Source organism: Pleurodeles waltl, chromosome 1_2, assembly GCF_031143425.1.
Source record: "Pleurodeles waltl isolate 20211129_DDA chromosome 1_2, aPleWal1.hap1.20221129, whole genome shotgun sequence".
In the NCBI taxonomy this organism is placed as follows: domain Eukaryota; kingdom Metazoa; phylum Chordata; class Amphibia; order Caudata; family Salamandridae; genus Pleurodeles; species Pleurodeles waltl.
In genome coordinates, this window is record NC_090437.1 from 146897727 (window position 1) to 147041905 (window position 144179).

Genomic DNA, 144179 nt, shown 5'->3' on the forward strand with positions numbered 1-144179 from the left:
CCAGCACAAGCAGAGCTGCCCAGGACAGGCCCGCAAGCACAAGCCCAGCTGCAGAGGACAGAACCGCCAGCACAAGCCCAGCTGCCCCGGACAGGACCTCCAGCACAAGCCCAGCTGCCCAGGACACGACCGCCAGCACAAGCCCAGCTGCCCATGACAGGACTTCCAGCACAAGCCCAGCTGCCCAGGACAGGACTTCCAGCACAAGCCCAGCTGCCCAGGACAAGACCACCAGCACAAGCCCAGCTGCCCAGGACAGGACCGCCAGCACAAGCCCAGCTGCACAGGACAGGACTGCCAGCACAAGCCCAGCTGCCCAGGACAGGACTGCCAGCACAAGCCCAGCTGCCCAGGACAGGACCGCCAGCACAAGCCCAGCTGCCCAGGACAGGACCGCCAGCACAAGCCCAGCTGCCGAGGACAGGACCGCCAGCACAAGCCCACCTGCCTAGGAGGGGCCCGCCAGCACCAGCCCACCTGCCCAGGAGGCCACCACCAGCACAAGCCCCGCTGGGCCATGAAGGACCGCCAGCAAAAGCCACGCTGGGCCATGAAGGACTGCCAGCAAAAGCTCCGCTGGGCCATGAAGGACCGCCAGCAGCTGAGTCCCTGCAATGGAGACCGCCGCCTCAAGCACCGCTGAACAGGGCACCGCCATCTCAAGCACCGCTGCACAAGGCACCGCCATCTCAAGCACCGCTGAACAGGGCACCACCATCTCAAGCACCGCTGAACAGGGCACCGCCATCTCAAGCACAGCTGCACAGGGCACCGCCATCTCAAGCACCGCTGAACAGGGCACCGCCATCTCAAACACCGCTGAACAGGGCACCGCCCTCTCAAGCACCGCTGAACAGGGCACTGCCATCTCAAGCACCGCTGAACAGGGCACCGCCATCTCAAGCGCCGCTGCACAGGGCACCACTGTCTCAAGCACCACTGGCCCATGAGCGGCAAGGGCACTGATGCAACTGAGTCCGTCACGGGGTGAATGATGCACTCTGGGCACCATGCCCCGTCCAGAACCAGTGGAGACTGTCATACAACCCACTGTAGAGACTTGAGAGACTGTGGCTTTGCACTCCCCAGCATATGGCAGTGGGCAAACCACCCACTGTAGAGACTTGAGAGACTGTGGCTTTGCACTCCCCAAGATATGCCAGTGGGCAAACCACCCATTGTAGAGACTTGTGAGACTGTGGCTTTGCACTCGCCAGGATATGGCAGTGGGTAAACCACCCACTGTAGAGACTTGTGAGACTGTGGCTTTGCACTCCCCAGGATATGGCAGTGGGCAAACCACCCACTGTAGAGACTTGTGAGACTGTGGCTTTGCACTCCCCAGAATATGGCAGTGGGCAACCCACCCACTGTAGAGACTTGAGAGACTGTGGCTTTGCACTCCCCAGGATGGAACAGTGGGCATGTGGCCCCCTCGTGGATTTAACGTCGTGCATTCAAGCGGCTGAGGTGCCCCCCCTTCCCTCCCCCTGAGGTGCCTGTTTAGTTGCTCTCTGATGCCCCTGCAGTGTTCTCTCCGTCATGGTCGGGGATCTTGTGTGGGCCTCACCCAAACCGTGTGGTCCCAGTGTTCCACGGACTTTCTTAGAGCACTACCTGGACTACTATGCTTGGTATATATTTTGTACATGGTGTATATATATATATATATATATATATATATATTTCTGCTTACTTGCTTTTAATATATTATAATGGTTTCACTCATTTTATGTTGTCTTTGCATTCTTCCGGGAGGTTTGGGGGGTGTAACTGTGATGTACTGATTTGCATTTGTGTGTGTGTTGTAGTGGGTGAGGGTGGGGGTGTTGCTTGTGTATGTCCCTGTTTTTTCCCTCCCCCTGCCATGTGTCGTAGGTGCAGTACTCACCGTGGTTTTCGCCGCCGGCGTTCGTGCACCTGGTAGAGGGGAAGGAAGACTATTGCAGGGAGAATTTGGAGTTCCGGATCCATGGCGTCCTCGTTCCTCGTGGGGTGTGTAGAGGTGAGCATTTTTCCTACGGTATTCCTGTTTCCGCCGTGTTTTTATCTGCGGTGAATCCTCCCCGGAAAAGGTGGCGGATTGGCCTGTCATAATAGTGTGGGCGGTACATTGACTCCCGCCTGTCTGTTGGCGGTGACCACCGTGCTGTTTGTTTGTACCGCTGTGGGGGTCAGAGTGTTGAAGTGGTTGTCTTTGTTGGCGGTTTCCGCCACAGTCGTAATTGCAATTTTTTTACCGCCGGCCTGTTGGCAGTCTTACCGCCGCTTTAACACTGACCGCCAGGGTTGCAATGACCACCTTAATCCAGGGTGGATATCTGTCTAAACGTAGGAATTGGGATGCCTGCTACAGTATTATTGCAATTAGATGTTTTCAGGTCGTATTCCTTGAAAAAGGTTTCTAGGGTTGATCTTATAGAGTCTCCGGAGTGCCCTTCCTCCTGACCAGGGTGCCAAATGTAAAAATCTCCTGCAATCAGGTGTTTGTGGCTGGATATTCGTTTAACAACTCCTTTATTAAATCCAGTATGGCTTTGACTCTTGCCTTCTTGCTTTACCGATTAGGGTTTATATACAAGTTTATGATTGATATTAGTGTAGTTTTTTTTAAGGGAGCTAGACCGTGTATAGTTATCACATGAACTTCACTGGTCAACTTCTCCCAAAGCGTCAGCTTAATCGCTAGATCTAGTTTATGTATTTTTCATAAGTTCATATGTATTTTTACATTGTGAGTTCAGAGACCCCAAACTCCATAGCTCTATATGCTCTCAAAGGGAAATGCACTGAAAAGTTATTTGGAGGCAGTCCCCATGTTAACCTATGAGACAGATAGGCCTTGCAAAAGTGAAAAACAAATTTGGCAGTAATTCACTGTTAGGACATGTAAAGCACATCAGTACATGTCCAACCTTAAACATACACTGGAACCTGCCTATGGTGCTACCTAGGGCCTACTTTAAGGGTGATGTACACAGACACTGCAGTGGCAGGTCTGAGCCATGGTTACAGGGCCCTTAATGTGGGTGCCAAAATCAGTGCTGTAGGCCCACTAATATCATGTGATTTACAGGCCCTGTGCACCTCTAGTGCACTTTACTAGGGATTTACTAGTAAATCAAATATGCCAATCATAGAAAAACCAATTCCACATACAATTTACACAGGAAGCACTTGCACCTTAGCACTGGTCCGCAGTGGTAAAGTGCCCAGAGTACAAAAAACTGCAAAAACAGAGTCCAGCACATAGTCAAAACATGGGAAGCAGAAGCAAAAAAGACAGGGGAGACCGCGCCAAGGATGCCAGATCTAACACTAATCTTTTAAAATATCTTGAAACCCAACTCATTTAACTGCAGTATCCTGCTCTGCCATTCCCGATATTTTACTGAAGCTCAATTACAGGCCTCAACCGCAGTTCATCACAAAATCCCCATCCAACAGTCATACATACCTTGACTCTCTCCACACATCTTTCTACTGTTGCATATCACAAGCACTTACAACCACTCCTTTTCATCTGCCTTTCCACTACTACCAGAAGGAGTCATTGAAGAAAATGGAGGCAGGATTACAGGGAGAGGAGCAATGGCACAGGTGGGTTTGTGGTTCTTATTGTTGTGTATTAGCGTAACAATATGTTACCTTTACATTGTATTAGGATGAGTGGCATTCATAGATCCTAGTAATTGTGGAATCATGCTGAAGTAATGCTACATATCTTATAAACAGTATGAAAGGATCTAGGTGAAGTTTGCATGGTAAGTAGAAACCTGCCATTTTCTGTCTCCTACTCCTACATTTATGATGCACAAAAACGTGCCCACAGCTAATGATATCCTCTAGTGAAAAATGAGTTGCTGCAAGATTGTTCACCTGATGGAATGAGCAGGCAGGAACAAGGTTATTATTAATGAGTTCCTAAAAGCTAATACAAGGGTATAATAACTGAACTGCCTACTGATTCAACACATCAGATAGATTGCCAACAACCAATTAGTACAGATATCTGTTTTTAGATACTTATGATTAGCCACTAGAAAATGTTTCAGAATAATAATGGATAGCCTGTGACCTTTTGGATCATTAGGCAGCACAAGATTATGAAGGCAGCTTGACATGTGTTGTTCCCACATTTGGAAATAAGGGAATTCTCCCTTTTTTCTGGTTCGCCTGCAAAGTGGTTCTAGGTGTTTCTGTGACCACGATCCACTCTTTATGCAAAAAAGACAGGTTTTTACATTGTCGCAATAGTGTTCACCCAGTAGTACTCATGAGATCATCGTGGCATAACATCCCCATCTTGAACTCAGTATAGGACCATCCTGAAGTAAAATAACCACCTCAAAGAGTTATCAGGCACTATACTGACATAATAACAGCTTCCTCCCAAAATCATAATTTTATCATTCTGGAATAATAAAACCTGAAGTCATCAGGGAGTAATCCTGGTGTAGTGCCACTCCATTCCGAAGTCATGCTGAGATTATCATGTTATAATCCTGAACTAAAACAAGACTTTTCAGAAGTCATCATATGGTCATCCTGGAGTAGTAAAAGGTCACCACATGCTTTCCACTGAAGTAATCAGGTAATTCTACAGCAGTAAATGATCATTGCCTTGAACTTATCACAACACCATTCTAGAGCAGTTTTTTTGATGACTCTAGAGTCATCTCATTTAAATGTTTTGCCCCATATACATACTTCTCGATGGCCTGTGATGCTTTCACCACAAAATTGCAGAAATAGCCCAGCTGAAGTCATTAGATGACTTCAGAATGACTCCAGGAACGTCTTCATTTTGACTAGGGTACTAAGGGGGGCAAAGAAACACAATGCATCAACTCTGACAACAAGGACACATTTAATTGAGAATAAGTATCAATATGCTTTTGTTAGTAATTTGGGAGTGAAAATGGTCAAGCGGGCTGAAAACTACAAATGTCTCTTGCTTCCACGTTTTGTCTCTATCACTTCCTGTGCCTCCATCACTAAAGCTAAATATCAACTTGCTTTTTAGAGTGCACCCTAACACAATTTTGCCATTTTGGAGAGCTATGAATAACAAGTGTTATCAGTAGGCAGTGACATTGTCGCAGTATTATTGTATTGAAGTATTACAAACTGAGTTTTTTTTTGAGGACACAATTGGGAACTCTGGTGTAGCAGGGGTGTTATGGTCCCTGATGCAAGCAACAAAAACCTGCTGTCTGTTCCCAGGATGTATAAAAAAGATATTCATGACCGAAATGCAGTGGATCTCTCACCTTAACTGGGTCATGTTGCTTCTGCACCTATGATAACTATGCCCCTCAGACCCTCACTATGAAGAGGAGACATGCCGGGGAGATTCCGCTCAGGGTAACTCTAAGTATTCCATTGTCTCCCAGCCCCCATTTTTGAGTGAATCAAACTCTAAACTGAATAAATACAGGCCCAAAACCCCTAGGTTGGAAACCTCTGTGGAACTGTAGAGGGCGTGGGTAGCAGCCGTGTCCAACTCTCACAACCCCTCATATTTCAGTCCCGGCTAAAGTGAAAAGATCTCTAACCCCCTGCTGCTCCCCAGACCACTTCCCACTGTCGAGGAAAAACAGCCCATGCAATATTTCCTATGTGCTGCAAGTGGTACTTGTTTACAGATTTGGACCATTATTTCTCCAGCAAAAGGGAAAAACGATGCCAAATGTGACCCAGAACTGCAGGCTCAGCATGTTATGTCCCATTGTGTGTGTGTGTGGAGGGGGGAGGGGATTTAATTACACCTTATCTCAAGGGAGATCCTGACCAGCATCATAAAATCCAGCCTTTGTATCTCTCTCTGAAAACGTGGAATGATTCCCCGAGGAGGAGATTATGACGAGCGGAATAAAACTGAAGCGTTGCTGTTCATTAAGTCTACCAAAACTGGATCTAGTTAACACTCTATGAGCCAGTTTTGCTAAAATTTTCTTCAGGTTTGCATCAAAATAGTGACTCAAACCAGCAAAAATATATTTTTTAGTACTTTACTTTCCAATGCAAGACGTGCTTTGCTCTGGATACTAACCAGCCTGAAGCACTGCTTTGCATTACTGTTACTTAGCGCCAAGGGAGCGTGGCTTCCATGGGTGGTACATGGGTGTTCCCAGGCAGCAATCCAATCCGCGCAAAAATTTGAGACACGATTTAGTGTCAAAATTTAACGCTCCTTGAAATCAGGCATGATAAGGAGAAATGTTTGCAATTCTCTTTTCTTTTACTACTTTGTATGTGTGCTGCACTTTACAGCACACATACAAAGTATGGACAGTTTTAAAAGTTGTCTAGGCACAGTATTTTGTACTGCAAGGGGAACCTTCCAGTACAAAGCCTTTACTAGACTCACGCCCACAGCATTGCACTATGGTGCAAAGTTTGTGTGTGTGGTGCTCTGCAGCAAAACTCTGCGCTGGCGCTAGGGAGAAAGTAGGACATTCCCATGTCTCTGTAAACATGTCTCGCTCCCTGTCACACAATGCAGCACAGCATTTAGTAAATCGGGCCCATAGTTTGCTCACTCTGGAATGAATGGCCAGTTTAACTCTGCTGGGTATTTCTGTTTTCACAGCACTACCCTCTGAAACTCACTGAGATAACGGGCACGAGTTTTTGTAGCAGAATGGGCTTTAACAAGGACCTTTGAAGTTATAGTTCTCTGCAGCATTTATTAGTCAAAAGGTGAATGTAGTTAAGACTAGAGGCAACTGTCCCTCTCAAACAACTGTTACTTATCTTTACTGGAACACTGAGAACATTTTAATTTAGTTGAAACACTTTTGCAATTCTTGGCATTACACAACTTGCATGAATCATAGCATAACCATAACTATATAACAAAATATTATTTTCGGGCATGAGGTTATTGACTTTGAACTTTGGCAACACCCATTCTGGTAACCAACCAAACGATAAAAGCAGGCAGTGTCAGACAGTACTAAACATTATAAACATAAACATATATTTCATTGTAAAGATTAATGATATTTTAAAATATATTATCACCAATGGAAAGAAGGTGCTTTGTTAATTCAGTCTTCCAGTCTTGGAAAACACTAATGTTAAATAGGGTATATAAACAAACTAAGACACATCAATATTTTATGCACGCAAGATTTAAAGAATTGTGATTTGTTATAGTTTAAATCTCAAATTTTCAATTGAATTCACAATTCCATCCTCAAAAAATAGTTATTCTGTGACATCGTTATTATTGTTTTAGAAGGTTGACTGCTACGTACCATTAATTCAACTTTTGATCTTAACATGCCTTCGTTCTTTATAGGTATTTGTTATGTTATATATATTTACTTTGCACATATTTACAATCTAAGGTTCAGGTAGTTAATATGACTGCCCAGGATCACCCAGTGTTTGGTCAAGTGCCTAAAAAAGGATTTGGCATCCAATTCTCCTGCCTGGGACTCAAGCCACAACAGGCCAATTAGACTCTGGAGGATAGGTGGGCATGGCCGAACCACCCGCAAGATGGCCGCCAAACTGGGAGTCTCCCTGCCACCTCGGAGACACTTCTTGGATCCGTGCCACTGTCAACATTTATGGACACATGCGGTGAGTGGTGACGGCGTATGCGCGTTAGGGGAGCACACTTTCATTAATTATGGGTCATTTTTGGCCCAATTTCACTGCTTTTTATCATTGCGCTCATGTTCTCATGCTCAGTGGTTGCGGGCACCGTTTTGAAGAAGAGGCTGGGGCAGAGTGTTGGGAATGTATGCACTTTCTCACATAATTAAATGTCTGAATATTTGGCAATCATCTGGGGAAATGTGCTGGATGCTCATGTGAAGTGCCTACATTTACCTGCTAGAACATTTATCAAGGGGTAAATTATATGTACTGCAAATATCTAGAAACAGATGCATGGGTCCTTTTCCACATGATTTCCGTTAGTGAGTTTGATAAGGAGTAATCGCTTTCCTCAACTATTATTTGGGACATACAGTGGATGGATGTTTCCTACTTACTTTTTTTCAATTCTACACAGCTTGCAGGTGAGATGGAAATTGCTGAAGGTTTAAACAGATGAGTCACAGCATACCCCTAGCTAAGACGCGCAGCAAAATAAAGTGCACAAGTGGAGAGCAGCATTTTTTTCCTACATATAAAAAATACAAATCTGAACTGCACTCCTTCTACTAGTCTACTACTACAGAAAGAAAGCAAATATTCTAGTCAGGACAAAAAATATTTCTCTGTCAGGATGAAGCTTGTGCAACGGCAGCACTATGAAAAGAATTATTATTATTTCACCTTGCCCTTCCCTCCATGAATGTCAGATATGGCCTCATGCATCTATGTTTCTTCAAAGTGACTTACAAGGAAATCATTTTCTCGTTTGATTCCCCAGATAATCTAAGAAAATGTATTTCTTAACATAGAGAAGGGGAAATGGAACTTGGATATTTTTTTTTAATTGTTTCACCGTCTGCAATGTTTACTAACATGTTACACTTGTTAGGCTTGGTTTTTGGGGTTAAAACAAAGTTATAGCCTTTAATGATATGTTTCTGTTAATTGAAGTTACTATTCATATTTATTTTTTTACTTCTATTTTTTTCCATTTTTTTCAAAAGATATTTGTACTGTCAGGATTCTCACCCCAGAAGTTTCCATCATTTATGTATCCTCCCCATTGGTAAGTGCACCCAAGTTACATATTTTATAGTCCTGATTTGTGTATTTTTAAATATTTACTTTTATTGCAATGGATATATGTCTTTTTTTTTTGTACAAAATTTTCCATTGTCTTTGAGGGTCATGTCATTGGTGTACGATAGTCTTACTGTCAGTTGTCATTCTTTTTCTTTTTATTTTCCCCACGCTACCAACACACTGTTTTCTGTCCACGTGTTTAACATGGTTAAAGCATCTTGGCTTTCTAACATAGGATTTTTTTTTTTATCAAATCTTGTATTTCCTTTCTCCTTCTCTACATTTTCTCCCTTTTACAGCTTACTGTACTATTTTCTAATCTCCTTCGGCTACAAAGTCATATCCTAATCAGTTGCTATTGGATGTTTTGCCTGCTCTGTTTTAAATATTCAATATTAAAAATGTATTTTTGTCATAATCTTCAAGTTGTGGCATGGAACGTCAAAGGCTTAGACAACCTGTCAGACATGGCATCTTTTGGTGTGCTTTCCCTGTCTTTTTGCCTTCTGACCTCCTGTTTTTATGGTATGCTGGACTTTGTTTTTGCTGGTTTATTGTCTCAGCAGACTTTACCACTACTGATCAATGCTGAAAGTGTAAGTGCTCCCTGTGTAAATTGTATTGGTGATTGGTTTATCCATGATTGGCATTTTTGATGCACTAGTAAGTCCCTAGTAAAGTGCACTATGTGTGCCCAGGGCCTGTAAACAAAATGATATTAGGCGGCCTACAGCACTGATTGTGCCACCCACATGAGTTGCCCTGTAAACATGTCTCAGACCTGCCACTGCAGTGTCTGTGTGTACAGTTTTAATTGCCATTTCAACCTGGCAAGTGTACTGAATTGCCAGACCCAAACCTTCTGTTTTACTACATGTGTTTAACCCCTACGTTACACCCCAGGAAGGTCCATGGGCAGGGTGCAGTATATTTAAAAGGTAGGACTTCCTGATAGTGAAATACTGCCAAATGCGTTTTTCACTAATGCAAGGCCCATCTCTCCTATAGGTTTACATGGGGACTGCCTTTAAATATCTTTTAAGTGCATTGTCCCATTGGGAGCAGATAGAGGTATGGAATTTGGGGGGTCTGAACACACAGTTATAAAAATACTTATTTTGGTAGAATAGTTTTTTAGATTGCCTGCTTGAAAGTGCCACTTTTGGAAAGTGGGCATTTTCTTGCTTAACCATTCCGTACCTCTGCCTGCCTGTGGAATCCATATCTGGGTCAGACTGACAGTTTGGCTGTTTGTGAATTCCCTCCAAAAAGGACCCGAGGTGTGCCCTGCATATCCTGATGAGTCTCCTGGGCTAGAGTGGGGAGGGCTTGAGTGGAGCTTTCCTTCTGTTGGAAGTCTTATGGTTAGCAAAGTATTCAGATTCATCTGTCTACAGCACTGGGAACTCTGTGTCGTGTGCTGCTAAAGAAGAATCACCTCCATGATGCTATTAACAATGCTTCTGCCTGCACCGTGACCTGACGATGCCACACAGAACCATGCCCCGCTTTGCACCGAACCCCTAGTGTCACCAACAACACCTCCCGACGCCCTCACCGAGCTGCTACTTGCACCATGACCTTTAGGCCCCACACTCTGCATCGCCTTGTTCACACTGAAGCCTTGGTATCCCTGACAATTACGCTGTACGCTGACACCAATGCTGCTGCCTGCACCATGGCCTGAGGACACCGTTTGTGAGGTACACAAAGCACAGTCTTGTCCCATACCCCAGCCTCGACCTACCGATGCCAGTGACATCCTCTCCAGCACTGTGAACAGATGCCCCTATTTGCACTGCGATCCGTAGGCACCAGACAGAGCCCCTCCACCCCCAGTCATACTACCACGTTTGGCCTACCGACGACACTGCTTCAGCAACGATGGTGACGCTGCCTGCACCACAACCTGGTGACACCTCATGTCGCGCCGCCCTGCTTCACACCACAGCCCTGGTATCACCAATGCTGCAGGATGCCGTCACCTAGCTGCTGCCTGCACCGTCACCTGTTGGCACCACACGTCACAACGTCTTGCTCCGCACCGTAGCCCCAACACCATCAATGCCAGCACTCCTGACTTCCTCATGAACCCAGAGTTTGATCTTCAATCTATGTGACTTGAAGGGACCGAGTACTCATGCACTGACCTCCAGAACCAATGCCCACCGACACCAGTGCTGCCGCACTCCAGACCTCATTGTGAAGATCCTGGTGCCCTACATTATGAAGGTACTGTTTGCAGGTCTTCCAAACACCGTGGCTGGCCCGCGACCCCGCGGTCGGCCTGAACTGTTAGATTTGCTGTTTAAGACGCCATGATAGCCCCAGACAGAGCTATCGACTTCAAGGAACTGTATTTTTAGGTTAATTCTTGCACAATTCATATCTTTATTACTATATGTTGGATTTTTCACTTTTTGGTCTTGTTTTATACAGATAAATATTGGCAATTTTCTAAAATTCGTGTGGTGTCCTTTTGTAGTGTCTTCACTCTATTACTGTGTGTAATGTGCAAATGCTTTACACATTGCTTCTGAGATAAGCCTGACTGCTCGTGCCAAGCTACCAAGAGGGTGAGTAGGGGTTATCTGACCTGGGTATCTCCCTTACCCTGACTAGAGTGAGGGTCCCTACTTGGACAGGGTGTAAAGTGACTGCCAACTAGAGACCCATTTCTAACAAAACTCATTTCAAAAGCAGAACGTACTTACACACTTAGCTAGACTAAGATGCAAGATTGCCTTATTACGAGAGACTCACCTCACAGACACAGACATTAATTCATTAAAGAGGCAATGTGTGGGGACAAGTCTTTTGTTCTTCCACAAGACAACATAAAAAACTTGTTATTATATTGTTCTAAAAATTTATTTCTGTGTTGGGTAAACAGGAGCAGAAGGATGTGAAGGGTAGGTGGCAACCTCTTATATCTCAAAATAAACAATATTTAATTCTCCATTCTTAACATATATGGCCTGGTTGGTGTAGGTGGCCAAGTTTGTGAGCATATGTTAGATATCATACGTTCTTACTCCAATTCAAACTTCCTGGTGGGAAGAGATTGCAATTAGATAATGGATCCATTTACACATAGAAAGTCGTCAGCTAGGTAGATCCCTAACAAAACGAAAAAGACATTTAAAAACACTATCCAATCACGTGGACTAGCAAACTCCTGGAGAATTTACAATCCCGGTAATTTGGAATATAACATATATTCCCCAGTATATCAGTCCAAATCCAGGCTAGACCATATTTTCCTTACAACTCACTTACTTTCCTCAGTAGCATGCTCTGAAATAGGGTCTATATTAATATCAGATATTGATATATTTTTAAAGGAATATTCTGATACTAATATTTCTTCTGATATTTCATGTCATGTAATTTGGGACGCCTTTAAGGCTTCGGACAGAGGTTTCATTATTTATTACTTCACAAAAAAAGAAAAAAGACATTAAAGAAACCTCTCTGTTACAATCATCTATTAAACAACTTGAGCAAAAATATTGCATACCAAATAATGATGATAGTTTGAAACGTCTTATTCAGGCCAAGTTGGACTTTAACAAAAGATCTACAGAGAAGTCATCTGGAGTACTATTAAAGTTAAATGCCAAATTTTACGGTGGGTGCAACAGAGCAGGTAAACTACTTGCAAATTATCCTAAAATAAAATCAAAAAAATCCAGTATAAACTGTATTACAACTGAAAATGGTATCAAACATTTTAGGGATGCAGACATTTTTTACTAAATTGTTTTACTAAGTTCTATCAATGTTTGAATAAATTCTATCAACATCTGTACACGGCAGACCACTCACTATCAGACTGGATTCCTTTTTTGATTCCCTCCCGCCGTATTCCCATCCACCTTAAGACGTTTCCTCTCTAGACAAATAATTATATTTTTCTGACTTAAAGATTGCTCAATCCAGGCTACCCAAAGATAAAGCCCCTGGTCCAGATGGATTTACTGCTGAATTCTACCTATGCTTTTCAAAAAATGTACTTTCTCACCTGCTCTCTTTGCATCAATACTTTCTCGTTAATAACGATGCCCTTGACACGTTTTTGGAAGAATGCTCTGCTTAATCCTAAATAAATACTATCTCATCTCCTGCGCTAATGATATGTCCATTTGTCTCATAAATTTGGATTGTAAAATTTTTGCAAACATATTAGCCCTTCAAATTAATCATTTTATTCTGCATTAAATAGGCTTTTGAACAAACAGGGTTTGTCAAGGGAAGATACATGTCGGATAATTCTGGAACTTTTTGGGATATGTTGCATCAAAAAACCCAACACCAATTGCCACCATCACCTTAGATGCAGAAAAAGCATTTGACATGATGCTTTCACTCAAAGGGTATGGCTTTGGCGCTGGCTTTCTAAAATACATCAGCATACTCTACTCCTCTCCAACAACCTCAGTCTACGTTAATGGTCTTTAATTTTCTTACTTGCCTTTCTCAAGAGGCACGAGACAGGGCTGTCACCTGTCCCTGTTACTATTTAGTTTGTCATTAGAACCTTTTCTTCATGCATTGTGACACTCATCCTCTTTTCATGGCTTCAAGTATAAAGGCACAGATATCAAGTTTACTGAATGCACTTAAAAGATATGTTTCCGATCTACAAATATCCATACTTACCTTTACAGAGCTTGTAACCAATTATTCCAATTTGTCTAGTTACAAATTAAATTTGACTAAATGTGAGACCTTCCCTTAAAATAAATATTGTGTGAAAGAAATGTTTGTAGATACTGGGTTCAAATAGTATTCTAACTTTATCAAGTGTCTCTGGATTAAATATTCCTCTTCCATTGCAAAAACCATCCAGATAAATCTGGATAACGTCCATCACTAAATTCTTCAAACGTCTGAAAAATGGTCCCCCTTGTACCTATTCTAGTGGGGCAGGTTAGATATTATCAAAATGATGATGATTATAGTTATCAACTTTTACTCATCTATGCTGCCACTTAAGCTTCTTGTAATTTTTAAAAATCTCTAAACAGTTAGTTAAGAAGGTTTCTGTGGAATGGGCAGATGGCACATATATCATTATCCTCTTTGCGTAAACTTAAAGCTATTGGAGGGGTTAATTTTCTGAATTTCCAACAATACCACTCTTCTTTTGTGATAAAACAAGTTCTACCCCACTTTCATACTCATATGGTACCACTTATAACTTTTTGGAGCTAATTGGAAGACTCCCTGATTGGACCTTTCTCTTTCCAGTCTTTGGCCCATTTTCCACATCTTCCAACATCTTTTACATCCCAAATCATAAAATATTCCATGTCATTGATATTCCTGATTCTCACCCGTTCTTTATCGCCACTACAGATGTTCATACACTCCTCAATTTCAAATAAAATATCCAAGTGCACAGTTTACTGGAGAGATTGGGTAGCTAAAGGAATTACTCAGGTTAAGTATCTAATGTGTAGAGCTCATTTTTGTTCCTGTTTTTGTTAATGTGCATATTTCCTTTTGCTTCCATTCTTAAATATGATCTTTAACTAAATATTCTTACACAGCATAAATACACTCTCTCAAAATAATTCACACATACTCCTCCTCTGGTTCTAGACACTATGGCCCTCATTCTGACCCTGGCGGTCTTTGACCGCCAGGGCGGAGGACCGCGGGAGCACCGCCGACAAGCCGGCGGTGCTCCAATGGGGATTCCGACCGCGGCGGTAAAGCCGCGGTCGGACCGGCACCACTGGCGGGGTCCCGCCAGTGTACCGCGGCCCCATTCAATCCTCCGCGGCGGCGCAGCTTGCTGCACCGCCGCGGGGATTCTGACCCCCCTACCGCCATCCAGATCCCGGCGGTCGGACCGCCGAGATCCGGATGGCGGTAGGGGGGGTCGCGGGGCCCCTGGGGGCCCCTGCAGTGCCCATGCCATTGGCATGGGCATTGCAGGGGCCCCCGTAAGAGGGCCCCTACATGTATTTCACTGTCTGCTGCGCAGACAGTGAAATACGCGACGGGTGCAACTGCACCCGTCGCACAGCTTCCACTCCGCCGGCTCGATTCCGAGCCGGCTTCATCGTGGAAGCCTCTTTCCCGCTGGGCTGGCTGGCGGTCTGAAGGAGACCGCCCGCCAGCCCAGCGGGAAAGTCAGAATTACCGCCGCGGTCTTTCGACCGCGGAACGGTAACCTGACGGCGGGACTTTGGCGGGCGGCCTCCGCCGCCCGCCAAGGTCAGAATGAGGGCCTATCTCTCATATCAAAGCCTCCTGTATATACATAAACATCTCAACTATACACCTCAAAATCGCTCCAAAACTAAGCTAGAACTCTTATGGGAATTAGAATTACAATAATCACTTTCCTTACAATCATGGGATTTAATTTGGTCAAAAATCCATCATACTTCATGTAATGCCAGCACAGCACAAACCTTATACTACTTTTATCACATGTTGTTTTTAACACCTGACTCTCTTAGTAAATATAATTCAACCAGACCAAACAAATGCCAGACTTGTAAGGATGCACCAGGCACATATATGTAAATGTTTCAATGCCCACCTATTAAATCCTTTTGGATAAAAATATGTGCATGGGGCATAGCTTGGTCAGTAAAATTGAGGGGTGGGGTGAGCTTCAGATTTTCCAACAATCAGACTGGCATGTAATGTTTAAACACGTTATACAACGAGGGTCCATGGGAGGTGCCTAAGGGACAGTGGAAAGCGAGAGGAATGTGGATTGGTACAGATATTAAGTGAGGGGAAAACTAAATATTTCATAAACTTACCTATATTTTGGACAACTTTAAAAACTGAGAGGGGGCAAGTGTGTATGTTTTTGTCTGACTGTATGTAAAAATTCCTGGTGAAATCCGGCAGACATCTCACCATACCTGATTGAAAGCATCTGTACTCAACTATTTATCAGAAAATGTGTTTATTAGGGGGCTGTAGCACCCACCTCCAAAGCTACATTCCTGTATGTACAATTATTTCATGAATATGTTCTGCTACTTTACATTCGTAGAACCTTCTCTGCCACCGTCATAGACATGATAGAGCATATGTTACCTCTACACAACAACGTGTGCAGAAAGATAGTTTTTGGACACCTCTTACAGCATATATTTCTAATAGCCCTGTTCATAATATGCATAGGAGTATTGCATTTACACCGTCATCGATTTTATTCCAATTGGTTATTGCATGGTGCTTCAATATAATTATAACAATGTTTATTATAATCATAAATGCTAAGGATGTAAGTAAGGACTTAGGGCCATGTGTACAAACACATTTTCCCATAGACATAGAATGGGTAAAACCCTTTGATACATCTGGCCCTTAGCATCTATGTTCTCTTCTATCTTTGTTATTTTCTTTTTCTCTTTCTTTTCTCCTGTCTCCTATTCCCCTCTCTTTTCGTACTATAATTATAAAATATAAAATACAATTATATATATAGTACCTTTTACTATTCCTTTGTAATTGGTCTAAAGTTTAACAGCACAACACTTGTTTATTACAGCTAAGATTACATATCTCATTGCATTCAGTTTTATTTGACTACTCAGTTAACAAATAGACGTTTCCTATGTTCTACTGTTTGTTAAAATCACTCACTAAAGCATTTTTAAACTTAAAAAAAGACTCAGGTGGAAGGTCTACTGAGCAAGAACTGCCTACCCTATTAAGAGATCTCTAAGTGCCTTGCCATTTCTGTGTGACATCTTGAGGATTTGTGGCAGCGCAGGTAAGATATATTTTAGGGCCAATTATTAGGAACAACTTTTCATTTATTACCCCTTTCTGGCTCATTCAGGTGCTCATGATGTTTAACCATGTTGAACAAATGTGACGGATATCCCGTCCTCAGTATTATGATCCCTTCATATCCTATGGGCAGAAGGGATATCCGTCACTTTTGTGACAGAGAAACTTGCCCACCAAACCCTAAATCAGGCCCTCAATATTAAACCTTCAGAAACAGGGGCACATGAAATAGCCAATAGCCTAAGCTGCATGGTGTCTTCCAGCCAAATGGTACCAAAGGGAGTTTGAACAGGCTTTGATAAAACTATTTCTCTTTGAGCCTGGATTTAGTTTGTTGTACTTAAAATGACATCATTTTATGCGAAGTTCACAGTTGAACCAGCTTATTACTCCCATTGTAGGAAAACATGTCAAAGACAACTTGTTAGATGTTTAGTGACATACTATTAAAATAAGATAGATGCACATGGCACGGGAAATTTAGGTGCTGGATATTTATATTTACAAATATATATCCCTTAGTTACTGGAGCTCTTACTGAAAACAGTGAAAATCAAGGTGCTGCTCTGAGGATTTTCACCATTCTATTGGTCATAATTTGATACATTTCTCCTAATTTCTCTTCTCATACCTTGTCCCTCTTTACATTATATGTGTGTGTTTCTCTGGCTAGATAGTTACACGTGGCTCTGCTGAGTAAGAGAAAATGTACAGCGCAAGAAACTAGAGAAGCAGAGACATAAAGTGAACTACATTGCAAGAGACATGAAGTAGACAGAGGTGGTAGATGTAGAGAATATAGAAATATATGTTAGGGAGGGAGAGTAAAATATACAGAGAAAGGTGAAGTAGCCAGAAGGAAATGTAAAGAGAGGTAAAAAATGGAAGAAGTAGTTTGAGAGAGAGGTAAATAGTTAAGGATTTAGATGACATGGAGAGGTAGAGATAGAAATGCACGGAAAAAATTGTATCAGGAGGCAGAGCAGTACAGTACTCCAAGGAGGTAAAGTAGAGAGAGGCAAGGCATATATAGAGGTGAACTGGAGAAGGGTAATAGCAGAGTTAGCTAGAGGTAGGGCGAGAGAGTTACGTCAGGTGCATGTTAGTGAGAGAAACAAATGAAAAACGTTTTAGAGAAAAGGGTCAAGTAAAGAGAGTTGAGGAAAAGAAAGAAAGGTAGTCAATGGGGCGAAGAGTAGAAAGTAAAATGTAGTGTCAAGCAAAAACAGGAAGTTGAGAGACGTGAATACAGAAAGAGAAGTAAGGTGGTTGATACAGAGGTCAACAGTTGTGAGACAAAAAGGAGCAGATGGTGAGGTAGCGATATTGATAAAGAGGGAAGTGTGTGTGTGTATGTGTATTTGTAAAAGAGAGAGAGAGAGAAGAGTGGTATAAAGGTAACCAGACACAGTAAGACATTTAAAGAGGTTTAGGGAAGGAAAGAGAGCTAGAATTAAAAAAAGAGGAGGGGGAAATGGGAGTCAGTGAACTAATGGTGAGGTAAATTGAGAAGTCAGGTAGTTAACGAGAGAGCTGTGGGGTAGAAAATGGTGAGGTAGTGAGGGAGCTGTGAAAAAGAGATAGAAACAAGATTATAAGGTGAGTGGAGCAAGGAATGTGAGAGAGTAAGGTAAAGCTAGAGATGGGTTTGTTTCAAAAGTGAAATAGATGGAGAAGAGTTGCGGGGAAGGCTAATGGAAAAAGAGCAGTGAGGTGCAGAGGAAAGGGTGCGGGGACAGAGGGAGTTGAGGTAGAGAGACAGTGCCGAGAGTGATAGATGTAGAGTCAGGCAGAGAAAACTTTAAAAATTAAAGTTATGAGAGTTTGGTGCACAGAGATGAAATTGAGTGAGATATATTGGGTTTTGTTGAAAAAGAGATGCGGTAGGCAAAGCTGAGTTAAACTGAGTTGCAATTAAGAAAGAAGATGTGGGCTTATAGAGTAGAGCTGTTGAGGAAGAGAGAAAGGGGGAAGATAAAAGAAAGGAGGTGAAGTAAGGAGAGAAAAATGACACAGAAAGATGTTCAGTTTCTGTTCTATGCAATCCTGTGGGATTTATTAAGCACATGGCTGCAATGGTCTTCCTAGCCCTGGATTGGTTTAGCTTTGATAGAAAGTCTTGATCATATAAATATATTTTCTATTGTCTTCTAAAACTGAAGGTGAGAGGCAATTAAGACAAAGGAACATGTTCCACATTTGGCCTTTTTCACCATCTGGATGCAGATGTGGTGCAGGCTGGTTGATCTAAGTGCCTGAACGATAAGAACTGATCCATTGATGGAGGTCGGCAAGGGCCCATCTTGTATTTTGTGTGGTGAGTCAAGCACAACGCTTTGCACTGAATCCTCTTGCTAATGGGTAGCCAGTGCAATGAGGTGAGTGCTGGAGAGGCAGACTTAGGCCCTCATTCTGACCCTGGCGGTCGGCGGAGAGACGGCGGTCGGACCGCGAACAGACCGGCGGTATTAAAAATGGCATTCTGACCGCGGCGGTCCCCGCCGCGACCGACCGCTACTTCTCCACTCCGACCGCCACGGCGGTCATGACCGCGGGGCTGGAGTTTGCGCACTCCGGCCCGGCGGTCGTCCCAAGACCGCCAAGGGTATTATGACCCTGCCTACCGCCGCGGTTTCTTGCGGGCGGGAACCGCCGTGCGAACCATGGCGGTAAGCACTATCGGGGCCAGGGAATTCCTTCCCTGGCACTGATAGGGGTCTCCCCCACCCCCCACTACCCACCCGAGTCCTCCCCCCACACCCTCCACCCCCCTGCCACCCCCCAGAGGTGGTACGAACCCCCTCCCCACCCCCACCCCGACATGCACATACATGTACCCCGACATGCACACACCCCCAACATGCACATATACACACCCCCTACACACACATACACAACGGGGACACATACCCGCACACATACATGCCGACATGCGCACCTGCCGAACAGCACACATTACCCATAGACACAGCAGCACCCCCCGCCCGCATACACGCACTCACACACTCCCTCTACACACTCACACGCACACCCCCATGCACGCCCACATCACACAACACCCCCCCACCCCCTCCCCTCACGGACGATCAACTTACCTTGTGCGTTGGTCCTCCGGGAGGCGACGGGAGCCATAGGGACGTGACCGCCAACAGAAGACCGCCAACAGAAGACCGCCACACAGAAATGTGGGTCGTAATTCTGTGGGCGGTGTTCTGCTGGCGTGGCGGTGGAGGTTGACCAGTCTCCACTTTCCCGCCGACCGCCAGTGTGGCTGCTGGCGGTTTTCCGGCGGAACGCTCCCAGCGGTCAGAATGCGCACAGCGGCACACCGCCGCGGTCGGCGGTCTTCACCGCGGCGGTAACTCAGCGGTCTTGCGAAAAGACCGCCAAGGTCAGAATGAGGGCCACAGTCTTGGTAATACCTAAGAGGATCCGGGGCTGCGACTTTTTGAATTACTTGCAGTGTTTTTAATGACAGAAAGTGGACTCCCTAAAAAAAGGAGTTCCTGTAGTCAAGGTGAGATAAAATCAAGCCTTAAACCACTGCTCTCCAAACATCGAAAGCCATCTAAGTGTCTTTCTGACAGCTCATAGTTGGCCATAGCAGCAGAGATTAGCTTCCTAGCCGGGGGCACCCATAGTGAGTCTACTATCAAGTATAACTTCTAGGCTCTTTACTTTCACCAAAGGAGATGGACAGTTACCCTAGGAGGAAGGCAATCTAAGCTAGTCCCAGAGTAGTTGGTTGTAACCACAATCTCTTTTTTGTCACAGTTCACCTTCAAACAGCTCACAGCCATTCAGTCAGCAGCTTGCTGTAAGCATACATTAAGTTGCTGTGAGACCATTGCTGTATTTGGAGATAACGAAACATTGATATGAATGTCATCAGCATAGGACACAATGCAATGCAAGAAGCAGATTATATTTGATAGAGGACAGACGTACCGATTAAACAGTCTCGGACTCAGGGAAGAGCCTTGAGGAACACCTCATTTCAAATGATATGTGGCTAGGAAGGAGAAAAACCATTCATTTGTACGCCTGTGACTCCTGCTTCTTCCAACCTCCGCTGTCTGACTGGATATGAGACAGTATAGCAGGCTGCACTTAGATCAATAAGAATGATGACAGCTGGGCTGCCCCCATCAAGGACCGTTTTCTCAGTTTGATTGTCAATTATTTTTTCTCCCTGAGAGTGCAAGGGTTAAGGCTGGGCAGGCTAGGCATGCACTCTAGGAGCCAGATTTCTCAACAATGAGCCAGTACAAACTCACCAAATATGACACAAACTGTTGCAAATTATTGATTTGGATTTACTTTCCAGCACACAACTTGTTACGCACTGGAAGTATGCCTAAAAGTAAAGCAAAGTAGTGCTATGCACTGCTTTATCTTCCTTTGCATCAAGGAAGAGTCCCATTGGTATAAATTGGTGGTAAATGGGCATACCTACCCCACCCATTTTCTTCCACATAAACCCCTGACTGCTAACTGATGTAGACAGGATTTGCACCAAAACATTATGCATTCTTCAGTCAGGCATAAATTAGGAGAAAAGTTATTGTTTGTCTCTCTCCCAATAAACATGCGTGCTACCAATTACAATAATTTGCACATACAGTAAAAAATAGTTTAAAGTTAGTTGAAACATAGGCCCAGAGTTTCAAAGATTTGTCACTTTTTTTTTTATAGATCCGGCACAAATACATTTAATATTTCCAAAGGAACTCAAATGTCAATTTGCTTTGCTTTGTAAAAAAATAGAGTAATGCTTTGCGCATAACGCTGCCTTACGTTACTATGCGTTCCATGGGTGGTGTATGGAAGTCTTGCGCATCCACCTTTGGATTTTGACACAAACCCATATTTACAAAGAGTTACAGATATGGGTTTGCACCATAATGGTGTGCCTGCTTAGGGCTGGTATATCGAGGCGAAATAGCTTTATTTATCCTCAGTATTTCCTCACATTGCATCTTCACTTGCGGTGGTGAGTTCTGTGAAATGTTTGTTAATCCGAGCCATATGCGAGACCCACACACACTTTTGCACCATGATGCAAAGTTTTGTGCATTGTAAAATGTGACCAAATTGTGTGATAGAGCTTTCATTGAGAGCTGCAGCACCATATTTTAGCAGATATGGCATTGTCCTACTCTGGTTGTGATGGAATACCCTCTGCTTCCAAAGTATAAGTTAGGGTCTTCTTATTTAACTAATTAAGCACTGAAGCTGATGTCAATGGCCAGGACCACCACCATGAAACTCTCACAGGTCCCTTCTGAAGGCCACAAAAGAGATAACCGATTAGAAACAGCCAGCACATTACATTGCACTGACATTACGTTTTTGTTCTCCTTAGACATTTTGGACATGAGAAATCATTAGGTCCATTAAACATAATACAATCTTTTGAACGGCGTCTCTTCCAGAGACAAAAGAAACCAACTCTTGAGGACAGAGGAAAGTATTCAGCAAACAACACAATTCTTACAGAATTAGAGGCCCTTTTGTCTATCCAGCAGCAAATTTCTTGTGCCATGAACCCGATTAGTGACGGAAACTTGAAAAAGCATCTACTGAAGCCAGGTTGAGAAGGTAATCCATATGCCACCACTAAATGAAAGCGACTGTAGCAAAAGGATGAGTTCCCTCAGAAGCCGATATAGAACCTGGGATGTCAGCCTTGTGGACAGTCCGACATTTGCAGCCAACAAAGGATCTGGATCCTGTGAGTCCCAAATGCACATGTAGTCTATAGTAGGCAGTATCTGCACAGTTCTTAGCTGCAGTGCTAGCATGAATGGAGTAGTGGAGTCGACTTAGGGAGCAACAAGCAGGCTACCTGAATGCTACAAGTCTTAAACACTGTCCTTCTGGGTGATACTTGGAGTGTCTTCCTGGTTTGAAGAAAGGGACTCATCTCCAGAGACAGAGCCTGATGCCAGAAATAAACAGAGAGTCCAGCAATGTTACAGAAAAGAATTCAGCAAGGAGGAAAAAAATTGGAGGACAAAAAAAACCTTCTTGCTGACCAGTCTAAGGAACGAAGCGACTGAATGAGAGGTTTTCTGGGGGAAACACAGATGCCACGAACTCCAGTGAGAGAGCAACCATTCAGGAACAATTGTGACACAACTGGACTAACTTCGGTGCTCCCTTTTATAGTAAAGAACAGGATATGACATCATTCCAAAATGGATTCGGCATTGTGGATTGGAAATGTAAGTGAAAAAATAATGAAAAGACAGGTATACGGCGAATGAACACTGATTAATTACAAGGAATTGACAGTAATCTCTGCATGAATAAAAGATAAATCCCCTATTGTCAGCTGTGGTTGGAGTTTCCTTGAATTAAAACGTGTTCAGAAGCAGATTCATGTAATTTAAGATAGACGGAGGTGAGGACGCCATTGTGTCCTCACTTGTGAGATGCAGCACAGATGGGGCTGTGGAAATGGGGCATAGCAGGAAGCCGCGTATGGTGGCAGACAACTGTGGATTTCTTAATCCTTACAAAAAGGGGGGCAGGTTCCCTGTTGTATCGACAGCAGCACACTTCACCCAATGTCTGCCACATTGGGCATTATGAGACAGATAGCGTTACTCAAGCCAGCTATCAGAGATTATTTGCATTACTCACCCCCACATGACTTACATGTCAGGTTAGACTACATACAGTGTTGGTCTCCAGTGACAGGTTACCTCTGCAGAATACCTGGGGAAAACATTCTCTGACCACAATCCACTCCTAGCATGTTTTGATTAAGGGACAACTCGACCACCAGTCCCCACATGGCGACTGCAGCCCATGACACTATAGGATCAGGGGTTTAGAGAGTCCACACAAGAGGCCCACACACACTACTTGACTGAAAACTGGAGTATCGCAACCACTCATGCCAAGGATTGGGAGGCACTGCAGGTGGTGTTACGTGGTCACTATATCAATACAACGGTGGGAGTCTGAGCTGTTCAGCATAGGGAACTGCTGCAGCTAGAAAGCAAGTTCAGAGCAATGGAAATTAGCTCTCATATTAACTCAAAGGGACGCCTCCAACTAACTACTGCTATGGAAACACATGCCCACCTAATAGAACAACTTAGATGCCTAGACTTTAAAGCATATCAGGCTAGGATGCATGCAGATGGGAACAAATCAGGTCACTTGCTAGCATGGCTCTTGTGCAGCTCTGCTTCAACGTCATCTATCACAGTGATCAAACAATTCCCCACATGCTTGCTCACGAATCAGACAGGTATGCATAAAGCCTTCACTCCATATTACCAAACTTTGCACAACCCTCCACCAGTAGTGAGAACTCAGAGTATATGTACTTTCTGCCAGGTGGTCACAATGTCGATCCTGTGACCCCCTATTAGAGAAGACATTTTTGCACCCACCAGAATCCAGGACATACATGGGGTGATCAGAGAATTAGCCACAGGTAAAACCCCTGAGCTATATGGGTTCCCCATAGAATTTTATAAAGCCTGTATATATTTACTAGCCTCCAAGCTTTCAGAGATTTTTCCAGACTGCCTTACCAGATGGTAGACTTCCACCTTCCCTGGAAGAGAGTCTCTGCTGAAATCTCTTTCCAAGCCGAGGAAGGACCCACAGCAGCTGCCTTCCTATCGCCCACTCTCCATGCTTGGGTCTGACTACAAAATAATAAGCAAAATCATCACCTCCAGGCTCCTAGTACATATGTCCACATTATTCCATGTTGATCAAAATGGCTTTATCTCCAGCAGCTACACCACGCTTAATATTAGTCGACTGCATAGAGTAATGGAGTGGACATATGCTACACGCATGCTACTAGACCTGGAGAAAGCATTTAATACACTGAACTGGAACTACATGTTCTCTACTCTTACAACACTAGGGATCCCAGGCCACTTGAAAAACCTTATACTGCTATTGAATGTGGACCCTACAGCCTGGGTGAACATCAGGCAATGTATTTCTCCTTCATTTCCGGTGAGCAGGGGTATCAGTCAGGGCTGTTCCTTGTCCCCCTCCTTTATTACATGGAGCCATTGACCCAGAGGCTTTGCCAACAGGTTAGGAATTTGGGAATATAAATAGAGGGAAGATACATGCAGCCTCTTTATAAGCTGACGATGTGCTGGTTTATATCCATATTGTTAGACACAGCATAGATGCCATAATAACAATCCTTTCTGAATTTTGAGCAGCTTCAGGGCTGGGAGTTAATTGAGCCAAATCCTGCCTGATCTCCTTACACCTGGACTGTCCGCTACAACAGTTTTAGCGGAGTCTTTGGAACTGGGCTGGGAGCCTTGCACCTTCCGCTATTTGAGTATAAACATCTACCACAATACCCAGAACTTGATTGATGGTAACCTCACAATAGCGGTCAAATCCCTCTGCTCTCAAATGGCCTTCTGAAGCACAATTCCACTTGCAGTCCAAGGCAGGTTTGTGTTGTCTAAAATGGCTATGCTTCCGCAATTAGTATATTATTTTCATAACCTCCCGGTACACATCCTCAGAAGCGTCTTCCACATGTTACATGCTGTATTAGGTAGCTTCATCTGGATTAAAGGCAGATTTCAAGAGGTGCTGGGAAAAGCTACAGCTGCCAGTTAAGAAAGGGGGCTTAGGAACACCGAACTTTGAGCATGAGTATTTGGCAGTCCAACTCGAAAGGCCCACCAGATGGCTAGCCGGTTGCTTGCTTGAAGAACTAGGGCAAACAACGTATAGTCCAGGAAACTTGTCTTTCATTAGCCACACTGTCCCTCCTCTAGCACGTTACTGAAAGTGGCTCAAGATAGCTATAAACGCAGTCTCGGATTCATGCCTCTGGTTCCACAGTATTCCCCAGAAATCAGGATAGCTGTCATCAAACCAATTGGGACTAGGGAGTGAGGATCTCCAGCAATGAGAAGAGGAGGCATTGGCATGGTGGGAGCCCGCTTCAGGGATAAAGTGCCTGTATCCTTTGATCACTTAAAAGTGGATTGGGATGTACCCTCTGGCCACTTTCTTGCACACACCATACTCTTCGCTGTCCTAACCGACTTATGCCAAATGACCAGACCATCACCCACTGGTATATACACTCCATATATATCATAGGCAGTGGTAGACTTTTGATCACCTGGTTTACTCTGGCATTAACATACACGATCCGTGACCCTTTATTACCGACTGGCAGAAGTTGGGAAAGAGATGTAGATAGAGACTTCATGAGCAAAGACTGGGACAGAGCACTGGTATATCCCAGGAAGGTGCCTAGAAATGCAAAATACCAATACATACAAGATAATATAGTTCACAGGGCCTACCTCACAGCAGACCCTCTACACAAAATGTTTGGTTCCTCTTCAGAATGCCCTTACTGCTGAAGCCCCACAACTGATATGATACACATGTTCTGGTCCTGCCCAATGGCAGAACGCTTCTAGAAGGATATTGCAGAGGCTCTTACAGAATTAACAGAGTGCACTGACATATGCACCTCTTTAAACATCCTAAAAGAGCAAAGGTAACCAACCACTTCATTGACCTTGCTTTGCTAATTGTAAGGTGAACCATCACCATGCATTGGAAATCGCACACTCTCCCAACCGTCCGTCGTTGGTGCCCAGCACTGATGAAGTAGGGAGGAGCCAGAACTGTGGCACTTTAATGGGAAGACGTGAGGGGGTGCTGAAATGTCCCCATTGCGGCTGGGTGGGAGATGTACATACAGGACCTATGAACATATAAAGAACAACTTCCGTCCTGAATACTGAACAGGCACAGCTCCTCCACTATGACGGAGGAGCGTTGCCCCCTGCCAGCAGCTGCAGACCCTTAACAATAAAACAATATTAAACTATGTTTATTATCATTTTATTGTTAAAGAGGCGGGGACTATTTTCAGTGGCTCCAATCTGTGTCTGCAAACAGGGTTCTAAATCATGTTCTTCTCCGGTTGCATGCGCTTTGCATTCAAAGACCAGGGTCAAATGTTAGAGGCTCTTTTATGAGGGTGCCTGTTTCTGCCCTCTGCCACCACATTTTAATGTCATAAATATTTGTGGCAATGGCTCTGCTTGCCATCTCCTTGTGCCCTTCAGCTTGGGGGCAGAGGGTGGGCTTGAGGTGTCCTCCGAAGCTGAGCCTGCACTCCCTCTTTAGAACCTCCTGGCTACATTGAAAGAGCAAGAACCATAATGCATTAAAAAAAAATAAAGTGGATTAACTGCTTGTTCTTTGTCTAGGAGCGCTCGTGGTTTCGCACGCTCCGTCTCCTCCTCCCACTACCCCAAGTCTATTACTTATTTTTTATCTGCAGGTATGTGTGACTTTGTTTATTCCATTCCTCACTTGTGCCTTTTCGGCCCTATGTTGTTACTTTAAAAAAAAAAAAGTTGTGCTTCATTATTGAAAATAAATCTGAAACAGAAACCAAACACTGCTCTGTTTTCACACTACTTTCTGTCCGCAGATCCATTGTGGCGGAATGTGTGACTTTGTTTATTCCCTGTGCTGTTTCTGTATCAATAAGTGACTTTTTAAACATTTCATAGTGTTTTATTAGTAAAAGTTCACCCGCCACGCCTTCTGCTTTTAAACACAATTTCCAGGCCTCCAGCTTCTGGAACAGATGGAGCACACACACTACAGCTGAAGCAGACAAAAACAGGTCTGCTGGGGGTGCGGGGGGCTAGGATGAGGCAGATGCTTCACTGCTTTAGTCAAAGCCAAATCAAGTACTTTTCATTGGATTCCAGTCAGTGAAAATCCTGCCTGGATAGATGGCAGTTTTCTCCCTCACCCATGAAACGTTTTTTGCAAGGTTTGTGTGCCATGATCTAAATTTTGGGTTTATTTTTCTTTAAGCAGCTTGGCTGATTATGCTTGAGGGTTTCCTTGTGTTTATAGAACTGCTGGCACGAGGAGTAGATGGCAGTTGTCTTGATCTACTGGTTCTTAAATGAGATAATCTGCATTTTGAAATTTTTTTTTAAAAAGCCGCGTAGCATGACTTTTGCAATATTTGTGTAAGCTACAAACACACAGTATTACCAGTGACAATTATTTTAAAAAAACAAGTATGCATAATCAGCAGCAGAGCCCACTTCTGCTTGCATATTGCATGCATCATTTATATGGTGCTTACAACTACTAAGAGAGGTGCTGAGGCCCTTACCCACAATGGTGTGTGGTTGGGAGAGCGGTGTCTTAGTCTTGAGCCTATCTGGGAAGTGTCTCCCTGTCGTGACCATCATCGAGGGGCTGTCGTCGTTGTATGGGATGCATCGTTTAGGAGTGTGGTGAATGAAAGGACATAAGTGTGACAGGCACCGTCCTCAGCCACAACATGGTTTTATAATGAGTGAATTATGCATGTAAATAAGACTACTGATGTATTTTTCTATGCATCAGTTTTATTTTGTCCTGACTTTTTTTTAACCCTTTCTGTGTCTCAGACGTAATGGTTACGTCCTGCGGCACAGTGCTCGTGTGCCCAGGACGTAGCCATTACGTCCTGGGCACAGAGCCCAGAGGGAGCACTAGCGCTCCCTCTGTGTTCTTCCCTGCCACCCCCAAAGGCAGGGATGGAAGTTCCCCTTCCTCTTCCATCCCCGACAGCCCCCCGACCCCACCCCCACCTGTGACATCAGCACGTGATTGTGTGCTGACTATCACGGAGGACTCCTCCCATCGCGCTGGATCGGAAGAGAAATGCTCAGCATTTCTCTTCCAATCAAGTGAAGGAGGCCTGAGAGGCTTCAAAGGGAAGGAAAGGTATTTCCTTCCCTTTGAAGTCTCTCTGAGCATTTTAGCAGCCGGATTGCTTTGCAATCCGGCTGCTAAAATGCCCACTAGACACTAGGGATTTATTTTATGTATGAAATTGGCATAAGGGGAGCGACGCCTTGGGCAAGGGTCGCTCCCCAGGGAGGCATTTATTTTTTAGCCCTTTTCTGCCCCCCCGGGCAGAAACCTCTAGGCACCAAGGATCATTTCTTTTTTCTTTTTTTTAGAGGTGGGGAGCGACCCCTTAGGCAAGGGTCGCTCCCCTAGTGGGCAAATATATTTTAGGACATTTTTGCCCCCGGGGCTATTGTTATTAGGCCGATCTGCCCCCAGGAGGGGCAGAAGCCTCTAGGCGCCAGGGGTAAACTTTTCTGGGACTTTTTGTTTTGTTTTGTTTTGTTTATTGGAGGTGGGGATCGACCCCTACCGGGGGGGGGGGGTTAAATTTATCTTAGGTCTTTTCTGCCCCCCCCGGAGGCAGATCAGCCTATTGCTATTAGGCCGATCTGCCCCTAGGTGTGGCAGAAACCTCTAGGCGCCAGGGATAAAAAAAAAAATGTTTTTTTTGTTTTTGTTTTTTAGAGGTGGGGAGCAAATTGTATTTAGACCATTTCTGCTCCCATTGGGGGCAGACCGGCTGATTTTTGTTAGGCCAATCTGCCCCCATGGGGGCAGAAACCACTTAGGCACCAGGGATTGGTGTGTGTGTATGTGTGTGTTTTCTTTAGGGGGGGCAGCCTCTTGGGTAAGGGTCGCTCCCCATGGGGGCACATTACTGTTGGCCATATCTGCCCCCCATTGAGGGCAGAAAGGCCACCAGAGGCCAGGGAAGTTTTTTTTTCCAAAATAAGAGGGTGGGGGTATGGCCATACCCCCACCCCAAGTAAATGGGACCAAAGTTGTTCTGCCCACCAGAGGGCAGATGGGGCAATTACCCCTGGTCCACACCCCAGGGGGGCAGAAAGTCTACTAGGTGACAGGGAATTTAAAAACAATATATATATATACATATTAGGGTGGTGGCTACGAACCAGTATGGGCCTGGTTATGCCCCCACCTCAACTGAAGGGGGTAACAGTCTTTCAGCTCTCCCCCACACTCAAAAACATCTTATCCCACAGCAAGCAAGAAGACATTTGATTACTTTGGGTTTTAGTTTTACATTTGGGCCATGAGAGCTTGGCTTACTCTTAAAATTGTCCCACTTGGAATGGTGAGGGCTGCACTTTATGGACTTTGGGACGCTGCCATGTAGAAAAATCCACAAGACCTACACACATCTGAAAACTAAACATCTGGGTGATTCCAGGGTGGTGTGTTTCACATGCACCCGCACCATTTTTGTACCCACAATCCCCTGCAAACCTCCAACTTTGCTGAAAATCATACATTTTTCCCACGTTTTTGTGATGTAACCTTCCGGAATCTGCAGGAATCCACAAAATTCCTACCACCCAGCATTGTCTTATCTATACCGATAAAAATTCTGCTGCACTTGTCAGCCTAAAAATGTTTTTTTGCAAACTGTCCAAATATCGACATGTTTTTGGCTCTTCCCTTTCACAAGCACTTGGCCCACCTACACAAATGAGGTCCCATTTTTATCAGGAGACTTGGGGGAACGCTGGGTGGAAGGGAATTTGTGGCTCCTCTCTGATTCCAGAACTTTCTGTCACCGAAATGAGAGGAAAAAGTGTTTTTTAGTCACGTTTTGAGGTTTGCAAAGGATTCTGGGTAACAGAACCTGGTCAGAGCCCCACAATTCACCCCATCTTGGATTCCCCTAGGTGTCTAGTTTTGAAAAACGTGCTGGTTTGCTAAGTTTCCCCAGGTGCCGGCTGAGCTAGAGGCCAAAATCCATAGGTAGGCATCTTGTAAAAAACACCTCTGTTTTCTGTGAAAAAATGTGATGTGTCCACATTGTGTTCTGGGCCATTTCCTTTCGTGGGCGCTAGGCCTACCCACACAAGTGAGGTACCATTTTGATCGGGAGACGTGGGGGAACACAGAATAGGAAAACAAGTGTTTCCCTTCTCTTTCTCTACATTTTTTCCTTCCAAATGTAAGGCAGTGTGTAAAAAAGACGTCTATTTGAGAAATGCCCTGTAATTCACATGCTAGTATGGACACCCCGGAATTCAGAGATGTGCAAATAACCACTGCTTCTCAACACCTTATCTTGTGGCCATTTTGGAAATACAAAGGTTTTCTTGATACCTATTTTTCACTTTTTATATTTCAGCAAATGAATTGCTGTATACCCCGTATAGAATAAAAACCCATTGCAAGGTGCAGCTCATTTATTGGCACTGAGTACCTAGGGTTCTTGATGAACCTACAAGCCCAATATATCCCGGCAAACAGAAGAGTCCAGCTGACGTAACGGTATATTGCTTTAGAATATCAGACACTGCAGGAAAAAGTTACAGAGTAAAACGTGGAGAAAAATGGCTGTTTTTTTCACCTCAATTGCAATATTTATTTTATTTCAGCTGTTATTTTCTGTAGGAAACACTTGTAGGATCGACACAAATGACCCCTTCCTGAATTCAGAATTTTGTCTACTTTCCAGAAATGTTTGCTTTCTGGGATCCAGCATTGGTTTCTCACTCATTTTGGTCACTAACTGGAAGGAGGCTGAAAGCACAAAAAATAGTAAAAATGGGGTATGTCCCAGTAAAATGTCAAAATTGTATTGAAAAATTGGGTTTTCCAATTCAAGTCGGCCTGTTCCTGAAAGCTGGGAAGATGATGATCTTGCCACCACAAACCCTTTGTTGATGCCATTTTCAGGGAAAAAACCATGAGCCGCCTTCTGCAGCCCTTTTTTCCCATTTTAAAAAATAAAATAAAAAATTCACTCTATTTTGGCTGATTTATTGGTCTCCTTGAGGGGAACCCACAAAGTCTGGGCACCTCTAGAATCCCTAGGACGTTGGAAAAAAAGGTCACAAATTTGGCGTGGGTAACTTATGTGACCAACAAGTTATGAGGGCCTAAGTGCGAACTGCCCCAAATAGCCAAAAAAAGGCTTGGCAAAGGAGGGGAAAAGGCCTGGCAGCGAAGGGGGTTAAACACAAGTAGAAATGTGCATACAGAGTGTTTTGCCACAGAGTTGTCAGTTGGGCATAGGTTTCTGTATAACCATCCCGCCCTGCACCAGGATCTGAAAAAGTCATTTGTAGCTTTGTTTAAGTTCTTTGAGTGTTTTTAATTAGCACGCACATACCAACCTTGCAAAAGTGCCTTGGTGCAGAACACACACTTCATACAGTTAGATGATTGAAAGTAATCTGGCAGACTATGGTTAGTTTCAAATTTGATGTGCTTTTTGTTTTTTGCAGTGTTTGTCTGATACATTCTAGTTCAATAAAGGGAAGGTATAGAAATTCATCTGCATTCCTCAAAGGTCTTCTCTTTGCTTGTTAAGCACTTAGATGCACGTGGTTTAAATTTTTCGTTAACATTTCTAATTTCATATATCATCAGCGAGTGTGAATGCTTTAAACTGAAAATTAAGCATTCATAGATTAAAAACCAAAACCGTGATTAATGTCCGATGGCTCTGTCCATTAAATTGTTAGATTGGACTCTCAGAGGCGAGCAGCTAAAAGGCTCGCCTTAGTACAGCTGTTTATCAGAATATTTTTCTGTTAGCTCAGCCATTGTCTTCCACAGCAGTTTTTGCACGATGACAAAAACCATTGTTTTCCACAGCAGGTTTTCCACGATGACAAACTAAAAGTTGTATCCTTAGGCTTAAATGTTTTTTAATGTTCACACAGTGAATGCCATACTTGATCACTAATGATAGACTGGCGCTTGGGCGACGCCAGTATGAGATTCTGTTGCCACCAAGCACCAGTGCGTGTGGTGAGTGAGTGAGAGAAAGAGAGAGTGTGTGTGTGTATGTGTTTTGCTACCGAGAAGCTGTGATGATGAAACGGTTATAGCCACTGACATTATGTGGCAGAGAGGATCAAATTATGCTACAGGTTTCACTAATTTATGTGGCAAGAAAACTCCAGTTATGCATTTACAACGTCAATAGCTCTGAATCAAGCAAATGCGAAACCTATTGCATTGAAAATGCTTGTTTATTCTTTCTTCCAACACAAATTGTAAGCAGCCCTGTGGAAGCCAAGCCAAAGTTTCAAATTATGTTTCATGTCATTTCCGTAGTCAGTTCCTTTTTACACTATATGCTTGGACATAGAAATGATAGGCACTTTATCAAGCATTAAGTGTTGCAATATTGGCAAGTTCAGGGGAAAACAAAACTGCAAATATATATCAATTGTGATCTTTCATTATATCTTTCATTTCTATATGCTTTATCCAAGATGTTGGACTTTTGGCCATACGCATGGTCATCCCTAGTCTTTTTGCCTCCTTCCTCCTGGTTTTTCTGACCTCTCGCTGTTGGCTCTAGGACTCTGAGCACTTTTTCACTGCTGACCAGTGCTAAAGTGCAGGTGCTCTCCCATCTAAAGTTGGTATGTTTGGCTTATACCTAATTGGCATATTTAATTTACCTATAAGTCCCTTGTACAGTGGTATCTCTATACCCAGGGCCTGTAAATTAAACACTACTAGTGGGCCTGCAGCGCTGCTTGCGCCACCCACTGAAGTAGACTTTCAAACCTGTCTCAGGCCTGCTAGCGCAGGGCCTGTGTGCGCAGTTTTCTGCCACAGGGACCTGGCATCTAAATTTACTTGCCAGGCCCAGAACTCCCCTTTTACTACATGTAAGTCACCCCTAAAGTACGCCCTAGCTAGCCCTATGGGCAGGGTGCCATGTATGTAGAAAGGCAGGACATGTGCCATATTGCATGGCCTGTCCTGGTAGTGACAAACAGCCTAACTTGGTGTCTCACTGCTGTGAGTGCTGCCTTCTCATAGGATTGCATTAGAAATGCCCTGCCTTATGTGTAAAGGGTATTGTCTGATTTATGAGGGGTAGCGTAGGCGTGTTTGGTATGGGTGTGATGGTGATAATAAATACTGCTTACTGGTGTGGGTGTATTTTTTATTACTATCACAGAAATGTCACTTCTAGAAAGTGCGCATTTATCTGTGCTTATGATTCTGGTGTTTTGCAGCTTGACTCCAATCCACGTCTGGGCAGAGTGACAGTTGGGGCTTTGTGCATACTTTTCAGACAGCCTGTACACAGGAAGGGTGGAGGTGTCACCGAGGTGCATCTGCATACTGAATAGTCTTCCTGGGCTGAGAGAAGGGAGAGGCGGGGCACACCTACATTTGTAAAGGCTGTGCCCTGGCCTCACACAATAGGGTCGTTAACCCCCCACTGATGTTTGGAGCCTGTGCTGAAAGGAGAGAGGGGACACTCCCAGAACCAGTTGTAACTGGCTGGAACCTCCTCTTCCTGGCATTGTAAAACACTGTAAAAATGGACTATAAGTACAGGGGAATTTTCCCCACAATTTGAACATTCTTGGAACTTGGAACTGGACACAGAACGCTGATGAATGGACTCACCAGAAAACCGCCATGGACTGCTGCTGCTGTGCTGACCTGTGACCTGCCTGGTCACTAGGAGGAACTGCCACCATCTGCACCCTTTGTGCTGGCCTGTAGCTGGGCCCACCAGCCCTGTGCTCCTTTTTGCTTAAGTTGTTCCCAGGGGCAGGGTGCTGTGGCCCCTGACCCCTGCAACGATCTTCTACATCTTTGACAGGATGCTGGAGGAGAAACAGGCATTCATTTAAGTGCTGGGCTGCTGATGCACTATAGCGCTTGGAAAGCGCTTTTCTTTTCCTAAAAGAAACCACCGCCGCAGCCCGGGCTTTTAAATTGTGCCCTTGCGCTTCCTGGAGCGCGTTTCTGCTGAGAGGAAATCACCGCCGCAGCCCGGGGAACTTAATTCTGTAAAGCGCGAGGATCGCGCTCCGTTCCGTGCCCCCGGGGCACAAGAAATCCACCTGGGACGTGACAAGGAGCAAGCCTGCTCCTAGCGGTGCCCCCGGGGTAGGGATCGCTCCGAGGAGCGCCCCCGGGGCACCGACCGGCCCAACCGGGTGCCGGCGTTGTGTGCGAGCAGGAGGGAGAGGAGGACGCCTCTCCCTCACCTGCTCCAGCCCTGGAGGGCTCTCTCGGCGCGTGCGGGCGGGGCAGCAGCCTCATCGGAGGCTCGCCCGTGCCGCCGGCTTTCTGGTGGGCCCCCTCGTGGGCCCAGGGCAATTGTGAAGGGGTCTCCCCTCTGAAAGGGCCAGCGGAGGCCCCGGGAGACCCCAGGAGTTTGCGGGCCCCCAGAGGGGCCTGTTCGCAGAGTGGAGGGGGTGCGTGGCGCCCCCCTCCAGATCCTCAGGATTTCCCTGACCTTGGCCCCCCACAGGAGGGCCGGTGGAGGCCCGGGGGGCCCCCAGTGATTACGGGTCCCAGGAGGGGCCCGTCAGGAACGCTGAGAGGGTGCGTGCCGCCCCTCTTTGGCCCAAATATGCACAGGAGGCCCCCGTTTTGCGCAGAGGAGCGCCGGGGGCCCCATTGGTTGTTTAGGCACTGGAAGTGCCGCCCCATTATTCGTTTTAGGCACTGGAGGTGCCTTTGCATCATTTTTCAGGTACTTTAAAACGGACTAATGTAACGTTGATTTAAAGTTCTTTTTACAGACTTTGTAATTATGTTATATTGCCTGCCTGTCCTATGATGTGTTTACATATGTGTGCACATGTTCCTTTTATGGGCATGACTTGCTAATATGTTTGCTTAACTTGCCATAGGTTTTCTAATGTTCCTACTATGGGCGTTTTATGATATTCTTATGACAAGTGTGCTAATGTGATAACGTGTTTCCTGACTACTGCTTATGTTGCAGAATACTGAGTAACCTGTGTGTTATGTGTGACTACTGCTAGTTTGCAGAGTAACTAATGTGTAACGTTCTGACAACTGCTAAGGTAGCAGGATAGTACTGTTATGTGATGTTGGTCTAATAATTACGTGGTGTACAATACAGTGTATTTTCATATAATCAGGTGTTGTGTTTCCTTTGTGGTGGGGATATTGCGTCACATGTATGTGTGTGTTGTGCAAACGCTTTACGCATTGCCTCCGGGTTAAGCCTGACTGCTCGTGCCAAGCTACCAAGGGGGTGAGCAGGGGTTATCTTGGACGTGTAACTCCCTTGCCCTGACTAGAGTGGGTAAGTTCTGCCTGGCTGAGGTGCATACCCTAGCCAACCAGAAACCCCATTTCTAACATTGGAAGTCAGCGGTGAGGATAGGACTTGCGCTTGCACAATACCATTGTGACTCATTATTTCACTATAAGGATTGCGTTTAGACCATCACATGTTTGGCTTCTCTTAACTTTCTCTCTTTGGTCCTTTTACCTGTTTTCAGTTCTCACGCTTGGGTATTGTGGTTGTCACAGTTGAGTTATTTGTACCTTTTCAAGATGGGGCTTACCTTTGATTTAGAGGACCTGCCGTTTTACACGCAGGGGGAATTAGAGGGGTTCTGTAGAGAGAGAGGGCTGCCTGTAGAAGGGGACCTCAGGAGATCTCTGAATTTCTTTGAAAGGTTTGTTTACCCAGGGAGGGAGTGTGCGTAGGGGGTACCCAGAGGATCCTGAGTGTAGCGAGGGTTCCCAATGGGAGGGCTCCCAGACCTCATCCCTAGAGAGTGGTAGAGAGACTGATCAGGAGGGTGAGAATGACCGGTTGGGGACGCCAGTTGACAGGGAAGGCCCCAGTGATAGGGAGTCCCTTGCTGGGTCCAGTGTAAGAAGCAGGGCTACCTCTCATTCCTTGACGCCTGATGAGCTAAGAGATAGGCGGGAAGAGAGGGACCTGAAGTTGCAGTTAGCGCGCCTAGCTGTTGAGGAGAGAAGGGCTGAGGTAGAGAAGGCCTTAGTACAGGAGAGAATGGCAGAGGCAGAGAGGGCCTTTGCCAGAGAAAGACTCGCTCTAGAGCGCAGTCTGAAGGTTCTGGACTCACCAGCGTTGCAGGTGGAGTCCAGTGGTGGCAGCAATGTACAGTGCTGTAGCAAAGAGGTTCCTCACATACCCATAGATCTGGTACCTAGGTTCCAAGAGGGGGGTGACATACGTCAGTGGTTAAAGGAATATGAGAAGGCTCTGGTAGAGCGCAGGATCCCTGAGAAGGATTGGGGAACTGGCCTAGGGAGTTTTATTCCTGAGGAGGGGAGGGATGCCCTACTGACTCTAGAAGAGAGTGACAGGGAGGGGTACTCCGCTGTGAAGAACGCACTGATTGTGAAGTATGGTTTTTCCCCTGAGGAATACAGAAAAAGGTTTAGGGGTGGTAAGAAACTGTCCCACCAGTCTTGGGAGGAGTTTGTGGAGGCTTGCTGCATTGCACTAGATGGATGGGTGAAGGGTAGCACAGTAAACAATTTTGAAGGGCTGTTTAATCTGAATCTCAGAGAGCACCTGTTTCGTTGTTGTTTTTCAGAGTTACGCCAACACTTGTCAGTGTGTGAGCTCTCTGACCCCAGGGAGCTTGCAAAGGAGGCAGACTTCTGGTTGCGTACCAGAGGGTCTGGTGTGACATTAGGGGGTGTTCCTAATGAGAGTGGTCTAGGTGTTTCCCAACAAGGTGTGGTGGGAAAGGAATGGAGTGTCCCAGGTAGGTCCCAGTGGACTGTGATGGGTGAGGGACCCCATGTCCCGTCTCCGAGGAGAGGGAATGGGGCTGGGCTGAGGCCCAAGGTGCCCAAGATACCGTCCCAGGCCCCTGAAGGTTCCATGAGTGAACGCCAGGAGGTGAGCCTAACCTGTGCCGTAGGGCCAGCTGTTCAGAAGGATCCCCTTTTGTCATTAGGACTTAGGCGGGTGACTGGTGATAGCGTTCCGCCGGTCCTGGTGTCTGGTAGTCTCGCTCTACAGCGGAGGAGGCGGAAATCCAGGCATAGGGTTGAGAGGGGGCTGCGGGCCCCAGTGGAGAACCTGGAGGGTCAGGGGTCAGCTCTGAGAGCAGAGCCCCCCAGGAATGACCTTGGTGAGACCATTTCTGGGCTGGGGGGAATCCAGACTCTGTCCGATGGGCAGAGGTCAGGAGACCTGCGCCAGCCAGACTCTTGTGTGGCCCTTGGGGAAAGTGTTTCCCTGATGGGGGGTAGGTGTGCCCCCCAGGAAGTCCTGGTGCGCCAGGCAATGATTCAACCGCAGGGTGGTGACTCTGGGTTGGATGATCAGGTTCAGGGGGTAAACTCTGACCTGATGGGGAGTACGTGTGCTCCCAAGGAAGTCCTGGTGCGCCAGGCAGTGGTTCAACCGCAGGGTAGTGACTCTGGGTTGGATTGCCAGATTCAGGGGGTAAGCTCTGATCTGGTAGGGGGTAGGTGTGCTCCCAAGGAAGTCCTGGTTCGCTGGGCAATGGTCCAGTCTAAGGGTGTCGTCCCTGGACTAGATAGACAGGTTCAGGGGGTAAACTCTGACCTGGTTGGGGGGGCGGTTAGTGTGCTCACCCCCCTGTGTGAAACTTCTGGTGGCTTCTCCCGAGGTGGGGAGACGCAGGACTCTGGAAGTGGGGTTCAGGGAGGGGGAAGCCCGCCCCGGACCCCGGTGCAACCCAAGGGTGTCGTCCCTGGGTTGGGTGGTCAGTCGCCAGGTAGTGATCCTGGGCTGGCGAGAAAGTTGTGCAGGGCTGCTGTACCCAGCACCCTGGCAAGTGTGGATTCTGGTGATACCCCTCCTAGGAGAGGAGGGCGGGATCCTAGAAGGAGGGGTAGAGGGAGGAGAGCCTCGCCTCTAGCCCCTGTAGAACCTATGGGTGCGGACCCTAGGTTGGTGGATCAGTGGCAGGGTAGAGCCCCTGAACTGATCGGAAAGGGAGTGGAGACAGGTTGCTTTGCACCTGGGGCTACCGCCCCCCACTCATTATGGTTTCAGAGACCAGAGGCTCCTAGATGGCCTGGGGCCTGGTTCTGGCCATTGGCAGCTAGAGAATCCCCGTGGGTTGGTCTAGGCTGCCTGGGACGCATTGACAGAGAGATCCCAGTGGAGTCAGGAAGGCGTAGAACTGGAACATGCCCCTGCTGTTGTGGGCCTGGGTCCTTGTTCTATCGCCCCAATCAGGAAAGTACATCAAGGTATTGATTGTTCTCCCCTGGATTTTGGCTGGTAGGGGGTTGTGTTGGACTTTTGGCCATACGCATGGTCATCCCTAGTCTTTTTGCCTCCTTCCTCCTGGTTTTTCTGACCTCTCGCTGTTGGCTCTAGGACTCTGAGCACTTTTTCACTGCTGACCAGTGCTAAAGTGCAGGTGCTCTCCCATCTAAAGTTGGTATGTTTGGCTTATACCTAATTGGCATATTTAATTTACCTATAAGTCCCTTGTACAGTGGTATCTCTATACCCAGGGCCTGTAAATTAAACACTACTAGTGGGCCTGCAGCGCTGCTTGCGCCACCCACTGAAGTAGACTTTCAAACCTGTCTCAGGCCTGCTAGCGCAGGGCCTGTGTGCGCAGTTTTCTGCCACAGGGACCTGGCATCTAAATTTACTTGCCAGGCCCAGAACTCCCCTTTTACTACATGTAAGTCACCCCTAAAGTACGCCCTAGCTAGCCCTATGGGCAGGGTGCCATGTATGTAGAAAGGCAGGACATGTGCCATATTGCATGGCCTGTCCTGGTAGTGACAAACAGCCTAACTTGGTGTCTCACTGCTGTGAGTGCTGCCTTCTCATAGGATTGCATTAGAAATGCCCTGCCTTATGTGTAAAGGGTATTGTCTGATTTATGAGGGGTAGCGTAGGCGTGTTTGGTATGGGTGTGATGGTGATAATAAATACTGCTTACTGGTGTGGGTGTATTTTTTATTACTATCACAGAAATGTCACTTCTAGAAAGTGCGCATTTATCTGTGCTTATGATTCTGGTGTTTTGCAGCTTGACTCCAATCCACGTCTGGGCAGAGTGACAGTTGGGGCTTTGTGCATACTTTTCAGACAGCCTGTACACAGGAAGGGTGGAGGTGTCACCGAGGTGCATCTGCATACTGAATAGTCTTCCTGGGCTGAGAGAAGGGAGAGGCGGGGCACACCTACATTTGTAAAGGCTGTGCCCTGGCCTCACACAATAGGGTCGTTAACCCCCCACTGATGTTTGGAGCCTGTGCTGAAAGGAGAGAGGGGACACTCCCAGAACCAGTTGTAACTGGCTGGAACCTCCTCTCCCTGGCATTGTAAAACACTGTAAAAATGGACTATAAGTACAGGGGAATTTTCCCCACAATTTGAACATTCTTGGAACTTGGAACTGGACACAGAACGCTGATGAATGGACTCACCAGGAAACCGCCATGGACTGCTGCTGCTGTGCTGACCTGTGACCTGCCTGGTCACTAGGAGGAACTGCCACCATCTGCACCCTTTGTGCTGGCCTGTAGCTGGGCCCACCAGCCCTGTGCTCCTTTTTGCTTAAGTTGTTCCCAGGGGCAGGGTGCTGTGGCCCCTGACCCCTGCAACGATCTTCTACATCTTTGACAGGATGCTGGAGGAGAAACAGGCATTCGTTTAAGTGCTGGGCTGCTGATGCACTATAGCGCTTGGAAAGCGCTTTTCTTTTCCTAAAAGAAACCACCGCCGCAGCCCGGGCTTTTAAATTGTGCCCTTGCGCTTCCTGGAGCGCGTTTCTGCTGAGAGGAAATCACCGCCGCAGCCCGGGGAACTTAATTCTGTAAAGCGCGAGGATCGCGCTCCGTTCCGTGCCCCCGGGGCACAAGAAATCCACCTGGGACGTGACAAGGAGCAAGCCTGCTCCTAGCGGTGCCCCCGGGGTAGGGATCGCTCCGAGGAGCGCCCCCGGGGCACCGACCGGCCCGACCGGGTGCCGGCGTTGTGTGCGAGCAGGAGGGAGAGGAGGACGCCTCTCCCTCACCTGCTCCAGCCCCGGAGGGCTCTCTCGGCGCGTGCGGGCGGGGCAGCAGCCTCATCGGAGGCTCGCCTGTGCCGCCGGCTTTCTGGTGGGCCCCCTCGTGGGCCCAGGGCAATTGTGAAGGGGTCTCCCCTCTGAAAGGGCCAGCGGAGGCCCCGGGAGACCCCAGGAGTTTGCGGGCCCCCAGAGGGGCCTGTTCGCAGAGTGGAGGGGGTGCGTGGCGCCCCCCTCCAGATCCTCAGGATTTCCCTGACCTTGGCCCCCCACAGGAGGGCCGGTGGAGGCCCGGGGGGCCCCCAGTGATTACGGGTCCCAGGAGGGGCCCGTCAGGAACGCTGAGAGGGTGCGTGCCGCCCCTCTTTGGCCCAAATATGCACAGGAGGCCCCCGTTTTGCGCAGAGGAGCGCCGGGGGCCCCATTGGTTGTTTAGGCACTGGAAGTGCCGCCCCATTATTCGTTTTAGGCACTGGAGGTGCCTTTGCATCATTTTTCAGGTACTTTAAAACGGACTAATGTAACGTTGATTTAAAGTTCTTTTTACAGACTTTGTAATTATGTTATATTGCCTGCCTGTCCTATGATGTGTTTACATATGTGTGCACATGTTCCTTTTATGGGCATGACTTGCTAATATGTTTGCTTAACTTGCCATAGGTTTTCTAATGTTCCTACTATGGGCGTTTTATGATATTCTTATGACAAGTGTGCTAATGTGATAACGTGTTTCCTGACTACTGCTTATGTTGCAGAATACTGAGTAACCTGTGTGTTATGTGTGACTACTGCTAGTTTGCAGAGTAACTAATGTGTAACGTTCTGACAACTGCTAAGGTAGCAGGATAGTACTGTTATGTGATGTTGGTCTAATAATTACGTGGTGTACAATACAGTGTATTTTCATATAATCTGGTGTTGTGTTTCCTTTGTGGTGGGGATATTGCGTCACATGTATGTGTGTGTTGTGCAAACGCTTTACGCATTGCCTCCGGGTTAAGCCTGACTGCTCGTGCCAAGCTACCAAGGGGGTGAGCAGGGGTTATCTTGGACGTGTAACTCCCTTGCCCTGACTAGAGTGGGTAAGTTCTGCCTGGCTGAGGTGCATACCCTAGCCAACCAGAAACCCCATTTCTAACACAAGAAATCAGAGGATTCGTTATTTTCATAAACCTTTGCTTCTAGAAATATTTTATGTAACACCTAGAGTGATGCTTATTACCGGGTATGGAACGCTTACTATAGGTCATTAAAAACATCATGATATTATGCACATTGACCCCTGGCATTAATATATTTTAAAAAAAAACAATTTAAGACAATAGAACACTCTAGTTTACTGAAATTCGCTTTCTCCAAGGACAGGAAGGTCTTCCAATCCTTGTTTATGTAGCGTAAAAAAATACTCGCGCTCATCCATCCTGTGCATTTATATGGACGTATGGGATGCCAGCTATGTCTCACATACAGGCCCAAGTGAACTTGCATTGTGTATCTGAAACCTTTGACCAACCCTCTCCTTTTAGCCAACGGCACCTTGAATTTCTGGGATATTTAGCTGCACTTTTCACATAGGTGGATTGTCCATTAATGTTACAGGGCTAAACTAAAGCACTAGAACAATAACTATTTACCTGCACTATTTCACGGCTCGGGATCACATTCCTTCACTAAAGGTTATTCATGTTCTTATGCTGTGTTCTGCTGTACTACTTCCATCGTAAACTCCATCTTCATAATACGCAGATCCACTTACACATAACATTAATCGAGGTACCCTATTAAACTCCTGACACTTCCCATTATCGAAATAAATATGCATAAATGCAATGTCTTACATTAATTTGGAGCCTGAATCCTATATGATCTTTCTAGAAAAAGGGAGATGGGTTACTAAACTTCCATAAGCAAATTCGGGACGTTTCAGCTGTTTAAAGGCTGTCTCATGGCTGTTAAATTGCATAACGGAGGGTACTTCATGGGAGATGTCTCATTACATGGACAGTAGTGCTCTAACCTATTTGCACCAAGGTATCACACAGAAGTGTCACGAATAACAATTGAAGTGTCACACATAAACACACTAAAACATGAAAAATGTCACACAAACCGAAAACGAAAACTTGCGGCATGACTGGAATAGCTATGGGGAAACAGGAAAATACAGAGTACATCAAAGTACACTGTTCCAAAATAGAAGGTCCCACTAAGATCCTACTGTGAGACGCATGTCAATCTCTTTTGGGTTGGTACTGCCAGGTAGGTTCTCCGGTGGGGACTTGATGGGCAAAACCTTTGCAGCAGTCCCACGGCTCGCATTTTCCCAAGGAGCCCTTTCCTGAATGTAGGAGGGTCAACCTAAAATTAGGGCACATAGGCTTATATGTACTTTTTCTTTCATATTCCTACACATTACGGACACACTCAGGGCCTCTTTAGTGAGGACTAGATTTTTGTTTTCAGTCCAGAAGAAACCCTACTTGATCCTTTAGTGACCAACACAGGCATGAAAGATGTTGACATACACATTGGGTTAAAGGCAATTTCCATTTTCCCTTTGCTTTTCTTCTGTTGAGGTTAGTGCTGGAACATTACTTCCTTTAGCACTCCCCCTTTTATTTTAACCTTGACATGGACCCTTTAGGTAGTAAATAAACACACAGGTTTAAGTGCTTATAGCCAATTTTCACGTTCACTTTCCATCCTTCACTCCCCTCACCAGCGAAATTAATTTCTGCACTCAACACACTGCACTTACCACCTGAAGGGCCAATCAGGCATTGCAGTGCCGGCCCGATGAGGAGCAGGTCCAAGGATGAATCATGAAACCCATTTAGATGTGTGAGGGCCCTTGCTGCTAATTACAGAAGTGCTCGGATTGGCCTGCGTCTCAAAGTAGAGTCCTAGAGGGACCTCCCATTTCGGAACAGTCTACGTTGATGTACTGTGTATGTTATTCGGGAGACTGTACACTGGACTGGTAAAATCTCCCAATCCCTTCATTTTATGACAAAACAGGAAAATACAACGCACAGCATAGGTGTGAGATTCGAACTAACGCTCTCAAAATACGTCTGCCTTGGGTTTGATTAGGCATAGGTCAGTTGAGATTTCCCTGAGATAACATTAACCCTGAACTGTCAAAATGCAAATATCCCCTTGCGTAGTGTTGGGGCACTAACAAGTCCACCTTTACATCAGCATACTAGGGATTCACATAAACAATGACAATTTATGAAATAATGTATAATAAAGGTGATTTCGATTAGGCCTGACTGATTATCAAATCAGTGCAAAACAAGTCTAGATGTTATTAATGTATTTTTGATTCTTATTTTTATGTCTCTATTTATTGCATTTTATACATGAATGACACGTTGTCTGCAGCTACTACATAGTGCTTGTTTAGACTGAGGAAAAAATTTGGTGTCTCTTAACTATATTTTCTTGGAGAAGAACTATAGTATAATATCACCCAAACTACATAATTTTAATAGATCAGTTTGAACACCTAAAAAATAACTTACTAGACTGTAGTCAGATGTTTTGCTTGCAATTATTAGCTTACCTCTCATGTTCAAAACCTGCCGCTTCTTCGTAAAGGGTCAATAGAGGCACCTGAAGGAGCGCAAAACACAGAGGCAGGTAATAATCAGTACATGACTACATAGTGGTTAGAAGAGAAATATACATTACATGAAGGCAGTCCCATCATTGTGCATTCTGCTATGCTCTTTCATTAATGAGTGGAATGATTATGACTATGAAATTTCTAATGTCAGAATATCCTCAATCTAAGGGGCTTCTACATTTTACTCACATCTCCATCAGTCCATTGTACAAGGTGATTCACACTCATAAAGCAGTGAATTCACAACCTATGCTTTTTCCCCAGTAGTGGTCAGTCTCTCTCCTAGGAAAGAGAATGTTATTCCAAATCTTGGAAGGTTATTATCAATGATGTCATAGAAGACGTCATGACTGATTTATCATGTGGGGTAATTGGCAAAGCATGGAGATGGTGCAAGTTATAGTTAATTTAGGACACAAGTTATAGTTTCTTGAGAAAAGTACAACTGCAGAATTTCTATGGCTTTGTGTAGGTAAACCTGAACCTAACTATAATGTTTTTTTAGATCCGATTTCCTAACTATAACGTCTCTGTAACCTTTGTTTTTTTCAGTGAATTTCTAGAGTTTTTTAAAGTAAAGCAATATTTAGTGTGTTTGTGTGGGTGTATAAGCAAGTGTGTCAGTAGGTCTGTGAGTGGGTGTGTGAGTGGACGTATCAGTGGGTCTTTGGGTCGGTCAGTGGTTTTGTGTGTCTGTGGATGGGTGTGTGAGTGGCTGTATAGGTGTGTGAGTGGTTGTGTGGCTGTGCAAGTAGGAGTGAGTGAGTGTGTGTGTGCGAGTGGCTGTGTGGGTCTGTGGCTGGATGTGCTAGGGATTTTGTGGGTCTGTGAGTGGGTGTGTGTGCGGCCGTGAGAGCAGATGTATGAGTGGCTGTGTGGGTCTGTGAGAGGGTGTAAGAGTGGTTTTGTGGGTCTCTAGTGGGTTGTGATTGACTGTATGGTTGTAAGTGGGCGTGTGAGTGGTTTTGTAAGTGTGTAAGTGGGTATGTGGGTGTGCGAGTGGGTATGTCAGTGGTTGTGTGGGTTTGTGACTGGGTGTGGTGGTGGTATTGTGGATCTATGAGATGGTGTGTAAGTGTGTGAATGGGTGTGTGAGTGAGTGCATGAGTGGGTGTTTTTCCTTTTTTAATTGGAGTTTGTTTCCACAGATCTATCACAGATTAAAATGGGGCTGCACTGCAAAAGATCTGCAGATTCTTGCATACCCCCCAAAATAAATACTTTTGACATTTTGTTGCCCAGGAGGGGTCCCTCAAAGACCCCTCCATCAGCCCCATGGGATCACAGTACCTCTACCCTGACCCCTTCTATCAGTTTTGACTTTTATTTTTCCTGCCAGTAACCATGTTCCAACAGACAAGATGGTGGCCACAAATTTCTTGTCAGGTTGTGGTCAGCCAATCATGGCATTGCTGGTGGCACATAGATCCACGGATTCACCACAGCGGATCTGCATCTCTAGATATGCATACATTTTATTTTGTTCAATAACTCCAAAACTACTAAAGAGATTTACACTAAATTACAAAAAGAGATCTTTCCTTACAAAAAGCTAGCTTTCTTCCACATTTGGTGTAATTCTATTTGGCGGTTCAGGCTGTAGCCATATCTAAAATACCTACAGGAAATTGCAGACAAACAGCAGCTGAATGGACTGGCACACCAGTTTTGAAAATTTCATGATGATATGTCAAACAGTGTCAAAGTTATTAGCAAAACAAAAACCATTGTCCTATAGAAACTAGGTCCTAACTATAACTATAACTATAACTACTGACTGGCAACCATATATTCATACATCATACTCTGGATAGATTCTCACCATGGAGCTGCGAGTTATAGTTACCTTGGGGCATGAGTTATAGTTTTTTGAGATACAAGGGACATTATAGTTAGGAAATAGAATATAAAAAAAAACATAGAAATTCACTTAAAAAAACAAACTATTCCAGAGACTTTTCTAGAAAGTTTTGTGAAGATTCATCAAGTGGTGCTAAAGATATAGGCATACAAAAAAAGCGTTTTTTATATAGAAACTAGGTCCTAACTATAACTACCTAGTGGTGACAGTCACTTGGGATTATATATATGTGTGTGTGTGCATGACTTAACTCGTGCCCCCACCACTCCAGTTTATTGCCACTCAAGTCCACACAAATGTAGGGAAGGTGATGGGCTTCGGAGGAATGAAATTTATTATACTCACTCCATTCTAATTCTCATTTATGTTATTTAAGCCTCCCATTAATATCAGGAGAAATAAACCGTCTTTTGGTTGATATATATAAAATACCTATTGCCACATTATAACAAAAGATTTATGAATTCTGTAAATGTGCACCCCACTGTATGTTCTTTACTGATAATTAAGCACAAATAATATTATGTCACTATGTAACTATATGGAATTTAAGATGATCATTTGTTGAAGATTTTTATCGCTCTTACCTTTAAAAAAAATTCTGACAATACAGAACAGTATTAGAAATGATGTCAAAATACTCAACATAATACTGGTATGCTCCCCTTTTGGGTTTCTATTTACGGGGTGATATATTGTTTATCAAGGTTTAATACATTACTTACAGACTAGTTCTATATGAAGCTTTTTTGGCCTAACAATCTTAACAATATATACCAAGCAGCATGCTATTAACATTAGAAAGACAGATTCTTTTAGTGGCGTTTCTTCTTATTTTCTCATTAATAACTTGATCATTCTTGATTAGCTATTTTCTGGATTAATACCACCTCTTCACAAACTTTGGCATGCGATCATCAGTTCTTTCCTTCTTTTCTTTATGACACCTTTATCATACTGAACCTTTCAGTATACCTAATTCATGGATGACATAAATGGAAAGGTCACAAGGTGTGCATGCTAAATAAAGCATGCTTAATTTTCACTGATCACTAAATACATTGTGAGGTCTCTCAGTGACCTTAATCTACCTATTCTATATTATTTTGTAGCCTTGAGAAGGCCCCAGATGAGTTTTACCATAGGGGGCGAAAAACGTGTTGGCTATCCGAACTACATCCAAATCATTTGATTGGACAACTGATGTACTCAGAATTCAAGCCTGGATTTACCCATGTATTCATGATCATTCAACTTTCACTAACCGTACTATGATATGGATTAATAAATTTCTAAATTAAGTTTTGTAAATCACAAATGAAAAATGCACTTGAAATGTGGGTTCTCATCCTTATATAAACTTTAAACTTACTTACTAAGGGGTGTTTGGTCCATACCCCTAATTTTTGAGTTCCCACTTTACACTACCGCGAATTGGCATTACTGGGGTAGGGAGTTTTGGACTTTTCTACATATGAAAAAATTATCATGGGAGGTGCCTGGACCCAGCAGTGTACTGGGGGGACTAAGAGGCATGGAAAAGTGATGTAAAACATGGTAACAAAAGGTTTAAGAAGATCACAAATTTGAGACTGCCATCTTTAGAACAAGTACTCCTGAACTTGGCCAGTGGCCACATGTGAACGTTTGCCACTTAAAGGTAGTTGGGATCAGGGCCTGGACCGGAGTTTGCAGCCTAAGGCAGGATTGGCACTGTCGTAAAGCCACCCCTTATGTGTGCCTGAAGGCTTTGTGCAGTGGGAGTTGGCTGCATGTGGCCAGATGGACACAGGACAAACTAAATACACTGTTTATGACCTTACAATATTTATACCAATAAATATGGCTTAAGAGACATTATAGTTATGTCAAAATGTCATTTAAAATATACTGTTTTAAACAAACAAAACTACTGAAATTCACTGGTTATAGTTATCTGTAGTAACTGCAACTCGTGCCCTAACGTAACTGTAACTCACGCCATTGCTACGCACTACTAACTATAACTGGTGAATTTCTGTGGTTTTCTTTGTTTGTATTACTGAATTTCAATTGGCTTCTTAGGTTTTTAAAAAGGCAAAGTAAGATGTTATTACCATACCTAACTAAATCATCACTTTAACCTTTGTTTTTTCATTGAATTTATAGGGTTTGTTTTAATGTAAGGTAATATGTTATTAGCATACATAACATCAACTGAACTCTGTGCACAGCCTTTGGCTGTGTGATGTGTGGGATTGGCTGCAGGGTCTGGCTTGCAGCTAGGTCCTGCATCCAGTCCCATGCACACAGATGGCCCCAAGCAAAGAATGACCTTGGGCTGTGCCTGTAGTGAGGGTGGTCACCGAACAGGCCTTCCACCAACACCCCGTATACACGAGCCATGCACAGAAGGGAATTAGGCACAGAGCATGTTTTCTTTTTAAGTGTGACAGGCATATTGATTTTGTCAGAGGGTCAGAACACCAAAATATAAAAAGTGAGCACATTGACTTTATGAAGGGTTTGTGCACAGCATTGAGTTGGTCAAGGAGCCAGGCCTGTGGCCAGGCCCTGCGTTCAACCTACAAGGGCAGCAAGCCTCCACATTGAACATATCCCTTTTCCATGTACTATGTGGCATTTGCCACAGGGCCTGGTGTGCAGCCAGGCCTTGCATCCAAACCCATCCACACAGGTGACATCATGCTACACACAGCAGTTGGCTGTTCCTGCCATGGGGTGAATCACAGACCAGGCCCTGCCCCTAACCCCACTGTACATTATTTCTGTGCAGAGGGGGGTAGGCGCAGGGTCTGGATTTTATTTTGAGTATCGCAGAGCTACTGACTACATCACTGGGTCACAACACCAGAATATAAAAAATTGGCTGATTGTTTTTATAAAGAGATCTGGATACCAACATATATAAATCATATGTATTATCTTTGTCAAAAATGACAAATGATTACAATGAAATGCACTTTTCATTAATTCACACAGTGCAATGTTTAATAAAATTAATTGTCATTTTTTAAACATTTTCCAAGGTATGAAATGATCCATAAAGCCCACCACAAGGCAGTTCTGCATGCTGAAAAGCATAGAGCTCCAGCTAGGGGTGATTTAAAAAATACAGTAAGCTTTCCTGGGGTCATTGATTTAATCACTCAGGAGACCTATAGTTTTTATGGTTACTAGGGGATTGCTGCACTCCATGAAGCCCCCCACAACATTAAAAAAATTATTGGCGGGGCCCTTGCCTTTTATAGGGTCACCACGAGGTAGGTAATATAATTTTTTCGAAATCGCCCAGACCATTCTTGGGTGCTCCTAAATAGGAGCAGTGAATAATAAATCAGTGGCTATGGCAGCTTGTTTATTATCCACTTTTTCCATTTTTTTCTGCATTCTGTGGGTGTCCTTGTCCCACCCGAGACATGCTCAGATTTGTTTTTTGTTGGGGGCTGTGGAGAAAGTTCCATGACCCTGCAGCCCCACAGACTCCCGGCAAGAGGCCTTGTTTCAATGGTCATGCAGGATCCAGTATTTTGTTATATTTCATACTGGGGTGCCTCAATGCCCACCCAGGGCAACCCACACTGCTTTTTTTGTTAGAGGCCATGGGAGGAGGCCCAGGTTCCTAGACGCCCTCCCAGCTTCCTGCTTCTGCAGGCATCTTCTTTTTTTCATTATGGTTGGGTGTCCTGGGTCCCACTCAGGGCATCCCACAGCAGGTCCCTCCCTGAAATCTCAGGGGGAGCCCATGGCCCCCACAACCCACTGGTTAGCCTGCCTGCACCTACCTCAAGTGTAGCAGGTGCCAGTATTACTCATACCCCACAGGGGCTGTTTACTTTTGTTCCAGCTGAGCTGGAGCAATTCTGTGCTTTTTGCTTGCCCAAGCAAAAGGTTTGTGCTGCGCTTCCATCTCACCTTTTGCAAACATATAGCCCCAGAGGATTTAGTCCGCAGGGCCTTAAGAGACCCTGTGAGGGGGGGCCACATGCTCCCCTTCACTTCATTTGAAAATGACCATGAGGATAGTGTCCCCAGAGTCTTGAATAGGCTCAGAGAGGAGAACCACATGCCCCCTTCTCCTTTATTGTACATACTGGCCCTTCATGAAGGCTTGGGGAGGGGGGGTGCTTGCCCCTTTGCCCTTTACTTTTGTATCGCTTCAGGGGATGGGATCCCCAGGCCTCCTTAGGGTTTGGGGAGGAGGACATGCACCCTCCTTTAAACAAGATGATGGTTCACACAGCAGGTAGCATTGGGGCCAGTTCTTAGCAGGAGTATTGAAAATAAGAGCGCAATGAACAGTGTAATCTCTGCACCTGGCTATCAAGAGCCTTCATGAAGCAGTAATCAAGAAAAGACAAACTGACTCTTCCTCACCTTGAACATCATGATCTAAAGTCCCATCCCTCACCGTAACAATCTACCAAACAACAATGCTCAGTAAGAACTTTCCAGCCATAAGTATACACTTCCTCTGTCTTGGAAAAATGTATCACCTCCCCAGCTTGTGTCATTATTAACTAGGTTCATCCAAAATGAGTCCTAGTTCTTCCAATAACAAGATGCATACCACACACAGAGTCATACTTGACTTGTGCTACACAGTTCTGAGTGGGCATAAAATGGCAGAACTTAACATGAGAAGCATCAATAGAGCCTCATCGCCCTGACACAGAGAAAAAGGTCTGGTCACACTATTAAAAAACTTACAAATTGTACTAAGACCCCTTTAAGTGATTCTCCTAAAGCATTAATAATAGCTTTAGACCCATTATGAGGGAAGGCTTTGGGGTTACCCCATGTTCAAGAAGAGGTTCTCGGCTAGGCTGAGGCTTCTGCATGCATTCTGGATTATTATGATGTAAGGGACAAAATAAAAAGGCATAAACATTTCACATACTCAGGGCAGGGACACATTCCCATGCCAAAGGTATAAATAGCCTTCAACTTGAATAATGACTCTGTTTTAAGGATAATTAAAGGGGAAGAGTTGCAGATATGATAACATCTGGAGAACAGTACTTGCCTATTTACGCAAGGGCGTTGACTGCTTTCTTTCCATGTAAAGTTGAGAGCACTGCCTTTGTTTGCTTTATTTAAGGGAACTATTTGAAGGTCCAGATGATTTATTGAGTGAATTCTTACAACTTTCTACAGATCTCACAGGGGGCAAAATCTCTAGAATTAAATTAGTTATGTCTACATGGTATATGGGGCAAAACATAACTTTGTAGTTCTGAAGGAGCAATGGAATGATTTGGTTAGGGGATGGAATGGTGTAGGAGGATGGCCTGGTTTGTAGTGCGTACCTTGGATACTTACACCTTATACCAGGTATAGATGTCCCTTATTAGTGAAGTAGTAGTGTTCTAGCAGCTTAGGGTGATGGAGGTAGCTATAACAGAGCAGCTTAGGCTGAACTAGGAGACATGCAAATCTCATGCAATACCACTTATAGTTACACAGTACTTATACACAAGTAAAGACAATACTCACTGTTACCAAAAATAAAGGTATTTATTTGGGTGACACAGTACTAAAAATATCTTAGAGACAATACTCCTTCTGGAGGTAAGTATTATCCTCAATATATACACTAGGCACCAAAATTAGACAAGTAAATAGTCATAGGATAGTGCAAACAATAGGAAATCCTATAGAATGTAATGGGAGAAAATAGGTCTAGGGGCAACACAAACCATATACTAAGAAAGTGGAATGCAGATCACAGATTCCCCCCTAGACAAGTGTAGTGTGTGCAGAATCGCTGGGAAAGTAAGAATACAGTAAAGGTAAGTAAATTACCCTACCCCAGAGCCCAGAAAAGCAGGAGTAAAATACTGCAAGTTTCCTTAGGACATACTACACCTCAAGGAAGATGTCAGTGGGTTCCTGCATGATGCAAAAGATGTCCCACAACATGAAGATGGATGCAGATGTGATTTTATGTTGGAAGTCACCATCAAGTGTTGGTTACCACAAATATGCGTTTTGTATCACAATGGCACTGGCTGGACCCAGGAGGGACCTGGGGGTCTCAACTCTGTGTGAGGGGGAAGAGGTGGCCCTCAGCACTTAAGAGAGCCCTCAGGATGCCAGACAGCACCCACGGGAGTCCCAGAACATGGGGACAAAGGAGGTGCAAAATGTGGTTGGTGCAGCACAACAAAGGAAGGTCCCACGCCGCTGGAGAACAACTCAGCGAGTTGAGCGTCACAGGATTAAGTGCTGGGGACCTGGGCCAGGCTGTGCATGAAGCAATTTTGCAAATAGTGCACAGAGCCCTCATGAGGTGAAGAAGATGCAGTACACAGGAGTACTATTGCTCTCAGGGAAAGTAAGGTCTTACCTCCTCCAAATTGCATCATCAGAACCTCAGGACAGTCTGTGTCAATAGGGTCCACCCTCTGCATCCTTAGGAGCACATTTGTTGCTGTGAGAGGAGTCAAAGAGTACCAGTCGTCATCTTAGAAGGTGCCTGCATGAGCAGGGGAGTGACTCCATCACCCCACGGGAGATTTCTTCGGTCCTTCTGGTGCAGGATGAAGACAGGGAGTCCCCAGAGTGTGCACACCATGGAAACTGTTGCAGTGGCTGGCTGGAGCTGAAGTTGCAGAGGAAAAGTATCCCTTGTGGATACTTTGTTGCTGTTACAACAATTTCTGAAGCAGGCTGCGGTTGATCTGAGGTCAGAGGATGAAGTAGTAGTTTCAGAGGATTCCTGAAGGAAACTTGCAAGCAGAATCTGAAGAGAACCCACAGGAGAGACCCTAATTAGCCCTGAGAGGGGAATTGGCTACCTTATCAGTTATGGACCTATCAGGAGAGGTCTCTGACATCACCTGCTGGCACTGGCCACTCAGAACCCTCCAGAGTGCCCCCACATCTTGCAAAGCAAGATGGCTGAAGTCTGGAACACACTGGAGGAGCTCTGAGTAGCACCCCTAGGGTGATGATGGACAGAGGAGTGGTCACTCCCCTTTCGTTTGTCCATTTTCACGCCAGAGCAGGGGACAAAGGGTCCCTGAACTGGTTTAGACTGGCTTATGCAAGGAGGGCACCATCTGTGCCCCTCAAAGCATTTCTATAGGCTGGGGGAGGCTACCCCTCCCCAGCCTGTAACAACTATTTCCAAAGGAAGAGGGTGTAACACCCTGTTCAGAGGAAATGCTTTGTTCTGACTTCCTGGGACTGAGCTGCTCAGACCCCAGGAGGGCAGAACCCTGTCTGTGAGGTGGCAGCAGTTGTAGCTGCAGTGCAAGCCTCAGAGAGCTGGTTTGGCAGTACTGGGGGTCCATGGTGGAGCCCCCAGGATGCATGGAATTGGCTCCCAATTACCAGATTTGGAATGGGGGGACAATTCCATAATCTTAGACATGTTACATGGCCATATTCTGAGTTACCATTGTGAAGCTACATATAGGTATTGACCTATATATAGTGCACACGTGTAATGGTATCCCCGCACTCACAAAGTCCCTGGAAATGGCCCTGAACTATGCAGGGGCACCTTTGCTAGTGCAAGGGTGCCCTCACACTTAGTAACTTTGCACCTAACCTTCAGAAAGTAACGGTTAGACATATAGGTGACTTATAAGTGACTTCAGTGCTGTGAAATATCATGTGCGTTATTTAACGCAGGCTGCAATGGCAGGCCTGTGCAAGGGTTTGTCTGAGCTCTCTATGGGTGGCAAAAGAAATGCTGCAGCCCATCAGGATCTCCTGGAACCCCAATGCCCTGGGTACCTAGGTACCATATATTAGGGACTTATATGGGGGAGGGGGTCCAGTGTGCTAAATGAAATTGGTAAATGAAGTCGCTAGCCTACAATGACAAATTTAAAAGCAGAGAGAGCATAAGCACTGAGGTTTTGATTAGCAGAGCCTCAGTGTCACAGTCAAGCACTATACAGATACACACATTAGGCCATAAATTATGAGCACTGGGGTCCTGACCGGCAGGATCCCAGTGAGACAGGCAAAAACATACTGACATACAGGTAAATATGGGGGGTAACATGCCAAGGAAGATGGTACTTTCATACAAATGGTTATGCTGGGCATTGATGAATGATGTTCTTGAAATGGCATGCATGCTCTTGGTGGACACTGTATTATTTGTACAGCAACTGGTCATCTCATTATAAATTCAATAAAATAGTTTAAAGAAAAAAGGAACCTGATAGTGAACATGAACCTCAGCCTTTCAATAGTCAACTAGTAAGACCAAGTGACACAAAGTGCTTTCTACACCATGTAAACTCTTTGAAGGATCTTGCCTTATTTCTATTACCCAAAGAAGTGACCACATCACAAGACATGCTTTCTACACTATGCAAACTCTATAAAGTATGTTTCTGCATATGGGTTTTCCATAGAGACACCAAGCTACCCAGCTGTTGTCTTGCCTAACCTAAATGTTGCTAGTGGACTCTATCTTGATGTCCCACTCTTTCTCCTCCGAAGACTGCAAGGAATCCAAAATATGACTGCAGGAAAACACATATATCTTTACATTTAAGACCATGAATCACCATTCTTCCTTCCAAGTACTTCACTGCCTACTCACAGTTGTGCATGCTTTCCTCAAGGTGTTTTTCATTACGCCTGGGTCATCTTTGACAGTTGTTTTCCATTATCCAAATTAAGTGGTAAATATACAGAAAAGAATCTCGTTTCCAGAAATATAACTTACATTATAGTCCCCTCCTAAAAGAAGTAAGTGATCTGTAGTACCTCCTTCTCCAAGCAGGCATAAACACAATGGAACTCTTCCCATCAAAGACAAGATGCCTTCAAGACAGCCTAGAATTCTGAGAGGCAATAAGCTCCTAGGTTTTTCCCAAACTACGAAGAAAGGCCCACGGAACAGCAGACATGATCATTCACAATTATCACTAGGCCATAGATGCCACAAAGGTGATCAGCATACCAATGCTAGAAAAATAACCAACTGTCCATCATGTTTTGTTAGGCATGGAAACACATTCAACTATCTCTCTTTCGCTAACTCCATTTATAAGCTCATCAGCACTTTCATCATGGCATAGTATGAGGAGCCTCTGTTATTCAAGCACAATATCAATACACCACCCATGTATCCCTAACCCTTCCAACTAGAAATATTCCCATCATATTAAGTTATACATCTTACTTCTCACTACACACTAAGGTATGATGTTATATAACATGGTAAGATCACAACTTTAGTCATCAGGCACAACAAAGAAACATCTCCCACATAGGCCACCCTTTGAATCAACATACTTTCAACCAGGTACACCCAGTGGAATGTTGTGCTACCCCTCCATATGCCTCAAACAGTGGTCAGCCATTATTACAGATGTCAGTGCATCCACCCTCCTCATTTTTCTAATTCATGATGTGCATCTGTTAGACTGACTCATCAGGTCAAGGTCAGGCAGCTGGTTGCTTCTGATGTGCTGATGCGAAGGCACCACTTAACCAAGGCTTTTTGGGTAGATGTTTGACCGCCCTGGGGGTAGATAAGACACATCATCAATCTGGCAAAGCTCTGGCAGATCCACTCCTTAAAGACAGGTGTCAATATCACTGATAAAGTTAACCATGGGGGCTTTAGTTTTAAGTCCTGAAGTGCCAGTACTGACTTCTAATCAGGATAGCCTCATGCCCTCCTTTTCAAATTTGTAGCAGAGTAGGGTGGGATCTCACTGACCCGACCCTGAAGTGAGCTACAAAAGGTCTACCTTTTTCAGCTGATGCTCGTCAAGGTTAACCAATGAGTGGAGGTAGCAGGATTGCCTGTTTTGTGCTGTCTGCTTGAAGCCTTCAGCTCCTTTCTGGGCCATTGGACATTCTGCCTCTCACCACCTGCTCATGCTGTCATCTGTGCAGCACCATTATCACCACCACAGTCCACCAGGTAATTCAATCACTGAATGTTTCTCTGTGTATATGTATGTCTAAATGCATGTATGAGTATTTCTGTGCATGTGCTTGAGAATGGATGGATGTGAATGTACACGTGTGTTCTTGCGAATGGGTAGGAATATGTATGTGCACGTGTGTGCTTGTGAATTGATGGGTGTAAACATGTGAGTAAGCATGTGTGTGTTCTTTTGAATGGGTGGGTATCAGCCTGTGTGAGTATCCATGTGTGTGGATTTGTATTGCAAAAAACCCTCAGGACCCCACAATTTATAAAGTTAAAGAGCCTCCTGTTGAAAATGAATTGTGGAATAATCACCTGGTGAGGAACTACTGCATGAGTAGCAACCTTGATTCACAAATTTTAGTTTATGTCTGAACCAGGATGCCTTTTCATAATAATGTGTGTTTTAAATACTAATAGGACTACCTTCACCCACACTTTCCTCAGTGTTGAATCTTTAAATCACAATAGCCTTTGAGGGCTGAAAGCCCAAACACAGGTCAAAAAGCATCCTCTAGCAGAATTTGTGTAATGATTAAAATATATAGGCTCAGTTCAATAAATAAGGAAAGATTGCCTGATGTACATGCCACCATGCAAGCATCCTCAGATGCACAATTCCACAGAGCATCTGTGACCATATCTGTGGGGAGGCTTTCAGATGGGAAGCAGAACAAGACCACATGACCTCAGTTATTATTGATTATATAATTTAAAGTTTTCCTCATACCTAGCCAAGGGGTCGAATCTGTTGATCCATGTGAGTAATAACGGCCTCTTGGTTCTGGAATTCCTCTAATTAGGTTCACAGTGCCTCTTCTAGGTGTACGTGGCTCGGGAACTGCTTCACATACATGTGTTGCCACTGGAGTTCTTGAGCCACCAGGACCTACAGGATGACAGAAATCAAGAGGTAATGTTCTCCCAGAGCATGAACAGAAATGTGTAATGCAATAAATAAGTACTAAAAGTCTCATGGCCCCCTAGGTAATCAACTTAAACATTCAACAATACCTTTACGTAATAACACCAGAATATGGGTATTGCCTGCTGGTTCTGTGTTTTTCGATTATTTTAAGGAGCCAGTTGTGAGAATGGCGAGAACAAAGCTAGAGTACTATTGAGTTGAAATCAAGGTCTTGCTCAGTATTTTGGAAATACCTTTTAGGGATATCCTGTAAACTTTCCCTTTGACACATCCTCCTCTCTCCTCTGTGTGCCACTATTTTCTCTGCACTATAAATGAGAAGATCCTATGTTTTCCTCTGGATACCTCCATCTTTGAGAGGGCTGCTAGTTAACAAAACGTCTCTGCCCAAGGCATCACATGTATTTCTGCCTTGGGATGTTCCCTATTAGGCTATCATCAGATCTCTATGCCTCGGTATGTCATTGCCGAAGACACAAGACTTGTGTATATAGGGGCCTCCTCGCACTGCTGAAGTAGCCTCATTTTTTGGACGCTAGTCCAGCAATGCGTGACTTTGGTGCCATAGATGCATCAGAATTTCTGACGCATCTGTGGAAACGTGCCATGGAGCTCTGTATTGTAAATAGAGTGCATCCATGGCGTTATTAGGAGGGCACAGAGGAACACATGAAATCTGACGCCTTGGAGCCGATGCGTCAGATTCTTGTAAATGGGGCCCTGTGTCTCTCACTGCCTTGTGCTCCAGCAGCACCCTGTTCACCATTCTCAGTGGTAGTGCCTACACATCTGAAAGAGGGCTGCCATAATCCATTTCAGCATCAATGTTTTGATGGTGGATATCAATTCCTCTATAGTATAGCAAGGAATGCAATGAGCCAAGATGTATGCACGTCCGTGACGTTTTAATGGAAATGCGTGCAAAAAGGTTAGGAATTGAGGGCAGGGGCTGAGCACAAACAGCCACCAGTTCCTCTTTCAGTCGAAAAAACTTTGCTTGCCTCAAAGGTGTGAACAAGTATTTTAGGAGGCATAGGGGCAGGACGTAAGGCCCTGCTTGAGGCTGATTAATGCACTTTCCTTTTGTACTAGAAAGCAGCGATATTTGGGCCCATATTTATACTTTTTGACGCAAAACTGCGGCAACGCAGTTTTGCGTAAAAAAAATTTGCGCCGGCTAACGCCATGCGGGCGCCATATTTATTGAATGACGTTAGCCGGCGTTAGCCGCCGGCGCTGTCTGGTGTGCATTAAAAAAAAACACGTACACCAGGCAGCGCCGGCGTAGGGGGAAAATGGTGTATGGGCGTCCACAAATGGTGCAAGTCAGGCTGAGGCAAAAAAATCGCCTCAACCTGATTTGCGCCATTTTTTTTTCACTCCCAACCCCCATTGAAATGACTCCTGTCTTAGCAAAGACAGGAGTCATGCCCCCTTGCCCAATGGCCATGCCCAGGGGACTTCTGTCCCCTGGGCATGGTCATTGGGCATAGTGGCATGTAGGGGGGCACAAATCAGGCCCCCTTATGCCACAAAAAAATTAAAAAAAAATACTTACCTGAACTTACCTTAATGTCCCTGGGATGGGTCCCTCCTGCCTTGGGTGTCCTCCTGGGGTGGGCATGGGTGACAGGGGGTGTCCCTGGGGGCATGGGGGGGCACCTCAGGGCTCATTCTGAGCCCACAGGTCCCTTAACGCCTGCCCTGACCCAGGCGTTAAAATCCGGCGCTAATGCGGGTTTTTTTTGACCCGCCCACTCCCGGGCGTGATTTTTGCCTGGGAGTATAAATCCCACGCATATGCATCGGAGTCATTTTTTAAGACGGGAACGCCTACCTTGCATATCATTAACGCAAGGAAGGTGTTCACGCAAAAAAATGACACTAACTCCATGAACTTTGGCGCTAGACGCGTCTAATGCCAAAGTATAAATATGGAGTTAGTTTTGCGTCTAATTTGCGTCGAAAAAAACGACGCAAATTTGGCGCAAACGGAGTATAAATATGCCCCTCGATTTAAAGTTAACCGCAAAAGACACGGGAAGTGAACATAGGGAGTGACTGGAGGTCAGACTCTACACTCTGTCCCTTACTTAATGAAATCCGATATCCTTATTCAATAATGTAAGTATGGTAAGTGTGCATTGGAACAAAAAAAAAATGCTATCCTTCTGGGACATCATAGGACGACATGCGAGCTTACAAACTATAAGAAAAATTAAGAAGGAAATGTCAAGCGCAGCGCTGTCGCAGAAACAGAGCGGCCAGTTACATTGGAGAAATAACAGTGAGTGTTCTAATATTGCACGCTTTAATATTCTAACACAAAAAGAGTTGCTACAAAGGGACCTTCATACGCATGAACAATTTGACATAAGACACGGACCAGATTGCTTTTACAAGATCATTTTTTAGAATCCGTAATGTATAGTGTAGCTAAGAAATTAAATGTAACAATATTAATTGAAAGTGGATTTTGCGAGAATAAGATGACATATTTAATTTTTTTAACCTCTCTATCGGGTTTGCAACTACAAACTAGTTAGCCAATGAAAAAGGTAAAGAGAGGAGGAAGAAGGATAGAAGCAAAAGTGTTTGAGATGTACACAAGACAACTGGAGACAGGGAAGGCATCACAATAATGATGTTCACATGGGATTACAGATATGGATTTTATTGCTTCACAAATGAAACAGTCATTAACTTAATCTTTCACATAATTGGCAGGTCGGACTCAGAAGGACTCTCTGAAATAAAGTCAAGAGTGATAATCCACGTTTTGTGCTATTTGAAGATTCGGAATCATGTCATCACGTCATTCTCACTCTCTCAGACTAGTACAAGATAAGGATTTATCTTTGAGATTCACTATTGACAAAAGTCTTGAATGGGTCAATATTTTTCATAATTGGTAATGTATCATGCACCAAGGAAACAGCCTTTTAATCATTCTCATGTATTTTTTAATCATGTTCACGTGCTCTATCTTTGTCGACAGTAACCATTATGACCAAACTTGCCACCAAAAGCATGAACGTTGCTATCCTTCTTGCAGAGGACAACAATAGGTATTCAGCCTTGTCGCCAACATAATCAAATATTATTATTAAGGGATCAAATATTAGGGAAGGACCAGTAACAGTTTGGAGCTGAGCTAATATTTTCCACCATAAAGTCTTTACTTGAGAAGAAGACCACCATAGGTGCACAGGCATACCCATCGAGCCAGAACTCTTCCAGCATCTATCAAAACTGTCATGCATCACACTCAACAGTTCAGGGGTCATCTAAAAGCGCATCAGAATCATGCATGCATTCTCTTTATGATGTTTGCAAATGGGTGTGCTAGTCACACTTATCCAGGTGATCAATCAATGTCTTCTGAGATGGACATTTCAAGTCCTCCCTGCCTGCTCACCCTGTATTTACGCATCCTATAGAAGGATATCAAACAGAAACCTTTATATAACAATTATCAAAAAGGCTGTCCATATCTGACTGTCCTCTCATGCCCTCACTTGTGACCATCAGAGTAGCTACCCAATGCGTCATCTGCAACAAGCTCAATCCATCTCCAAGTGGCAGGTAAAATGATCAAAGCACGGGTCCCGGTCTCTCACCTCTCCTTGCTCATACAGGTCTCTCAACACTAGTGGGTATTCTCTTCTCCATGTAGCCAACACGTTGTGATTCACTCCTTGGGAAGAAGCCTGATGTGCATGCTAATGAAGTCAGAAGTTAGTGATGAAGGAAAGCTTGCTTATTTCTCTAGGAGAGACCCCGAGCTGCTGATGCAGAAGAGTGAGTATTCTGTGTAAATGGCACCCCCTTTGATTAACAAACTTTCCAGAAGGAATAGCCCAAGGAGATATCTGAGTATTCCTGTATAATGTCAGCAGAGGGTTAAGGCATGACTGGATTCCTGCTTTCTAAGGCTGGACGGATTTCTGCCGACAATTGATACTACTATGTGGGAAGCCAGTCCGCCTTCCCCTACAGTTTTATAAATAGTTGACCTTTTAACTCTTTCCCTCATCCCAATCTATAGAAATGATTCTAACTTAATATGTACATGGATACGGATGTGGACAGATTGAACTATATATAATACTATAGGAAAGAGGCTCGTCTTTAAACATGCAACCATGTCAAATCATGAAATCCCGAATATTCCCCATTGGTGCAGGTCTGTGAAGACATAATCAAATTGGCCTGTAAAGCTGGATGTATAACCATCTTTGATTTTTTTCAGACAGGTAAATTCAAAATTATTTTCTCGTGCCTCACATCTATTGTAATGTATGAGATCTTAATATCAGCATCCCCATTGAAACATCTGTATTAATACCCTTGCACACTGATTTCGGGTAGTTGTAACGCTCTCCAACGGAGTGAGAAAGCCTAAGGGCCAGATTTAAGCTGGCCTTGCGCCGTTCCAACACCACATTAGCGTCATTTTGGTGTTGGAAGTGGGAAAAACACTGCACCATATTTACAAAGTGGTGCAATGTTTGCATTGCGCCACTTTGTTATCCCTTGCCCCACATCTTGCCTGCTCCAGGCATAATGTATGCAAAGGGGGCATCCCGACCCTAGGGGGGCTGTAAAAATGGCTCAAAGTAATCTATGAGGTTCCTTTGTGCCATTTCTATCAGCATTTTTGAACTTCTACTAACTGCAGGCATTAAAAAGAGGCTCCCATTGATTACAATGGGCCTCTGGGTGCTTGGCAGGATTAGCAACATCATTTTTCACGCTAATCCTGCAAAGCTCCGGACTGGCGTAAAAAATTATGATGCTAGTCACCCTAACTAACGCTATGGTGCACCATATTTTAAATACAGCACTACCATTGTGGCGCTAAGGGGGCGATAGAAAAGTGTTGCTGCACTAGGTGCAGCACCACTTTTCATAAATCTGCCCCTAAATGTGTTACTTCAGGATTAGTTAAAACGCACAAGCAGTTGTGGGCAAACAAGACGAATGTCCCAAGGATATTCTTATTCTGCTCATTTCTAACCGATTTTTAGTAGAAGAGGCTCCAGAGAGAGGGCATAATGTGGAAGGTAAGCCAGACACTAGTGTCAAGAACCGCGGGGTACAGTTATAAAATGTGAAAGAAGCCCTGTGATGTTTAACCTACATAACGTAAAAAGACAAAAAGAATATTTACTAAGCATTCAGTCTTGGGAAAAAAAGAAAAACACCCACGAGAAGAGTGGCTAGAATTAAAAGTAAAACAAGGTCTACGGAGCTTCAGAGTGTTAGACCAATGTTCGTAATGAAAAAGGCAAACAAAAATGAAAGGCATTGAGAGAGGAACATGATTAACCAAAAAGACGAATAAAAAACTTTAGCAAATTATTTTGATCCCAAGCCATCCAAAAAGGGAGATTCGATCAATAAAATAGGCAGTAAAAAAATGGCGATCATTGCTTGCAAGCTAAAATGTGACAATGTTACTGATTTTAGTGTGAATGAAAAGTTTCAATAGTCTAGTGAAAACATTTATATGGAAGAAAAAAAACAGAAAAACCAAAGTCCAAATCTGTAAATTTCACTAGTACACAGTTCACATGTTGATGAATGGCTCCTCTTGTCCTATTCCCATCATTTGGCTTGTCAGGTATGAATATTGTTGCAGCTTGTACTCCAGTTAGTGCATCCATTGTCTTCTCCTGGGAAGGTAAGACTTACACAAACTACACCAAACATTGTATCCTAGTTAGTACATCTACTTATAGCAAGCAGTTCTCATGAGAAAGACTTTTAGCTTCGAGCACTTGGTCAGCACAGTGGAAAATCACAATTTAATTCTCTGAGGAGCCATTTTATAAGTCATCTAAGAAATGCAGCTTGACATGAGGCCGTACAACTGGGCCCAAGACCTCGATAAGTTAAGGCCCATGATTAATAAAGCTAATACATAATTAATAACCCTTATTATGACATATTACTACATTAATAAAACATAAGCTCAACATTTCATATTAATGAGCTATTAATAAATCCACTTTGTGAACATTGACGGCCCCTCCGGTGGACGCACCTTCAAATGCATGCATTATTTTTCTCTATTTTAATTCATTTTCTATGCAAATTCAACACTCCAAATGCATGAATATTCATTAGTAAAATTCAGTGTTAACAAACCCTTCTATGATGACTAAATGTGTCATCACACTAAATCTTCCAACACAAATTTCTGCTTCAGCTAAAATTCTATCATCTCTAACCCCTCAAACCTTTGTTCCCTCTTCCAATTTTCCCTAAACAAAGTTTCCCTTTTCGTTTCTTTCCTCCTCTGATTATTTTTTGCTTTCTTTAATTTGATCTTCACACATAATTTACATATTCCCTATGCTCCAATTATGCAAATCAGAATAATCAATATCCCTTGTATGATTTTCAATAGTATTCCTTTCCCAATGTTGCTGAGCCAATTTCCCACTGAAACAAATCCTTTGCCAACTTTCTCCCAAACACCTGATTCTTTCAATTCTTTCAGATCAGCACTTTCATTAGTCAGATTAGTAAGCAAGCTTCTATTTTCCTTACTGTTATCAGGAGTTAATGAGCAACAATGCCTCGATTAAGCATTTTGCAAAATCCACCACCTTCACTGAAAAATTTGTCAACATGTTATCCACAATAGTAGACAACCTTCGGATCTTTATAGAATTCAGAACAACTCCAACTGAAGGAATCATTGCACCAAATATATCCCCCACTATACTAGAAGGAGACTCTCGCTTTTCTCTAATGTGATGTAATTCAGTAATTTTCAGAAACTTTTCAAGTCATCAAGTTGGAACATCTTTGGGAAAAATATCCCCAAATAACATGTGCCATACCATCCTCTTGGAAGACGGTAATAAGCATTAGGTCCACAAATGTGATATTTACAAGGAATCGCTGGATCCTGTCCATTCCACATAAATATCCATTTACTCTGAAGCAAAAACACGTCTACATTCACTCGTTCCCACAAATAAAATGTCAGCACTAGATTTAGGTCTGTATACAGAAAGCTTTCCTATGTGTTGCGCATGTAAAGCTAATTTTACTTTTGCTTTTCTTTCACTAAAAGCATAATCATTTCTAAAAATCCTTTTCTCTAAACCCTTTTCTAACTTCTCCTTCAATGCTTTTCTCCTGTCATCTGTGTGATCTAAGAAGCTTTTTTCTAACAGTCTAAGCATGCATTTCACGTTGTTTCTGTGCACATACGCTGTGCCAAATGTTAATGTAGGCTCAAAGAAACCTCTCACTAATACTATGTCATTGTCCTTAGCTACTCTAGTCAGATATCTAATTATGGGGACAAATGAAAACACTACATCATGGTTGGAATAGAAATACTGGATGTACTCCTGGTTTTAGAATCTTGTTAGTAACAGACTACAACTCTTCTCATAAGTAAGGGGCAAAGTATGACAGGTAACTCCTTCGACTTATGAAGAAATCTGCGTACACACATAACAATTCCTCGCATCCCTCGTCTCAACATACTCACTCAATAAGCAATAGAAGACATTAGAAGAAAGTTCCCCCGTGTGCATTGTCTACATGCAAATACTTCTCATCTAACATAAACTTCTCCATTGCTGTTAATGCAGTAGTCGTCTCTCAAGCTCAAGTATGGTTGGCTTTACCCTTGTCAAGAACAGTCATAACCACAATGAATATCACGCACAATATCACACACACAATTGCCAAACCAATACTCAAGTATTTACAGCACCTGTTCTTCCGACCCCGCTGGCTAACGTTACTCATGATCTGTAAAGAATCAAAAAGTATAAGAGAAAATTTAGAAACTGTGCAGCAAAATCAAAAACAAAAATCTCCAATCTTCTTTCAGCAGTTATTTACAGATTTCAGTTTCACTTCCAGGATCCTTTGTCAAAAATCGGTTTAGCAGGTTGTCAAATCAGGTTATTTTGTCAAATCACGTTTCAGAAGTCTTTTCCACTTACTTTCAACAGTCTCTTTTTCTTTGTACCTTTTTTCAAACTTGCCTCAAAAGTTCAGTTCATTGATTTCCTTCAAATGCCAAAATATTGACCTGGAATGTCTTGGTTAAAACAAAAAGACAAAAATTATCTTCGCCATTCACTTGTTGTTGCATACGCCCATTCAGGACCTGCGTACTCTTGACTTTCTATTCTCCTTCTTTTCAACTTTCGATCTCCTTTCAATTCTCCTTCATTCACGTCTTCTCTCCTTGTTATATCTACTTCTCCCTTGATTCTTGTCACAACAACTGCTTCCTTTCTCTTTGCTTGTGACTCCCGCCACTTATCTCCTTTCAGTGGACCCTGGTTCAGTGCTCTTTTCAGTGTTGAACTTTAAACGTCTTCTTGCTCTGCAGGATTTTCTCTTGACGGACCTGAAACTGGTTCAGGAGGAGTCAGATCACATTGGCTTTGATCTGCCTCAAATCCTTTCCACTCTGGGTCTGAAGTTTGCTCTGTTTGTCTCTCAAAATCATCTACTTCTGGGAGAGCCCTCCTCTGACAAGACTCTCCTGCTGCCTCAATTGAGATTGACTCACTGTCACCCTCCTGGAGGTCTTCTCCTTCGTCTCTCACAGGAGTGACTGAAATGTTCTCAACATGCTCAGATCTGATCTCAGTTTCTCTTTCTTCTCTTTCTGACTCTGAGGCTTGTCTGGTCGTTGTTGGTACTCTCATCAACTCTTCATTGTCCAAAGGAAATGCCACTTTTTCATGTGGCTGGCGTCTATCCAGTTCAGAACTCCAGTGCACTTTACAGTTGTGATCAGAGTTACCTGGTAAGGGCCTTTCCACTGAGGTTCCAAACATTTCTTCCTCACGTGTTTCCAGACCAAAACCCAGTCACCACCTCTTGTGTTGTGTCCTTGATCTTGGATCGGTGGCAGTGTGGTGGCTTCCACCTGCTGAGAGAAAGAGCAAACAACATAAGCCAGACCTTTGCAGTAGTCCAACTCCATATAATCTGTTACATTCACAAGAGCAGTTGCAGGTACCACTGGCAACCTCATTGTTCTGCCCATGAGGATCCTGTGCGGTGAGAATCCTGTATTCCTGTCGGGTATGTTTCCAATTGTCATCAGAACAAAAGGCATTGCGTCTGGCCATTTTCAGATACATGGACACACACATTTTCGCTAATCTTCATTTCAAGGTACCAGTCATCTGTTCCATTAGCCCAGATGTTTCAGGGCAGAAATTACAATGCAACTTCTGCTTAATGTTTAATGCTGCACATATTAATTTGACTACTTCATTGTTGAAGTGACTTCCCCTATCTGATCCTAAAGAGATCGGAAACCCAAAACGTGGTATCAGTGCCTTAAGCAGTAGTTTCACTACTGTGAGGCTGTCATTTCTTTGTTTAGGGTACGCTTCAATCCAATGACTAAAGATGAAGACAATCACCAACACATATCTCAACCCTCCACACACAGGCGTCGCAATAAACTCCATTTGCATTCTGCTGAATGGACCTCCTGCTCTTCCAATGTGGCTCAAATTGACCACGGCCCCTTTTCCTGCATTCATTTGTTGACAAATGGCACACCGATGACAAACTGCTTCAGCAACTTGTCTAAACCTTGGGTTGAACCAATTGTGTTTAAAAAGGTGAATCATTGCATCCCTCCCAACATGTGCTTGACCATGGCAAAGCATAGCCATTTCAGACAACAAACTGTTCGGCAAAACTAAATTACCTTCTTCTGAAACCTACAGTTCATCCTGTTGCTGTACGCATTTCATTTTGCTCCATGATTGTTTTTCCTCCCTGTCAACATTATTCTCTATGTTCTTAATTCTTACACTGTATCTATTACATGCAATGGAGAACTTGGACATGGGTCATCTTCTTCAAGTAACAATTCCCACTTATCTTTGAACAATATACAGTTCAATGTCCAAACCCTTGTGACTTGATTTGCATATCCATTTCCCATTGACATAAAATCTTGCGATTTCAGATATGTACTGCATTTCACCACAGCAATTTGTTCAGACATTTGGAGAGCTTGCAACAGCTCTTTAATTCTCTCACCATTTCTCACTGGTGAACCAGAAGAGGTCATGAAACCTCTCTGTGACCACAATTGACCAAAGTCATGCACTATTCCAAATCCAAACTGGCTATCCATATAGATGGTAACTTTAAGCTGAGCAGAAACATGGCACACTCTAGTAAGGACTACCAGTTCCACCACTTGTGCAGGGTATACTCCTCGAAGCCAGGATACTTCCAGCTTACCAGAAATTGTGCACACAGCATATCCTGCTCTCAGTACTCCTGTATTGACTCTTACACAGGAACCATCAACAAAGATAATTTGGTCATGTTTTTCCAATCAGGTATCTCTAATATCAGGTTTCGGTTTTGTGCACAAATCAGTTATTTCAAGACATCATGCTCAATATCTTCCAACTTTTCAATTTCAATATTTTCATTTGGGAGTAAGGTTGGTAAGTTAAGCACTGTACATCTTTTCAATGACACATTTGGTGACCCTAAAATACTCGTCTCATAACGAGTCAATCTGGCACCTGTCAAATACTGGATTTTTGTTTTTGTAAGAAGGATCTCAATGGAGTGAGGAACCATAATAACCAAATGATATCCCATCACAATGCCTTCACACTGTGTGAGGCTCGGTCCAACCACTGCAACTGCACGCAGACAGCCTGGTAAAGCTGCTGCAACGGGGTCCAAAGTAGCTGAAAAATATGCTACTGGGCGGTTTACATCTCAATGGTTCTGCATGAAGACAAAGAACAAGCATCACGCTCATGAGAAAACAATGTGAAAGACTTTGTGTAGTCAGGCATACCCAGAACCGGAGCTTTGTACAGACTCTCAAATCAAAAAATGCTTTCATACAAGCTTGATCTAACACTAGGGGATTGGTGACTTCTTTGTGAGTCAGCTTCTGCAAGGGCTTGGTAATGACTGAAAAATTGGGAATCCATTGGCGACAGTAGCCTACAATCCCCAAAAACATCCTGACATCTCTCTGTGTGGCTGGGGGACTCACCTGCAATAAGGCTGTGACCCTTTCTCTGGATATTTTCCTTGCTCCCTTCTCAATCTGGTGACCCAAGTATTTCCCTTCTTTCTGACAGTATTGTAATTTAAGTGGTGACACTTTATGACAATTTTTTCCCAAATGGTTCAGTAAGGCAATTGTGTCCTACTTGCACTTTTCCTTCATTTTGGATGCAATCAATAAATCATCGATGTACTGTACCAATGTTGATTGGAAAGACAATTCCAACGACTCTAGATCTTTTTTCAAGATCTGATTGAATATGGAAGGTGACTGCAAACCCTTGAGGAATTATACACCAACAATAAACTTGGTCCAAAAATTTGAAACAAAAGAGAAATTGACTATCCTTATGAAGAGGCACAGAAAAGAAGGCCTGTGACAAGTCTATGACAGTAAACCATTCAGTATCACATGGAATCTGGAACAATATCACAGCTGGATTTGGCACCACAGGGCAACATTTGATCACAATGTAATTTATTTTTCTCAGGTCCTGGACAATTCAAACTTTCCCACAGGACTTTTACCGGTAAATTACATGAGCTACTTGTTAGACCTGCCAGCCTTAGGGTGGTTACCCCTAATTTTCTGCCTGCCTCCTTCCACTTTTTAGATACTGTTTTTGCTGGTTTTAAGACTCTGTGCACTTTACCACTGCTAACCAGTGCTAAAGTGCATATGCTCTCTCCTTTTAAACATGGTAACATTGGATCATACCCAACTGGATAATTTAATTTACTTGTAAGTCCCTAGTAAAGTGCACTGTATGTGCCCAGGGCCGGTAGATTAAATGCTACTAGTGGGCCTGTAGCACTGATTGTGCCACCCACTTAAGTAGCTCCTTAACCGTGTCTCAGGCCTGCCCTTGCAAGGCCTGTGTGTTAAGTTTCACTGCCAGTTCGACTTGCCATTTAAAAGTACTTGCCAAGTCTAAAACTCCCCTTTATCTACATATAAGTCATCCCTAAGGTATGCCCTAGGTAACCCATAGGGCAGGGTACTGTGTAGGCAAATGCAGGACATGTACCTGTGTTGTTTACATGTCCTGGTAGTGTAAAACTCCTAAATTCATTTTTACACTGCTGTGAGGCCTGTTCCATTCATAGGCTAACATTGGGGCTGCCCTCATATATTTTTTGAGTGGTAGCTGCTGATCTGAAAGTAGTAGGAAGGTCAAATTTAGTACGGCCACAATGGTGATGCAAAATCCTGCTGACTGGTGAAGCTGGATTTAATATTACTATTTTATAAATGCCACTTTTAGAAAGTGGGCATTTCTCTGCACTTAAATCCTTTTGTGCCTTACAATAGATGTCTGGATGGGTTTAGTTGACAACTACCTTGTTCATTCACTCAAGACACACCCCTAACACAGGATACTCAGCCTCACTTGCATACATCTGCATTTTGAATGGGTCTTCCTGGGCTGGGAGGGTGGAGGGCGTGACACTTACTTGTCAAAGGACTGTAGCCTGCCCTCACACAAAGGACTGCCACACCATCTACTGGGACCCTGGCAGACAGGATTGAACTGAAAGGGGAACGTGTGCACTTTTAAGCCACTCTTTGAATTCTCCCCCACTTCAAAGGCACATGTGGGTATTTAAACAGGGCCTCTGCCCCTACAAACTCAGACACTTCCTGGAGAAGAGAACCTGAACCAGAACCTGCATCCTGTCAAGAAGACCTGCCTGGCTGCCCAAAGGACTCACCTGGCTGCTTTCTGTGAATGACTGCTGCCTTGCATTTGACCTGCTGCCTTGCTGCTCTCTGGCTGTGGTGAGAAGTGCTCTCCAAGGTTTGGATAGAGCTTGCCTCCTGTTCCCTGAAGTCTCAAGCTCAAAAAGACTTCATTTCTACAGGAAGGACTCCGTGTGTGGTGAAAATTGACGCACAGCCTGCCAGGAACGACGCACAGCCTGCACGCGGTAAAAGATTTACTGCACACCGGAACGACACACCCCGACTTCACAATGAGAAGATCGATGCAGCACCAGTGTAGCAACTGGAAATTCGATGCATGGGCCACTGGATCGACACACAGCTGAGCCGGAACGACACAGCCCTACTTCCAGAGATGAATCAACGCAGCGCCTGCCATGCGGTAGAAATTTCCATGCAACACCCAGCGGATCGACTCAGCCCCTGTGACTTCATCCTGTCAGTACCGGAAATCCACACATCATCCCTGGGGCATCTGAAAACCCCGCAACCCGAAGAGGTTCCATGACTAATTGCCGGAAATCGACGCACAGCTGTCCCTGCATGGAAACTAAACGATGCATCGCCGTGTGCAGCCCTAGAAATCAACGCATACCCCCTTGTTTTCCACGCATCTCCTCCTCTGTGGTTCTTTACGGATATTTTGAACACAAACCAGGTACATTTATTACTTTTAAAAGACTAAAGACACTTTATATCATTTTTACAGTGATAGCTCAACATATACTTACTGCATTTCAATCGTTTAGACCTGCCTCTTATCAGATAAATATTATATATTTTTCTAAACACTGTGTGGTGTATTTTGTGGTGCTATAATGTGTTATTGCATGATTTATTGCACAAATACTTTACACATTGTCTTCTAAATTAAGCCTGACTGCACAGTGCCAAACAACCAGAGGGTGGGCACAGGATAATTTGGATTGTGTGTGACTTACCCTGACTAGAGTGAGGGTCCTTGCTTGGACAGGGGGTAATCTGACTGCCACCCAAAGACCCCATTTCTAATACTACTTAACACTTCTTTCAAGACCCTCTGGTTTACAAATTCTGCAATTATTTGTGCCACATTTATGAGATTATCCTCTGGCATGTGATACTGGGGAATCTGAGGAAAAATTGCATTCGGATTTTCAGGAACTTTAAATGGCTCAACTCCCTTTATCAGACCAATCTCTTTTCCTATCAGATCCCTCACCTTTTCTTCAACTGTTCCCTGTAAGTCAGGAGGAAGCTCCTTCACTGTGAACACTGGAAAGAAATTAACCAGGGGTATTCCTCTTTTATTGTCTCACATTCAACCTCTGGAGCTGGGTCATCCTCATCATCTCTATTTGTCTGTATCTCGATTCTGTCATTTGAACAAGTAATCAAGCACCTAGTTTTCCACAGCAAGTCTCTTCCCCCCAGTAGGGGTAGCAGACTTGAACCACAGACTACGAACTTGTGCAATCCTTGAAAGTTGCCAATTTTAACCTGAACTTGTTCTGTAATTTGGTTGGTCAAATACTGATTCACTACTCCTATGATCTGGACTGTCTTTCCTGAAAGTGCACGTTTGGAACCTCTGCAGTTCTCACTGTAGAGAGTGTAGCTCCCATGTCAACCAAGAATGAAACTCTGTGACTCATTACCTTTCCCTTCACATTTGGGCCTTTCTAATCTACTTCTAAAGAAGCTGCAAACACACATTCCTCTACATCCGAACTCTCGCTTCCCCAATCGTCGTTTATTCCATTCTCACTGAGTAATGGGAATTGGTGTACCATGTCATTACTTTGGTTAAACTTCTGACCTGTGACCTGTTGAATAAGCATCACCTGCTGCTGTTCCATTGGGGCTTGAGGTATTTGGATTTTCTGTCTAGGTACCATTTGAATCAGCTGTTGCATTGTCTGCAATGGTGTCATTTGTACATGTGGCATTCACACCTGCTGCATGGGATGAAAATGTTGCATTTGATTCACATTGTTATGTAAATTTGGATTATGACCTCTCATTCTCGGTCCTCTCATGTTTTGGAACTAATTGATATCAACTGTTTGCTGAACAGCACCTTCTTGTACCTCCATGGAACACTCCCACTTCCAATGTCTGACCGCTCCGCAAACGTGACAAGGCAACAATCTCTTCATTCCCTGCACATCGTTCTGAACCACTACAATACCCAAATTGGGACTACAGTCTACATTACCACCTCGACCTCTACCTCTCATCTGATTTTGAAATACTACATTTCCCTGCTGCAGCTATTGCTGCTATTGTGGAAAATTTCCCTGCATCACTGTTTGTGTTGCTTTAATTTGCATCACCATCGTCTTTCTTTCAGTTTTCTCTGCTTCAATTCAGTCTCGTCACTACAGTACTTTACACACTGCAGCACCTCCTCAATCAGCTTTGTTTGCCAGCAAATCAAATGACTCTTAATCATCTGGCTAATTTCAGGTCTCAATCCTTCAACAAATCTGAACACAAAATGAATCATGTCTTTTGGCTCGATCGTTTCTGTATCACTGTAATACTTAAATGCCTGCAACGATCTCTCAAAAGACGCATGCTTCCTCTTTTGCTTCCTGAGCTGTCCTGTCTGTTCTCTGCCAGTCAATGTTTTTGGGAAACATTCTCATTTTTTAAATTTCAATCACTTTGTAATAATATTTCATTACCTCAGGAGATGGCACACCTGTAGTTTGATCTCTCTCTGTTTTTTTTGTCGGCCAATCTATAATCCTCTTGCATTCTATCCACAAATCAGATGGAACTACTATCTCTAATAGTGTGTTCAAGTCCTCCCACAGGCATTTCTCAAGTTTTAGAAACCTGTGTGTCTGATGATACCATTCTACTGGTTTATCTCTCAACCTAGGATAGTAATTTGTAAAGGCAGAATGTCACTTCTGCTCCAAGGGACATGAACAAAATTCCCTCCTGGAATCTCTTATTGGTAAAATTTTCACTGGATCCTTACTTTGCTGCACATTTGCAGTAAGCTCCTCAGAATACCCTTTTCTTTTATCTCTTTTCTTTACCCATCTGCCTTCCCATTTGTCAGAAGGTCCCCATGTCTGGACACTTTGGAGTAACTACCTAAATTGTGCCTTCATTCCTGCAGATCTTATGCGTTCAAAGTCTTTTGTGTCAAAATCTAACCTGTAACTCTTTTTCAAATGTTTTGTTTTCTCTATTTCTATGCCGTACTTCTCTGCCAGGTCTGCTAGCCTTTGATGTACATTGCTCAGTTCCCTTGTAATTTTCGGGCACAGATCTCAATTCTGCTTCGGTATAGGACTCAACTTCAATAAGCTCATCCGTTTCCATTCCTAGTCTTGTCTAGTTCAAGTACTCCTATCCCTTAGGAGCACTTTGTGGGATATACAGCTTGTCTAACCATTCAGTCAATTGCTGGGCAGTCAAACCCTGCAACGAAATGTTGTTGGCCTGGGCATGTGGCATTAGTTGCGCAACAGTATTTGGGGACTGCGGTGTCAGTAATTTTAGGCTCTGACTAATGTTCCAGGAACTCCGAATGGACTAAGGTCTAGCAATGATCTCGATCCGTCAAAGGTCTGTCCCACAGGAGAGAGACTATTCAAGTATTCTAATTAGGTCCCCCCATCATTGCATCGGACTCAGGACTCCCAATCCATTGTCAGTTATTCTCTTGTGCAAACAAAGGTAAAATTGGACCAATGGTGACAGGTACAGATACAGCATCTGGGCTGGGTCTGACACTCAAGTTCTGTTGATGCATAATTCCCATATTTTTGACTCATCAGTGCAGGCATCTCTGACTGTGTTTCCCTATTATTGGAGCAAACGTGGGCATTGCTTGTGACTGCACTTGGGACAGTAAAAGTGGAGTTGGTTCTGTCAGAACCAATATTGGTTTCGGGAAAACCTGTTCTGTTGGCACTATTAAATTTGTGGTACTTTTAACAATAGGTACATCAGGGTAAATTCTCGGGACATTCGGCTGTGGCACCTGGTTTTGTGGTACTGGAGTAGTAGGTGTATTAAGACTGCTCTTCATTGGGTTCAGTGTCATACTAGGATTAATCTGCACTGGACTCATTGTCCTCTTAACCTGTGTCGGAGCTGAAGGATTTATACCAGTGCTTGGACCACTCTCTTGTGCTGCATATGGAGGGGGACAATTTCTCAATAACTGCAAGATAAACTCATCATCGCCTGACTATTCCTCAAGTGTAAAAGATCCTCTAGACTCCTTTGATCTCAGCTCCCTGCTCTCAGAAGGGCTTCTATTTGTCTTTATGGTGGCTTTCCTTCCTTCTCTCTCGCTGTCCTGTGTAATCGCTGGAAACAATTAAATCCCCTGTAAAGTCTCGGTTCTCCAAAACCTCTGATCACTGTCCCATCCAGCCTTCACTAGTGTCTTTTCTGCCTTTCTCATTCTCCTCTCAAATTTCTGTTGCTGTTGATGTCTGGCTACTAATTCCCAGATTGCTAATGCCTCGAACTGTGCTGGTCTCGGAGGGGGTTTCAGATCATACAGCACCCCCCTCAGATTCTCTAAGCTCCTCAAGTTAAATGTTTCATGGGCAGGAAATGCTAAACTCCCATCTTTCTCTGTCACTTTCCACCATTGTTTTAGCCAAAGACATGGCACAGCACCCTTTTCTTCAATTACAATGCAAGCTGGTGAAACTTCTGGCGGTGCAATATCCCCTATACTCGTAATGTACATATCTCCCCTTAAAGCACTCTTTGAAGCCAATCCTTACGCGACCCTTCTCACTAACCAACTTATCCCACTGCGGCTCCAATAACGTCACACTCACACGTACGACAGCTGACAAAGTCCTGCGGCTTATCCTCCCATACTCAGATTCAAACTAAACTACTGCAAATCATTGCGAGCACTAAACAAAATCACATCCTAATCTGTCCGTTTACTACCGGTAAGGTAACACAATTGCTTCAGAAACTTTACTGATTTTTCAATGACGACATTTTGCTCTAAAAGCTACTCCTTCCTTCTCGGTTTCCCTGATCCACAAGCCAAATTCAACCCGCAAATTTCACTCTCAACTGATCAGTAGGTGTGTCCTGGTGCACATAGGACTCACCAGATTTCAGTAGAAAAATTATTTCACTCACTTTGACTCGCACTCGGACTAGTTGACCACGTCTGATCAACCTATTGAACCAGATCAATTACAACAAAAACCAAGTGTCTCATACACTTTTCAATATACTCCGGAGTCTGAGACCACACACGGTCAGTATATCAACAACCACATGGACAATTTTTGAGCAAAAATTGCCACCTATATGTGAAGCTCAATGACTTCCGTACTCTCACACTTCAATTAGGCACACTCCTTCTACAACTTCATTTGGAGTAGGCAAACTACCTAAACCCTCACAAACATCACAATTCACCTGCGATTTGCATAAACTGTGCAAGCGCAAAACCTACTTCATTCACACCGTCACTAGAACCCCTAGAGCATCCTCAAACAATCATTGGCAAGCTCCAAGATTCTGAGAAAGTAATTTTAAGTACTTTGCATCATTGAATCCGAAAAATCCAAAATGTCACCAATTTCACCCTATCTATGAATTACTTTGCTCTTTGTAGGAGACTAACCGTTATCCTACTACCATCTCTGGGAACATCTATTATTTCTCGCTTACTATCTCTGGGACCAAATATTCTACTACCAATCTCTAGAATGTATGACGGGCTCTTAAGGAGACAAACCATATACCCAGCGTCTATGATGGGCTCTTAAGGAGGGAAACCATGCACCGGGCCTCTATGATGGCTCTTCAGGAGACAAACTATCAATCTCTGCTACCATCTCTATTAGAGCGTCAGACCTTATTAAGTAAATTTACAAGGAAATGTGAATAGGCCTATGGACCTTTTGACTGCGCTTCGAGTAGTTCCCACCATGTAACTCCGTATGAGTACAAATCAATAGCAATAACAATCAATAACATCAACAATCAATAGGAGTCAGTAATTTCCACACACCATGACCTCGCGGCCATGAATAACCACACCTTTCTGTAAAAGTTAGAATGTTTGTTTCCCTTTATTAACAAGGCTAATGTCAAGTAACAGTCTCAAAATCAAATGATAAGCATACAGAAACAATACTGGCTATCCAAAGCGCTGAAAGAATCGCAATCCAATCAAAGCTTGAACCACTACACATTCTAAGGTTACAGTCCAAATTAATGGCATGAATAACTGCACAAACCAAATAACATACATTTAGATTCAGCAAAGAGAAGACATCAACTCTTATTACATGGAGTGAACACCATCAGTGAGAAGCCTAACTAACATAAGATTACCATAGAATGTTTGGACTTCAAGCAAAACAATTTAGTTAACACAAATTTTGAAAAACATCTAACTATGGCTCTATCAAAAGTAGCGGTTGGTACCTAGAAACAAAAGCAAATTGACATAGCAATTAGTAACATTTGCCTTTATAACTGTCTTAATATGGTTCAGCAAGCTGTGACAGTCTTCATCAATAGGACATCCATCCAGTCAGCAAGGCATCAGGATACAGCATTAAAGTTAAGGAAAAATCAAAGTCTCTTCATGCAGTTCGGAAAAGAATAGCTAAACTCTTGAGAAGAATGAGAGAATGGACTCTCTTCTCCAAGTGCAGTCTCGCTAAGTTAGATTTCCTAAAACTACTTCCCACATCCTCATTGGTCAAAGCTTCGCATGTTTGCATTTAGTCCAATAAAAAATTAAAACCCGAAATCTGTAAGTTTCACTAGTACACAGTTCACATGTCAATGATTGGCTCCTCTTCTCCTGTTCCCATCGTTTGGCTTGCCAGGTATCCACACTGTTGCAGCTTATACTCAGTCAGTGCATCCGTTGTCTTCTCCTGAGAAGGTCAGTCCTACACACACTACATCAAACATTGTATCCTAGCTAGTACATCATCTTCTAGTAAGCAGTTCTCATGAGAAAGACTTTCAGCTATGAGCACTTAGTCAGCACTGTGGAAAATCACAATTAAATCAACAAATGTAATTCTCTAAGCAGCCATTTTATAAGTCATCTAAGAAATGCAGCTTGACATGAGGCCGTGCAATTAGGCCGAAGACCTTGCCAAGTTAAGGCCCATGATTAATAACGCTAATACATAATACATAACCCTTAATAACTCGCACCCCTGCACTGCACAGGTATCTGATCAATAATTTAACTACAGTGACATTATCAATGATGTTATCAAAGATGTCATGAGTGCTTTAATTTGTGGGGTAATTAGCAGTGTATGACGAGGGCTTGAGTTATAGTTACCTTAGGGCACAAGTTATAGTTACATTAGATAACGCTAACTGTAACAAGTGAATTTCTATGGCTATATAACGTCCCTGTAACCTTTGTTTCTTTCAGTGAATTTCTAAGGTTTTTCGAATTCTGTTTCCTAACTATAATGTCACTGTAACATTTGTTTCTTTCAGTGAACTTCTTTGGTTTTCTAGGCATAATTTCCATTATTATATGTTAATCCAACCACGGCTGCGCACGGCCTTTGGCCATGCACAGCAGCGGTTGGCTGCAGATCCTTGCCTGCGGCTAGGCCCTGGGGCCAACCCCTCTAACAGCCAAATCATGCACGCACCTCCTCCCCAGGCTGATTTCGGCCTGGAGAGCCCAACCCTAGGGCCCAGCCTAAATATTTTTTTTTTTTTAGGTAGGGGAGCTGCACAGTCCCCACAGCCCAATCTCGCCTCCGGGGATCCATCCCCCAGGTCCCGGTCTAAATATTTAATTCATTTTTTGGAGAGGGGAGCAATGTGGCTCCCCTCCCTAGAAGGATCTCAGCACTGGGGACCCCATCCCCAGGAGCCCAGCCTACACATTTAATTATTTTGGGGGAGAGGGGCTGCCCGTTCCCCTCCTAGGCCAATCTTAACCCCGGGGACCCCATCCCCTGAGGCCTGGCCTGAATATATTTTTTTATTAGGGGGAAGAGGGGCTGGGCGGCCACCCTACCCCGTTGACCCCATCCCCGAGGCCTGGCCTAAATATATATTTTTTTAGGGGCAGGGGCCATTTGGCTCCCTTTCCCAGGCCAATCTTGGCCCTGGCGACCACATCTCTAGGGCGTGGCTTAATTATTATTTTTTGGGGGGTTATGGGGTCACGCAGTATCTCTCCCCAGCTGATTTCGGCCCCGGGCACCCCATCCGCCGGGCCTGGCCAGGTGACCTAAATGTTGGCGACCGTGGGAAAAGGCTGAATGCCACCATGGTTCCAGCTGGCTCCCAGCCTCCTGCGGGAGCCAGCACTGCTGTCACAGAGCAGGAGGCACTGGTAGAGCAGCTCCCTCTCTGTGTGGGAAATTGATTCCTCTCTCTCTTTCCCTGCATCTTTGCCGGCAGGGAGGCAGAGAAAACCTCAGCTCGCAGAGAGGAAAAGCTGTTTGACAGCTCTCTCTCACTGTGAGCAGTGTTTACTGTGGCTTTGCGGCAGCTGTAAAGTGTGACTAAAGCCCTGGGGAGCTGTTGGCCCCCCAACATATATAAATCAATGCCCCCAAGACGTGGCCCACCTGAGGCTTCTATAGTAAACAAGTGTGGGAGCCTTCATTTTTTTTATTTTTTGCCAGATCTGCAGATCCGCTGCGAATTGTGACAAAACTTAAAATCAAAAAATTATTTTTAGCTCTGGGGGGATCCTGGCCCTTTGTTAACTTTTTTAGTGGGACTCGGCCAAAGACGAGTTCCAAAATGAATGCCAACACTTCTTGGTTTCAAGTGATGGCAGCCAAAAACAGCTCTCTGCACAAGCGTGCCTTTTTTGGCTAAGTCGTTGGAGCCAGAGATATGCAAATTTGTTTTCCCTTTAATATCTTCAAAAATACTGAACCGATTTACATCAAATAAGGGAAAGCACAATCTGCATACTGAAACCTAGCTTTCTTCCAAATTTGGTGTAATTCCATCCAGTGGATCGGGCTGAAGTTGTGTCTAAAGGTCCTATAGGAATTAACATGGGAAACACAACTTTTTTGACCCGCCTCTTTGTCTTGGCCCCCACTTGGCAGATCACCCAGAAACTTTCTGTGTGCACCAAGAATCACAATTTTGTGAAGATTCAGGAACGTAGCTAATGATAAAGGCAAGTCAAAAAATGCATTTCCTTTGAAAACGCAGACCTAACTATAACAACCCAGTGACAACACCTACTCACTGAAAAAAACAAAGGTTACAGGGACATTATAGTTAGGTTGACGTCTTACCCATACAAAGCCATAGAAATTTTGCAGTTATAGTTATACTTTTGTGTCCTATGGGTTCAGAATGCTACACTATGGGGTCAGGATTACACTTTTTTTCCCACCACTTCAGGCAATGTGAGAAACAAAATGGCGGCCACAACTTTTCTATCAGGTTGCGACCAGCCAATTAGGGCCTTGCTTTTCCCTCAACTCCACGGAGGATCTGCGACCCTATATATACAAATTTGTATTTCATTTAATAACTAGAAAATTACTGAACAGATTTACACCAAGTAAAAAAAGGGCTCTTTCTGGACCAAATTTGGTGTAATTCCGTCCAGCGGTTTTGGCACTGCCGCTGCTCAAAATCCTAAAAAATAAATGGTGAAAATGTGTTCTGGGACCCCCCTTTTTCTTGGCCTCGCTTGATGGATCATCCCAAAACTTTCAAGACAGTGGTCACCAGTAGGTTGTGATAGTTAGGACCATGTTTCCATAGAAAAAGCATTTTTTGACTTGCTATACTGTTTGAAGAATCCTCATGAAAAATTTCCCAAAAAAGTATGCAGTAATTCTTGTTGCCCATAGAAAGTTTTGGGGTGACCCGTCATGTAGGGGCCAAGAAAACTTCAGGGGGTGGGGGTCAAAAACGTGCATTTCCCATGTTACTTCCCATAGGAGTTTTGAACACGACTACAGTCCGAACCGCTGGGTGGAATTACACAAAGTTTGGCAGAAAGGTAGCTTTCAGTATGCAGATTACGCTTTTTGTTATTTGGTTTAAATCTGTTCAGTAGTTTTTGAGATATACAAGGGGAAATAGATTGGTATATTTAGGTCTGTGGATCCGTTAGATTTTTTGCGATGATCGTGGCATATTCATGAATGCGCGTACCAACAGGAATGCTATGATTGGCTGCGCGCACCCAGACCAGAAAGTTGCAGCCGCCATTTTAGGTAATGGGACAAGGTCCGTAGGGCTGAAAAATAAAGTGAAAAGGGGCCTGAGGGATCGGGGGGAGGTACCCTGACTCCAGGGCTTTGATATAGGGATCTTTGGGTGTGAAATTGTGACCTTATAATATTTTTTTATGAAGTGCAATATTTGCAAATATTTTGCGATGATCAGTGCAGCCTCCCATGTAACACTGTGATGAATTCACGATTATCGAATCAAAAAGTAAAAATAAAAACATTCACAGATTCATTCATACACTTAATCATTTACTCATAGAAGCACTCATACACTCATGCAACCACTCACAGACCCAATCAGAGAAACTTTCAACTACTAACAGACCCACTCGCACCCTCATGCACCCACTCACAGACCCACTCAGACCCTCACACAGCAACTCACAGACCCACTCATACACTGACACACCAACTCAAAACCCACTGAGACCCTCATGCACTCACTCACAGACCCACTCAGTCCCTCATAAACCCACTCACAGACCCACTCAGACCCTCATGCACCCACTCACAGACCCACTCAGACTCTTGCACCTACTCACAGACCCATTCAGACCCTCAAACACCTACTCACAGGCCCACTGAGACACTCATGCACACTCACTGACCAACTCAGACCCTCACAGACCCACTCACACACCCTCACTTACCCACTCACAGACCCATATATACACCCATACACCCGCTCACAGACTCACTCAGACCCTCACACGCCCACTCACAGACCCATTCAGAGACTCATGCACTCACTCACAGACACACTTAGACAATCATGCACTCAATCACAGACCCACTCAGTCCCTCATAAACCCACTCACAGACCCACTCAGACACTCATGCACCCACTCACAGACCCACTCAGACTCTCACACCCACTCACAGACCCACTCAGACCCTCACACACCTACTCACAGGCCCAATGAGACACTCATGCACACTCACTGACCAACTCAGACCCTCACAGACCCACTCACACACCCTCACTTACCCACTCACAGACCCATATATACACCCATACACCCGCTCACCGACTCACTCAGACCCTCACTCAGCCACTCAAAGACCCATTCAGAGACTCATGCACTCACTCACAGACCCACTTAGACAATCATGCACCCAGGCACAGACCTACTCAGACATTCATACACCTATTCATAGACCCATACAGACTTTCACACATACACTCAAAGACCCACACAGACACTTACACACCGACTTGCAGAGACATTCTCACACCCACTGTCACACCTAGAGACACCCTCTTACACCGACTGTCACACCCAGACACTCTGACACCCACTCTTCAATCCCCATAGACCCTCTCACACCCAGACAGACACTCTTACATCCAGTCTCACATCCAGAGGAATCCGCTTACACCCAGAGAAACAGACTCTGCAGCCAACTCCCACCGCAGCGCTGAGTTGGGTGGGCTCTCACACTCACAAACCTACTTACACACACACACAACCACTCACACACCCACTCACATACCCATACAGCCACTAACACACCCATTCACAGACATACAAAAGCAAAAACCACTCACACACCCACTCCCAGACCCACACAGACACTCACACACTGAATCAAACACTCATTCACCCACTTACATACTCACACAACCACTCACACACCCACTCACTGACCCATACATCCACTCACTTACCCTCAGAGCCACTCACACACCGACTCACACACTCACACAACCACTCTCACACGCACTTACACACCCACAGAGTTACTCACACACCCACTCATGCATCCACATAGTCACACTCACACACGCACACAGGCAGTGATACACTTATAGACGTTGCAGTAGCATATGTTTGTATTAAATGTGTTGTTGTTTTACCACTGAATGTGTGCTTTTGGTTGGATGCGTACTCACGGATCTGCCGCATATCGCTACTGATACGCTGATCCATAAAATGAATTGGAAAAAAGGAAAGACTTGGTACATTGCATTTATTGAATGCCTACATAAGTTACAATACCTTAATTTTTTTATTTTTTTATTTAAAATATATAATACCAGTGAATGTGTAAATAAAATGTATTTATAAACTTGTAAAATGTATATAAGTAAATTGAACTTTTGGGTCAAAATGAAGTATAATTTATATTAAATAACAATGAAATTCACTGAAAAACAAAGTTTACAGGGATGTTATAGTTATGAAATGACAATAAAAACATAGATATTCAATTAAAGAACCAAAAGTTACAGGGATACTACAGTTAGGAAATAGAATTAGTAAAACCTTAGACATTTATTGAAAAAAACAGAAGGTTACAGGGACATTACAGTTGGGTTCAAATTTCACACATAAACACATAGAAGTTTAGAAGTAAGTTACTTGAGCTAACTATAACTTATACCCCAGTAGTGCACTTCTTATGACCTCACATATTACATCGCTGATGACATGGTCAGTGACATCACTGATGGTATCACTGACGACATCTCAAATTACATCACTGATGATATCAGGTGAGTGTGATTGTTTTGTAATTTTCTGATGCTGAAAGATATATACCGAGCTACTGCATACGTGAAATTACTATTCTTTCTATACTACTAATGAGTGTTAGCATTTATAATATAGATCATCTGAACTACAATCCCCATGCATTTTTCATGTACTTCTTTAGACAAAGGAACAAAAAAACTGCTGAACGTAATTACACCAAATTTGTCAAGAATCTAGATCTTGGTACGTAGCTTGCGCTTTTTTTGATTTGGTATAAATCTTTTCAGTAGTTTTGAGAAATTAAGGTTAACCAAGTATGGGTATCTGGAAGTTGGTGTCCAGATATGCTTTGATTGGCCACCTTAAAAGACGCTAGTCAATCCTGATTGGTTGGTTTCAACCTGAATAATATGTTTTGGTAGCGATTTTGAGACTCAGGTACTGACAATAGAGGGCATGTGGTGGGGGGTGACAAAGGGACCCCCTTTACTAGGCTGGCCGCCATAAGGACAACAAGCTGTGCCAGCAATTACAGGACCCTGTGACATGTGCCCATTGAAATGCATTGTAGTGAACAGCAGGTTTTGAGGATCCCAAAAAGGAGCACGTATAAAGGGTGATAACAGATTTTAGTTACAATATAAATCATTTGATAGTGGTGCCATATACATTATAGGAATTGTGGTGAGTTCTAAGGTGATTTTACCCTGTAAAAATTGCAGCCCTTTTGCTGAGATTTCATGAATCATGCTTGAGAGAAAACTGTTTTCTCATGATTTTCTAATATAGGTTATGGATGGTGCTACAGAAGCTAAAATTACAGCATATTTTACATATATTCACACTGCCTTGCTGATCCATGTGAGAAAAAAGTCTGACATTCTGAGTAAAATATGTAGTTCCGTCAGGAGCAGCCTGTCGGTTGATTCCCCATGTTCTACTGCAGCTGCCTAGAGCGTTCTAAAGAACAACTAGTGATTAACGGTCTTACTCATGACAAAAGTGTAACACACCTGAAGCCATTTTTATTGAATCAAACTGGTAAAACTTGAACCATTTAATTTAGAATGGAACAAAATGAGGGGGTTCATTTTGTCATAAAAATTAAGGTTAGTGTTGTAGGCAGCAAAATTAGGGCACATTTTAAATGAGTTCTTGAATATCTTCCTCTTCTATTTCATTAATTTCATTAAAACGTTCTGACATGTAGACTGAACATGCACTTTCAACACCAGCAGCAGATTGACAGTTTACTCCTTGGCAGTGTTGCCAGATTCTGAGACAACTCTCAGGCCCAAAGTAGACCAGTATCAGCGCAAAACCAGCCAAAAGTTGCACCTCAAATTATGAAGAAACAGCCTTCAGAAAACATTTTAATGATAATTCTAAATTCTAATCAATTTACAGATAGTGGGAGGAAATAGTTGTGTACTTCTACAATCATGTCCAAATTCTATTAATAAATATTCCTTTTCAAAACCAGTCCTCACTGTAACCTTTGAACTTGCACTTTTGTCACCACAGATTCAAATCCAACCTGACATTTGTGAAATAACTCTACAAGAACATATTATAACCAACTTTAATGAGGTCAAAGAGCAGAAACCTCAATGCTTTTTCAGCGTGGCTCCAAAAAACGAATACTGATTGGATGTTGTAGAATTACTACAAAAAGATACATATTAAAAAACTGTTAAAGTAATGTCAACTTGTTTGACAAGGCTTGCATTCAATCTACTGGTCTGGAGATACTAAAAACAAACATGAGTATACAAGGTTTAATGACAGTATTTGGCAACAGTAAAAATAAACATTGACGCAGACAAATTGAAAAGCAGTTTTCATGCAGGACACATGTACGTAAATGAGAAAACTTAATAAACTAAAAGAAGTGTTCTATCTGAAAGCTGCAAGGGTTACTGGAGTAAACAAGAGACCAATTCCCTTTCAGTTAAAATCTACTGAAGAGGCCAGGAAAGAGAATGTCACTCAATCTGACCAATCCTCCACTCTAAAGTCCTTCACTATGGTCACTTACTCTCGTGTTAAAACTTATAGAGGGCAGTTTTTATTGCCCTTGTGTTGCAGTAAAGACTAGAATTAAGCTCCCAGTCAGTGCAAGCAGCAGATGGGTTTGTTTGGAAAACAAATAAATGCAGGGCTGTTGGAGCAGAAAGGAAAAAGACCCACTTTCCCAGACCTTTCTGCCATACCCTCCCCCCAATATCAACACTAATACTCCCTCAACCTTCCTGATACTGTCATTACTCCTCTTGTCCGATCCCACTCTATTCCCCTTAATCATTAGCATTGCCCTGCTGTCATACCGCAGCTGACCTGGGTAATCTCATGAGCCTCTGCAGCATCTTTACACTTATGACGACCTACCTAGGGCTTTATGTATAGCTCATGCTCTTGATAGATCATACATTTTAGTGCTGTCCCTCGTGTCACTAAAGTCATTAGACTGTGACAAGTTCAAGTTTATGAACGTAAATGAGAGAAAATCTAATATAGAAGTTGCACTGACACACATTTTACATGTGCAATTTGCTTGTATTTTACAGCTCGACATACATGCCTTTCTGATTAAATCACAAGCAAGAAGGTTAAGATGTCGATGTTAAAATGTAACTTAGACTCTAAACTAATAGCTCATGTAGACACAAATTAGAATTTCTTGTGTTTAGTGAAAGATTAATGACTTTGAAAATATGTGCAAGTGAGAAAATGCAGCTCTCTGTTCTATCTAATGTAATGCATAACAAAACTTTTCCATTTATATGAAATGTTTTACTCATACAGATGAAATATTGTTAATACTGAATCTATAAGTTGCATATTATGTGTGTTTATTTAACAAATATTATCAAGTGCATGTTTATAGTTCCTTTTTGTTAGCATAACCGAGGCCTACAGAACTTGCATTTTGCAGTCATGTAAAAGTGTTAAGTTATTTTTTTTACATGAAGTCTTCTTTTGCGTGTTCCCATGAGAAGCATAGTGCCATTTGTAAACGTCTGTTGCCCAACTGTGGAAAGTTCTACCCATTTGGCTTTGAGAGTACATCATATTTTCCTACGCACATAGCACCCAACTTACCGAAAATTCCTCCACCACCAAAACTAACTTCTACTGATGCATGACAAGCGTCACTGACTGAATGAAGAACAACTGCCTGAAGGTGAACACAGGCAATACAGAAGTACTGATCTTTGCTAGAAACATCAGAATCATTACTGACAACAAGCTTACCATGAAATCACAGATCACCGCCATCTCCTCCGCCTGCTTCCTCACTTTGCGCATGCTACGTAAGATCTTCAAATGGCTACCCCTACACACAAAAAGCACCTGACACAGGCCCTAATTACAAGTCGACTACACTACAGCAATGCCCTCTAAGTGGGAATTGCTGCACATCCCCTACGGAGAATTCAGACTTGACAAACTCACATCACACCCAACCAGACCCACGCACACAAGGCTCTATACAACCAAGGACCCATGTACATTAACCACTGCCTGAACTTCCACCAACCATTGAGCAGACTATGTTTTTCCTCTGTTTCAATTGCCATACTCCCTGCATCTACCGAAGCAGTAGTGGAGGACACTTCTTCTCTTACATCACAGGAAAACCTGGAAAGCCTCCCTACATACCTCCAGACCATCCTCTCACTTCCAGAATTCTGAATGGCACTCAAGAACGGACTGTTCAAAAAAGTCCCTAGCACTTACAAGCATCTGAATACCTTATCGGACGATTAACTACGCTTTATAAATCCTGATTGATTGATTGATTGAGAGAATTGTAATACAGGAACATGGACTAAGATTGTATACAAATATCTCAACCTGTTTGGAGTCACACGGAAAGGAGATGTTCCCATGACAAACTTGGGAAAATGTCAAACTGTTGCAACCTGGAGTCTGGTGATAGTTTATAATTGAAAGATGACCATTCAACGTAATATGAACTGACACCTGTGATAAATCAGAACATTTTATGTGCATTAACATATCAATGGACTTTCTAAATTTAGTCAGTCCCAGTCCAGTCCCAATGTTGTATTAGACAGAGGCAGACTTTTTCCTGATTCTTGCAGATGCCTTGCTGACCAGATGCTTTACTAATGAAGATTCCCTGAATGTTGTATACCTTGGAGAGGTATCTTCCTTTCTGCCGTTTGCCACTGCCTCTTGAAATGCCCTTTTATGTTAGAAACTCTACTATGCTGTCATTTCCTTTATTTTTCTATTATTTAGTTAGTGACCTGTAGCCCGAGTTACTCTTTTCCAAATGTTTTTGTCCTTTTTGTGTTTTTGTATTTTGCCTGCATGTGTTCTTCCCCACACAAGTATTTCTCTAATTTGGTTAGCTATGGGATTGAATTGACTAATAAGTACTATTTTTTTAGCACCGTGTGATTTCTGTGTCACAGATATTTTTATTGACTTTCTGCATGATTTTTCTTGAATCATTAGATTTATTGCTGTTAGTACGACTGTATCTATTTTGCCGCCTTGGGCATCCCATGGTGATTATGTATCTCTATGACTTGGTTTTGCACATTGTCTACCTGACATTGAACTTGTGTTTGCAATAAATTTTTAAACTTTATTCCGGATTGGAGTTTTCCTTCTGTAGCAACATTGGTCATGGTGTCTAAATTATTGGGATGGTGTTTGATTAATTGTTGAAGGTTCACCACACATCTTTCAGTGTACAAAGGTCTATCTACCTGTGAAAGAACAGGGATGATTGCAGAGGCCCCCTAAGTTTTTTCCCCATTTTTTCACTTCTTGCTGGTGTTTTCCTGGCTCAGTACAAAGAGATGTGCCTGGGGGAGGAGAACTCCCCTCAGCAGATGGAGAAGCAGGAAGGGCTGCCAAACTGGTCTTCAAAGGCAGAGAAGGACATTTGGAGCAACCCAGCAACACCCTCACATCCTGCAAAACAAGACAATTAAGTGCCCCCTTGATTCGATTAGGAAAGGCCAGAAGAGTTGTGTGTTCAGGATATTTAGCCACACCAGTGGGTGGGCTCAGCCAGATGTAACTTCCAAAAATCACTTTCAGCCATGATGGATGTTTGAGGAATGTTGCTCCCTGGGATTGATTTTTGCCACATTTCCCAGGAAGTGGTCATCACAGGAGGAAGGACCCTACCCCTTATTGGAGAACCAGGACACCCCTGTTTTTCACCCAAGAGCAGGGATAAAACTGGCAGACCTGCACCCACACCTCAGATCCCTATCAGATTCCAACAAGGAAGAACTACAGGGGAAGAGGGACTGCCCTGCTGGACTCCTGGCCTGCACCTGGACCCTGCACTCTGGAGGACTGCACCAGCTGCACACTTGGGCTTCACCACAAGAAGGACTTTGTCTGGCTTCAACTGGCTCAAGGAGGGACCCCCTGTTTGCCACAGGTGAAAACTTGATAACCAGAGTCCCCTGCACTAACTCCTGAAGAAACCAACCAGCTGACCACTGCCCAGTGGCCAAAAATGAGTTTGCACCAGGTGCATTCTGGGAATTGTAGTCCGCACCCCAAGGAGCATCTCAGGGCTTCTGGAACCTTGGGATGAACTGTGGACCTCAAAAGGACCTTAAAAGAACATCTGGAAGAAGATCCAGAAGTTTGGAGAACTTTTGGAAAAAAGCTCCATAGAGGGACCGACCTGCCGCTGCAATGCTAGCTGGCTTTCCACAACCGCAACCCGGCCTGACTTGCAGGTGCGCCCCGGTGAAGAAAATCTCTAAAAAAGAGACTAAGGGGCATATTTATACTCTGTTTGCGCCGGAATTGCGTCGTTTTTTTTGACGCAATTCCGACGCAAAACTAACTCCATATTTATACTTTGGCGTTAGACGCGTCTAGCGCCAAAGTCCATGGAGTTTGCGTCATTTTTTAGCGTAGACACCTACTTTGCGTTAATGATATGCAAGGTAGGCGTTCCCGTCTAAAAAATTGACTCCGAGGCATGTGCGCCGTATTTACACTCCCGGGCAAAATTCAGGCCCGGGAGTGGGCGGGTCAAAAAAAATGACGTACGGCCGCTTTTGCGCCGTTTTTTAGCGCCTGGACAAGGCAGGCGTTAAGGGACCTCTGGGCTCGGAAGGAGCCCAGAGGTGCCCTCCCATGCCCCCAAGGACACCCCCTGTCACCCTTGCCCACCCCAGGAGGACAACCAAGGCTGGAGGGACCCATCCCAGGGACATTAAGGTAAGTTAAGGTAAGTATTTTTTTTTATTTTTTTTGTGGCATAGGGGGGCCTGATTTGTGCCCCCCTACATGCCACTATGCCCAATGACCATGCCCAGGGGACAGAAGTCCCCTGGGCATGGCCATTGGGCAAGGGGGCATGACTCCTGTCTTTGCTAAGACAGGAGTCATTTCTATGGGGGTTGGGAGTCGAAAAAAATGGCACAAATCGGGTTGAGGCGAAAGATTTGCCTCAGCCTGACTTGCCCCATTTTTTGGCGCCCAAGCTCCATATCCCCCTACGCCGGCGCTGCCTGGTGTACGTCGTTTTTTTCCACGCACACCAGGCAGCGCCGGCGGCTAACGCCGGCGGCTAACGCCGGCTAACGTCATTGATTAAATACGGTGCCTGCATGGCGCTTCAGAATGGCGTTAGCCGGCGCAAATTTTTTTGTAAAAGTATAAATATGGCCCTAAGTCTGAACGTAGGAAGTTGACCAGGACCTTCCAGCAAGCGTATCCGAGGAGGGCTCCAAGGATGTCGGATCGAGATTCAGGTTTGCCCGGGTCGAAGGATTTTCACCTTGAAAAAATGACTAAGTTCGAAGGTAAAAATCTCCACTGAGGGCTCCCGCGACGCGTAACCGAGGAAGAGTTCCAGGAGGTCGGATTGGACAGGCAAGTTCATCCTGCTGAAGAAAATTTCCAGAAAAACAACTAAGTCCTAAGGTAAACTTTTGACCGAGGCCTCCTGCAGGCTGTAGCCGAGCCAGGCTGCATCGCGGTCAACCTTAAACTTTGACTTTGCCACGGTCGAGGTATGACCAGATGACCAGATTGGCGCTTTTTGTTTCTATGCGCTAGAAAGCAATAATTCTTTATAAATTCATATCTCCAGTTCCCCTCATCTGATGTTATTCGTTTTGGTGTCATTTTAAAGCTAAATATATATCCTATTGTTATTAATTGATTTTAGATTTTTAAACTGTTTCCTGTGTTTTATTTAATTGCTATCTTGTGATATTTGAATGCTTTAGGCTTTGTCTCCTTGTTAAGCCTTGTCGCTTGTTGCCAAGCTACCAAGGGTTGAGCTGGGTTTAATTTACTGGGACCTAACTGGACCTAAGTGGAGGTTAGTGACCTATTGCTAAGTGTGGGTACTTACCTGTCCTTACCAATAACCCATTTTCCAAAACTGCCTCTTTGCACATTTGATTCCTGCGAAGGATAAAAAATGTGTCCACAGTTCTGGTAGAAGTCTGATAGTTTTGTCCCATAAGAGGGGGAACCATATTTTTGCTTTCTGTTAGGGAGTTACGATTGATCCCATATCATTGCCCAGTCCAAACATTGCCCACCTTGTAATTCATCCTTTGGGCCGTTCCAGAGATTAATGAGGTTCCAGCGCTGTGACGACAAGTGACGTGCTGAGTGAATATAAATAGGGTTTTGTGCTTGCAATGCTTTTTGCTTCAAGATTCCAGTGAAGTGTGATATTGTGAAATGTTTTGTGGCGTGGTCAAACTCGAAGTGATTGTGGCGCTTTGTGTTAAAAAAATGTCTACAGTTGTTGTTGTGGACGAGTCTGCCATGGCCTAAGATCCCAGGATAACACACAAGTGTAGAAGAAACTTGGTTAATTTATTGTCTACAATGAGGTACTTGTCATGAGACCTTGTTGACAGTGCCAATAGTTTTCCTTGAGTGAGTGAGAGTTGTTGGTTGGTGTTTCGTGAATCCACAAGGCCTACAGGGGATCTATAACCACAAGAGTGAGAATTGCTGGTTCAATTTTGCTTGTTGTGTAATTGTAAAAGCCACAGTCGAAAGTGTAGCCCCTACAATTTTCTGAGTATTTGAGTCCCTACCCATAGTGTTCAGATAGGTTGTTGATTTTTGCTTGCAATATTTTGCAATAAGTGTGAGTTAGCAATTGTGTGAGAGACAATTGCGAAGCATTTGCAGCTGCTGAGAGAAGTGAGTGTGATGTCACTTTGTGCCGTGCTGGTATAGGCCAGTTAGTGTGATACTTGTGGACAGTACTGTGTTGCTATTGGTTGAGAACAGCTTGCAAAAAGGATTGTGAGATTGAAATTACTTCCTGATTTGATCGAAAATCAGTGTGGTTAATTGAATTTGAGCAAAATAGAAATTTTTCAAATGATTACGAAGTGGGCTATGGGGAGATGTGTTTATTCCAGTTAGTGAAAGTGAAGAAGTTCCAACTGAGGGAACCCCAGCTCATGAAATGTCAAAAACAAAAGGAGTTTCAGCATACGTGTGGCTTAAACAATGGTGTATAATAAGAAAAGAGGGTCCATTAGCTTTTCCTTATTATGGAACATTTAGGCCTGTATTTATACTTTTTTTGCGCCGCATTTGCGTCATTTTGTGACGCAAAAGCGGCACAAACTTGCAAAATACAATTGTATTTTGTAAGTTTGCGCTGTTTTTGCGTCAAAAAGTGGCTCTAAAAAAGTATAAATATGGGCCTTAATCTGAAAATTTTAGACAATTTGAGGACAGTAATGTGTGAATTAAAGCCTCCTTCAAGACCTGCACAGTTTGAAGTCCTTGCTATTTGGGTACATGCTGCAAGACAGAAAGCAACAATAAAATTTGAGAATAGAATGCAGAAAGCAGTTAAGACTTTAGAAGACACAAGATAGGATGCAGAACAAAAAATGTGCAGAGCAGCCATACTAGAAAGAGTGAGAATGTTTCTAGCTATCACAGACAAAAGTGATGGGAGTACAAAAGTAAGGCGTGAAAGAATCAGACAGCAAAAGCAGAGCAGGCAGCAGAAGATGAGGATAAAAAGACATCTGAGAACGATTCTGAAGAGGAGTTCATAAATCAGTGTAAGGAAATGCCTCGTTGGCATGGTTACCCCCTGACCTTTTGCCTTTGCTGATGCTAAGTTTTGATTTGAAAGTGTGCTGAGGCCTGCTAACCAGGCCCCAGCACCAGTGTTCTTTCCCTAACCTGTACTTTTGTTTCCACAATTGGCACACCCTGGCATCCAGGTAAGTCCCTTGTAACTGGTACCCCTGGTACCAAGGGCTCTGATGCCAGGGAAGGTCTCAAAGGGCTGCAGCATATCTTATGCCACCCTGGGGACCCCTCACTCAGCACAGACACACTGCTTGCCAGCTTGTGTGTGCTGGTGAGGACAAAACGAGTAAGTCGACATGAAACTCCCCTCAGGGTGCCATGCCAACCTCACACTGCGTATGCAGTATAGATAAGTCACCCCTCTAGCAGGCCTTACAGCCCTAAGGCAGGGTGCACTATACCATAGGTGAGGGCACCAGTGCATGAGCACTGTGCCCCTACAGTGTCTAAGCAAAACCTTAGACATTGTAAGTGCAGGGTAGCCATAAGAGTATATGGTCTGGGAGTCTGTCATACACGAACTCCACAGCACCATAATGGCTACACTGAAAACTGGGAAGTTTGTTATCAAACTTCTCAGCACAATAAATGCACACTGATGCCAGTGTACATTTTATTGTAACATACACCCCACAGGGTACCTTAGAGGTGCCCCCTAAAACCTAAACCGACTATCTGTGTAGGCTGACTAGTTCAAGCAGCCTGCCACACACCAGACATGTTGCTGGCCACATGGGGAGAGTGCCTTTGTCACTCTGTGGCTAGTAACAAAGCCTGTACTGGGTAGAGTTGCTTCACACCTCCCCCTGCAGGAACTGTAACACCTGGAGGTGAGCCTTAAAGGCTCACCCCCTTTGTTACAGCACCACAGGGCACTCCAGCTAGTGGAGTTGCCCGCCCCCTCCGGCCACGGCCCCACTTTTGGCGGCAAGGTCGGAGGACATAATGAGAAAAACAAGGAGGAGTCACTGGCCAGTCAGGACAGCCCCTAAGGTGTCCTGAGCTGAGGTGACTCTGACTTTTAGAAATCCTCCATCTTGCAGATGGAGGATTCCCCCAATAGGGATAGGAATGTGACGCCCTCCCCTTGGGAGGAGGCACAAAGAGGGTGTACCCACCCTCAGGGCTAGTAGCCATTGGCTACTAACCCCCCAGACCTAAACACGCCCTTAAATTTAGTATTTAAGGGCTCCCCAGAACCTAGGAACTCAGATTCCTGCAACCTAAGAAGAAGAGGACTGCTAAGCTGAAAAACCCTGCAGAGAAGACGGAGACACCAACTGCTTTGGCCCCAGCTCTACCGGCCTGTCTCCCCACTTCTAAAGACACTGTTCCAGCGACGCCTTTCCCAGGACCAGCGACCTCTGAATCCTCAGAGGACTGCCCTGCTCTAGAAGGACCAAGAAACTCCCAAGGACAGCGGCCCTGTTCACCCAAGACTGCAACTTTGTTTCAAAGGAGCAACTTTAAAACAACTGCGTTTCCCGCCGGAAGCGTGAGACTTGCTACTCTGCACCCGATGCCCCTGGCTCGACTTGTGGAGAAACAACACTTCAGGGAGGACTCCCCGGCGACTACGAGACCGTGAGTAGCCAGAGTTGCCCCCCCTGAGGCCCCACAGCGACGCCTGCAGAGGGAATCCCGAGGCTCCCCCTGACCGCGACTGCCTGCTTCCCAGATCCCGACGCCTGGTAAAGACTCTGCACCCGCAGCCCCCAGGACCTGAAAGATCGGAGCTCCAGTGTAGGAGTGACCCCAGGAGGCCCTCTCCCTTGCCCAGGTGGTGGCTACCCCGAGGATCCCCCCCCTTGCCTGCCTGCATCGCTGAAGAGACCCCTTGGTCTCCCATTGATTTCCTTTGGAAACCTGACGCGTGTTTGCACACTGCACCCAGCCGCCCCTGTGCTGCTGAGGGTGTACTTTCTGTGCTAACTTGTGTCCCCCCGGTGCCCTACAAAACCCCACTGGTCTGCCCTCCGAAGACACTGGTTCTTACATTCTGCTGGCAGACTGGAACCAGGGCACCCCCTTCTGTATTGAATCCTATGCGTTTTGGGCATCACTTTGACCTCTGCACCTGACCGGCCCTGAGCTGCTGGTGTGGTAACTTTGGGGTTGCTCTGAACCCCCAACGGTGGGCTACTTTGGACCCGAACTTGAACCCCATAGGTGGTTTACTTACCTGCAAGAACTAACAAACTCTTACTCCCCCTAGGAACTGTGAAAATTGCAGTGTGTCTAGTTTTAAAATAGCTATATGTGATTTCTGTGAAAAGTATATATGCTATTGTGATTATTCAAAGTTCCTAAAGTACCTGCCTGCAATACCTTTCATTTGAAGTATTACATGTAAAATGTGAACCTGTGGTTCTTAAAATAAACTAAGAAAATATATTTTTCTATACAAAAACCTATTGGCCTGGAATTGTCTTTGAGTGTGTGTTCCTCATTAATTGCCTGTGTGTGTACAAAAAATGCTTAACACTACTCCTTTGATAAGCCTTCTGCTCGCCCACACTACCACAAAATAGAGCATTAGTATTATCTCTTTTTGCCACTATCTTACCTCTAAGGGGAACCCTTGGACTCTGTGCATACTATTCCTTACTTTGAAATAGTGCATACAGAGCCAACTTCCTACAATCAGCTTCTGATGAATGGTCCCCCACAGTATCATTTATCTGAGCAGAAACAAGTAGTGAAGCAATACAGAATGTAGACCTGAATGTGCTCCAGTTGCGCAGATCCTGAATCAGACAGTTTCAGGTACACCTGCAAATCCTGTGACACAAGTGCCTGTTGTTTATTCACCAGTTCTGAGCGTTAATTCAGCACAGTCAATTTCAAGACAAGTTATAAGTCCTAATGTGAATCAAATGGTACAAACACCTCATGTGACTATGCCTACATCTACACCATTGCAGACAATGTCAAATGTTAACCTGAATCAAACACAACAGACTTTCAGTACTGGTTTAACAGGTCAAAGTAATGGAATGACAATTCCACAGCGTCATAAATATTTGATGGGTCCCAATGCACTAACAGTTCCTGTGACTATTGGTCCAGTTGTTCCCTTGTATGCTTCAGGTAACTCTGGAAGTATTGTCCAGGCAATTCATGTTTCAGCAGTTCCTGAAATGCTAGCTTCATCTGTTGGGATATCACTAATTGGTATGCAGAGATCAGTATATCAAAACAATTCAGAGATGGAAAGAATAGTTTATTTTGTCCTATCTATGACCCCTACACAAATTGCAGAACCTAACCAGAAGTTAAATCAAGTAGGACCAGTTCTTGGTGAAAGTTTTCCTCAGGGAACCCCACTTCCTTACATGCCCACACCTGATCAGAATTCAAGTGTACATTGCAATACCCGATAAGATGTGCCCCAGAGAAATTTGAATAGTTTGCAAGGTCTTTCAACACACCAGTTAGCAGATTGGTTAAACAATCTGAGCCTGCAAATCCAACAAATGGTAATGTTAGATCAGAAGAGAAACCAGAGAGAGACAGAACAGTGAGTGTGCCAGGGTGAAATAAGAATTAATCAAATTACTTTTGGGAACGTTAGATGTGGAGCAATTGGAAACGTACACTGAAGATAAATTGCGATTCATGTGTAAAGATGTTTCTCAACATGCAGGACAGGCTTACGAGAAGTTAGCAGAATTGGCCAAGCAATCTGAAGTGGATTTAGAAAAATCTAAACCATTGAAGAAAAGTTAAAGATTAGAGGTTAGTAACAAAGACATTCTTACCATGAGACTGCCTGGACAGAGAATGCACATTAAGGAATTTATCACATACATTCAAATAAATAGGAAGGGCGATGGGCAAAGAAGAGAGATCAGACGAAAGCAAAACAGAAGTTTTCTCTGAGAGGAGCAAACCAGGCTGAATAAAATATAAAACTGATGCCTATGATAGAAATACCAGGTGGAGGTTATGTACATGTGCCTTGGAGTTGGAGTGATATACTGTAATTCACAAATGATTACCCAAGATTGAGGGAGAAACCAGTGGAGTAGTACAAGCAGACAGAAAGATTTGTGAAGCTTTCAAAATGCCTTTGAGAAGACTTACCACATTGTTTGACATTGTGGTTCCAGTTGACTATTGAACTATGTCCAAAAGAAGTGTTGATTGGCCACAATGTGAACCTCCGAGAGATCCAGTAACAGGTGTGTCCTCTGAAGAGGTAATGAAACACTGTTATAAGGTAATTGAATTCCTGAAAAACGAAGTGTACCTGAAAGATATCGATTGGCTGAAAATTGCCAGTACAGCACGGAAAACCAAAGTGTCTATTCATGCCTAATATGAGAGATTGTTGCAAGCTTTTAAACAACATAGTGGTACAGAGAGCATAGAGATGAAATATCGGTCATTTTGTGTTTAGATGTGTGCAAGGAGTGAAACCAGACCCTAGTACAATGAGTCAGCAGCGTTAAATTTGTTGGCAGAACAAACCTGTTGATGAGATCCTGAAGTATGCAAGGGATTATAGTGATGAAATTGAAGTGAAGCAGAAAAGGTTGAGGGATAAGTTGATGGTGATGCAATTGAAAGTTGCAAATAGAGGAAGTCAGATCCCACTGATGATGGTGAATACAAGTGGAATGCAAGGTGTGCAACAGCAGGTTAATAATGTGGTTCAGTCTGGAGGTAGAAGACATGGGGGGTTATTCTAACTTTGGAGGAGTGTTAATCCGTCCCAAAAGTGACGGATATACCACCAGCCGTATTAAGAGTTCCATAGGATATAATGGACTCGTAATACGGCTGGTGGTAAATCCGTCACTTTTCCGTCACTTTTGGGACGGATTAACACCTCCTCCAAAGTTAGAATAACCCCCATGGTGTTCATGTAGATCAGAGTGGAAATGTGGTCGATGTTCATTCATTGAAGGAGAGAAGTCCATGTCATGCTCACATAAATTTAGGTAATTGGTAGAGGGAATGTCCTATAATTATGTGAATAATTTAGTACAGAATGTTGGAGTTGCTCAGACACAAGATAATAATCAGGTTCAAATTCAGACAGTCCAAAGACCCCGAATTCTGAATGTACAAGTACCCGTAGTACAACAAATGAAGATACTACAAACCCCAATGACACAGCAGCAGGTCATTGTTCCTCAGGAAAACATGAATCGGATGGCAAAAGTAAACACAAATCAATTGGCAAATACAAACCTGAAACAGATAAGTGTACAGTTTCAATCACTTGATTTAAGTGATGAGGAATTTTTAGAAACATTCCACAGTGATAGTTTTGATGATGAGGACTGCATGTTAGGTGCATCCCTAGAAGTAGGTCAATGTAGTCCTTATGTAAATGCTAGTGTTATGGGTGTTCTGAAGGAAATTTAGGAAGTCCTTGTAATTCCCCTATTTCAGGTTTGCGGAAGGCCAATGGAAAGTATTGTATAGTTCAGTATTTGAGAAAAGTGGACAAAATTGTCGTTCTATGTTGTCCTGTGGTAACAAATCCAGCAGTGATTTTATTTCAGATCCTGTGTAAAGCAGTATGGTTTAGAGTGATTGACTTGTGCCAAGCTTTTTTTTCTCCATTCATTTGCATGAGGAAAGCCAACTTCTCTTTGCCCTTAAATTCACAAGTCGTATTTTAACATGGTATCATACTCCACAGGGGTATATGTAATTGGCATTAATAGTTAATCAGATTTTGAAAAAGACCTTGGAGTCCCTTAAAATGCCCTATCATTCAGTCTTTGTGCAGAATATTGATGACCTGTTGGTTGCATCAAATACTCAAGAAGCATGCAGAGAGATACCATGGTTCTCTTGAATCATTAAGGAGACTGACATAAAATTTTCCCGGCAAAGTTACAGTGCTGTATTAAGGAAATCCGATACATAAGTCACCACATAGAGAAAGGTGTAAGGAAGGTGTCTGAAGAGAGAATTTCAGCAATCATGCAGATGAATCCCCCAGTTACTCAGAGGGAAGTCAGACTGTTACTCAGAATGGTTGGCTACTGTCACCAATGGATTCAGAATTTTTCCCTTATGTCCAAGGCCTTACCGAGATTGAAGTACAAGGATGTGTCTGATCTGGTACCATTTGATGACGAATGCATGGAAGCCTTCACTGAGTTGAGAGGAAGCTTGTGCCGGCCTCAGCTCTGGGAATGCTCAATTACAACAATTGTTTTTCTTTGTTTTGCTATGAGTGGGATGGATGTGCTCTCTCTATTTTGACACAGATACATGAAAATGCCATCAAGCCTACAGCATATTTTTGACCACGGTTGACCCTGTAGCTGCAGCGGTGCCTGGCTATTTAAAAGCTGTAGCCCTATTAGGTGTCAGTATCAAGCAGTGGGAAAGCATTGTTATGGACTACCCACTCAACGTTTTTGTTCCCCAATCAGTGCTTACTTGTTAAAGGACCCAATGTCTAACAAGAGCCTCTTTAACCAGCTATGAGCAAACAATATTAGGTTCCTCTTATCTAAATATAAAGTGATGTTATGTTTTAAATGTGGCAACCGTTTTGCCAGTTCCTGTTGAAAATTATGTGAACGCAAAGATGAGGTTGAACATGACTGAACTGATGTGACTGAACTGTGCATAAAACCAAGACTTGATATTCATGATCCTAATGGTGCCCTGAGAGCTGGTTATGCAGTTTGTACAGTCTCAGGTGTGACAAAAGATTCTTGGTTTCGGGGAGTCTTTTCTGCCCAAGTAGCCGGATTGACTGCTCTTACTAGAGCAAGCTGTGTTTCTGAGCAGCTCAAAGTGACCATATTCACTGATAGCCAATATGAATTTGGTGTTGTTTATGATTTTGGACAGTTGTGGTCCCAGAGAGGCTTCATGACCTCTTCTGGATCACCTATCCAAAATGGTGACAAGGTTTATCAAATGTTAAAAGCATTACAGTTACCTGTGAAAATTGCAGTTGTAAAATGTGCAGCTCACCAGAAATCAAGTGATTACATATCCTTGGGAAATTTGTATGCAGACAAAGTTTCAAGGTATTGTGCCCTGCATTGCACTTCCTTTAATGAGGAATAGAGTAATGGAAATGACGATGCAGCAAGTCAGAATTTCTTTATGAAAGCCATTGATACTTGGGAAGAAGTAAAAAGATTGCAGGTTGAAGTGACAGGTGAAGAGAAGCAGGGTTGGATTAGAGCAGAATGTGTCCAGAGGAATGAGAATGATGTTTGGGTTTCGAGTGATGGTAAAGCAGTGTTGCTAAATAGCTTATTGCCCCAGATGGCAAGATAATATCTTGGACAGACTCACATTAGTAGAAACTCAATGATTAGAACCTTCAGACAAATGGGGCACAATCCCAGATTTAGAATGGTTGTAGAAGCAGTGCGTCACAGATGTGTAACATGTCAGCAGATAAATGTAGGGAAATGGACAGTTGTCACCCTGAGTCACATAGGTAGATCAGGAGGACCATTCAACAGAATGCACCTTGATTTAATTGACTTGCCAGTAAGAAATGGGTTGAAGTATATTTTGGTGGTGGTGTGTGTGTTGTCCCATTGGGCTGAGGCTTACCCATCGCAAGGAAATGATAGCCTCACAGTTGCAAAACTGCTATTGTGGGAGTTAATACCTCCATTCGGTTTACTGACTTGTCTGGAATTAGTCAGAGGAACTAATTTCAATAGTAAGATCCTTAAATTAGTGTGTGTGGCATTACAAGTTGAGCAAAGATTGCATTGCATTTACAGACTAGAAGCTTCAGGTCTGGTAGAGCAGCTAAATGGAACACTGAAGTCTTGATTGACGAAAGTATGTGCAGCTACAAGACTGAAAAGGCCAGTTGCATTGCCTCTTGTCCTCATTAATATGCGCAGCACACCCGTCAGAAAGGCAGGTTTGTCGCCACATGAGGTCATCATGGGCAAGCTATGAGATTGCCAGCAGTGCCTGCAAATGCTCTTGTGAAAATTACAGGTGACTTGGTTCTGGATTATTGCAAAGGACTATCTGATGTGATGTGCTGCAACAAGAACTTTGTCACAATCTGATTTGTGGCACTTGGGTGCTAGTGAAGACGCATGTAAGAAATGTATGCTTGGAGCTGCTCTGAAAAGACCAGTACTGATATTTCTAGTAACGACAGCTGTAAAGTGTGGTGGTCTTCCGAACTGGAATCATGTAAACCTCACATGCAAAGTTCCAAGTCCTCTTGACGAAACAATACCTGTTCTGGAAGAGTCGGTTACAGTGAGAGAAAAGGTCCAGGCCAGCCAAGCTGTGGGGGCTGGACAAGTGGCTAATGCAGAGCATGCACGATCTGGTGAAAATCTGAGTGCGTTAACTGCAGTTGAAGTAACAGAAGGGTCGAGACAGACTCAGGCGACTCCTGCTAGGTCAGATAATGTTGAATGTTGATCCCAGTCATGCAAGAGAAAAGAGTTGTTACCTGAGATCAGTAGCCCGGAAAAAGCACAGAGCCAGTGATAAAAGTGTGTCCTACCTTTGCTGAAGTAACTGAAGATTCAGATCAATGTGGTAGTGAAAATGGGGGCAATGTGACAAGAAGGTCAAAGAGAAAAAGAGTGCCAGGTTGTCCTAAATGGACTTATTTCACTACTGATGATTGGGAGAAGGCATTTGATGCCTTTTGTATTAACAATTAGGGCCTGATTCTAACTTTGGAGGACGGTGTTAAACCGTCCCAAAAGTGGTGGATATACCACCTACCGTATTACGAGTCCATAATGGACTCGTAATACGGTAGGTGGTATATCCGCCACTTTTGGGACGGTTTAACACCGTCCTCCAAAGTTAGAATCAGGCCCTTATTCTCCATTCGAACATTTTGAAACTTGAAATTGTTTTGGAACTGAACTTTGAAATATCTTTGCAGCTTGATGAACAAAGACATTATTTGTTGGAAATGCTAATTAGTGATTACCAGATGGTTTATTATTAGAGACATTTGAACTTTTAGTTGGAGCTACTGAACTTTTTTAAATAATAGAGACCTTTGATGAACTTTTGAGTTTTTGGTGGTCATTCTGACCTCGGCGGTAAAAGGCGCCTACCGCCGGACAGAAATCCTCCATAATCCCGCCGCGGTCGCGGAAACCCGCCACGGTCATTCTGACCCGCAGAAGGCAAACCTCCGAAAATCCGACCGCCACAACAGACCGCCAGACCAGCGGTCGGCGGAAAGGTGGAGGTGACCAAACCTCCACCGCCACGCCAACAGAAATACGCCCATGCCATTACGACCCACGAATCCACGCGGCGGTCATTCAAACGCGGTATTCCATTGGCGGGACACACCGGCGCGGTCAGAATACACACAAACGAACAAAACTCACCCACATTGGTCGATTTGAATCCCACACACCTGATACACATACACACACCACTCCCACACACACAATACAATATAAAACACCCACCCACATCACCCACAAACCCCTACGCTTAAAAATCCGTAAAGAAGGCAAGAGCGAGACACCAGCATCCAAAACATAACAGCCACAGCCACTCAACACCATCACCCACACACTATCCACACACAAAACAACACACACCACCACACTCAACTCACTTAAATACACATACTCCACCCCACACATCATACACACCACCCCATGGCACCCCAAAGACAACCCCGCTTCACAGACGAAGAACTCAGGGTTATGGTGGAGGAAATCGTTCGTGTAGAGCCCCAGCTGTTCGGCACACAGATACAATACACCAGCATTGCCCGGAGGACGGAGCTATGGCAGAGGATTGTCGACAGGGTGAACGCAGTGGGACAGCACCCCAGAAATCGGGAAGACATCAGGAAGCGATGGAACGACCTACGGGGGAAGGTGCGTTCCATGGTATCCAGGCACAACATCGCCGTGCAGAAGACTGGCGGAGGACCCCCACCTCAACCCCCACAATTCACATCATGGGAGGAGGAAGTCTTGAACATCCTGCATCCTGACGGCCTCGCAGGAGTCGGCGGAGGAATGGATACTGGTAAGTTGAAGCTTCAATACTGCTTCCCCCCCACCTGCATGCCAAATCAGACCCCAACCCTCACCCCCATCCTCGAACCCCACCCTCACCCCCACCCCCACCCTCACCCCCACCCTCACCCCCACCACCATCCTCACCCCCACCACCATCCTCACCCCCACCCCCAGCACACCTATTCCCCGCCAATGTCTCACCATCACAACCCACACATCCCAAAACCTAGGCCTGCATGCGTCCACTAAGCATGGACACCCATCACCAAAGCATGCCCAATGCATATACACATCCCCCCCACAAGCCACCCTCACCAAAGCCCCCACACACGAATGCCAGCACTTGGGGACACGGGAACCCACAGATACACCCATATGCCACACATTGAAACTATAACCATACCTCTATACCCCTGCAGGACCCGACCGTCAACACACCGCGGCGGAGGGGCCAGAATTATCCACACCCCCCACCCAAGAGGCCGTCAGCGATGACAGCAGCTCTGTCGATCTGGACACCGATGACCAGCCCGGACCATCGGGGACCTCTGGACAGTCGGTTCCCCTCACACAGGCACAGGCCACTATAGACCCTAACCCCCCTGGGAACACCAGCACAGCTCCCACCCAGCGGGCCCATGCCTCTGTCTCCAGGGCGCGTCAATCTGCGGTGTGTCTACCACTACAGGGCACCCAGGATAACCCACCACCCCAACAACAACAGGGACCTGGGGGCAGTGGTAGTGGGCACACCGGCCAGGGGGCAGAGGCCCAGGGAAACAGGGCAACTCGGCGGGCAGCTGTGCGACAGGGGGGGGAGGAGAGGCCCAGGGAACCCACTCTCCACGAGGTCCTCACCACCATCATGGGAGCATACAACCGCTCCCAGGAGACGATGGCGACGGTACTGGCCCGGTTCCAGGAGATCCAGGTGCTGCAGGAGGAACACTATCGGGGGTACAGGGAGGACATCCGAGCCATCAACACCACCTTGGTTACCATGGTAGGGCTGCTGCAGGACCTCGTAAACAGCAGGGCGGACACTGAACAACACCCAAGGGCCCCTGCCACTAGCCGGGACCAAGAACAGCCATCCACCTCCGCCGGCGCTAGTGGACAGGAGGCCCCCGCACAGCAGCAGCCCACCAGACCCCCACCTCCTGCAGGAGAAGAACCACCCCGCAAGAGGGCCCTGAGATCTCGCAAGACAGAGTAGGATGTCAAGACCCCCGCCAGCAATGGATACCACCTGATGTCATCCCACTGTCCCACATTGTCACCCTGTCCATCCTCGAACTGCCCATGCTCCATCTCTCCACAGGCCTCTGGACAATGCACCTGTGTGACTGTTACTCTGGACTCTGCCATGGACATTCCTTCACCATAGCCCCCACCCACTTGAAACCACCCATCCCATTTTGAGCACTTCAATAAACACCTATTTTGCACCAAAATATCAGGAGTCTGGCTGTGATTTCAATAGATTGTAATTGACATGACAGTGCAAATATGTCCTTGTACATGGTGAAGTCAACAAACAGCTGCCACAAAGCTGTAGTCCATGGGGAAACGAAGCACAGGACTCGTAGTGGGGACCCCAGATCTGAAATAGGGAGGGAAAAGCCAAAACTCAGTCATCATACACTGTGGCAAATAGACAGGCAGCAGAGATGCTGCAGAGTAGTTAACATTTACTAAATTATCTTTGAAATGTTACCTGTGTCCTATTGGAAGTACTGTTCAATGATTCTGTCCCTGTTGTCTGTTTCAGCCCCGTCGTCTTCCTCCTCGTCACTCTCCTCAGGTTCCACAGCTGCCACAACACCACCGTCTCGACCATCCTCCTGCAGGAAAGGCACCTGGCGGCGCAAAGCCAGGTTGTGAAGCATGCAGCAGGCCACGATGATGTGACACACCTTCTTAGGTGAGTACATTAGGGATCCACCGGTCATATGCAGGCAGCGAAACCTGGCCTTTAGGAGGCCAAAGGTGCGTTCGATCACCCTCCTAGTACGCCCATGGGCCTCATTGTACCGTTCCTCTGCCCTGGTCCGGGGATTCCTTACTGGGGTCAGTAGCCACGACAGGTTGGGGTACCCAGAGTCCCCCACTAGCCATACACGGTGTCTCTGTAGCTGTTCCATCACGTAAGGGATGCTGCTATTCCTCAGGATGTAGGCGTCATGCACTGACCCTGGGAATTTGGCATTTACATGCGAGATGTACTGGTCAGCCAAATACACCACCTGGATGTTCATTGAATGGTAACTTTTTCTGTTCCTGTACACCTGCTCCCTGTCTCTTGGGGGAACCAAAGCCACATGGGTCCCATCAATGGCACCAATTACGTTGGGAATATGTCCAAGGGCGTAGAAATCACCCTTCACTGTAGCCAGTTCGCCCACCTCAGGGAAAATGATGTAGTTCCTCACGGATTTCATCAGGGCAGACAACACTCTGGATAACACCTTTGAAAACATGGGCTGAGACATCCCGGAAGCAATTCCCACGGTTGTCTGAAATTACCCACTTGCCAAGAAATGGAGTACTGACATGACCTGCACCAGAGGGGGAATCCCTGTGGGTTGGCGGATGGGGGACATCAGGTCGGGCTCCAGCCGGGCACACAGTTCATGGATAGTGGCACGGTTAAGACGGTAGGTCAGGATAATGTGGCGTTCTTCCATTGTCGACAGGTCCACCAGCGGTCGGTACACGGGAGGATTCATCCGTCTCCTCGCCCAACCCAGCGGACGGTGCCTAGGAAGGACAACATGGAGCACACAGTCAGGCAACCCACAGGTACGTACTCACAGCTAGCACAGTATACGATTCTCTATGCAGTGAATGGCGTGTCTGAGTGGCTATGCAAGGCCTAGGCCTGTGTGACGCAGTTGAAATTGAGCCATGTGGGCCCTGGAAATGGCGGCTACCTGACCTGTGAAGTGTGACAATGGGATGTGAGGTCAATGCGCTGGCGTGGCACACCGCGGCGGGCGGCGGGCGAAGACCGCGGCGCGAAGCCGCATTGGTTAACATTGAAGCCTATGGGTTTCAGGAGCCAATGGCGAAGGGCGCCGGCGGTGGCGGGACGCACCGCCGCGGTACGCACCGCCGCGGACGTGACCGCCATTTTCTATCTACTTATCCACTTGCGACTTGAACTTTCACAGGAGAGGACCTATACTGCAAGTGTTGCTGTGACCTCGGTCTGGAAGGGACAATGGCTGCTGCGACTGGGGAAAGGGCCCCTGCCTTCACTGGAGAGGAGTTGGAGAAACTTGTGGATGGGGTCCTCCCCCAGTATGCGCTACTCTACGGTCCTCCAGACCAACAAGTGAGTTTAATTCTATCTGGATTTGGGGCCACTGGCTGGCTTGGGGGCCTGGTGGGGATGGGGGGCATGTTGGGGCTGGCGGGGGGCCTGGCGGGGATGGGGGGCATGTTGGGCATGGCGGGGGGCCTGGCGGGGATGGGGGGCATGTTGGGCCTGGCGGGGGGCCTGGCGGGGATGGGGGGCATGTTGGGCCTGGCGGGGATGGGGGGCATGTTGGGCATGGCGGGGGGCCTGGCGGGGGGCCTGGCGGGGATGGGGGGCATGTTGGGCCTGGCAGGGATGGGGGGCATGTTGGGGCTGGCGGGGGGCCTGGCGGGGGGCCTGGCGGGGATGGGGGGCATGTTGGGGCTGGCGGGGGCCTGGCGGGGATGGGGGGCATGTTGGGCCTGGCGGGGGGCCTGGCGGGGATGGGGGGCGTTGGGCCACTGGAAAGGAAAATGCTGAGTAACTTGAACGTGGTATTTCTCCCTCCCTGTACGTGTCACATAGGTCCGCGCCCATGAGAAGATCGGGATTTGGCGTGCCATCGCCAAGGAAGTCCGGGCCCTGGGGGTCCACCATCGACGGGGCACCCACTGCCGCAAGAGGTGGGAGGACATCCGCCGCGGGACCAAGAAGACCGCCGAGTCTCTGCTGGGGATGGCCTCCCAACGTAGGCGGGGTGCCTGCCGTCAACTGAGCCCCCTGATGTTCCGGATCCTAGCGGTGGCCTACCCTGATTTGGATGGGCGCGTGAGGGCAGCACAGCAGACACAAGGGGGTGAGTCCAAGCATTATCTACTCTGTTGTTGCGCAGTGGAGGTGTCTGGGTGGGGGAGGAGGGCTGTGGGTCCCCCTAGGCCAGGGCGATATCTGTAGGCTGGGCACCCCCGTAAGCCCCTGTGTCCCCAGCCACCACCCTCAGTAGTGTGTCAGTACAGCCATCCCTGGGACGTGTCATCCATGGGTGCAGTTGTCAACTCTAGGCGTGTAGGGCATGTTCCACGGAATGCGTAGCGGACCCCAAGTGCGCAACTTAGTGCAGGGGGCATCTGTGTCTGTCATGTCCGCTAACTGTACCGGAGATCCATGTAATCAATATCCCTTTATTTCTCTCTCCCCCCCCCTTTTTGTTTGTCTTTCTGTGCTTGTGTGCATCAGCATCATCAGGCGGAGGAGAAGTGGCATCGGGGCAGGAGGGAGCTGCATCTCACATGGCCCAGGAGGGCCATGCCACAGAGTCAGACTGGACCAGTGAGACGGAGGGCGAGGGGAGCTCCACGACGGGGACGACTGGAGCCTGCAGCGACACGGACACGTCCTCGGAAGGGGGCTCCCTTGCGGGGGTGGCACCATCCGTGCCCCCCGCCATTACAGGTACAGCCGCCACCCAGCGCACCATCTCCACCCTCCCAGCAGCCCCTCCGCGTTCGCCCCGTGCCCGCTCTGCCAGGAAGCCGGGCATCTCCTTCGCCCCAGGCACCTCAGGCCCTGCCCCTGTTACCCCCGCTGCCCTCAGTGAGGAGGTCATTGACCTCCTCCGAACGCTCATTGTTGGGCAGACTACCCTTTTGAATGCCATCCAGGGGGTGGAGAGGGAGGTTCATCGCAGCAATGCGTACCTGGAGGGCATTCATTCGGGTCAGGCTGCCCATCAGCGATCGTTCCAGGCTCTGGCCTCAGCACTGACGGCAGCCATTGTCCCTGTCTCCTGCCTGCCTCTACTAACTCCCTCCTCCCAGTCTCCTGTTCCTCTGCCTGTCCCACCCACACCATCAGACCAGCCTGCACACACCTCAACACCCAAGAGAAGCTCATCCAAACATAAGCACCACAGATCACGCAGACATTCACACACGCAACATTCCGATGCAGACATGCCAACAGTCACTACCACCTCTGTGACCCCCACCTCCTCGTCTCCCTCCTCCCTCCCTGTGACGTCTACACTCACACCTCCATTCACCTCACCATCAGCCAGTGTTTCCATCACCAGCACACCCTCCACTCCAGTCCGCACACGTGCAGTCACCACCCCCACTGCCATTTACACGTCCCCTGTGTCCTCTCCCACTGTGTCTGTCACCCCCTCTTCCACACCACACAAACGCAGCCACCCACCCACCCAACAGCCATCCACCTCACGACAGCCTATCCCTCCTGCACCTGCACCCAAAGACAGCAAACGTGACTCACCTACAACCACATCCTCTCCCTCCACTCCCATTCCCACTGTACCTACCACTCTCCATTGTCCCAAGAAGCTCTTCCTCGCCACTACTAACTTCTTTCCTGACCCTGAGCCCCCCCCTCCTTCTCGTCGGGGTAAGAAGAGCACCTCAGCCACCACCAGCCCTGCAGCCCCCTTGACAAGGGTGCAGGGGTATTGGAGCCCGCCAGCCCGCATGTCTGGATCTTCGCCCAGCAGCAAGGGGACAGCCAGCCCACCCCCTGGGAAGAGGAGCAGAAGGCGGAAGGGGCGCCGCAGGAGCCCGCCTTCTACATCCCCCCTGGACACCACCCAGAGACAGTCACCAGCCACAGCTCCAAAGGGAGGAAAGGGCCACAGGCCGACGACTAAGGAGGGCAAGGGCAGCAAGTTGGAGAGGTCAGGCAGCAGGCCTGCTGCCCAGGAGGAGCCCACAACCCCCATAGCCGCTGCCCCGGGAGGAACCGGCACAGCTGCCCCGGGAGAGCCCACCAGCCCCATAGCCGCTGCCCAGGGAGGACCCAGCCCAGCTGGCCAGGAGGGCCCCACCACCCACAGCCCAGGTGGGCAGTGAAGGAGCACCATCCCCGCTGCCCAGGAGGGCACCACCAGGCATTTAGCAGTTGGCCATAGACCGTCCGCCGTCTCAAGAACCGCTGAACTGGGCCCTTCAAGGCAAGAACCGCTGAACTGGGCCCTTCAAGGCAAGAACCGCTGAACTGGGCCCCGCCGTCTCAAGAACCGCTGAACTGGGCCCTTCAAGGCAAGAACCGCTGAACTGGGCCCTTCAAGGCAAGAACCGCTGAACTGGGCCCCGCCGTCTCAAGAACCGCTGAACTGGGCCCTTCAAGGCAAGAACCGCTGAACTGGGCCCTTCAAGGCAAGAACCGCTGAACTGGGCCCTTCAAGGCAAGAACCGCTGAACTGGGCCCTTCAAGGCAAGAACCGCTGAACTGGGCCCTTCAAGGCAAGAACTGCTGAACTGGGCCCCGCCGTCTCAAGAACCGCTGAACTGGGCCCCGCCGTCTCAAGAACCGCTGAACTGGGCCCTTCAAGGCAAGAACCGCTGAACTGGGCCCTTCAAGGCAAGAACCGCTGAACTGGGCCCTTCAAGGCAAGAACCGCTGAACTGGGCCCCGCCGTCTCAAGAACCGCTGAACTGGGCCCTTCAAGGCAAGAACCGCTGAACTGGGCCCTTCAAGGCAAGAACCGCTGAACTGGGCCCTTCAAGGCAAGAACCGCTGAACTGGGCCCCGCCGTCTCAAGAACCGCTGAACTGGGCCCCGCCGTCTCAAGAACCGCTGAATTGGGCCCTTCAAGGCAAGAACCGCTGAACTGGGCCCTTCAAGGCAAGAACCGCTGAACTGGGCCCTTCAAGGCAAGAACCGCTGAACTGGGCCCCGCCGTCTCAAGAACCGCTGAACTGGGCCCTTCAAGGCAAGAACCGCTGAACTGGGCCCTTCAAGGCAAGAACCGCTGAACTGGGCCCCGCCGTCTCAAGAACCGCTGAACTGGGCCCTTCAAGGCAAGAACCGCTGAACTGGGCCCCACCGTCTCAAGAACCGCTGAACTGGGCCCTTCAAGGCAAGAACCGCTGAACTGGGCCCTTCAAGGCAAGAACCGCTGAACTGGGCCCTTCAAGGCAAGAACCGCTGAACTGGGCCCTTCAAGGCAAGAACCGCTGAACTGGGCCCTTCAAGGCAAGAACCGCTGAACTGGGCCCCGCCGTCTCAAGAACCGCTGAACTGGGCCCCGCCGTCTCAAGAACCGCTGAACTGGGCCCTTCAAGGCAAGAACCGCTGAACTGGGCCCTTCAAGGCAAGAACCGCTGAACTGGGCCCCGCCGTCTCAAGAACCGCTGAACTGGGCCCCGCCGTCTCAAGAACCGCTGAACTGGGCCCCGCCGTCTCAAGAACCGCTGAACTGGGCCCTTCAGGGCAAGAACCGCTGGCCCTTTGGCAGACGTGGCAGGGCAGGATCTATCTCGGGCAGGGCTGCAGGATGTCCTCTGGCCAACTTGCCTCCTCCAGTGGCAGTGGGGTCTGTTATGGACTGTATGGACTGTGGCTTTGCTCTCCCCAGGATGGCCCAGTGGGCAGGCCACCCACTGTATGGACTGTATGGACTGTGGCTTTGCTCTCCCCAGGATGGCCCAGTGGGCAGGCCACCCACTGTATGGACTGTATGGACTGTGGCTTTGCTCTCCCCAGGATGGCCCAGTGGGCAGGCCACCCACTGTATGGACTGTGGCTTTGCTCTCCCCAGGATGGCCCAGTGGGCAGGCCACCCACTGTATGGACTGTATGGACTGTGGCTTTGCTCTCCCCAGGATGGCCCAGTGGGCAGGCCACCCACTGTATGGACTGTATGGACTGTGGCTTTGCTCTCCCCAGGATGGCCCAGTGGGCAGGCCACCCACTGTATGGACTGTTTGGACTGTGGCTTTGCTCTCCCCAGGATGGCCCAGTGGGCAGGCCACCCACTGTATGGACTGTATGGACTGTGGCTTTGCTCTCCCCAGGATGGCCCAGTGGGCAGGCCACCCACTGTATGGACTGTTTGGACTGTGGCTTTGCTCTCCCCAGGATGGCCCAGTGGGCAGGCCACCCACTGTATGGACTGTATGGACTGTGGCTTTGCTCTCCCCAGGATGGCCCAGTGGTCATGGAGTCCCCTCGTGGATCTGGCGTTGTGTACTCAAGTGGCTGAGGTGCCCCCCCTTCCCTTCCCCCTGAGGTGCCTGTCCTATTTTCTTTCTGATGCCCCTGCAGTGTTCTCTCCGTGGAGTTCTTGTCGTGGGACTGGGCCTTGCCCCTTTGCACAGGACCCCTGTGATCCACGGACAGTGGTTGGACTACATTTAGTAGCTGTATATATTTTGTTCATAGTTTATTTATTTTTTGGGATTAATGGCGTACATATTTCAATATATCTGCCCGTTTATGATCTCTTCTTTTGGTCTTTGCATTATTTCGGAGGGGGGTGGTTTGTGGGTTGTGACAGTGATCTGTGGAAATGCATTGATGTGTGTGTTGTAGTGGGTGTGGGTGGGTGGGTGTGTGCCGGTAATCTTTTCCCTCCCCTGTGTCGTAGGTGCAGTACTCACCGATGTCTTCCGCGCCGCCGGGCGTGCTCCTGGTATATGAGGAGGAATAGGAGTGCGGGGATGACCTGTAACTCTGGCTCCATACTGCCGGAATCTCGCGTGGAGTGCGTAGAGGTGAGCGTTTTCCCGTTCGTAGTCTGTTTCCGCCGTGTTCTTATCGGCGGTGCTCCCGCCCCGGAAAAGGTGGCAGATTGGTGGGTCGTAATAGGGTGGGCGGTACTTTGTCTGCCGCCGGGCTGTTGGCGGGAACCGCCGCGCTGTTTGTTTGTACCGCTGTGGCGGTCGGAGTGTTAAGTTGGCGGGCTGTGTTGGCGGTTCCCGCCAGGGTCAGAATGCCATTTTTAATACCGCCGGTCTGTTCGCGGTCCGACCGCCGCCTCTCCGCCGACCGCCAAGGTCAGAATGAGGGCCTTTGTCTTGAAAAAACTGTTTTTGAATTCAAACAGAAAAAAGGCTGAAAGAGACAGTGAAATAGGTGAAAGCTGCTTTTGTGGTCTGAATCTAGACAAGTCATGAATTCTGATCGAAGTAAGAAGAGTATATGTGAGTATGTGTGTGTAGGCTTAGCAGTAGCATGTGTGAGTGTGATCATTTTGATGATTTTGGATTAAGTTTGTCCGATTAGGATGAGAAAACTTCAGTCACAAGTGCCCCAAATTTGGGAGATTCACTCGCAAATCAAGATCCCCTGTAGGAGGATGAGAAACATTTACACATAGATAGTTCTAAGGGAGATGTGCCATCAAATGTGTATTACAATTGTTATATGAGTGCATTGAAACCATGGTGGTGCAAAACTGCTATGTTTGCATGAAAATTCCTTTATCAGTACAGCTTGCCAATAACATATGGAATTTCTTGTAGTTTGTTAATAGCACGGTTGTAGGAGCAGGAGTATTACCAATACTTCTAGTCATACTATGATTTAGTGTTTCTTTTTTGTGCCTATCATGAAGCACCTGAGTAATATTTGAACCTCTCTTGACATTTGGAACAGCATATACACACAAGAATAATTTGACCTGCATACATAGTTCAGTATAAAAAGTGTTCATTGGACAAGTTGATGACAGAAGAAGGGTATTGAAAGCCAAAATAGTAAAGTGAGTAGTTTGGCAAAATTGTGAAAAAGATGTGACACATTAAGTGGGTCATTACGACCCTGGCGGTCAGTGGTATAGTGGAGGTATTACCACCAACAGACTGGTGGTAGCTACCTCCACTATTATGACATTGGCAGTTTGGCTTTACCACATCTACCGCCACGGCGGTAACAAGTGCCATGCTGGAGACCTCAGTCTCATGTCCGGCGGCCGTCACTAGGCCATGGCATTATTACCCCACCCACCGCCATAGTTTCAGTGGTTCCGGTACCGACACCGAAACCATGGTGGTAGGCACTATCAGTGCCAGGAAATTCCTTCCCTGGCACTGATAGGGGTCTCCCACGCCCCCTTCCCAGAGGCCTATCCCACCCTCCCCCTCCCTCTCCCGACCCCCCGCACATACCCACGCATACACACATTCACCCATGCATTCATACATTTGAACACACTCACAGCAACACTCACAAACATACATCCAGACACACACACAATTTCACGACACAACATGCATGTACACTCACACCCACTCATGCACACATGCATTACACCCGCATGCACACATTCACACACAGTCACATACACCCCCACTCATGCACACAACACCCCCCACACACCTCTCCTGTCAGAGAACTCGGCTTACCTGCTTGCAGGAGGTCCTCCGGCAGGAGACGGGATGCAGCGCTGCTGCCAGCAGCAGCATTCGTCAGCAAAACACCGCCAGGCCGTATCATGGCTCATGATACGGTAGGTGGTGTTTTGCTGGCGTGGCGCTGCTGACAGCCATCTGCGCCATGACCGTAGATGGAATACCGTCAGCCTTCTGGCGGTATTCCGTCTACGGTCATAATGCCATGAACGCTCGGTAGCCCCAGCGATGGTATGTTGGCAGCCATTGCCGTGGCAGTAGGCGGCATTTGCCGCCAAGATCCTCATGAGGGCCTAAATGTCTAAGAATCAAGGATTCCTAGCTTCAGATTAGCAACATGTAGGAAAATTATGTGTATATAGACCAAAGTCAAAGGCAGACACACATTTTCTAGGTACTAGTGAATGTAGACATGTTTTTGTTTTTAAAAGTACATGTAATTCTATGTCAAATGGACAAGATCCCACCATACCAGGTGTGTACTTTATATGTGGGAAGAAAGCTGATGACAAGTTGCCAAAAGGATGGAATGAACCTTGTTATCTGGGAGTAGTTTATCCAAACATGTATCATGTGGACAACATTAGTGAACCAGTTTGGGGTGAGAAATCAAATTCCAGAGTTAAAAGAGGAGCAGGTGTTCAGAGACAGAAGATATTTTTGTTTGCCATATTTCCATTAGTGGGAGTTCTCCTGAATGATCTGAAGATTAGAAAGTTGTCAACAATAGTAGGCAAGCTATCTACTGACTGTGCAGGAGCTATGTTGTTGACGGACACAGAGATGGTTGCTGTGAGATCAATGGTTTTGCAAAATCATCTTGCATTAGACATCTTACTTGCAAATGTGGGTGGACTCTTTAAAACATTACATGGGCAACATTGTTGTACATACATACCTGACAATAGTAAGGAGATACAAAAGTACATTGCAAACATGTCTGACTTGAAAAGAAACCTGAAATGTCTGACAGCCACTGGTGCATGGGAAGCTATTGTAAGTGGTTTTACAGCCATTAGAACATGGTTTGGAGACATGGGAAAGGGAATAGTAAGAACCATCTTGAGACCCCTGTTGATTGTAGCTTTGTGTGTTATAGGTACACATGGAGCTTACAAGCCATACAAGACACTGAAGGATAAATGATAAATAATAGACAGATAAAAGAGGAGATGGAAATTGAGAATAGGAGATGCATTTATTATTAAAATTAGAATTTAGCGTATTTAGCCATCAGAGGAGGGAATGATAGAGCATGCATTTTAGTACTATCCCTCATGTCACTAAAGTCATTAAACTATGACAAGTTCAAGTTTGTCAATGTAAATGAGAGAACAACTAATGTAGAAAGCTGCACTACTTGCATTTTAAATGCACAATTGGCTTGTATTTCACAGTTTGGCATAGGTGCCTTTCTGATTAAATCCCATGCTAGAAGGAGTTGATGTTAAAATGTAATTTAGACTCTAAACAAATAGCTCATGTAAAAATGAATTTTAATTTCTTATGTTTAGTGATAGAATAATGGCTTTGAAAATACGTGTAAGTGAGAAGAGGCAGTTCTCTATTATATTTAATGTAATGCAATTACAAATGTTTTCCATTTATATGAAATGTTTTACTCATACTGATGAAATATCTTTAATGATGAATTTATAAGTTGCATATTATGTGTGTTTATTCAACAAGTATCAATATCAAGTGGATTTGTATGTTTTCCTTGTGTTAACATAACTGAGGCCTACAAAGCTTCCAGTTTGCAGTCATGTTAAGGTGTTGAATTATTTATCGGAATGTAAAGTCTTCTTTCAGATGTCTTTCCCATGCTAAGTAAAGTCCCATTTGTAAAAGTATATTGTCTAACTGAGGAAAGTTCTATTTATTTGGCCTTTAGAGTATTGTAATATAGGAACATGGTCTAAGATCATATACAAATGTTTCAGCCTGTTGGGAGTCACATGAATAGAAGATGTTCCCGTTTAAACAGAGTTGAGAAAATGTCAAACTGTTGCAACTTGGAGTCTGGTAATAATTTATGATTGGATGATGCCCTTCAAAGTAATATAAACTGACACCTGTGACAAATCAGAACGTTTTAGGTAGACTAATATTGCGTTGGACTTTCGAAACGTAGTCCCAATCTGGTCCCAGTCCTGTCTTGGTCAGAAACAGATGCTTTCCTGGTGCTTGCAGATAGCTTGCTGACCAGATGCTTTGCTGATGAAGATTCCCTGAATGCTGTATACCTTGGAGAGATATCTTCCTATCTGTCATTTGCCACTGCCCCTTGAAATGCTCTTTTAGGTTAGACACTCCACTATACTGACGTTTAATTTTTTAAAATTTTATTTAGCTACTAACCTGTAGCCAGAGTTATTCTTTTACAAAATATTTTTGTGATTTTTGAGTTCTTTCCTACACATGTATTTCCCCAGTTTGGTTAGCTATTGGGTTGACCAATGCCCAGTCAAAGATTATTGACTCTGTTAATTTGATATGACTAATGAGTACTATTTCTGAGCACCGGGTGATTTCTGTGTCTCAGACATTCACTTTCTGTATCATTTTTCTTGAATACTTATTTTTATTGATGTTACTACACCTGAATCTATTTTGTTGCTTTGAGCAACCCATCATGATTATGTATCTCTATAACTTGTTTTTCTGCATTGTCTACATGACTTTGAGCTTGTGTTTGTAATAAATCTTTAAACTTGATTCCTGATTGGTGTTTTAATTCATTCACCACTTTGGTCATGGTGCCTAAATTATTGGGTTGGTGTTGAAGTAATTATTGATTAGTCATCACACAACTTTCTGGGTCCAAAGGTCCGTCGACCTCGTTGCGCATTTGAATCCTGCGAAGGATGAAAAATGCATCCACGTAATTAACTTTATTTCTCAATGTTGACTGTTAAAACCCCAACGTAATCCAGGTCTGCAAAGCAGTCTGTTTACATGTTACATGCTTTAATTTTGCTTGCATTCCATAAGATAATTGTGTTTTTCCAGATGATGTGCTTCTGTATTAATATTTTCATACAACATGTTACTCCAATGCAGTACAAATTGTAAAACTAATCACCTTGGTGAGTTAAGATTGTGGGCAGGTGTTTATGTAGGGCATGAGGCTGAAGGAAGTGCAAGTTTGTCATAGTGCCTGCCAGTGGGTCACACAGACTAAATGTACATTCAGTTCTTGGCCTCTCTGGAGAGTGCACAGAGCAAAGGTCATATAACCAACAATTATAAATGAAAACACTACTATGCATGTGGAATCATGGGCTGGGTCATGGTTGTTTCATAATCCCAATTGGGTGAGGCAAGACCTGGGCTGTAGGGTCTCTCTTTTTCCCACATCCTTCGGAAATCCTCTATGTACATATCTCACTAATATCTTTATTTTTTTAGCACCAGCTTTCACCCTCTCTTTGTGTATATATTTCCTTTCATCATTGCAAAAAATGAGGAGGATCTAGCCGGACTGGCAACTATAGACTGATCCGGGACCAGGCCAGCATCAGTGAAATATGCTGATTTTATTCCAGTGTTCTTTGCTGACACTGGGACTTATTCAGTATTAGCTGCACACTGTCTGTTTTTCTTTCAGAGCAACAACATTTAGGAGAAGGTGTGGTCTTATTTTTACTTCTAGCTGCGCCCAAGGATAACTGAAAGATCTATCAGCCCTCCTTTCATTAGACTCTCACCCTGGCTTAGTGCTAGCTGGAACCTAACACCTATATATCAATGCAATGGTGGGACTCAAAGACACTCAGCTTGTTATCACTTCATGAGTACTTCAGTGTCACTATGATCTGTAGCCAGGTTTTGACTTTATTCAACCCTTATGTGTAAGAGATAGGCATGATCTGTAAGAATGTCCGATCCATCTGAATGACTAAATACAGTTGATGTAAATAGCATTTATTATTTTTCTATTTTATTTTATAGAGCTAGTCATCCTAATGTTTGATCTCAGAGAGATCAAATATATTTGAATGTGTTCCCTTCTGTGACAATGAACAACAAAAGGAGGCTCATTAAATTAAAGTGGTTGACTAGGATCATGCACTTTTTTCAACATCAAATTTGTTAACACTCAGATAATTAGATTGCAGTGTTTACGACAGGTAGAACCTTAAATTACTTGAAAATTACTGGATACACCAAGACTAGCCATCTCAGTCTGATGGACAGGTCAACCGCACCCAATCCTTCTCAATTCCTCATCCCTCAAGGACATGTATGACCACACCACATACAAGTATTACTCCAGGAAAGGAACAATAAATATAAACAAAAATGACAGATCTACCACGTGTAGTAACATTGGTGCAGTCACTCTGCGGGCAGGGAACCATATGAAGTGGAGCCATAATTGGTAGTGCCTTTGTTATTTGAATGACAGACAACCCTGCTATACGTTCTTGGGCTAAGCAGAGCCTCGGAACCTGTATTCATTTTCCAGACAGGGGCAAGAAACTACCCATGCAGGACTGGCAAGATAGGCTGTGGCAATACATGAGACCACTGAGGGCAGAAGGGAGAGGCAGTGGCAGTGGCAGTACAACCATGCATACCAATAGACCAGACCTGATTCAGACAGGAGACTCCTGATGTTTTTAAGCCCAAATGGCTTTATTTTAGCTGTTGCCTGCCTGAAATATCTTTTTTTCATGTAAGTCAAGGGGAAAAATTAAGTCCCCAGATTTTCTTTTCTTTTCAAAATCTGGGAGCAGAGGGGAAAGACTTAAGGGTAGCAATTGACCATACTGGACAGGCAGCAAGGGCAGTTGCAGTACAATGGACCATGAACAGCAGGAGGGAGAGGGCAGGGGCCCACACATTGGAAACAGGGCAGGGGGCAACGGGACAGGGCAGGAGAAGCAAACTGACTATGCATGGCAATTCAAATAGGCACTGGAAGTGCAACACACCATGGAGGGCAATTGGGAGACTATAATGGCAAACACACAGATGATGGAGGAAAGGAGGGAGAGGGTCAGAGGCAGGAAGCTGACCAAACATGGCAGGTGGGAGGGGCAGGCATAGCATAAGAGACCATGCATGGAAAGCAGGAGGGTTAGTGGCAGCACAATGGCCATGGTGGGGCAAGAGGGAGGGGGCAGGGCCATGCACAAAGTGCCATCGAGTGCAGAAGGGAGAGTTAGGGGCTGGTCACATGATAAGAGAAGATAGGGGGGAGGGGTCAGGGGCTTCACTGTAGATCATGCAGAGTGGGCAGGAGGAGTAGTTTCAGCACCACAGAGCATGGAGGTCAGAAGGGAGTGACAGCCAAATGGACCATGGAGGACAGGAGGGACGTATAGTGGCATAGAACTCGGATAATGTAGGGCATGGTGGATGGAGGGGTCAGGCAGCAGGCATCTAATAATGCTTGGCAGGCTGGAGGTGCACTGTCAGCTCAACAAAACACTCAGACTAGACAGGAGGAGTAGTGAAAGGTCCATGGAACATGGAGGGCAAAACAGAGGGAGCAGGGCTACTCACATAGACATTGGAAGGTGGGGGAGGGGAGGGGCAGCAAGTCAGGCATGGAGCTGAAGAAGAAGGACAATGATGTGGGCATAGACTCAGGCAATGAAGGGCAGGGGGAGCGGGTGGGGATATCACGCTTCCTGGAGGACAGTGGCAGTACATCAGAAAATGTAGGGCAGGAGGGAGGGGCAGGTACTTGCACTCAGAAAACAGAGGGCAGGGAGGAGGTGGATAGGTGCAGCAAGCTAACTGTGCACTGCAGTCAGGAAAGGCAGTGGCAAAATAATGGCCACACAGGGCTTGATGAAGGGGCAGGTGTATGGACTTGGGCAATGGAGTGCAAGGATGAGGAGGCAGGGGCAGCAAGCTTGGGGAAGCAAAACTACCGACTGGGACAGCCCAAACCTGCTTCCAGCCCCCCAACCACCGTGCATTATGATGGATATCTTACTTTAAGTTAAAAAAAGAGAAATTCACCAACAAAAGCAAAAGTTAAAGTGACGTTATAGTTAGGAATTGTAAGAATATCTAGCTTTACATTTAAAAAAACCTTAAAGATACACCAAAAAAACCAAAGGTTGGAGGGATATTATAGTGAGATGAAATTGTAATTTAAAACATACCATTTGAAACTAACAAAACCACTGAAATTCACCAGTTCTAGTTTCCACAAGTAACTAAAACTCATTCCATACAGTAACTATACCTTACACCCTTGCCATGCACTGCTTTTAATCTTGCATGTGAAATCACTCATGGTGAAATCATTCATGACATATTCACTTGCTACATTTTTGACATCCCTTATCACATCTGAAATGCCATCATTGTTGATGTACTGTGTATGGCATAGGACTTTACAGCATCAACCCCAGTTTTCTAGTTCCTCTTACTTAAGCTTGACTGCTGTGAGAGCTTTACCTATTGCAGAAACTTGTAACTGAATAGCCTTTTGAAAACCCTAAATATTGAACAACATCTGTGCAAACTCTCTCATAATGGTCTCATCCAAAATCTAATTTTTCTGACTAGTTCAAGTCAGTTGCTTTCTCATATTTGACCCTTTTTAAATCCTATATGTCTTGAAGGATATGAGACACAAGCTGCAGAACTGCATCTGGATTCTCGTGTTGTGCTTTGTTTGGCATTAATACTCCCATACCGGAAACAAGATTCCTATGCATTCCAGATAATGTATCCCTTCGGTACTTGAGATGACACCTGGGTACTTACTACTAATAACTGATACAAGTTTTATCCTGTGTATCTGTCAGCCCTGCACCTTCTCCTCAATCCTGAGGGGCTGTGGAACATTCCTTGGACAGCCATGGGGGATTTCCTTTTTTGCGCTAAGAGGGCTACCTGGGTAGGCATGTTACCCATTATGGTGTTACTTTGATCTGGACCCCCTTCTCTTGGAATCTTCGGGGATGCTACTTCTGCTCGATATGCTTTACAGAGGTCTGGTTATTCCTTTGGTCTTGGTATAAACAAATTTACAAGAAACAGTTTGATAATGAATATATAGTGAGGTATCAAACAGCTGAATACGTTTACAGCAGTGCACAGGAAAGAGATGAAACACTGCACAGACCTGTGGTAGTAGATCTGACAGAGGGGTTGGTCACATGATTTTGGCAGATATGTTCAACTAGTTAGGGAATATCCTCCGGAACCCTTGAGTTAGAATGTGACTTTTAGGTATTTGTAGAGCTACTATTTCACTTCTTAAATATTAAATATAATATACGAGTAAACACTGAGGGAATATTTTATTTTATTTGCTTTGGTACTGTAGTACTCCTGAGGCATTAGCATGGTAGTCCATACATTTTTTTAATATAGAAAATTATGAATATTTGACCTAACTATTAACACTTTAATAAAGTGGTATCACATAGGGTAAAAAATCAAATGTAATACTTACCTACATTCAAAGGCAAGATGCAGAACACACTCCAAAGTGTAAAAGCAATGTGGCATCTTTTAACTTTTGCAAAGATACTCATTAGCCAATCTCACAATGACTTGTCATTGCTATGTACTACCTTATTTTCCTGAAATACCATGAGAATTTGTGAAAATACTGTGACAGCAGATATTACTGAGTTAAAATGCCTTATAACTTAAGCAGAAAGATCATCTGTTCAACATAATGTCTACTCCTGCAAATTTCAGCCATTTTCTCACTAAGTGCTATACAAAAGTCTATGGAAAATGCTTTGTGCTAAAACGACGTGATTAGGGACCCCTCTGTTCTTTTTTGCACCCCCTTGACCAATCACCACAAACTTTTGTGTCTTTTGCCAATGTAGGAGGAAGAATAGGGCTGTAACGTTTTTTTGAGATTTAGCAAATGGGCACAAAGTTATCAATGGTGAGTAATCTAAGTAATTCCTCCAATCTCTTGGTAATGTATATCATAGCATTGCTCTCGAAGCTCCACTTATTATGGCTATAATGTATTTCAAAAGTGCTTTTGTCCCCATCACCGACACGTTTCAACCGCTACTGTCTTGATCACAGATAAAGCTGTCCCTTATCAGATTCCATTATATAATACATACACTCCTAAGGCATGCTGTCTTGGTAGTCCATGCGTGTTAGGTAATTACTAACACTCTGAACATACAAATATTTTTGAACCTTAATTTCTCTAAATCTAGTGAACTGATTGTCACCAAAGCGCAAAATGCACAATCTGCGGACCAAGATCTAGCTTTGTGCCAAATTCCATTCAGCGCGTTTTGCTGTAGCACTTCCTAAAGAAGTCTATAGAAAATGCATGCAGATTTTGGTTTTGAGACACTCTATTTCCTCAGCCCTCGCTTGACCAATCACACCAAAACTTCCCATTCAGAAACTAATCCAAAAGTAGCACCTTTTTGGAAAGTGTTACAGAGATTCATCAAACGGGACCAAAGTTATTAGCAACACAAAAAAATGCTTTTCCTATGGAACAGCTGACTTAAATATAACTACCCAGTGGCGACCTATATGTATGTGTATATATATATACATATTATAGAGAGATATATTTTAAAAAACAAAGGTTACAGGGGTGTTACAGTTAGGTTCTGAATTTACTCCCACAAAACCAGAGAAATTCAGCAGTTATAGTTATTTCAAGTAATTATAACTCGCAACCTAAGTTATCTATTACTCACACCCCCCCATGCATGTTTTTTTTCTTCAATAATTTGATATTTTTATTCATGTTATAATAGTTATCATGTGTGCTGTAATATCTGGGGTAATTAGCAGTGCATGGCGAGGGTACGAGTAATAGTTCAGATGCTCATGCACCCACTCACAGACCCACTCAGACTCTCATGCATCCGCTCACAAATCCACTCAGACACCTCACACACCCACTCACAGACCCACTCAGACACTCCTGCACCCACTCACAGACCCATGCATGGGGGTGGGTAATTATAGGGGGGTTGATCAAAGGCCTTATGTGGTGCAGGATTGGGTGGCTATAGGAGGTTTAAAAAAACATGCATCCTGTCTTATAGGCATGAGGGGTGATGTATTAACATTTAAAAGGAGGGTTTAAGCCTGTCAATGGGGTTTATTTTGACAATTCGGATTTTCAGTTTTAAAACAGACCAAGGAGGTTGCAGTGGTACACTTTGCACCAAACAGTAGGGGCTTATGGGTAAGTTAATTTTCCAATTAAAATGATGTTAGAACTGGGGTTTCTGGTTGGCTAGGGTATGCACCTAAGCCAGGTAGAACCCACCCACTCTAGTCAGGGTTCGGGAGTTACACGTCCAAGATAACCCTTGCTCACCACCTTGGCAGGTTGGCACGGGCAGTCAGGTCTTTCCCAGAGGCAATGTGTAAAGACTTTGCACAACCCATGTGACTCACTATCCCCACCACAAAGGAAACACAACACCAAGTTATATGAAAATATACTGTATTGTACACAACAATTATAAGACCCATCACAACATGTCTGTAATATCCTGCTACCCAAGCAGTTGTCGGAACGTTACACATTAGTTCCTCTGCTGAGCCACTAGAATTCACATATAACACACAGGTTACTTATTATTCTGCAACTTACGCAGTAGTCAGGAGTCACATTATAACACAAATGCACTTGTCATTGAAATATTCTAAATGCCCATATCAGGAACATTATAAAACATATGGCAAGTCAGGAAAACATATTAGTATGTTATGGCCATAAAAGGAGCATTAGCAAACATATATGAAACACCTCATAAAACAAGGCAGGTTAACCTATAAGTCATGAATGTCCATCCAAGGAACATATGAAATAGGTAGGTCCTTTAGAAAGTACCTGTTTCCAGTGCCCAGGAGAACAAAAGGTGTGGCCCCCGGTACTCCACTGTGCAAAACGGGGGCCTTCCTGTAATTCTTTGGGGAATGGGGTGACACACACCCCCTCTGGTTTTGATATCTAGCCCATCCTGGGGTCCGCGATCTTTGGGCCCCCGGGCCTCCATGGGCCCTCCAACAAGGGGGTGCAAAACAATGCCCCAAAACAACAAGTGGGGCCACTGATGGAGACCTGAGGAGCAGGGGGCCTCCGTCCAGGGTTCCACCCCGCCCGCAGTCTCAGCAAACACAACAAGGGCTCCTCGGGCAGGGGGAATCTCTGATGAGGCTTCCTTTCCTCCTGCATGTCCTTCGGGAGGAGACTCAAGGCGCTGCCCATAATCAGAAGGGGCGCTCAGCAGGTGCTACATGGCACCAATCAAAATCGCTCTCAAGGTGCTCCTCATGCGCTTCAGGTGGAGTTACAGGGTTCAGGGGCCACAGCACCCTGCCCCTGGGGGAGAACAGTCTAGGACAAAGGAGCACAGGTGGCAGGGCTCAGCAGCAGGCCAGCGCAAGTGGGATGCAGGCAGATGGCAGTCTCTCCTAGTGACCCAGCAGGTCACAGGTCAGCACAGCAGCAGCAGTCCATGGCGATTCCTTGTGAGTCCCTCCAGCATACTGTGTCCAGTTCTAAGTAAGTTCCAAAGTGTCACCAAAATGTGGGGAAAACTCCCCTGTACTTATACTCAGTTTTACATTGTGTTTACAAAGAAAGGGGAGAGGAAGTTACAACCAGTTACAACTGGTTCTGGGAGTGCCCCCTCTCTCCTCCAGCACAGGCTCCAAACATTAGTTGGGGGTAAACTACCCTATTGTGTGAGGCCAGGGCACAGCCTTTACAAATGCAGGTGTGACCTGCCTCCCCTTTCTCTCAGCCCAAAAAGACTATTCAGTATGCAGATGCACCTCTTTGACACCTCCACCCTTCCTGCGTGCAGGCTGTCTGAAAAGTATGCACAAAGCCCAGACATGGATTGGAGTGAAGCTGCAAAACACCAGAGTCATAAGCACAGAAAAATGCCCACTTTGTAGAAGTGGCACTTCTGTAATAGTAATAAAAAATCCACTTACACCAGTGTTAGACCTGACAGCCTTACGGTGGTCACCCCTAGCTTTTTGCCTGCCTCCCTCCACTTTTTAGGACTCCGTGCACTTTACCCCTGCTAACCAGTGCTAAAGTGCATATGCTCTCACCCTTTAAACATGAGAACATTGGGTCATACCCAATTGGATCATTTAATTTACTTATAAGTCCCTAGTAAAGTGCACTATCTGTGCCCAGGTCCTGTATATTAAATGCTACTAGTGGGCCTGTAGCACTGATTGTGCCACCCACTGAAGTAGCTCCTTAACCTTGTCTTGGGCCTGTCATTGCAAGGCCTGTGTGTGCAGTTTCACTGCCAGTTTGACTTGCCATTTAAAATCACTTGCCAAGCCTAAAACTCTCCTTTTTCTACATATACGTCACCCCTAAGGTATGCCCTAGGTAACCCATAGGGCAGGGCGCTGTGTAGGCAAAAGGCAGGAAATGTACCTGAGTAGTTTACATGTCCCAGTAGTGTAAAATTCCTAAATTTGTTTTTTACACTGCTATGATGCCTTCTTCCTTCATAGGGTAACATTGGGGCTGCCCTCATACATTGTTTGAGTGGTAGCTGCTGATCTGAAAGGAGTAGGAAGGTCATATTTAGCATGGCCAGAATGGCGAAACAAAATTCTGCTGACTGGTGAGGTTGGATTTAATATTACTATTTCAGAAGTGCCACTTTTAGAAAGTGAGCATTTCTCTGCCCTTAAATCCTTCTGTGCCTTACAATCCATGTCTGGCTGGGTTTAGTTGACAGCACCCTTGTGCATTCACTCAGACACACCCCAAACACAGAATACTGAGCCTCACGTGCATACATTTGCATTTTTAATGGGTCTTCCTGGGCTGAGAGGGTGGAGGGCCTGACACTTACATGTCAAAGGACTGTAGCCTGTCCTCACACAAAGGACTGCCACACCCTCTACTGGGACCCTGGTAGACAGGATTGAACTGAAAGGGGACCTTGTGCAGTTCTAAGCTACTCTTTGAGGTCTCCCCCACTTCAAAGGCACATTTGGGTATTTAAACAGGGCTTCTGCCCCTACCAACTCAGACATTTCCTGGAGAAGAGAACCTGAACCAGAACCTGCATCCTGCCAAGAAGACCTGCCTGGCTGCCCAAAGGACACTTCTGTGAAGGACTGTTGTCTTGCTGTTCTCTGGCTGTGGTGAGAAGTGCTCTCCAAGGGCTTGGATAGAGCTTGCCTCCTGTTCCCTGAAGTCTCAGGCCCAAAAAGACTTCATCTCTACAAGAAGGACTTCTTGTGCTCCAAAAATTGATGCGCAGCCTGCCAGAAACAATGCACAGCCTGCACTGCGGAGAAAAATTCACTGCACTCCGAACCGGAACGACGCAGCCCGATTCGCAATGAGAAGATCAACGCAGCACCAGCATAGCGACTGGAAATTCGACGCACGGGCCACTGGATCGACGCGCAGCTGAGCTGGAACGATGCAGCCCGACTTTCAGAGAGGAATCGACACAGAGCCTGCCATGCGGTAGAAATTTCCACGCAATGCATCCCGGAACAACGCAGCCCCTGTGACTTCGTCCTGTCAGTGCCGGAAATCCACACATTGTCCCCGGGGCGTCCGAAAACTCCGTAACCCGAAGATGATCCATGACCGAGCACCGGAAATCAATGCTGTCCCTGCATGAAAACTAAATGACGCATCTCTGTGTGCGGCCTGAGAAATCGGCGCACACCCCCCTTGATTTCCACACATCTCCTCCGCTGCGGTTCTTTGCAGAGATTTTGAATGCGAACCAGGTACTTTGTGCTTGAATGCGGCATTTATTGCTTTTAAAAGACTAAAGACACTTTATATCACTTTTACAGTTTATATCTTAACATTTACTTATTGCATTTTCATCGTTTTGACCTGCATCTTATTCTAAACACTGTGTGGTATATTTTTGGTGGTGCTATACTGTGTTATTGCATGATTTATTGCACAAATACATTACACATGGCCTTCTACATTAAGCCTGAGTTCTCAGTGCCAAGCTACTAGAGGATGGGCACAGGATAATTTGGTTTGTGTGTGACTTACCCTGACTAGATTGAGGGGACAGGGGGTAACCTGACTGCCAACCAAATACCCCATTTCTAACACCCAGTCAGCAGCATTTCCCACTACCATTACAACCTTACCAAACATGCCTACGCTACCCCTCATAAATCAGAAAATACCCCCTAGACATAAGGCAGGGCATTTCCAATGCAATCCTATGAGAAAGTAGCACTCACAACAGTGAGAAACCAAATAGGCTGTTTGTCACTACCAGGACAGGCCACAATACTAGGCACATGTCCTGCCTTCTACATACATAGCACTCTGACCATAAGGCTAGCTAGGGCCTACCTTAGGGGTGACTTACATGTAGTAAAAGGAGAGTTCTGGGCCTGGCAAGTAAATTTAGATGCCAGGTCCCTGTGGCAGAAAACTGTCCATGCAGGCCCTGTGCTCGGAGACCTGAGGCAGATTTGAAAGGCTACTTCAGTGGGTGGCACAAGCAGTGCTGCAGGTCCACTAGTAGCATTTAAATTAAAGGCCCTGGGTACAGAAATAGCACTGTACAAGGGACTTATAGGTACATTAAATATGCCAATTATGTAGAAACCAATCATACCAACTATAGAAGGGAGAGCACCTGAACGTTAGCACTGATAAGCAGTGATAAAGTGCTCAGAGTCCTAGAGACAACAGTGAGAGGTCAGAAAAAATAGGAGGAAGGAGGCAAAAGGTCAAGGGATGAACCTGCCACAAGGGCCAGGTCCAACAAATGATATGCTATTTTAACATGCTTCGGGAGTCAGGGCTCATGAACTATTGCCTAGATAGCAGAGACCCAGGCCCTCATTGGTTTTACTGCAGCTGGGCCGGTGATAAGGACGGCCATATTACGACTTTGGGTGTTTGGCCGGAGCCAAACTGCCGAAACGCCTCCCGTACCGGCAGAGTAGTAGGACCGTGGGGCCATAGGTGAGAACATCCAGTCCAGCAGTAGATGCAATATCGCCAAGCATTTTTGTGGCAGTCACACTGCCACAAAAATGCTTGAGGTCATGCACCAGGCAAAAGGAATCTCCATTCCTGTCGTCAATAGACACACTGTCATATGACCACACACCTATATTCACACCCCCACTCACCCACGCATTCACTTACATACACCCCCACACACTTGCACCCAAACACGTACTCAGATACACCCATTCACTCGCACCCAAACAAGCCCTCGGACATACACAGACACTCGCATTAACACACTCAGACATACACATACACACCCAAACACGCACTCAGACATACACATACACTCGCATTCACTCACTCAGACATACACATACACACCCAAACATGCACTCAGACATACACATACACTCGCATTCACACACTCAGACATATACATACACACCCAAACATGCACTCAGACATACACATACACTCGCATTCACACACTCAGACATACACGTACACACCCGCACACTCAGACATACACATACACTCTCATTCATGCACTCAGACATACACACACACACACACAAACATGCACTCAGACATACACATACACTTGCATTCACGCACTCAGACATACACATATACTCGCATGCACGTACTAAGACAAACACTTGCATGCATGCGCTCAGACAGACACGCCCTTCATCCATCTGCATTCACACAAACATACACGCACTCACACACATACACACACACAACACCTCCCTCCCCCCTCATCATACACTCACTTATACACTCACACAGACACCCCCTTACCCCCTTGCATTCATACACACACGCAGACACCACTCACATTCACACAACACTTCCCGCCTTTTGGAAAATCAACTTACCTTACCTGCTTCAGTGAGGTGGTCCTCCAGGAGGGGATGGGTCCCGGTGTTTTCCACCGCCGTGTAGGAACCCGCTGCACCATATTACAGATCGTAATACGGCAGGTGGAATCCTGTTGGCGTGGCGGTTCCAGCGGTAGACATTGGACAGGCTGACAGTGTTTGAGTTTCACCCGCAATTGGGCAGAAATCTGCACAACGTCGTAATATGGGGGTCTTTTTGCGCCCATGGCTTCAGAAGTCATATTGAGGGCCCCAGTGTGTAGAATCAAAGAAGAAGCAGCAGTCCAAACCATGGCATGATCATTCAAAAAGACATTTTTTGCTACAGTGAGTTATCTATTTTATTGAAAAATGTAGCAATTACCTCTTGTAAAGTTTTGTATTTGTATAGCAACATCAAGTTCCCTATTCAGTTCAATGCAGCAATGTAGCTTGGAGCAGTGGGGAAGAAAAAAGCTAATTTAGACAGCTCACTTTTTTATAATATTTTGCATTGGTTTATTTTGTTGAATTTCTGTTATTCTTCAGATGCCTATGTTAGCTGTAGGCTGATGGTAGTGGCAATAGAAAAGCCAATATTTCATTTATGCACCCAAATACTCATCCATTCATGTGTCCATGGCCCATCCTATGGTGCAGTCTCATTTTTCCCCACTGGCAATACACACAAGTGGAACCAAAATTGTGTGGCACCGGAATACCGTAGTCAGAATATTCTCTGAAGCAAATGTTGTGCCCAAAATATATATATATATATATATATATATATATTCTTAAATATCACCTATTTGAAGTTAATAACAGAGAATCTACAGTCGATGAGGCGATATTTTTCAAAGAGATGTTTAGAGCACACTAAATATGTCAGGTAATATTTTGGTCATTTTCTAAAATACAGCCAACATAATAGCTAGCCAGGTAGAAATAAGACAGCCCCTTACCGGCCACCAGCAGATGATCTTGTACATCACCTTGCACCATGCCCACCTTTCTCTAATATGGCCATCATCCTATCCTTGTCATTTAACATAAGACTCTTGTAATGGCCACAAGCTGCTCTCAATAAATATATCAGGTCTGAGGACAGAGGATGAGTTCCCATCTGATCCTGCTGTATCTGTCTGCACTCTGCTCCAACAGTTATGGTGAGTTGGGACATACTCGGTGGAGGTCTTGGTCACTGGACAGTAAGACTATTAAGGCCAAGCTGTTGGGTCACCCTAAAGGTCTGGGCATGGCTAATGTGCAGCAGAGGGAAGTAGCATCTCCAGAGGCCCAAATTGAGCTGCTGGACTTAACGCCATTTAGGGGACATGTGGGACAGGCTGGTGAAATTCATGCTTAAACCTTATCACCACAAAATAACAGGGAGAGGGACAAGCCTACCTGCCAGCTTGCTGAAGTGGGAGGAGGAGACAACTCTTGTCCGCTGCCTGCATTGAAAGGATGATGCAACTACGATTACGTACAAAGCCATAAATGGTGTCTTTACTGAGCACCTACGGGGAGTGTACAGGAGAAGGCATTTTGGTGCACCTGACACCATCCAGACATATGATGCAAGTGTAGGGGTCTGTGGGGTCCCACTAACATTCATGAAGGGACTTGAGGCTGACCTCAACTTGGAGGAGCTTAGGGAGGCACTGTGTTCAATACCCAAACCTTCCTGTCCCAAGTGTCTGAGAGGCTCCTGGAAGTTATTAACGAAGAGTGATGGGTGGGCTCCCTCCCGCCATCTATGTGGGAAGACATAATATGTATGATCACCAACTCATTGTGAAGAGCCGATGGGTTGTGACCATTAACCATGATCAAAACAAACACTAAGGTCCTTTGTAAGGTGTTGGCTAATGGATTGCAACTGGTGGTGGGACAACTCATGCAAGAGGACCAGTGTGGGCTCAGACTGGGCCGTAATACTGCTATGAACATAAGGCGCACCAATGTACTACATTCTATGGTAGACTGAGAAGAGGAGATTACTCTGGTTGCAATTGACCTGAAGAAGGCTTTTGATATCCTGAGTTGGTCTTACCTGATGAAAGTGCTCCAGCAGATGCGTTATGGGTCTATCTTTTGTGGCTGGGTCTGAGTACTTTATACTGGACCTACAACACAGGTTTGATTGGGCACCTGACAGGGTTGCCCATTGTCCCCGCTCCTGGTCGCCCTGGCACGGTAGCAGGGCCGGCTGTAGGGCGGTGTGAGCGGTGAGGCCACACCGGGTGCTGACCTTGATTGGGGGGCACTGACGTCAGGGGGTAGCGCTGTGTTTTGCAATGACTCATGAAATATGCAATTTAAAAGCGCCTGCTGAAACGTTCCTTGTGCGTCCAGCATTCAGGAAACAAAATGTCATGATACCTCATGTGATTAATGTTCCTGCTAGGGATAGAGATGGGAGTTTTGTCTAACAGCAACTTTAACTCGCAATAAAGTAGTGAAGAGGGTCAATGTGCCTGCTGCAAAGAACAGATCTGTATTTTATGTGGATATCAGAGTTGATTAGTAAAGCCAACCTTTACAAGAGCTTTAGACCAAATGAATGTATGTGAAAGGGGGGCTATGAAGAGATGAGGGGCACATTTACCATGTGGTATTGAGTGAATCCGAGGAGGTGGGCATAGGGTGGGGGCACCAAAAAAGACTGTCACACAGGGCACCACCAGCGCTAAAGCCTACCTTGCATGGGTGCCATTGGAACTCAGGATCAGGAAGGTCTTACATGACTCGGGGATCAGGTATGGATATTCGACTGACCTGGTGTCCTTGTATTTGGACGCTGCTCTTTTCTACCTAGGGAACCTCGAACTTCACTGCCTTGCCCCTGCCTCAAAACCCGCTCCGTCCACAAGCACGCCATTGAACTCTGGGACCTTCCTGTCTCCTCATCCCCAGACATCGCCTTCCTGACAGGCCCCTTGGATTAACCCATCCTCAGCACCTGACATCACCATAGCCATCCCAGGCGGTTACAAGATCACCCGCAGAGACCGCACCAACAGACCGGGAGGAGGGATCGCCATCGTCCACAGGAACACCATCAGAATATCAGTCAACACCGAAGACACCCTCAGCGCCGCTGAACTCATGCACTTCCAAATCCACATCAATTGCCAGACCACCCAAAGGGGTACCTCCATCTACAGACCCCCTGGACCTCGACCTCAGTTCAATGACTCCATCGCCGACGTCATCAGCACTCAAGCCCTTGCATCTACAGACTACATCCTCCTTGGAGACTTGAACTTTCACCTCGAAAACACTAATGGCAGCAACTCTACCGCCCTGCTCGACAACCTCACCAACCTCGGACTCAAGCAGCTTGACACATCTCCCACCCACTCCGCTGGACACATGCTTGGCACCATCTTCTCCGCCAGCAGCCACATCCCCTTCAGCCACATCACTGAACTCCACTGGACCGACCACCGCTGCGTCCACTTCACCTTCAACAAACCCACTACCACCTGCAACCGATCCCCTGCCGCAGCTGGAGCAAGGTCACCAACGACGGGCTGATCTCCGCCCTCGCCCTACCAGCTGATCCTGCTGACACAGCTGCCCGCAACCTCAGGCAATGGATCGAAGACTACACAAACACCCTAGCCCGATCAAGAAACCCTCTCACAACCGCGCCTTCAGAAAGGCCACCTAGTTCACCCCCAACCTCCGTACCTCCAAACAGGCCTGTCGAAAACTCAAGAGGAAGTGGCACCAGGAGCAGACACCAGCCACCAACACGGCCCTCAAGAACGCCATCCGCAAGCACCACCAACTCATCCTGACCACCAAGAGATCCTCCTTCAAGAAACTTATCGACCACAACACGCACAACAGCAAAAAGCTCTTCAACATTGTGAAGGAGCTCTCCAACCCCAGCTCCAGCACAAACAACATCCCACCCTCACAAGACCTCTGCGACTCCCTCGCCACCTTCTTTCACCACAAGATCACAGACATCCACGACAGCTTCAACAACAAGACCCTACCAGCAGCCACCAACACCTCCAACTCATCATCCCCCAACCTCCTGCTTTCCTGGACTCACGTCAACGTCGCTGACTGTCAGAGTCACCAGATCCTCGGGGTTTGCGCACATTCCCAACACGTCCTCTAATGAACGGCTCCAAGACTCTGATAGACAATTTACAGAGACTGTGAGAGTTCAAGAGGGGAAGAGGGGATTAGTAAGGGTACAGCTGGGAAGGAGACCTTAAATAGGAAAAAAGGTTAGAAAACACAATATAACCTGAAGTAAATATTAGTAAGGATAGTCTTTCTGAAAATATGAGCAATCTTAAATTGAAGCTTAAAAATTAACAGATTTCGTGATGATCAGATACCTGTAATGGAATCAAGATTAATTGAAATAAAACTTTTCTTATTAAAGCATGAATTAGAATAGTAAGAATATGCATAATAGGAGCATATAATATTGCATTTAGAATCTCTGACCTTATATATATTTTCCTTGAAATGTATTCAACACATTACACTCTTAAAACACTAGAGGAGAAATATGTTTCAATGGGTTCAAGAGTTCAAGAAATATTTCCCATACTTGTCAATTCGAATTGTACCAAACAAATGTCCTGGAATGGTAATATGCAGTTCACAACATAAATAAACTATAGTAGAAAAATTGCATGTCCTGCTGACTTGAATGCCACCATACAAAGTCAAGAAGTGGTTGCAAAATAATAAGCGACAGGCTTTGAAATTATCTTAAATTGAATTACACATCGTGCCACTTCGAAACCTTCTTTTAAATGTCAATAAATAGTAGCACACAATGTACCACAAGCTTTCAAAGCTTCATAAACTAACTGCGCCTCTTGCAGATTCGTGAACATTCATGTACATGTCAATAAATGCCAGCGCACAATGCAACTCAAGTTTTCAAAGCTTTACAAACGAATCGCGCCTCCAGCCGATTCATAAATATCCACACGTATGTCAATAAACGCTGGCGCGCAATGTAACAAAAGTTTCAAAACTATATAAACGAATCGCTCTTCTTGACGATTCGTAAACATCCATGTACACACTTTAACAAAATACTCGGGTGCACTTTTTATGACCTTAAAACAATTTGTTAACCTAAATAAACAATCAGATCTTAGAATGCGATAATTCTAGAAAAATAAACGGTATTGGGAATAAACCCAACTACCGTCTTAATACCCAGGAACAAGATGCACCAAAGAAGTTTTCAAAGCAGAGAACTGGGAGATCAAAAAGGCCACCGGAACAGGAGCTCTGGAAATAGCTGCTGTTCTGCACCGGGACCTCTGAATAGTGAGCACTGGGAGTTGGGCAGACTCTCCTTATATAGAGTCTTGGCCCAGCCCAGAGCCACGCCCAGACATGTTGCAGGGAAAGTCTCTGGAAGGCCCTGGAAAGGGGCCACACCCTAACCCACTCTGAAAAACTGTAGCAATACCTTGCAAAGAAACAGTATTTGCAAACATATTAAAAATAAGTGTTTAGGATTGAACTCTGCAATGTAAAAGGGTAAAATACAACATTTCAGCACAATGCATGAATCACGTTGTTTTGAAAGTGATGGTTTTTTGCATTTCTTGTGCCAATAGAGCACGTACTGCTCTGGTGTTGACACTGACATCACCAAAGTAATGAACACCATTCATTCCAGCTCTCCATCTGACCCCTGCCCGCACTACATCTACAACAGAGCAAGCACCATCATCGACCCCCAACTCCGTATGATCATCAATAGCTCCTCCGAGGCTGCCACCTTCCTGGAAATCTGGAAGCACGGCAAGATCAACGCCTTACTCAAGAAACCCAAGGCAGACCCTAAGGACCTCAAAAACTACCGGGCCATCTCCTAGCTTCCGTTCCCGGCAAAGGTTCTCGAGAAGATCATCAACAGGCAACTGACCCACCACCTGGAGGAAAACAACACCCTGGACCTGTCCCAGTCCGGCTTTCACAGCAATCACAGAACCGAGACCGCCCTCATCGCTGCCACTGACGACATCCCAACCCTCCTGGACAAAGGGAAACCGCAGCCCTCATCTTTCTTGATCTCTCGGCCGGCTTGGACACCGTCTGCCACCATGCCCTGCGCACAAGCCTCCACGACGCAGGAATCCACAATAAGGCCCTGGACTGGATCACCACCTTCCTCTCTGACAGAACACAAAGAGTCCGCCTCCCTCCATTCCTATCTGAAGCCACCAAGACCATCTGCGGCATACCACAGGGCTCCTCCCTCAGCCGGACAATCTTCATCGTCTTCATGGCACCGCTCGCCAAAATCATCCGATCTCACAACCTCAATATCGTCTCTTACGCCGATGACACCAAGCTGATCCTCTCCCTCACCAAGGACCCCGCCACCGCCAAAACCAACCTCCACTAAGGTATGAAGGCTGTCCCCAACTGGATGAAGAACAGTCGACGAAAACTAAACTCAGATAAGACAGAGGTCCTCATCCTCGGCCCCACCCACTCCGCTTGGGATGCCTCCTGATGGCCACCCACGCTGGGAGCTGCACCAACGCCCTCCAACCACGTCTGCAGCCTGGATTTAATCCTTGACTCATCGCTCTCCATGACCCAACAAGTCAACGCCGTCTCATCCTCCTGCTTCAACACCCTCCGCATGCACCGCAAAATCTACAGGTGGATCCCTACCAAAACCAGAAGGACGGTTACCCAGGCCCTCGTCAGCAGCAGCAAGGATCTCTATGCGGGAACCATGGCGGCTCTACAGAAAAGACTGCAACGGATACATAACGCCCTCCGCACGCCTCATCCTCAACATCCCCCGCCACATCACAGTCCACCTGAGAGACCTACACTGGCTCCCCATCAACAAAAGGATCAAACTCCTAACCCATGCCCACAAAGCACTCCACAACGCCGGACCGGCATACCTGAATGATCGTCTCAAGTTCTACACCCAGAATTCAGCTCCGCTCTGCCGACCTCGCCCTTGCCACCGTCCCACCCATCCACAGGACAACAACCAGTGGCAGATCTTCCTCCTACCTCGCTGCCAAGACCTGGAACACCGTCCCCATCCATCTACATCAGACCAAGGACCTACTGACCTTCAGCAGACTCCTCAAGACCTGGCTGTTCAAGCAGTAGCAGCCCCCCTCTCCTCAAGACCTGTCTGTTCAAGCGGTAGCAGATCTCCCCCACTCCTCAAGCACCTTGAAACCCTCACGGGTGAGTAGCGCGCTCTACAAATGCAATGATTGATTGATTGATTGATTGTTTACTGTATTCACTGGAGGTATTCAGGGGGATGTTTGGTCTTTGGGTCAACTGATGCAAAAGTATCCTCTTTTTGCTGGGGGGCCTGGCGGGACTGGAAAGGGAGCAGCTCTATGCTACAGGGCTTCAGTGGGAAGTGGACACTGTTTGATACGTGGGATTTAAGATTGCAGCAACAAATGACAGGCAATATTCATGCATGAAAAGGGTGTTAGAAGGACTGTGGGCATGGGTGTATTTCTGGTGTACATGTCCATTCTTTAAGATGGGATGGGTTGTGGTGGTTAAGATAGTGCTGCTGCGGTGACGTATTTATCACCTACAAAACACACCCTGCCCTTGGAGACCAGAAGTCTTTAAGCAACTAAACACAATCCTGGTATCACTGGTGAGGGCTGGTGGAACACTGCAGAGTGGTGCTGAAGGTTCTTCAAATAAATCAGGATCAAGGAGACTTAGGTTTACCAAACTTTTATTATATTATTATGTGTCCAACATACAACACACAGCAAAGTGGCTAGCGAAGGGGGACAATTGGGAGAAATGACTACTGAAGGTCATGTGTGATAGGGAGCCCCTGCCTATTCTGCTAATGAGAGGGGACTGCCTTGGTCCCGATGTAACATATGCCATGTGCCGGAGAGCCCAAGTATCAGAGGAGATTGTTAAGAAGACCATCAGGCACCTCCTCTTCACCAGGGACTTAAACATCCAGGACTAGCAGCTCTTTTGTCACATTATTGCTGACATGAGGATCACTGGGTAGAGAGAGGAAGGAGGCCAATTACTTAGTGACTTATACCCTAAGGACACGTTCATCACCTTTTTAGGGTTGGCCCTGGGCAAGTTCTATGCTAAGCTTTCCAAAACGGCGAGGGAGGTGTAGACAGATTTCCCCATTACTCCACTCATGCCCCATATCCTTGAAAGTCTTTTGCAACTTGACATAGGGAGACACCTGATCACACTGATGTACAGGAATGGTTTCCCCCTGACTGGTTTCTACCTCCACCATTGGTATTTTAATGTTTTGACTGGTACACAAATAAACAAAGACACTAAACGCTTGTATTTTTAGTCCTTATCCGTACATACTTCAAACAACAAATGTGAATAGAAAACACTTTTAAATGTGTTCTAGAGCTGCTTTAACGATGCCTGGCTAATATTAAAAGTAAACAAAGGCAGAAAAGTAATGTTAGAAATTAATAGATATGAGTTTGTTTAAAGCCCTATTTAGTATCATGTTTGCAGACTTTTAAAGCAACAAAAAATGACTGCCATTTTTCTCTTGGAAACGTGGCAACCCCATGTACAAGGTCCCGAAGTCCAACCACGCCAGACATCATTAAAGGGCTCGGTATGCCTGAGAAATGGACCTAGATTACCTGCTGTCTGATAGGGACTGGGCAGAGACATGCAAACTGGTTCGGAAGGTATCAGGGAATGCATGGTTTAAGATAATCTACTTCCGTTTTCTCTATTGCACATAACTAATCAAAGCACACTGACAAAAATATACCGATTAGATCACAGGTCTGCATGTAGGGAAGAGGAAGCATTGTTCATGCACATGGTCTGGTCCTGCCTGAGTATTTTGTATTATTGGCATAAAGTAGGGGCAGAGATTCAGAGAACGACGGAGATCCAATTGCCACTACCCCCTTGTCACCTCCTGTTGGGCCTAGTAGGCCGACCGAATGGAAAAAAATGAATATAAGTTCCTACTGCTGGCCTTGCTGTTAGCAGAAAGGCTGATCACAATTGGATGGCTATGGGTACGAGGCATACTGGAATGGTCCTTAACAGAAGAAATACATGTTAAAATCACCAAGAGGGATGAGAAAGTGCTAGATGACCTGCCAACTTGGATGGACATCACTGAGCGCTTTGCTGAGGGGGTGGACAATGATGTATAGGTGGGAATTCAAGAGATGCACCACAAATGTAATAGGATCAGAGGCAGGAATGTATACAATTAAAACTTGCGGTCAGATTTGGACACCCTAGCTGTTGTTGCATACACCACTTGCAGATGATCGACAATACATGAAAGTGACTGTATACTGAGTGGGTCGGATTGTAGAGGGAGGGCCAGGAAAGGATGGGTAAGAAAAACTGAACTTTGTGATTCTTTTCTTTACATGTAAGTGAAAACCCTGCACGATATGTTTGTTAATTGTATTGGCCTCTGCATAAACAAGTTACAAAAAAAGTCAGGACACCACAGACTACTCCCTACCCCCCTCCATCCTAATCCCCCCTCGGAACTCCCCATCCCCCATACCAGATTACATTACTTTCCAGACAAACACTGATAAATACTGGGCCATGACATGGAGATCAGCTTTAACACCCATAAATTACTTTGATTGGAGAAGGCCTTCCTTGCATGTTGGATGGCCAAACTTGGAAACAAGGTCTGCTCACAGCAAAACCACATATTACATCTTGAGATCCATCAGGCCAAATTATGTGTGTGTCTTTCGTTTGATTATCATTTGCTATACCAAGTTAAGAAAGGGCCTGAATTAAAACTTTCGGAATATCTCATCTGCCGTATTACAAAGGCCACAAGATATAATGAAGTTATATGGCCGCAGGGATAGAGGTCACGTTTGTGACAGAGAATCCCTTCTGCCAAACTTTAAATCAGGCCCGAAGTGTTTACAATGAATTTTACTATGTGATCTTTTATTGCACAAACCTTATGCTAAAATTCTAAAAACATATGCGGACTTTGTCAAGATCATCTATTAGCCTTGCTATACTTTTTAAAGACCTTAGCCCAGATTCTGAAAGGTGTAATGGAGCTCAGTGCAGTACCCAAAAACAGCTGCAATGCGTGACAAGGAGAGAGCAGGAGAGCACCATATTCACATAGAAATGGCACCCTCATCCTCTCTCCCTAGTGCCAGAGCTAATTTTAGCTGTCTTGTGCCACGCACACACCTTAGCACCATGGTGCTAGGTAAGTGTTTGAGTCTAACACAGGTTTTGTACAGGAAAGGTACTCTTCCTGTTCAAAATACTATGCCTAGACAAGTGGAAATAATTTTCCTACTTTGTATGTGTGCTGTACAGTGCAGCACATGTGCAATTTCGGAAAAGCAGGGAGAAACAAAAAAATGTCCATGTTTAGTGCCTGCTTTATAAAGGCATACATTTTTTATGCTAAACTCTCATGGGTACGCCCATGTACCATCCATGTAAGGCCCCCTTGACCAAAGTAATGCAAACCAGCATTTTGTGCAGCTTTGCATTACTTTACCACAAAAACCAACACAAATACCTGTTTGCATTGGTTTGTGAATCCCCAGAAAAGTTTAGCGTAGGTTTAGCCTTACAAAAGCAACTCTAAACCGACGCTAAACCTTTGAGAATCTGGGCCAATGTTGGATTCAGTTTACGCCACAAACCCTACTATTTTACACCCTTCAAAACTGCTTGTATGCAGTGAGAAACAGTTCTTTGTAAAGCGCTTTGCAGGGATTTCTTTGAGTCGTGTATTCGCTATATAGAAATATGAAAATATGATTAAAATAAAGAATTAAGGGCCAGATGTATCAAAGATCCATTTTGCATTTCTTAAATAGCGAATTTTAAGAAATCGCTATTTAAGAAATGCAAAATGGGATATATGAAATTTGTGATTCAGTAATAGCGATTTCTTAAAATTCGCAATCGCTATTACCGAATCGCAATTAGAGAATGTGACTCCATTAATGCCTAGGCCCATAGGTGTGAATGATTTTGCATTTCCCAATTTGTGAATTCCAGTTAGATATTCGCAAATTAGGTAATGCATACCCCAGGATGCTGGGGGCCTAACGCCCCCTCTGATGCACTCCAAAAAAATATTTGCAGGCATTTTTAAAAATTGCACATGCTTACCACCAAATTGGATTAGCCCAATTCACATTTAGGAAATGCTTGATACTTGTGTTTTGAAAATCACAAATAGGAATTCCCTATTTGCGATTTCCTATTTAGAGAATCGCAATTTGCGATTCTCTAAATGGGGTCGAAATTCTAAGGAATCGCTGTTTTAGCGATTCCTTAAAATTGCACAGTGCATGCCTTTCATACATCTTGAAAGGCATTTTTTCATTTTCAAACAGTCGAATTTTGCAATTGGCACCGTTTGCGAATAAAAAATTGCTTGATACATGTGGCCCTCAATCCCAGTGGTGCTCCTAATTCCGACATGTAGCAAAGGAATGCTTCAAAAAACAGTCATCTTCGAGCTTTCGGACAGAATGTGAGCCCTTCAAGGAGAGAGGGGAAAAAATTCACAGAATTTCCGAGAAGCCTCGCGATCAAGAGATATTGGGTCAGATATTGAAAGTGCGCCTACCCTTTACACACTGCTTTGGAAGAGATTACCCTACTGTGAATCCCACTTACTCGAAGGGCGGTACTCCAGAGTCCCAGACATGCTTGGTCTTATTGCATATGCAGTTCTCGATCTGAAACTCTCATTCCGACCTGGAAAGCAGCAACAAGGCACAACTTGGTTAGTGACTGATCTTGAGAAGACACAAACTTAGAACAAATATAAAGAATACGAAGGCAGAGAGCATGATATGAATTGGAGAACATTTAAAGGGTCCAATTAGCGCTCACAAGTATACAAGAAACTTGATCAGAGCAACTAAGAGTGAACTCACACAAATGCAGATTTTAGTAACTATTTCTAGTTTATCTGTTGTGGGACAAATCTCCGAGGGGGTATCTGAAAAAGTACAACGCAAAAATGCTCAAAAGCATGTAATTGTACTATTAATGGTCATAGTTACATATGTAGTCACAACAGCTAGCATTTTGGCTACCCGAAAGCACATTCCCTCGGTACACAGTTAGGTTTGGTAATGGAAGGGTTGATATCGAGGTACTAGATCTTAGCAGTGGTCCATGCTTATCTTTTGTGAGCAACCATGCTTTCCTGGTTTGTATGTTCATAAATGAGGAGAATCTGCATTGTCTCAGTTCCCATTCCTTTTACCCTAGGAAGCTGTCTCAGAAAGCTGGTCTTAGTCACTGAAGGTTTCTTTCATAGTATTCTGATGGTTCTGAGAGTGCAGGTACAATTTATCAGGTACTCTTGCCTCTGCATTTGCCTAACATCTGGTCTGAAACAAGCAGGGAAACCCAAATGATTGCTGCGGGTGGCAGGCTCCAAGGATGTGATGAGGGTGGCCTTGTAATAGGTTTCAGACAGTGCGTGGGAGAAGAGGTTGTGTCCTACAGATTAAAAAAATGCATGAATCAAGGAGGATTAGCAGACTGAATGGGACTTGGGCAGTAGGAGATGCACAGGCATGCGGTGAAGCAGGCAGTGTTACATGGATATTATAGGGAGGATATAAGATCAATGGGAAGGCTAAGTTGTAGGATGGAGGTTGTAGTAGGCTGTGGTCTACCAGTTGCTAGGATCACAAGGATGACTGTCGTGCAGGCCCAGATGTTTCAAGAAAGAAACAAAGTTATATGGACCAAGTGGTGTAAGTTGCCTGGCCTGGTACATTGGTTGCTGGGTAGTAATGATGACGTTGTTGGAAGGCTCAGGCTTGCAGGCAGCAGCAGGTATGTATTGCAGACAGCAGGTTGTTTCTGTGGATGACTCGAATGGGGCATGTGATCTAGTGCTGCACTAGCTGTACTGTAAGGTTTGCTAGAGAGATGAGATTGGTGTTGACAAAGGGGTAAGGAATCACCTGGCAGGCGCACATAGGCAGCGAGGACAGCAGCTTTTGACCTGTGGATGACTGCGATAATTATGTTGGTGCAGATCAGATCACAAGGCTAGTGCATCCGTGTGTAAAAAGAAAGTAAAAGAAGTAAAGTATTTGGCCTATTCATCAATACCACCATTAGCAATTAAAACAGTTGTTCTGCAGAATATTCTGTGCACTATAATTACGATATAAATTATAAAAGAAGGCTACTAACTAACAATTTATTTTCTGCCTGTTAGAAATCGGGTTTTGGTTGGCAGTCAGGTTACCCCCTGTCCAAGCAAGGACCCTCACTCTAGTCAGGGTAAAGGAGAATCACCCTCAGTTAACCCCTGCTCACCCCCTTGGTAGCTTGGCACAAGCAGCCAGGCTTAACTTCAGAGTCTAGGTGTAAAGTATTTGTACCAACACACACAGTAACTCAGTGAAAACACAACAAAATGACACGACACATGTTTAGAAAAATAGGTAGTATTTATCTAAACAAAACAAGACCAAAACAACAAAAATCCACTAATCACAAATCAAGTTATGAATTAAAAAGCAAGTAGAGTCTTAGGGCCAGATGTATGAAAGCATTTTGCAGTCGCAAACGGTGCGAATGCCCACTTGCGAATGCAAAATGCGATTTTAGAATGTATGAAATACATTCTGAACGCAATTTTAAGGAATCGCCAAAATAGCGATTCCTTAAAATTGCGACCCTGATTAGAGAGTCGCAAATTGCGACTCTCTAAATTAGAAATCGCAAATAAGGATTCCTTATTTGCGATTCCTTAGCATATGTATGAAGCAATTCCTAAATGCGATTTTGGCATTTACGAATCGCTAATTACCACCAAGTTGAACTTGGTGGTAACCATGTGCAAAATTTAAAAATGCCCTTTTGGCATGTGTGCACCTTACATGTCCCAAAAGAAAATTTTGGGGTGCAGCAGAGGGGCCTTAGGCCCCCAGCACCCTGGGGTTTTGCATTTCCAAAATTGCGATTTCTGGTTCAGAAATCACAATTTTGGAAATGCTGAAAATTCGCAGATATGGGCCAACAGGCCCATAGGTGCGAATGGGGCCGGTATCGCAATTTGTGATTCAGTAATAGCATTTGCAATTTTTAAGAAATCACTATTACCGATTCGCAAATGTGATACATGGCACTTTGCGAGTATGAAATATCGATTTCTTAAAAATCGCTATTTACAAATCGCAAAAGGCCTTAATGATACATCTGGCCCCTAAATCCTTACAAAACAGGGCTAACACTGTAGCATGAAAAAGTACCTGGGTTGCGTCTAAATAACACTGCACAGGCGAGTGTGCGTCAGGAAAGGCCAGCGATGCGTCCATTTCTCACTCGCAAGTGAGACTGTGAATCGTTCCTCTCCAGTTGGGTTGGCGTGTGTTATTTTTCCTCACCACAGGAGAGCGATGCATCGATCCAGGCAAGCACTCAGGTCCAGGCAGGTTTTGCGTTGTTGCTCCGCACCCAGCGAGGTTTGGGTAAAAAATTCTGCTGCACGGTATCAGAAAAACCACGCTATGTTGGTTGCGACATTATCAGCCTAGGTCATCGGATTTTGCATATCGTTTCTCCAACTGCATACATTGATCTTCCAGCCGCGATGCAGGTGGAGCATAGATTTCAGCCGCAAAGCCAGCGGCGCATCGTTTCTCAGCCGAGTCGCGGAAAGTGCGTTGAAATTTTCCCCTGCACAGCAGTCTGTACATGGATTTTCAGTCTTGGTCTGCCAGCTTCACCTTTCAAGGTCCCAGGAACTGGATAGGGCACCAGCTGGCAAGGCAGTAGTCCCAAGAGAGAGTCCAGGTCCTGGCAGGAGAAGCCTTTGATGGCCCTGAGACTTCAACAACAAGAGGCAAGCTCAGGACAAGCCCTTGGAGATTTCTTCACAAGCAGGAATGCACAACAAAGTCCAGTCTTCGTCCCCTTCCACAGACAGAAGCAACAACTGCAGTATAGCTCAACAAAGCACAGTCACAGGCAGGGCAGCACTTCTCCTCAGCTCTTCTCCAGGCAGAGGTTCCTCTTGATTTCCAGAAGTGATCTAATTTGGCAGGGGTTTGGGTGCTCTTCTTATACCCATTTTGGCCTTTGAAGTAGGCCTATTTCAAAGGAAAGTCTCACTTGTTTTTTAAATCCTGCCTTGCCCAGGCCTGGCCCCAGACACACACCAGGCGGTTGGAGCCTGCATTGTGTGAGGGCAGGCACAGCCTTTTCAGGTGTAAGTGACCACTCCTCCCCTCCCTCCTAGCACAGATGGCTCATCGGGATATGCAGGCTACACCCCAGCTCCCTTTGTGTCACTGTCTAGAGAGAGGTGCAAACAGCCCAATTGTCAAACTAACCCAGACAGGGAATCCACAAACAGGTGTCACAGAATGGTTTAAGCAAGAAAATGATCCCTTTCTAAAAGTGGCATTTTCAAACACACAGTCTCAAAACAAACTTTACTAAAAGATGTATTTTAAATTGAGAGCTCAAAGACCCCAAACTCCAGATGTCTTTTTGCTCCCAAAGGCAATCTACACTTTAATAATTTTTAAAGACAGCCCTAATGTTAACCTATGAGAGAGATAGGCCTTGCAACATTGAAAACCGAATTTGTCAGTATTTCACTGTTAGGATATATAAAACACATTAGTATATGTGATACCTTAAACATACACTGCACCCTCCCCATAGGTCTACCTTAGGGGTGCCTTACAATTCTAATTGGCAGTTTAAAACTGCACACACAGACACTGCAGTGGGAGGTCTGAGCCATGTTTATAGGGCTATTAATGTGGGTGGCACAACCAGTGCTGCAGGTCCACTAGTAGCATTTGATATACAGGCCATGAGCACCTCTAGTGCACTTTACTAGGGACTGAATAGTAAATCAAATATGCCAATCATAGATAAACCAATCAACCATACCATTTACACAGAGAGCATATGCACTTTAGCACTGGTTAGCAGTGGTAAAGTGCTCAGAGTTCAAAAGCCAACAGCAACAGGTCAGAAAAAATAGGAGGCAGGAGGCAAAAAGATCGCAGATGACCCAATAAAAGGAAAACACTACCTGTCTCTGGATACTTGTGATGAATGTTTCTCTGTTGTTTGGTCAAAAGATTAAATGCAAGTTTACAAAGAATGTCACAGGTTGTGGGATGTCGTTCATAAACGGCAACATTGTCAACTGAACGATGACACGGCATCAGGAGATGTCCCTTTACCTGGTGTCCTAGTGAAATCTGCTTGGACCACAGTTCAAATGAGCGAAGTCTGCGAACACATGAGATTCAGTGCATTTATCTTACTTCAGTGTTGACATTACCAAGATGAAGTGGTCACGTGGAATCGTCAGTGCAGGCATATTACCAAACAGTCCCCACTAAAGATCATGTCATGGGGCCAGGGGTGTTTTATGATGGACATTGCTGTAGCGCTTTTCAGATCCTGCCATGTTTAGAGTGAATTCAATTTACTCTACTATTTCTGCTGTGAGTTCTGGCCAGTGTGTTGTAACCAGGCCCTGCGCTCCACTCAATAAGCATAGACCTCCTCTTTAATCCTGTGTGTGCATGGTGGGATGAATCAGAAGTGTGTGTCATGAATGACTGCATGCGGTGGAATTCATTTTGGATGTTAAAGGTAGACAGAGGTACCCTATCAAACTGGTAATGTGGACCGCTGGCATTCCAAAAGCTAGTGTACTGTGAAAGACTACAATGAATGCCAGAGAATAAATCATTGGTCTTATGATGACAATTAATGCGTAGTGCAATGTATTTTCATTGTTTTAAGCATGTTTATTATTGAGCTCTAAGGGGCATATTTATACTCTGTTTGTGCCGGATTTGCATCATTTTTTTTATGCAAATCCGGCGCAAACCTAACTCCATATCTAGCACCAAAATATTGGTGTTAAAGTCATTTTTTGCCTGGGGAAAACTACCTTGCGTCAATGAGATGCAAGGTAGGAGTTCCCGGGCAAAAAAAATTACTCAAAGGCCCTAGCGCCTTATTTATCCTCCCATGCAAAAATCACGCACGGGAGGAGTAGGGCCTTAAATAATGGCGCTAAGCTCCATTATTTAACACCTGTATCAGGGCAGGCGTTAGGGGACCTATGGGCCTTTTTCCAAGGTCAGAGACCATGGAAACAGCCCACAGTTGCCCTTCCCTGCCCCCAGGGACACCACCACCCACCCACACCTACACCTGGAGGACACCTAAGAAGGGGGGGCCATCCCAGGTAAGTCCAGGTAAGTATTTTTTATTTTTTTTTGCAATGTGCCATATCGGGGCCTAACTTGGGTCCCCCTACATGGCACTATGCCCAAAGGCCATGCCCAGGGGACCTAGGTCCCCTGGGCATGGCCATTGGGCTGAGGGGCATGACTTCTGTCTTTACTTAGACAGGAGTCATGTCCATGGGGATTGTGCATGGAAATAATGATGTTATTCAGGTTTCAGTCATTGTTTTTATTCTAACCTACTAGCACCATTCTTTCACGCACAACACCCAGTTTCCCCTATGCCTCTCCCACCTGGTTAGCGTCAATAATTTTGACGCTAACTTGGCCTTACCGCCGGCTAGCGTCACAGCTTAAATATGACGCCTGGCTGGCGTCCAGGAAAGGCGCTGCTTGGCGGTATACTTTTTGAAGCAAGCCTCCGCTAATGCAGGTTTGCGGCAAAAAGTATAAATCAGTGTTATATATCTTTATATTTGCTAATTATATTTATTTGTGATTGTTTTACAAATTATAGAATACATTTATTATATTCGATTCCATTTATTTATGCTATGAATGTCATCCTGCTTCTCAGTAAGTTGCTTGTCTGTCTTCTGCAAGGATGTTTTTTATTTGGCAACTGGGTCTTTTGTAGCTTAGCGCCAGCATGCCTGTGTGGGTGCATGCACCCTTTATTTAAATAAATACAATTAAATAAAAAAATACAACACTATTGGTCATATTTAGAG